This window comes from Pongo pygmaeus, chromosome 4 (assembly GCF_028885625.2).
Source record: "Pongo pygmaeus isolate AG05252 chromosome 4, NHGRI_mPonPyg2-v2.0_pri, whole genome shotgun sequence".
In the NCBI taxonomy this organism is placed as follows: Eukaryota; Metazoa; Chordata; class Mammalia; order Primates; family Hominidae; genus Pongo; species Pongo pygmaeus.
The window spans coordinates 33,122,978-33,267,156 of NC_072377.2; the positions used below are offsets into that span (position 1 = coordinate 33,122,978).

Consider the following 144,179-nt stretch of genomic DNA (forward strand, 5'->3'; position numbering starts at 1 on the left):
ACCTGCACCCTTACCTGTCCTCCTAGATTACAAAAAGGACCGAGAAAAATCGGATTTAGTGGCCTTTACCGACGCATTCTTGAAAACGTGTTAGAGTCCTAAGCATTCTCTTGTTAGTACTGGGACCATACATACATCCTATAAAGACGTTATGCCCCAAAAATGAAGTGGAGGGCCATACCCTGAGTGAGGGAAGGGACCTCCAGAGTTGGAAGAGTGATGCCTTTTGTCCTCACTTATATGAATAGGAAGGATACAATTTCTGAGGCTCCCCATATCCTAGCTTCAGGAATAGCTTTTGTTAGGCCTGCTAGTCTGAGGAGGGATCCTAAAATTCCAGATAGTCTGCCCTATGATGGGGCTTTGGGCAAAAATTATGTCTTTCTGATTGGTGAACCTGGGTACCTAAAGAAGGTAACAGAGTCCTGGAGTATATACTAGAAATCAGTCTTACAGCAGAAACTAGAAAACCACCAGAGATAGGGAGTGGTTTTTAGAAGTGGGACTAGCCTTGGAGAAGAGAGGCTAGAGGAAGTTTGTCTGGCAGGCATTAGGACCCAGGAGGCAAGGGTCAGGGTAGATAGAATAGACGGGCAAGTCTCGCTTGGGCAACATGACTTTGAGAGTTCTGCTCATGGCTGCAGGGTCATCCAACTTGTTGTCAGGACCCTGGAGCTGAATGGCTTTCCTCTCTGTCAACCCTTGGCTCAGCCCAGAAGTACAGGAAAAGCAGAAGCTGGTTCCAGGCAAACCAACGCTTCCAACTCCGAAGAGTCAGGTGTTGTTAGAGAGCCCTTTCCCAGAAAGCCTGACACCTGTGTCTTTTGTCCAGTGGCTGCACTAGTCACTTTTAACTGGCCGACAGGTGCCTGGTATTTAGCCCCTGAATTCTAAGGAAAACTAGGACAGAATAGCAAGTGAAAGGGGTCCAATGGTATTCACTGCTTGCTGATAGGCAATAGTCTCACTGCTTGGCGATAGGCAATGGTCTCACTGCTGGGTGATAGGTGATGGTCCCTTCATGGTCACCAAAATGTGTCCAGAACTGGTGGGTTCTTGGTCTCGCTCACTTCAAGAATGAGGCTGTGGTCCCTCACAGTGAGTGTTACAGTTCTTAAAGATGGTGTGTCTGGCGTTTGTTCCTTCAGATGTTCAGATGTGTCCAGAGTTTCTTCTTTCTGATGGGTTCATGGTCTTGCTGACTTCAGGAGTGAACGTGCAGACCTTTGCTGTGAATGTTACAGCTCATAAAGGCAGTGCTGACCCAAAGCATGAGCAGCAGCAAGATTTATTGTGAAGAGCGAAAGAACAAAGCTTCCACAGCATGGAAGGGGACCGGAACTGGTTGCCGCTGCTGGCTCAGGTGGCCTGCTTTTATTCCCTTATCTGGCCCCACCCACATCCTGCTGATTGGTCCATTTTACAGAGAGCTGATTGGTCCATTTTGACAGAGTGCTGATTGGTGCATTGATAATCCTTTGGCTAGACACAAAAGTTCTCAAAGTCCCCACCCGATTAGCTAGACACAGAGTGCTGATTGGTGTGTTTACAAAACTTTAGCTAGACACAGAGTGCTTATTGGTACACTTACAATGCTTTAGCTAGACACAAAAGTTCTCCAAGTCCCCACCATCCCAAAAGCCCAGCCATCTTCACCTCTCACTAGCACTTGCTGGTGGACTTTGCAGCACCTAGCCTGGGCACTCTGGCAGCCCAGAGGGAGCTCGTCCAGACAACCAAGAGGAAAAGAGGGGAAGTGAGAAAGAGATGGAGACCCGCCATCATGGCCAACAACCCTGTGAAAAGGGAATGGGTCCACGCATGGGACCCAGCCTCTGATCAAACCTAGCAGGTGCCAGCTGGCATCACCGAGTGTGAGGCCCACCAAGCTGGCACACACTTGGAACCCACACTGGCCTGCAAGTGCCACGTGCAGCCCTGGCTCCTGCCCATGCCTCTCCCTCCGTACCTCCCCTTGAGCAGAGGGAGCTGGCTCTGGCCTTGGCCAGCCCCAGAGAGGGGCCCCCACAGTGCAGCCACGGGCTGAAGGGCTCCTCGAGTGCAGTCAGACTGGACACCAAGGCTGAGGAGGTGCCAAGAGCAAGTGAGGGCTGCTAGCACATTGTCACCTCTCAGTCCCATTGGACCTCTGGTGAGGTGGATATTGTTAAATAAAAAAGTCAATATCATATGTCTTCTCTTATCTCTACTGTGATTGGTAGACTGCAATGGTAACCTGGGAGTTCTGAGAGTTGATGTTACCTTAGAGTCAGTGTACAATAGTTTTCCAAATATTTGGGTACTTTCCTTTTTTTCTAGTGCCAGGTTATACTGATGAGTAGGTATAGGCCCCCTTTGGAGAAGACTAGGAAGAATCATGGTACCCACTTGTGGTATTACTTTAGGTTTATTCATTCCTTCATGGAACCCAGATTTTTCTTCACTAATCCTTCACTGAGTCCGTGGAGGATTCAGGACTGGAAACTGGGCAAAGTGTTCCTACTATTGGGGTATTCTTAGGACTTGGTGTTTTCTTATTCAAATCAAGTAGAACCTTAGCAGTCTGACTTCACATATTTATTTCAGGGACTAAATAATCTATTAAAAATCACCAAAGTTCCATGTGAGTCAGACCATTTTGATTACAATGATGACTCATTGTCTATAATAGCAGGAAGTTGAGGGTGGGGGGTGAGGCAATCAAGGTTTCTAAGATAGAAAATTCAAGGAGGCCTGCACTCCTAGGGTATCAGAAGTGCCAAGCCCTTCTCTTGCACAACCTTGAGAGTGAATGCTTCCTTAAATTTTGTGTCTTAGGCACTTTAATGGCCTTGCCCTAGTCCTGCATAAGAGTCGTCATGTGCTTTGACTTTACCTCTGATTGAATACTGCTTCTTGGACTTCATCATCTCTAACATCTTGGATTCCTCCATCCCCACTGAAATTGAGAGATAATTTCAATTGCAATCAATTGTGCAATGCAGTTGTTTCCCTAGTTGTGTGTGTTGTGCTGCCCAGGCCCTCTCTTTAGGACAGAAGCTCTCATTCCCCTAGTTGCTGGAAATGTTGGTAGCTAAGGGCTCTCAGCTAAGTTGCTCACCAGGAACTGCACTCAGGTGAAGGAAGTCACCTCACCAAGGTCACACCCCTTCCTGGGGGTTAGCCTTCAACATGAAGCTATAAGACTCTGCACACCATGCCTCAAAGGTGGCCATTCCAGCTCCAGAGCTCTTGGTGGGAACTACATTGCAGTTCATCCCTCCCTCTCCCTCATCCTCCTGTTTTCACTTCCCCACACATGTAGAACAAGAGAACACTCACCAATAAACTTACTATATTTGTATCTCCTCTCAGAGTATGCTTCCTGGAGGACCATATCTAAGGCAGCTCGTGCCAGGTATGGTATGAGGAAACAGATCCTATAATAAGATTTTGGACAGAAACACCTGCCAGCTGACTGCTACTGAGGACAGCATCCTCTGTGGGAGTGAAACACTGGTAGACCCTGTCATACTGCAGTGGTGCATTCATTAAAACTTTCATAGTTGGTGTACATGATGGGATACCAATAAAAAATAATCCAGCCATGGACTGCAGAAAAAAATGCAGAGGTAGGGGAAATACCACAGGTGTTTGAGAAGTTTGGGGGAAGTAGTAATTAACTGTGGAACTGAATAGCTATTCTGGGAGGCAATTAATGCAATGGAGTAAGACAATGGAAAACGGAGGCAGGCAGCATGAATCACTAAGGAAAGGCTAAGTGTGAAAGACAGAGGGCCTCTCTGGTAGCATAGAAAGACTCCTCCTCAGCTGGAAGGCAGAAAAACCTGAGGGTTGGGCCTAGTGTGTAATTATAAGAATAATATCACTCCAGATGAGGTTGAATTCTCAGTATTAGAAAGTCTGTGACACCAAGGTTAGGGTCCTGACTGGAAGGAGTGGTACATTATGACATGGGATGGGAACATCTGGGTCAATGCATTAGAAAATATTGAATCTCCATATCCCTCTGAACCTGCTAAGCCTGCAGAAAAAACAAACCACTTGCTGTTAAAGGACCTGTGTTCCCTCCTTGCTTGAAGACAATGTAGAAGCCTCTTCCATGCAAGACAATATGAAGTTCCTGCACGATCTACCCCTATCTCATATCCCAGCTCCCAGCCTATTAATTAGGGTTTAATTCACAATACAACTCTGCTGTGGAGGTGCTGGGTCTGCTAAGGAAGGATAGAGACTCTACCCTGAAGGAACTACAGGATTTCACCAACATGTACTAGCAGCAGCTGGGAGAATGTACATGGCACTGGATCCTGAGACTCTCCGGCTTGAGGGCTAAGAACACCATAGTGGGGAAATCCCTGAAACTCCTTGTCCATTGCTCACTGCCCCAGCCAAAAGAGTATTACACTGTCATAGGAAACAGCACAGATTGGTATCCTAAAGGATGCAGGGGTCATGGTTTCCCTAATATCCCCATTTAATTTACAGATTTGGCCACTACATAAACTCCCTGGAGGATTACAGCTTACCAAAACTCAACCAGGTAGTATCTCTCAATTCAGCTGCTGTGTCAGATGTGGGTATCCTCACTAGCAAATGAACAAGGCTGTAAGTACATGGATTGTAGCCATTCTTGTCATGAAGGAGGATCAGAAACAGTTCCTATTCACTAGAGATGGGTAACAGTGTACGTTCTTACCTTGAGCCACTACTCTTTCCACATAAAGTGGGCGAACAGGTGTATGGTCTAAAGCTCTGCTCATTGTGAATAGTGCCCCTCGCTGTTGTGTTTCAGGGCCACCTCCAGACAGGCAATAGCACAGCAGCTGCCCATTTCCGGCTCTGCACAGCTTCAGCAGCCCGTTATAGTGGGCCTTACCATAGGTGTGATCTGAAGGCTAGGGACATGATGAGTCCACTTAGAATGCATTTTTCTGCATTACACCAGTGGATTTTTGTCACCTCAAAACTTTATTTAACACTGGTCACCATAATTTAACAGTGGAGCAACTGTTAGAATCATTAAGAACTGCTTGAGCTGGCACATTGAATCCAGACTCTTGGGTGAGGGTATCTGTATCAGTCAGGGTTCAACCAAAGAAATAAAAGATATAAGAGACATATTGCATGGAGTTAGATTACATGACTGTGGAAGCTGACAAGGCAAGTCCAAAATCCACAGGGCTGGTCATCAAGAATGGCAGGCTGGAATTTCTGGATAAGAGGTTACTTACTTTACACAGGTGGGATTTCTTCTTCCTTAGGAAAGCCTCACTTCTGCTTTTAAGGCCTTTCAACTGACTTAATCAAGCCCGCTCAGATCATCTAGGATTATCTACATTATCTAAAATAATCTCCTTTACTTAGTCAGCTGATTATGGATTTTCCTTACATCACAAAACTCTTTTACAGCAACACTTGGATTAGTTTTGATTGAATAACTGGCAACTATGGCCCAGCCATGTTGACATATAAAATTGACCACCACAGTACCCATACCATTAAATTTAATCCCACTTAAAAATGAAACCTAATGTTTTTCTTGTTTGATTGAAAATCCTTAGAATGTATTCTCATGTACATTCCCAGATTTTTGCTAATGTAAATTAGTTAAGTACTATAATTCTTTTGTGTTTAAGTCAGCCTCTTCAAACTTTGACTTTTTAATGGAGCCTTTTGGGAAATCCAGGATCTGACCCTAAATGTAGAAAGAAGTGGCCTGGAATCAAGAAAGGCTCTGTTGGCATGGAGAGTTTGAGGGGCTCCAAGTGCTACAAATCCACTCATATGCCCCTATTCATATTCTCAGATTGCCACTCTTTACCAATCAATTCCTATCTTTCATATAGGAGACTTTAAAAGGCATTATTTTCAACTCCAGTTGCAAATCAGAAACCAGCAGGCCCAAACTTTGCTTTCCTTCTGGCTACTTCAGAATTAAGAAGCCAGAAGAATTAAGAATCCCTTGATTTTAGTTTACATCTGAGTGAGAAAGACAAGGGTTTGAACTTGTCATTCTATTTTTTTTTTTTGTTGGGTCAGCGGGGTGGATGGAGTCTTGCTCTGTTGCCCAGGCTGGAGTAAAGTGGCATGATCTCAGCTCACTGCAACCTCCACCTTCTGGGTTCAAGTGATCCTCATGTCTCAGCCTCCCAAGTAGCTGGGATTACAGGCATGCACCATCACACCTGGCTATTTTTGTATTTTTAGTAGAGACAGGGTTTCACCATGTTGGCCAGGCTGGTCTTGAACTCCTGACCTGAAGTTATTTGCCTGCCTCAGCCTCCCAAAGTGCTGGGATTACAGACATGAGCCACTGCACCTGGCCTTGTCATTCTATTTTTAAAGAGAAGTTCAGTGCTGTTAGAAGCAGCTATCCCATCTCTACATCTCTGAATTTCTCACATCTTTTATACTCTTCTTTGGAAGCAGGAAGACAGTATCAAAAAGTTTTGCTTCACATGGGCATGTTATTTCAGATGTCCATTGATAATTTATTTGGCCATCTTGCTACTATATACTATGAACTTCCAGATTCCTATCATGTGAATATTATTGAGACTTTGACTCATTCTGCCCTAGTTAATCTAGATAACCCCAGTTTTCTCACATTTTCCTTAGAGTCTATTGCCTACAACACATCTGCTGGTGCCAATTTCTGTTTTGAATGGTATTCTTGGTTGCAAGCCAGGGAAACCAACTCAGGCATCTTAGCCAGAAAAGGAATACTAGGGCCTCATAGAATTGGCAGGATGCTGAAGACCAGGCTCAGAAATTGAAACATAAACCAAGGTAGCTTTGGGAAGTCAGGATGCAGGAAATACAATTGTCTCTTGAAGAACACTTTTCCTAGAACTAGCTGCTGGGGTTGGCACCTCCTCCCAACTTTTGTTTCCTCTCTCACCATATGTTCTTTGCACACACCAGCTCCTTTTTGCCTTCCACCATGAGTGGAAGCAGGTTGAAGCCCTCACCAGAAGCAAATGCTGACACCATGCTTTTTGTACAGTCTGCAGAACTTGGAGGCAAATAAACCTCTTTTCTTTATAAATTGCCCAGGCTTAGGTATTCCTTTACAGTAACACTACATGGGCTAAGACAGAAGATATGTACTGAGGAGTGGGCTGTTGCTATAAAGGTACCTGAAAATGTGGAAGCATCTTTGGAACTGGGTTGGAAGAGTTTGGAGGGCTCAGGAGAAGATAAAAAAGTGAGGGAAAGTTTGGAAGTTTAAGAAGTTCTGGTTAAGAAGACTGGTTAAATGGTTGTGACCAAAATGCTGATAGAAATATAGACAGTAAAGGTCATGCTAATGAGGTCTCAGATGGAAATGAGGAACTTATTGAGAACTGGAGCAAAGGTCACCCTTTTTTCCCCTTAGCAAAGAACTTGGCTGCATTGTGTCCATGCCCTCCAACTTGTGGAAAGCTGAACTGGAGAGTGATGAACTAAGGTATCTGGTGGAAGAAATTTGTAAGCAGTAAAGCATTCAAGAAGTGGCATGGCTGCTTTTAACAGCTTATTATCAGATATGAGAACAAAGGAGTGACCTAAAGTTGGAATTTATAATTAAAAGGGAAGCAGAGCATAAAAATTTGGAAAATTAGCAGCCTAGCCAAGTGTTAAAGAAGGAAAGAGCATTTTCATGGGAGGAATCCAAAGGTGCAGCTGAGATGCCATTTGCCAGAGAGATTTGCATGGCTAAAAGGGAAAAAGTCTCCTATGGCATTTTAGAAATATTTGAGGCAGCCTCTCCCATCACAGGCCCAGAGGCCTAAGAGTACAGAAAGATTTCAGGGGTCAGGCCTCAGCACCACTGCCCTGTGCCACCTCAAGATGCTGTTACCTGCATGTTGGCCCCTCTGGCTCCAGCTGAGGCTCAAAGGCCCCCAGGTATTGCTTGGGCAGCTGCTTGGGAGGGTGCAGGTAGTAAGCCTTGGTGACTTTGTAACATTAAGTCTGCAGATGTGCAGAATGCAAGAGTGGTAGAGGTGTGGCAGCTCCACCTAGATTTCAGAGGATATATGGGAAGCCTGGGTGCCCACGGATAAGTCTGCCACAGGGGTAGAGTTCCTGAAGAGAACATTTACTAAGGCAATGTTGAGCAGAAATGTGGGGTTGGAGCCCCCAAAGAAAGTCCCACTAGAGCACTATCTAGTGAAGTCCTGGGAGAATGGCTGCTGCCCTTGAGACCCCAGAATTATGGAGCTACCATCAGTGTGCGCCTTCAGCCTGGAAAAGCCACAGATATTGAACTCCAACCCATGAGGACAGCCACGTGTGCTGCAATGGGCAAAACATGGGGGCAGGGCTCCCAGAGGCCTCAGGAGTCCACCCCTTGCTTCGAGTGTGCTTCGGACAGGGGAGATGGAGTCAAGGGAGATTATTTTGGAACTTTAAGATTTAATGTCTAACCTGTTACCCCTTTCTTTTGGCTGATTTCTCCCCTTTGGAATGGGAATGTTTACCTAATACCCATGCAGCTATTCTGTCTTGGAAATAAATAACTTGTTTTTGATTTTACAGGCTCACAAGCTGTAAGAAGCTTGCCTTAAGTCTCAGATGAGACTTTGGACTTTTGAATTGATGCTGGAACAAGTTAAGACTTTTGGGAACTATTGGGATGAAATGATTGTATTTTGCAGTGTAAGAAGGACATGAGATTTGAGAGGCCAGGGGTGGAATGCTGTAGTTTGTATATGTTTGTCTCCCAAAACTCATGTGTTTTTTTTTGATAGAAACAATAAGATACTTTTATCTTCAAAGTGCTTGATAAATTCACAGAAGAAAATAGTTTGTATATCCACCCATTACAGATTAAGAACAAAAGAGAGTGAGAAAAGATCTGTTTAACATTTTTCTATATGATTGGGAAAATATCTGGCTTAACTTCTTTTTTAAAAATTTTTTTAAAATTTAAAATTTCTAATTTTTAAATTTTTAAATTATATTTTAAATTCTGTGGTACACATGCAGAACATGCAGTTTTGTTACATAGGTACACACGTGCCCTGGTGGTTTGCTGTATCCATCAACCTGTCACCTACATTAGGTATTTCTGCTAATGCTATCCCTCCCCTTGCCCCCTACCCCCGATAGGCCCTGGAGTATGATGTTCCCCTCCCTATGTCCATATGTTCTCATTGTTCAACTCCCACTTTTGAGTGAGAACATGTGGTGTTTGGTTTTCTGTTCCTGTGATAGTTTGCTGAGAATGATGGTTTCCAGCTTCATCCATGTCCCTGCAAAGGACATGAACTCATCTTTTTTATGGCTGCATAGTATTCCACAGTGTATATGTGCCACATTTTCTTTATCTAGTCTATCATTAAATTCAATCTCTAATCTTAGAAGTGGAGTCTAGGGGGAAGTGTTTGGTCTTGGGGACAGATCCCTCATGAATGTCTTGGTGCCATTCTCAGAGCAATGAGTGAGTTCTCACTTTGTGAGTTCCCTTCAGATCTGGTTGTTTAGAAGAGTCTGGCACCTCCTTCCTTTCTTTCTTGCTCTTGCCGTGGTGCCTCCTCACCAGAGAACATCTCTTCTGCACACACCAGCTTCTTTCCACTGCAGCCATGCATGGAAGCAGCCTTAGGCCCTCACTAGATGTAGATGCTGGCACCATGCTTCTTGTACAGTTTGCAGAACTATAAGCCAATAAACCTCTTTTCTTTATAAATTACCCAGCCATGTAGAGGCCTGTGCTTGTAATCCTAGATACATGGGAGGCTGAGGTGGGAGGATTGCTTGAGCTCAGGAGTTCGAGACTAGTCTGGGCAACATAGCAAGATCCCTCATCTCTAAAAAAAAATTAGCCAGCTGCAGCAGTGTGTGACTATAACCCCAATTACTGGGGAGGCTGAGGCAGGAGGGTCTCTTGGGCCCAGGAGTTTGCAGCTACAGAGAGCTATGATCATGCCACCGTACTCTAGTCTGGGGGACAGAGTGAGATCCCGTCTCTTAAAAAAATTACCCAGCCTCAGGTATTTCTTTATAGCAACACTAAATGGACCAAGACAGTGGGGGTTAAAGTGGGACTCAGGGAAAGAGTGAGGGACAGTGATTGGGTGAAACTCAATTGGGTGAAACTCAGAGAAGTATTTAAGAGTGAAGTGAAGGCGAGGTTAAGAATGAAGTCAAGGTCAGAAATGGGGTGAGAGTTAGGAATGGGATAAAGGTTAGGAAAGGTGTGAGGGCCAGAAATTGTGTAAGGGTCAGGAATAAAGTGAGGGGCAGGGAAGAGTCGTATTACTTATATATCAATGGCATCTTATTCTGCACATCAAAAGGTTCACAGCATCTACATAGTTTTATCAAGTTATGAATCATTCTTAGTTGGGGATGGGCTTGATATGATGCATTGAGATTTGTCACCCACTTCATTCCCTTCTGTGTTCCTCTTACATCACAGTGTTTGGGAAGGCTAAAAATGAAACTCTCCAGATTCCCTTGCTGTTAGGGTACTCGATGCATCTTACTTCCTCTTGAGACATTTGGAAAGCAGAAAGGGAGGAAGACCTTTGTCCTTGTGGCAGTGGCAGCTGATGTGGGCATGAGTTTTCGAAGGACCCACAGTCATGATTTACAATTCAGCCACCATCTTGGAGAGGAAGGGACAGCTGTGATATTGGCAGTAGGGCTGGATGTTGTGGCAGTAGGTTTCTCATCTTGAAATTGCAGCCATGGTGGTGTGACCTTGAGGCCAAAAGTCTAGCTGAGATCTCCAATTCTGCTCCTCCAGTCTTGCCAATCATTTTTTTAAAAAGCTGTGGTGTAAATAGTTCATTTTAAACGGTATAATCACCCTATAACTTTCATTTCTGTTTTTTAAAAATAGGCTGCATGTATAATTATAATTAAGTTAATTTAGTGCAGACTGGGAAATATAACAAAAATTAAGCACATTCTCTGGGACTGGTATAATATTAACTCTGGAAATTTGGCACCCATCCCCACCTGCTAGAATTTGCTGGCATGGAAACACATTCCTACTCCTGGCACAGTGCCTAATGCAAAACAGGAGCTCAGTTCATGAGCACTGAACAGATAAATACCAGTAGAAGTAATAAACAGAATTTTTATACCAAAATAATGTATAAAAATGAACTTTAATAAAAAGAGGAGGAGTCATGTAAGAAAGTTTGGGAGGGGTATAAAGTTTAATATTTTAATACAAAGCAACTTCCAATTATTTTTAAGCATCTAAATCTTTGTATTAAGGCCCTTTCTGTTTGAAATAACTATGGTGGTTTCCGTTTTCTACAATCTTGAATGACACAGAGGACAGACAGCTAATCTGAAGTAAGGAAAGATAGAAAGGCTGACAAATTTACTAGGTTTTATAACTTCAATTTTTCAATGCTTGATTATCCCACAAGAGGGCTGAGCTGCAGCACTGCAACAGCATTGGCTACCGATTTGAAAACTCTTTGATACCTGCATGGGTAGAACATGGAGGACCCCATAAACATTGTTTCCCATTCAGGGTGGGGTTGAGGAGAAACTTGATTTTAGAATCTCTGGACCCCTAGGCATTTTTTTTTCACAGTGGGGGTGAGATGGGGATCTTAGAAAAGAATCATGAGATCAATTTGCACATTCCTTCATGGAAACCAGATAAATGTAGTCTGACTTCATAACAGAGCAAGCATGTCAGGGTGAGGTAGGGACTGAACAGGAAAAAAAGTTAATATTGAGTTAATGTTGATGCCCTTGTAGGTGCGAAGAGGGATTCCAGGAGAATATTTTGTTTTGTTTCTTTTTGTTGTTTCTCAATGGTTTGCTATTCATTGAAAGTGTTTTATAGATGCTAAGCCTAAAGACTCCATAATAAAAAAGCAATGGGATGATTTAAACTTGACTTGAAGGAGTATCTATATTTGTTTTTAATATTTTGTAACCACATGGTTAAAAATACTAGTCCTTAGTTGCATCTCTTGCACCCTCAGCCCCATTCCCTAAGGAAAGTTCTAACTCATTTAATTTTTTGGAATGTTTTTGAATTAGGTTAATGATCAGCTGCAGGTGACCTCAAGTGAACATTAAGAAGCTATACGCTATCCTATCTGTGGGTGCTTTGCCAGTGTTTATCTTCAGTTTCCCTAATGTTTGATGTCAGCAGAAATAGACATTTTCTTAGCATTCTGCTAATAGACTGTCAGTCAACCTTCCTTTATTTTGAGAGTAATAGGCACAAAATCAGGAATGGGGAAACAATTAAATACCCTCTCAAGTATTGAATTTAGCCCAAGTGGAAGTGGGAAACTTGATTTTGTTGATTTAGAGTAACACGATTGTCTCAGAATTCTGTGACACAGTTATTCCAGGATTTAAATCCCACCAGTTAATGATTATGTCCCTTCCCTATTATCTCCTTCCCTTCTTGGAAGGATAAGCCTTCTTTGTGGTGGCAGCATGGCAGAGGGATGTGCTGTGTACGGAACCTGGCCCTGGGGAGGGATGTTCCAGCTGTTCTGGCCTTCTGCCTTTGCTGGCCTCTGCTCCATAGGACCGCGTCGGCCTGGTCTTGTTCTTTACCTCCCTGCATCCCCTGCATCTTTACCTGTTCTCTGGATCCTAGGGTTGTCTCAGACATACAGTCCTTGTTCAGCCATTGCTAGCATCTGCCTGTCATTCTGTGAGGCTTCTGCTGGTCTTCCAGCCCTTCCAGCTGTTTCTGCTTCTCTCCTCGGGGCATAGAACATATTCAGTGTCACCTGCATCTCACAGTGATGGGCAGGCCTCGGCAAGGCTCCCTCATGGCCATCTGCCTGCGCACCTCCCGTGGCCATGGCTGCTCTGCTCCTCAGGTACCAGTTTGGATGGAATTTTTTGAGTGTGCAGTCTCTCTGAATATAACCAGGAAGCCAGGCAGTGACCCTCCTGATCTTTGGGTTTTCCCAAACCTGCATGCGGTTTTAGTATGGGCTATCCCCTGACCCCAGGACTCAGAGCCAGGAAGCATTTATGCACCACTTATACCCCCTCCAGATTTCTCTGGTAATTTTTTTTATCCTCTTTTGGATACTCCTACATCTTCAGCATTATTTACCCAATTTATTTATGGATAGACCCCTGCCTTCCAGCATTTTTCCTTGATATGTAAAGCCGGTATTTTGGAATAAAAAGAAATTTTCTCTTTTGGGATCCTGGTGTTTGTAAATCAAAAGCATTTTGGTTTTAGACTACTGACTCTGCTACAGATCTACAAATACTTGCTTAGATGCTCAAAAGTCAAAAACAAGACTGTTCTCTTGGTATTAGCTCTGTTTAGAGCAGAAAACTCTTGCTGCTGTCTGAGTGGTAGGAAACCACCTGGACCATTCTGAAGAGTAGAGCTTAATAGAAAAAAATTATTTTGCTACATGAGATGACTCTTTTTACTTTTGGGTATCATCCTTTTAGAAAATCATGGTGATAGAAAATAAGAATTGGAATTATTTTAATGCCTTTCAGGGGGTGGGTGATGAGTGGAAAGCTTTTATCATCCTTTTTCTATTTCCTTATCCCTCCTTCCTGCCCTCTCCCCCTCCCTCCCTTAGTTTCAAGAGAGGCTAATCAGAATAGTTTTTAAGCAGAGCAGATTGTTTCCCTGAATAAAACAGAGTTCTGTTAATTAAGGACGAAGGGGAGAATGGTTGTTGGATGGGCCACTAGGTGTCTCTGCTGCAGATGGCTTCCATGGCTCAGAAGCCCAGCTCGGTGGATGTCCTCCAGCTCCAAAACCCGGCAAAAGCTCAAAGCCCCATTGCTTGTATTTTGTCTGTGCTTTGAGCTTCTCTCCAGTCTCCATGTGCAGGTGTTATCCTAGAACCATTACGTTGGTTCTCCCTCCATGTACCATGGGCTGGCTCAAGCCAGAGGAGCCAGATGTTTTTCTGGGCTTGTCCTTGGTTTCAGTTATTGGCCTGGAAGTCATACCTTTTCCTAGGGAACTCTTAGTGAAACTCACCAACTGTCCTTGAGCATGATAGAATTGTTATTTTCATGGCTCCCTGTAAATCACGTTCCTGGTACTCACACCCTTGTGTAGTGTCTTCCCATATTGGCTCTGGTCTAGGCCATATGACATGCTGTGGCAATGGGACATCAGAAAATGTCATGCCAAAGGGTTGATGAGCACTTGTGCACTGAGGCTTGTCTTCTTGGAACACTGCACACCACTCTTTAAGAAATGCAGGCTACCCTGTTGGAGAAGCTGCATGGATGAGAACTGAGATGTTCCAGCCGACCACCCCGGCTGTTCTCCAGACATGTGAGTGAGGGTCTCTTGGACCTTCTTGCTCCAGATAAACTGCCAGATGAGCAGATATTTTAATCCCTTTTTGATAGGCAGTGAGACAGCTCACTGTAACCATGTGAGCTCTCTTAGAGGAGACACTAGAAGAGCTGCCCATCTGAAGTTACCTGCAGAATCCTAAGTAAATAAATGGTTGCTGTTTTAAGATACTAAGTTTTGGGGTGGTTTGCTATGCAGAAATAGAAAACTGAGACATCCTGGATATTGTTCAGAGAAGTTATGGCTTGGGTAAGTGTTATGTGTTGTTCATACACCTATCTGCAAAGTTGCGGTTTTAGCGAGCACTTGTTTACCTGTTTTTGGACATTAAGCGAGTACTTGTTTTTGGACATTATGCATCAATTTCTTCTATTTTTGGCACAATATTGGGATTTTACTTAGGGAAATCAATTATTCAATGTATCACATGCAATTCCTTTGGCCACAGTGCTTGGACCAGAAGAGGTGAGTGACCTAATTCAGGACAATTAAAGATCAGATCCAAAACTTATGTTCAAACTCTCGCTTCATCCAGAAGACAGACTCTGAAGTTAGGAAAGATCTCAGGAAACTGGTTCAGCTTTTCTCTTTGGGAATGAAGACACACCTGAAAGGCGTTAGAAACATATTGAATTTGTACTGAAGGAATCCTCCTTGTAGAGCTGGTGAGAATGTAAGCTGATGCTGCCATTTTGCAGAGTAATCTGGCTGTACTAAGTAAAATAAAACACATATACCTTTGAGCTAGAAACATGTATCCTAGGAAAATGCTCACGTAAATCTAAAAGGGGACACCGATGAAGAGCTTCATCAGAGCAGTTTCTACTAACAGGGAATTAGCATAGGTGTCAAAAGTGAAGAGACGGAATAAGTAAAACATGTTAGCATGTTATGCAGCGTGCAAAAGTAATGATGTAGATTTTACACTTACTATTGTTAAGATCTGTCCATGCTATTCTCTGCAAAAATAAGAAATAACACAATACAATTTCTATATTGGAATAATACATGAATGCACAAGAAACACTCTTTTTCAGGAAAACAGATCTATTTACGGAATATATTAAACACATTAAGAAGAATCCTATGGAATGAAAGGAATGTGAAGAGAGCAACAGAGGTGTAAAGTAAAATAAGACAAGAACCTTGCAGACTGGAAATGAGAGTGTGCCAAGAATTGAGGATATGGCTAATTAAAAATTTTTACCTGAGGTTAAAAAAGAATCCGAAGTGATTCACTAGTACATGAATGATTTGCAAATGGAGAAAATGTGTACACTTATATATACTTAGACATGAGAAATTACCCAAGAAGAAAGGCATTTCCATGTCATAACTCAAGACAACCAAGAGCCTGCCAAACAACAGGATTCACGTTAAAATAGCTCTTACTATTTCTCCCAGGAAGTTAATTCATAAAGGAACAATAATAAAAAGACTGACAAGAGAATATTTTTTTGTAGGATAGATGAGGAACAAAGAAGAATATTTAAAGTGAAAGGAGTTACCAACAACTGAATAGGAACAATGTCAGCTTGATGAAATAAACCTCTCCACTAATGTGAGGGCAGAATTTGATGTTACAATATGATTACCAAAAATATGAGAGGGCAAATGTCAAGAACTTTCCTGATGTTTTTCTTATGGCATTCTATTCTATTTTAGTCTCATGCATCAGTTATCCAAGATGAAATACCAACTGGAATGTACTTGCTGGAAAGAAATAAAAAATTGTATCTCACAACATTGCACATCATGGTAATAGAAAGTTTCCTCATTACCTTAAATTTCTGTTCCTAGCATAATAAAAGAGAACACACTGATTCTTTTTTAGGATATTGCATTTTTCTCATTAGCAAGGAAATAATCAAGAATTAAGTATGGATTGGGGGTGGTGGCTCATGCCCTTAATCCTAGCAGTTTGGAAGGCCAAGGTGGGATCATCAGTTGAGCCCAGAAGTTTGAGACCCACTTGGGCCACATAGTGAGACCCCTGTCTCTACAGAAAAATAAAAAAATTAGCCAGGCATGGTGGCATGTGCCTGTAGTCACATCTACTCAGGAGGCTGAGACAGGAGAATCCCTTGATCCTGGGAGGTTGAGCCTGCAGTGAGCGGTGACTGTGCCACTGCACTCCATCCTGGGCAATAGAGCAAGACCCTGTCTCAAAAAAAATAAAAAGGGATCTTTGATCTCTCATATTGTTTGTATAATCAGAAATCTAACATGACTGTATTGGAATGTTCTGAAAATTATGATTTTAGAAATACATACAAATAAATTTGTATATAAATGAGCTAATTTCACTTTGAATTATCTCTTTTTTCCTTTTATTGTTTCATTCTTTCTCTTGTAAATTCTGTTTCTTTAACTTCTTTAAATTCTTATAAATTCTGTAATCTTTGCATTCTTTGGATTTATCATTGGTAAAATAAAATTTTAAGTGATCACATATATTGTTCTTCAGGGAGGGAATGCAGGATTGAAGAAAAAATCCCAGCCCTTACGGAGTTTATATTTTAATGGCTTAATGCTGACTAATTTAGAGTAGAAAATGTTCAATATTGTGATATAATATGATCAGAAAAATGATTTTTAAAACGTGATTTTGAAATTTGGTATATTTTTGTCCTGATAATGTTACTTTTGAACACAGCATATTTGCCTGCTGTAACACGATTGGCTATTACACAGATTTAAATATAACTTGGGCCAAATCACATCCTCAAACAAAAGGAATGAATGTCTGATCCAAAAGGTTCAAGGCATAGAGCACCATAGTCCTTGACATACTATAGATGTTTCAAAGGTTTCTTGAGTTTAATAAGAGCACTAAGCCCTGGGCTGGACATTTTTATAAGCTGAGTATTGAGTACATTAGTACATTCTACTCTTCTGTCATTATTTATAACACCCATGATCCAAAAGTTACATACACTCCTCCCAATGCAATCCTCTTTGTGCCTTCATACAATCTGCTTCTGGCTCTCCTTCATCCTCAAAGTCCTGCCCCTTGCATAGCCACTTTTATTTTCACCCTTTCTTTTCTCGTTGCCTCTGATGGCTTCCTGTCTTCTCTTGCTCCTTCTAGTTCTCTCCAGCTGGAAGCAGTCTGAGTTTCTGGAGGATACTGAAAGCTGTTAAGGGCACTTGTGGGGTAGAAAACATCAGTCCTGCTCTCTTTGTCCCATTATGTAAGAGAAAGAATATTGAACAAGTGCTGGTCTCAAGTTTACTTGGAAATATCTGAAGTTGGGATACCAGGGCCAATATCAAGGTGACTACTAAAAGGGTTCCCCCAGGGAAGCCACTGTTAACAAGCAAACATTATACAGTAAGGTCTGTTGTGATCAGGCAGTAGATAATTCCAAACAAATTACAACATAACAATATTGTCTAGAGTTTTAGATTCATTTGTTCATTCCATAAGCATTTATTGAACACTTACGTGGTGTAAAACTTTTTACCAGGCATTGAAGGGAATGTAATAAAAAGAGCTGCCATTTATTAATTTTCTACTGTATACTAAGCATTTTGCATCTGCTTTTTCTCAACCTTATTGCTACAACACCAGGATGATATCTGCATTTTATTTATTTTTATTATTTGTCTAATTTTTAATTTTTGTAAGTACAGAGTAGGTATATATGTTTATGGGGTATGTGAAATATTTTGATACAGGCATACAATGCGTAATAATCACATCAGGGTGAATGGGATATCCATAACCTCAAGCATTTATCACTTTGTTTTATTACACACAATCCAATTATACTGTTTTAGTTATTTTAAAATGTACAACAAATTATTGTTTACTGTAGCCACCCTGTGGTGCTATAAAATACTAGATCTTATTCATTTTATCTAAGTATATTTTTTACCCCATTAACCATCCCTATGTTCTCCCTCCCCACCACTGCCCTTCCCAGTCTCTGGTAATCATCATTCTATTCTCTGTCTCCACGAGTTCAATTATTTTAATTTTTAGCTCCAACAAATAAGTGAGAATATATTAAGTTTGTCTTTCTGTGCCTGGCTTAGTTCATTTAACATAATGGCTTCCAGTTCCATCCATGTTGTTGCAAATGACAGGATCTCATTCTTTATTATGGCTGAATAGTAATCCACTGTGCATATTAACTACATTTTCTTTATCCATTAGTCTATTGATGGACACTTGGGTTACTTCTAAATCTTCGCTATTGTGAATAGTGCTGCAACAAACATGGGAATGCAGATATCTCTTCAGTGTACTGATTTCCTTTCTTTTGGGTATATACCCAACAGAGGGGTTGCTGGATTGTATGGTAGCTCTATTTTTAGTTTTCTTTTCTTTTCTTTTTTTTTTTTTTTGAGACGGAGTCTCTCTCTGTCGTCCAGGCTGGAGTGCAGTGGCACGATCTCGGCGCACTGCCAGCTCCGCCTCCTGGGTTCACGCCATTCTCCTGCCTCAGCCTCCCGACTAGCTGGGACTACAGGTGCCCGCCACCACGCCCGGCTAATTTTTTGTACTTTTAGTAGAGACGGCGTTTCACCGTGTTAGCCAGGATGGTCTGGATCTCCTGACCTCGTGATCTGTCCGCCTTGGCCTCCCAAAATGCTGGGATTACAGGCGTAAGCCACCGCGCCCGGCCCTCTATTTTTAGTTTTTGAGGAACCTCCAACCTGTTATCCATAGTGGTTGTTCTAGTTTACATTCCCACCAACAGTGTACAAGAGTTCCCTTTTCTTCACTTACTCACCAGCATTTGTTATTGTCTGGCTTTTGAATAAAAGCCATTTTAACTGGGGTGAGATGATATCTCATTGTAGTTTCGATTTGCCTTTCTCTGGTGATCAATGATGTTGAGCACCTTTTCACATACTTGTTTGCCATTGGTATGCCTTCTTTTGAGAAATGTCTATTCACATCCTCTGCCCATTTTTTAAATCACATGATTAGATATTTTCCTATAGAGTTGTTTGAGCTTCTTATATATTATAATTATTAATCCCTTGTCAGATGGATAGTTTGAAAATTTTTTCTTCCATTTTATGGGCTGCCTTCACTTTGCTGGTTGTTTCCTTGGCTGTGTAGAAGCTTTTCAACTTGATGTGATCCAATTCATTCATTTTTTGCCTTGGTTGCTTGTGCTTGTGGGGTATTACTCAAGAAATCTTTGTCCATACCAATGTCCTGGATAGTTTCCCATGTTTTCTTGTAGTAGTTTCATAGTTTGAGGTCTCAGATTTGATTTTTGTATATAATGAGAGATAGGGTTTTAGTTTTATTATTCTGCATATGGATATCCAGTTTTCCCAGCACCATTTATTGAAAAGGCTGTCCTTTCCCTAATGGATGTTCTTGACCCCTTTTTAAAAAATGAGTTCACTGTAGAGGTAAGGATTTGTTTCTGGGTTCTCTATTCTGTTACATTGGTCTCTGTGTCTGTTTTTATGCTAGTACCATGCTGTTTTGGTTACTATGGCTTTGCAGTATAACTTAAAGTCAGGTAATGTGATTCTTCCAGTTTTTTTTTTTTTTTCTTTTTGCTTAGGATAGCTTTGGCTATTCCGAGTCTTTTGTGGTTCCATATAAATTTTAGAATTGTTTTTTCTAGTTCTGTGAAGAATGTCATTGGTATTTTGATAGAGATTACATTGAATATGTAGATGGTTTTTGATAGTATGGACATTTAAGAATATTGATTCTTCCAATCCATGAACATGGAATATCTTTCCATTTGTTGTGTAATCTTCAATTTCTTTTGTCAGTGTTTTATAGTTTTCATTGAAGAGAACTTTCACTTCTTTGGTTAATTCCTAAGTATTTTATTTTATTTTTAGCTGTTGAAAGCGGGCTTACTCTCTTGATTTCTTTTTAAGATTATTCACTGTTGGCATATAGAAATGCTACTGATTTTTGTATGTTGATTTTGTATCTTGTAACTTTACTGAATTTGTCGGTTACAATACCTTTTGTGGAGTCTTTACATTTTTCGAAATATAAGATCATATCATCTGCAAACAAGAATAATTTGACTTCTTCCATTCTTTTACATGCCCTTTATTTCTTTCTCTTGTCTGATTGCTCTGGCTAAGACTTCCAGTACTATGTTGAATAACAGCATCATGTTCCATATCTTAGAGGAAAGGCTTTCAGTTTTTCCCTATTCAGCATGATAATAGCTGTGGGTTTGTCATATATGGTTTTTATTGTGTTGACATATATTCCTTCTATACTCAGACTTTTGAGGGCTTTTTAAATTGTGAAGGGATGTTGAATTATATTCAATGCTTTTTCAGCATCAATTGAATGATCATATGGTTTTTGTCCTTCATTCTGTTTATGTAATGTATTACACCGATTGATTTGCTTATGTTGAACCTTCCTTGTTTCCCTGGAATGAATCCTACTTGGTCACAATAAATGATCCTTTTAATGTGTTATTGAATTTGGTTTGCTATTCTTATATTGAGGATTTCTGCACCAATGTTCATCAGAGATATTGGCCTGTAGTTTTCTTTCTTTTTTTTTTTTTGATATGTCTTTTTCTGGTTTTGGTGTCAGGGGTAACACTGGCTGCATAGAGTGAGTTTGGACATATTCTTTCCTTCTCGATATTTCAGAGTAGTTTGAGTAGAATTGGTATTAGTTCTTCTTTAAATGTTTGGTAAAATCCAGCAGTGAAACCATTTGGTTCTGGGCTCTTCTCTGCTGAGAGACTTTTTATTATGGCTTCAATCTTGTTACCTGTTATTGGTCTGTTCAGGTTTTGGATTTCTTCATGGTTCAATCTTGGTAGATTGTATGTGTCTAGGAATGTACCCATTTCTTCTAGATTTTCCAATTTATTGGCATATGGCTGCTTCTAGTAGCCGCTAATGATCCTTTGAATTTCTGTGGTATCGATTGTAATGTCTCCTTTTTCATCTCTGATTTTATTTATTCAGGTATTCTCTTTTTTTTTAGTCTTGCTAAAGGTTTGTCGATTTTCTTTATTTTTTCAAAACACCAGCTTTTCATTTTGTTCATCTTTTGTGTTGTTTTCTTTGTTTCTGTTTTATTTATTTCTGCTCTGATCTTCATTATTTCTTTTCTTCTACCAATTTTGAGTTTGATTTGCTCTTCCTTTTCTAATTCTTTAAGATACATCATTAGGTTGTTTAATTGAAGTTTTTCTACTTTTTTTGATGTAGGTGCTTATAGCTATAGACTTTCCTCTTAGTACTGCTTTCAATGTATCCCATGGGTTTTGGTATGTTGTGTTCCATTATCCTTTGTTTCAAGAGATTTAAAAATTTCCTTCTTAATTTCTTCATTAACCCACAGGTCATTAAGGAGCATATTGTTTAATTTTCATGTGTTTATATAGTTTTCAAATTCCCCTTATTTTTGATTTCAAGTTTTATTCCATTGTGGTCAGATAAGATACTTGATATAATTTCATTTTTTTTGAATTTTTAAAGACTTCTTTTGTGGCTTAACATATGGTCTTTCCTTGAGAATGATTCATGTGCTGAGAAGAAGAATGAGTATTCTGCAGCCATTGGATGAAATGATCGTAAATATCTATTACATCCATTTGGTCTATAGTGCAGGTTAAGTTCAATGTTTCTTTGTCAATATTCTGTCTGGAAGATTTGTCAAAGGCTGAAAGTGGGATGTTGAAGTCTCCACCTATTATTGTATAGGGATCTGTCTCTCTCTTTAGCTCTAATAATCTTTGCTTTATACATCCGGGTTCTCCAGAGTTGGGTGCATATATTTGCAATTGTTATACCCTCTTGCTGACTTGACCCCTTTATCATTATATAATGACCTTGTTTGTCTCTTTTTATAGTTTTTATCTTAAAATCTATTTTGTCTAAGTATAGCTACTCCTGCCCTTTTTTGGTTTCTATTTGCATGGAATATCTTTTCCATCCCTTCATTTTCAGTCTATGTGTGTCTTTGTAGGCAAAGTGTGTTTCTTGTACACAACAGATGGTTGGATCTTGTCTTTTTAAATCCATTCAGCCAGTTTATGTCTTTTGATTGGAGAGTTTAGTCCATTTACATTCAATGTTATTATTGATAAGTAAAGACTTAACTCCTGCCAGTTTGTTATTAGTTTTCTGGTTATTTTGTGGTCTTCTCTTCTTTCATTCTTTCTTGTTTTCCTTTTAGTGAGGGTGATTTTCTGCAATGGTGTGTTTTAATTTGTTGCTTTTTATTTTTTATGTATGTGTTGTATGTTTTTTATTTGAGGTTACTATGATGCTTACAAATAATATAACCCACTTATTTTAGACTGATGGCAACTTAACACTGATTGCATAAACAAACTAACAAACAAGCAAAAAGCAAACGAACAAAAACTCTGCACTTCATTTTTGTGTTTTTTATTATTTTATTTAACTTTAAGTTCTGGGATACAAGTGCAGAACATGTAGGTTTGTTACATAGGTATACGTGTGTCATGGTGGTTTGCTGCACCTATCAAATTAATCCATCATCTAGGTTTTAAGCCCAGAATGCATTAGCTATTTGTCCTAATGCTTTCCCTCCACTCATCCCCTAGCCCCCTGACTGGCCCCAGTGTGTGCTGTTCACCTCCCTGTGTCCATGTGTTCTTATTGTTTAACTCCCACTTATGATTGAGAACATGCAGTGTTTGGAAAAACTCTGCACTTTAACTTCATCCTCCTGCTTTTTAACTTTTTGTCATTTGTATTTATATTTTCTTGTATTGTGTATGTCCTGAAAAGTTGTTGTAGTTATTATTTTTGATTAGTTTATGTTGTTGTCATTCTACTCAAGATATGAGTAGTTTACACACCACAATTACAATGTTATAATATTCTGTGCTTTTCTGTGTGCCTACTATTACACAGTAATAGTGAGTTTTGTACCTTCAGATGGTTTCTTATTGCTCATTAATGTCCTTTTCTTTCAGATTGAATCCCTCCCTTGAGCATTTCTTGTAGGACAGGTCTGGTATTGATGAAATCTTTAGCTTTTATACTTCTGGGAAAATCTTTAATTTTCTTTCATGTTTGAAGAACATTTTCACCAGATATACTATTCTAGTTTAAAAGTTTTTTCCTTCAGCACTTTAAATATGTTGTGCTACTCTCTCTCCCGGCCTATAAGGTTTCTACTGAGAAGTTTGCTGCCAGATATATTGGAGCTCCATTGTATATTATTTGTTTCTTTTTCTCTTGCTGCTTTTAGGATCCTTTCTTTAACCTTGACCATTGGGAGTTTCATAATTAAATGTCTCAAGTTCTTTTTTGGGTTAAATCTGCTTGGTGTTCTATAACCTTCTTATACTTGAATATGGATATCTTTTTCTAGGTTTGGAAAGTTCTCTGTTATTATCCCTTTGAATAAACTTTCTGCTGCATCACTCTCTCTACCTCCTCTTTAGTGCCAGTAACTCTTGGATTTGCCCCTCTAAGGCTGTTTTCTAGATTTGGTAGACGTGCTTCATTGTTTTTTTAAATTCTTTTTTCTTCTTTTTCATTATACTTTAAGTTCTAGGGTACATGTGCACAATGTGCAGGTTTGTTACATAGGTATACATGTGCCATATTGGTTTGCTGCACCCATCAACTCGTCATTTACATTAGGTATTTCTCCTAATGCTATCCCTCCCCCAGTCCCCCACTCCCCGACAGGCCCCAGTGTGTGATGTTCCTCGCCCTGTGTCCATGTGTTCTCATTGTTCAATTCCCACCTATGAGTGAGAACATGTGGTGTTTGGCTTTCTGTCCTTGTGATAGTTTGCTGAGAACGATGCTTTCCAGCTTCATCCATGTCCCTGCCAAGGACATGAACTCATTGTTTTTTATGGCTGCATAGTATTCCATGGTGCATATGTGCCACATTTTCATAATCCAGTCTATCATTGATGGACATTTGGATTGGTTCTAAGTCTTTGCTATTGTGAATAGTGCCGCAATAAACATACATGTGCATGTGTCTTTATAGTAGCATGATTTATAATCTTTTGGGTATATACCCAGTAATGGGATGGCTAGGTCAAATGGTATTTCTAGTTCTAGATCCTTGAGGAATCATCACGCTGTCTTCCACAATGGTTGAACTAATTTACGCTTCCACCAACAGTGTAAAAGTGTTCCTGTTTCTCCACATCCTCTTCAGCATCTGTTGTTTCCTGACTTTTTAATGATCACCATTCTAACTGGCGTGAGATGATATCTCATTGTGTTTTTGATTTGCATTTCTTTGACGACCAGTGATGATGAGCATTTTTTCAAGTGTCTGCTGGCTGTTTTTTATTATTATTATTTTTTCGTTTCCTCTGACTATGTATTTTCAAATATCCTGTCCTCATGTTCACTAATTTTTTCTTCTGCATGATCACTCCTGCTGTTAAGAGACTCTGATGCATCCTTCAGTAGGTCAATTGCATTTTCAACTCCAGAATTTCTCCTTGATTCTTTTAAATTATTTCAATCTGTTTGTTGAATTTATCTTATAGGACTGTGAGTTCCTTCCCTGTGTTATCTTGGATTTCATTGAGCTTCCTCAAAACAGCTATTTTGGATTCTTTGTCTGAAAGATCACATATCTTTATCTTCCCAGGATTGATCCTTGTTGCCTTATTTAGTTCACTTGGTGAGGTCATGTTTTCCTAGATGATCTTGATGCTTGTGGGTTGTTTGTCAGTGTCTGGGCATTGAAGAGTTAGGTATCTATTGTAATCTTTGCAGTCTGGGCTTGTTTATACACATCCTTCTTGGGAAAGCTTTCCAGATATTCAAAGGGACTTGAGTATTGTAATCTAAGTTTTTGGTCACTGCATCTGTATCTGCATTAGGGGGCATCCCAAGCTCAGTCATGCTGTGGCTTTTGCAGACTTATATAGAGTACTGCCTTGGTGGTCTTGGATGAGACATGAAAGAGTACTCTGGATTACCAGGAAGAGACTCTTCTTCTCCTCCATTTATTTTCTGCCAAACAAATGGAGTCTCTCTCTGTCTGTGCTGAGCTGCCTGAAGCTGGGGAATGCTGACATAAGTATCTCTGTTGTGGCCACCACCACTGGGACTGTGCTGGGTCAGACCTGAAGCCAGCATAGCAGTGGGTATTGCCCAAGGTCTGTAGTAACCACTGCCTTGCTACCAGTTAGGTTCACTCAAGGCCCCAAGGCTCTACAATTAGCAGGTGGAAAAGCCAGCCAGGCTTACGTTCTTCTCTTCAGGATGCTGAGTTCCCCCTGCCCCTGGGTGGGTTCAGAGATGCCATCCAGGAGCCAGGGCCTAAAGTTGGAAACCTTAGGATCTACCTGGCGCACTAGTCTACTGCGGCTGAGCTGGTACCCAAGCCATGTGACAAATTCTATGCCACTATTCCCTTCCCTTTCCATAAGCAAAGGAATCTCTCCCTGTGGTCATCACCACTTCAGGATTATGAAGAGTACTTCCTGGCTACTGCTGATGTTCACTCATGGCCCAAGGACTCTTCACTTAGCTTGTCATAAATGCTGCTGGGCCTGGGAGTCTCCCTTCAGGGCACTGGGCTCCCCTCTGGCCCAGGTAATGTCCATAAATGCCATCCAATGGCATCTTGGGGTCTCCATTTCCAAGAGCCAAGGCCTGGAGCTGGGGACCCCAAAAGCCCATTTAGTGTTCTATGCCACTGTGGCTGAGCTGGCACTTAAGCTTTGAGACAAAGCCCCCTTTACTATTCCCTTTTCTTTTCTCAAGCAGAAGGAGTCTCTGCCAGTAGCCACCATGGCTGGGAATGTGCTGGGTCACACCTAAAGCCATCGTAGCCCTGGTTTTCACCAAAGGCCCACAGCAAATACTTCCTGGCTATTACTGATGACTATTCAGGGCCCAAAGGCTCTTTAGTCTGCAGGTGATGAATCCTGCCAGGACTGGGTCCTTCCCTTCAAAGCAGCAGTTTCCCTCCTTGCCCACAATATTTCTAGAAATGTCATCTGGGAGCTAGGGCCTGGAATGCGGGCCTCAGGACTCCTTTTGCTGGCCTATCCTACTGTGGCTGAGCTGGTAGCCAAATTGCAAGCCAGTCCTCTTTTCTCTTCCATTTCTTTTCCTCAAGTGGAAGGAAGGAGTCTCTTGTGGAGCTGCAAGCTGCACTGCCTGGGGTTGGGAGAGGGTGGGGTGCAAGCACTGCCTTGGCCATCCTGGCTGGTGTCTCACTAGGTCATGTGTCCCCCACATCCACTGGCCCCATGCCTAGCACAGCACCAGGACTTGCCCACAAATTGCAGTCCCTGTGGCCTAGACTGCCTTTCAAGTTTATTTAGAACCCAAAGCACTTTAGCCCACTGTGGCAAGGCTTGTTGTATCTCAGGTTCCAACCACTAGGATAGATGATTCCCCTTTGGTTAGGGCTAGTGTAAATGCTCACTCCATGGGCACTGGCTGAGTTCTGTCCAGTATTTCTTTCTGCTGTTAAAGGGCAGCACTGAGTCCCAGTGCAAATTTCCGCAGTCATTGCACTCTGTCTCTCAAGTGCACAGATTCTCTCTCCACACCACATGGCTGCTGCTGGGGGATGGGTGAAGGTTGGCATTGGAAATTCAAGGCTGTCTTTCCTACCCTTTTTAATGCCCCTTTCAGTGATATGAAATGAAAACCAGGTACTGTGATTTATCATCTGGTTTTTGGTTCTTGTGAAGTGTTTTTTTGGTTCTTTTTTTTTTTGTGTGTGTGTGTGTGTGTGTGTGTGTGTATAGTTGTTCAGTTTGGTGTTCCTGTGGGGAGGATAAGTAGTGGGGGCTTCTATTTAGCCAGCTTGCCCTGTCTTCCAATTGATAGCTCTATTTTAGAAATGAGAAAATTGAGAAAGTGAAGGTTAAACAGGTTAAGTGATAATGCGCAGACATTTTGGTGAGGCTTCTAAATGCATGATCTTAACACAGTATACCACCCTAGAGACTGGATCCCAACCCAGACATATTTTCCTGCAAATGGAAATACAATTTGGTGTGATCACAAATCTGAGCAATGTTATGGAAACTGAGATGGGAGAGGAGATCATTTCTGAGGCCATTACAAGAGAGTAAGACCCAATGGCTCTGCAACATGCACTGGCATTTGCACATGGCCCAGTGCCCATTTCCTGCACTCCCCAGCCAGTGCAGGAAAGTTTTCTAAAATTTGATTTTATGTATTTGTGTGCTTTCTGAAATCCTTTTTGGAAGAAGGCAGCGTACAACTAAATAAATCCATTAAACATAGTCAGTATTGGTATGCATGAAGTTGAAGTGCATATAAGTGGTCTTCAAAAAGTTTGTGGAATATGTGTATTATGAAAAAAACTATGCATAGATTTCAAAATTATTTTTTAACAAACTTATACTAACTTTTTATGACATGTCTGAATAGGATTCAATTTGAGGCACTATCTGAGCAAAATGAATTCTGCTGAAATTGAAGCAAGGAGAAACATTAAATTTACAGTGAAGCTTGGGTTGAAAAATGGTGAAGTAATTGATGCTTTAAGAAAATCTTGTGGGGACAATGCCTTAAGGAAATCAGAAGTTTACAAATAGATAACTCATTTTGAGAAAGGACAAGATGATGTTGATAATGAAGCCCACAGTGGCAGACCATCCGCATCGAGTTTTGAGAAAAAAACAAACCAACCAACCTTGTTCGTGCCTGTATTAGTCCATTCTCACACTGCTATAAAGAAATACCTAAGATTGGGTAATTTATAAAGAAAAGAGGTTTAATTGGCTCACAGTTCTACAGGCTGTACAGGAAGCAAGATGATGGCCATCTACTCAGCTTCTGGGGAGACCTCACAAAACTTACAATCATGGCAGAAGGCAAAGGGGAAGTAGGCATGTCTTACATGGCCAGAGCAGGAGGAAGAGAGATGGGGAGGGGGAGAACTTTCAATGGAAATTTTAAACAAGTGAAATATCCCAAAGCATTTATTTGGAGAATTGTCCCTGCCAAATCTCATGCTGAATTGTAATCCCCAATGTCAGTGGCGGCGGCTGGTGGGAGATGTTTGAGTCATGGGGGAGTATCCCTCATGACGTGGTGCAGTCCTTGGCAATAGTGAGTGAATTCTCATGAGATCTGGTTGTTTAAGTGTGTGGCACCTCTGTGCCAACCCTGCACTCTCTCTCAGCGTGTGAAGTGCCTGCTCCCCCTTCGCCTTCTGCCATTCTTGTAAGCTTGCTGAGGCCCTTGTCGGAAGCCGAGCAGATTCTGGTGCCATGCTTCTTGTACATCCTGCAGAACCATGAGCTAATTAAACACCTTTTCTTTATAAATTACCCAGTCTCAGTTATTTCCGTATGTCAATGCAAGAATGGCCTAATGCACAGGGGGATGAAACACTGCTTTGCCAACATGATCCTGAAGACAAACACAATCAAAGCAGTGGCTACCAAGAGGTGGAAGTGGTCAAGAGCCAAGGTTATGGCAATGGTTTCTTGGAATGCTTAAGGCATTTTGCTTGTTGACTTTCTGGAGGATCAAAGAATGATAACTTTTGTTTATTATGAGAGTGTTTTGATAAAGTTAGCCAAAACTTTGCCTAGAAATGTCTGGGAAAGCTTCGCCAGAGACTTCTTCCTCACCACGACAATATTCCTGCTTATTTCTCTCATCAAACACAGGTGATTTTGTGAGAGTTTTGATGGGAAATCATTGGGTATCTACCTTATAGTCCTGATTTGGCTCCTTCTGACTTCTCTTTGTTTCCTGATCTTAAATAAATTTGTAAAGGGCACTCATTTTTTTTTTTTTTCAGTTAATAAAGATTGCATTGACATGCTTAAGTTTCCAGGACCCTTAGATTTTTAGGGATAAACTACATGATTGGGATCACCACTCAGAAGAGTGTCTTGAACTTGATGAATCTTATGTTAAGAAATAAAGTTCATATTTTAAATTTTTATCTTTTAATTCCATTTTACATGAACTTTTTGAAGTCCCCATTCACACTCGTTTTTGTGAATATAATAATCTACATAAAGTAACTTGTCTATAAATCAATGATATGAGAATTCTTCATACAGCTTGCAAATCTTATGCCAGTATTCAGGTTAAGTCACAGACTAGCTATACATTTTTCAGAAGTCTTTCTAATGTCACTTTGCCTCAGAACATCTTCAAAGAAGTGAAAAAAAGATTGTAGTTGATGGAAATCTAAGAGGATTATAATAAAGAAACAACTCTGTGTTTTCAAAAGAACCCCTTAAGGTCACATTTAGCTGCAGCTTCGGATGAGATTGAATTAGAAATTTAATTAGAAAAAATATAAAATTACTATTATTTATAGTGCTGGCAAATTAAAATAATAGATTTGTATAATAGAAGAAAAAGGGTAAGTTAATAAAGTCCCTGCTAAGGAAAGTGAGAACCTAGAGGTAAAGTTTTGATTTAATTTTTTGGCATCCATTGATTTTTTTCCCCACTTCCTGAATAGTTCCCTCTAAAACAGCAACTATATGTAAAGAATGAAATCTCAACACTGATTACATTACAGAAATGTTCTTGAATTATTTGTAATGTTCTTTCATCTTTTCTGCCTCTAGGGGGGAGTGTGTTTTCAACAATTCTGGCCTCAGAAGGTATTTTATTGTGGGCCATAGGCTTCACAGGGGTATACTCGAATACAACTTTAGGGTTGGCTCAATAAGGGAGAAAAGGCCCTTTGAAAATCTGGGTGGGCTCTTACTTTAGAGGTTGCAGCCAGGATGCCAAAGGAGAAGAGTTGCAGAGACTGTTACGGTTGGTGGAGAAAACTTACTTCTGATAGAATTTCTAATACACTTCAAAGAATCACATGTTAGTTTCCCTATATTAATGCTGTCTTTCCTGGTAGTGAGAAATAACATACAGACAGTAATTTCATTTCATAGAGCTGGAAAATAAACCGTTGAATACTTTATAGAAAACTTGCCACCTTATTGTAGTAGCTTAAAAAAAAAAACAAACCCAAAACAACAAAACATGGTTTGTGGATATTAAGTAAAACATTTCTAAACCTCATAAAAAGTCTATTAGTTTCTGAAATATCCTGTTTAGAGCTAACATTGTCTTTCTTTCAAATGGCTAATTTTCTTTCATTTAGCAGCATTTTCCCATAACTTTTCTTTGGTTTCATTCAACAACTGAAGCCAGAAAGGAAGCACCTAGTAAAAAGGTTACCACTCTTCTGAATGTTAAAAAAATACTTATTTTTCCCCATTTCAGTGTTTTACAGAATTGAAAGAAATAATATTTAAAAATTGAGTCAAATAAGTCATTTCTATTTTTTCCTTTTTTTTTCTTTTGGTTCATTTTTGTGATTAAAGTGCTGCAAAAATTCTATTATAAAAATGTGATTTTGGGGTTTATTGTGCTGTATTAGCCTCAAAACTTAGCTATATATATATAAATTTGATATAAACAATGTTATTACTTAGAGTAGGAATTAACTTTGTTCCTAACACTTTTACATGATGTAACTCGTGGTCCTTGGTTTATTTTGAATCCAATCCCATTTAAAAGTATTCTCAGGGGATGAAGAGGTATTTAAGTATATCACTTATACTGTTTGGGCCTTAATTCAGCTAGAGAGTAAGGGGTGTCAGGCTGGGTGACATAAGTCTTCTGGCCTGAAGATTTAGAACTACATATTTACACAAACTTTCAGTTGGTTGCAAAAATTCTAACTTGATGGAAAGTAAACAAACCCATAACATTGAAATCCATACACTTACATTACTTGGTGGGTCTTCCTATAATCTTGTGACTCTTTTCATTTGAAAAGGTTTTTAAAAATCCTAATTGTTGCTCATTGAAATTCTTAAGGGGTGTTTTGAGCCTCAGCAGAAGCATAACACTGGCTTTTTTTTTTTTTTTTTTTTTTTTTTTAATTCTTTCCTCTGCTTGGTTTGGGGTCTCTTCCCTTCCGCAGCTTGGTCTTGTTGGTGCTCTTAAGTGGAACAAACTGCAAGTCGAGAGTTCTTGTCCAAAAGCTGCGGAGAGGCTACGGGCACTCACCCTTACTTAAGCAAACTGCCCTGCTGTTGAACTGCAGGCGAGGCTGGGTAGCATCTGGGATGGGACAGGCGTTCACACCGGTGCCACTGAAACCCCGGACTCTCCGCATAAACCCACACCACACACAGCAGAATCATATCGCCATTGGCTGGTGTTCCGCAGACACAGGGCATACCGCAGAGTAATAGGAAACACTGGTTCCTACCACTGTGGCCAGTGATAGGACGGGGTCTCCGAGGCAGGACCTTTCTTGGAGTCTCGGAACCCCAGCACAGTGCCTGGCAACCAGTTTTGAAATCCATTAAGACCCTTGGAATTCACAATTTAGTCCTTGTTTTGTTGTTGTTCTTTTTTTTTTTTTTTTTTTTTTTTTTAAATCTGTGCTGCCATAAACGCCTGCCCTTCTGCAAATTCAGGAAAGATTTAATTGCTGTGAAGCACTAAATCTCAATTTCCAGTGTGTGTGGATTACTCTGTTTGTGGAATTAAATTTTATATAGATGTCTCTTTTGCTCCTGGTTAGTGGCTCTAATTAAATAAATGGAAATTCTCGCAGGAATTAGAAGCTCCTACTTAACAGTGAAGATTTCGGGATCACAGTGCATAATCTGAAATATAAATGACCCAGAAGCTGAAACATTACCCATAATCACATTGACGGTTCCAGAAAGAGCGATAAGGAGAGTGCTGTTGAGGGAGGCAAGCGCTGACGCCAGAAGTTGCCATATCCCCAGAAACCCCAGTTTGCCTTTTCACCATCGCAAGTGAGAACCAGAGCGCGTTAAGGCCTCGGAGTAAAAAACTCAGCGTCTGGGACTGCGGCACCGGGGTTGAGTCGGGTGCAAGTTTCTGCCGAAAGAGGGCGTCGGTCTGAGACTAAAAGAAATTTGTGGACACGGACGCCTAGTCAAATGAAAGACCATTTTAACACATTTTCAATGTATTTAAATGTGCGGGACTTAATTGTCAGAATTCTCCCGCCCAGTGTAGCACGTTCACATTGCAAATAACTTGGCTGCAGTAGGCACAGAAGAAGGTCCAGTTCCATTTTGACCCGCCCCGCCGCGCGGCGGACTCCCGCGATGCTCCTCTGGTCACGGACTTCTCCAGAGCCGCTTCCCTCCGGTCTCCACCGCTGCTGTGGCTGTGGCCAGTGGGAGGACTGTGTCCCCGAGGCAGGACCTTTCTTAGAGTCGCGGAACCTCAGCACAGTGCCTCGAGCGCTCCAGAGAAGGAGCTGTTGGATCTTTGAGCGCTCAGGTTGGAGGGGAGCGTGTGTCGTACCCAGGGGACCTACCCGGAACGTTTTGGGAAAGACAGTCCTTTTATTTAGGTACCTGGTGTAGCAAACAAAGCCCCGAGGACGCTTTGGGGATGCTTTCCAAGCTTTGTGACACCTCCAGAAGTTGAACCGTTCCCTCGCCTTTGGGAGCAACAAGTTTCACTTTCCTGCTCTCAGTGGACTGACAGAAGGTCCGTGAGCTGGGACACTGTGACCCCGGCACCGCTGCGATTCCAGCGCAAACCTGCGTGGCCCAGCGGGAGGGGGCTGGCGCGGGGCTGAGGAAGGCGGGGTGTAGGTGACGCCCGGGCCAGCCGGGCACACCAGGTCCGCGATGGAGCCATCTGCACTGGGACCTTGGTCCTTGTTCCCTGACCTTGCGCCGAGGGACCAGGAAGGTCAGGTGCTCGCCCCGCGTCGGTGAGTCAGGAGGGTATGTGGCCAGAACGAGAAAGGTGAGAGCAAGCGGCACCTAAGGATTTTTGCACCGAAACCACAATTTCTAGAACCATCCCTTTCCCCAGTCCTGTTTTTTTTTTATTTTATTTTGCACGGTGTGTGTGTGTATGTGTGTGTGTGTATGTGTGCGTGAGCTCGCGCATTTCTCTACTTTAAAGCACGTTTCCTTTTTTAAAGCCAGGAGCTGGAGAGCGTGGCAAGGGAGAGGCGGGGATCGCAGAGGCACGCGGCGTGGTGGGGGCTCTTGCTGGTGCAGACGTGGGCGATTTCAGCTTTAAGGAAAAGGCAGAGGGCCTGCGGGGAGTGGTGGTTAGGGACAGGGGCGCGATGGGTAGTGAAGGGGTGCAGGGAGGAGCCCTGATGTAAGAATGTTAATGAGAGACTCCCCCAGCCCAGCCCCCAACTCTCCCCACCCCCACCCACCCCACCCGCTGGAAATACAAGCCCGGCCTCGGCGCGCCATGTGTGGTAACACGCTCAGCCGCTGCCACGCTATTTAAACGCGGGCTATGGATCCAGGAACCGGCGCGAATCAATGAGATCAAATGCGAGGGAGATGCACCGTCAACTACAAACACTTGGACAAGTCTAACTTTTTTTTTCTTCTACAAAAACGCTTTCAAAAGCAACCTTAGCAACGCCCAAATAAGAAGCCACCTCTAAGCAAAATAGTATATGTATAAACGGAGGGCGAATATATACGAGTATATATATATGTATATTACAGACGCACAGGTTTACACCCGGTGAACTTTTTCTTTTTCTTTCTTTCTTTTTTCTTTTTTTTTTTTTTAAGAAAAACTAGTGACATTGCAGAGAAGGACGCTTTCTCTCTATCTTTTGGCGCATTAGTGAAGGGGGTATTCTATTTTGTTAAAGCGCCCAAGGGGGCGCAGGGACCTTGGAGAGAAGAGTGGGGAGGAAAGAGGAAGGGTGGGTGGGGGGCAGAGGGCGAGTCGGCGGCTGCGAGGGCAAGCGCTTTCTTGCGGCAAGATGCCGTCTCTGCTGGTGCTCACTTTCTCCCCGTGCGTACTACTCGGCTGGGCGTTGCTGGCCGGCGGCACCGGTGGCGGTGGCGTTGGTGGCGGCGGCGGCGGCGCGGGCATAGGCGGCGGACGCCAGGAGAGAGAGGCGCTGCCGCCACAGAAGATAGAGGTGCTGGTGTTACTGCCCCAGGATGACTCGTACTTGTTTTCACTCACCCGGGTGCGGCCGGCCATCGAGTATGCTCTGCGCAGCGTGGAGGGCAACGGGACAGGGAGGCGGCTTCTGCCGCTGGGCACTCGCTTCCAGGTGGCTTACGAGGACTCGGACTGTGGGAACCGTGCGCTCTTCAGCTTGGTGGACCGCGTGGCGGCGGCGCGGGGCGCCAAGCCGGACCTTATCCTGGGGCCAGTGTGCGAATATGCAGCAGCGCCAGTGGCCCGGCTTGCATCGCACTGGGACCTGCCCATGCTGTCGGCCGGGGCGCTGGCCGCCGGCTTCAAGCACAAGGACTCTGAGTACTCGCACCTCACGCGCGTGGCGCCCGCCTACGCCAAGATGGGCGAGATGATGCTCGCCCTGTTCCGCCACCACCACTGGAGCCGCGCTGCACTGGTCTACAGCGACGACAAGCTGGAGCGGAACTGCTACTTCACCCTCGAGGGGGTCCACGAGGTCTTCCAGGAGGAGGGTTTGCACACGTCCATCTACAGTTTCGACGAGACCAAAGACTTGGATCTGGAAGACATCGTGCGCAATATCCAGGCCACTGAGAGAGGTGAGCAGGGGCGCGTCCCGGGCCCGGGGCCCTAACCCAACCACTCTCCGCGGCTCTCCCTGCACACCCGTCCACTCTGCAGACCCCACTCCCCCCCTGCGGGGCTGAGGTCGGGTGCGCGCGGGCACTCGTTCAGGTATGCGCTGTGTGGCTGGGACAACCTTTGACGTCCGCCCATCGCGGTCGAGGGGTGTACGTAGAGGGTCCCAGGGAGGTGAAGAGGTTGGAGGGGAGGGCGTCTGAACCCGCAGCTCCTGCGTGCCCAGGTCCAACAGGTGCTGTCAAACACTTGGATGTTTCTTCTTCCCAGTTTCCACTTTGCCAGCGCCGGGCTGGTGATTAGGGGGCACACTCCCAGTGCCTGGCTCCATCCAGGGTCTGAAGCATCCAAGGCGGAAAGAACTTGTTCCCCAGTCCTTTGCCAGCGTGCGCCCCAACTTAGTGCGGAAGCGTCTGCGGACGCCTCGCAGCCAGGCGTCGCCACTTGGCTCGCCCGCTCTTGGGGTTTCTCTGACTGTTGTTTCCACAGACCCCAGGTTTCTTTAAGGGCTTGTTTGAATCACTCTTCTCATTCCTTTCATTTCCCTTCCAGCCCCTTATAAACGAGCTTCTGTGGTTTCCACCAAAAATGCCCCTGTGTGTCTGAACCCTGGCGACACTCACTTCTCCCGGCGTGTTCTGCAACGCAGTCTCTAACGCGCCCAGAGCTAAGCTTTGCGGGAGTGCCTTTTGAAGAAACAGACGCTGAACCTTCTTTCCACCTGTCCCCCAAGTTTTCTCCATGAGTCTTTGGGTGTTGGAATAAAACCCAAACTGGACAAAGAGCTCGAGGCTGAGGATGGTGGCTATGGCTGCGGGGAGCGGGTGGACGCGGATGTGTAATCGACAGTGTAGCCCATTTTACTGTAGGGTAGAATCTGAGGCAAGGCGGGCTGAGATGCCAGCATAGCGCGGATCTCTCCTCCCTCTAGTCAGGGATTAGGAGCATTGCGATGAGGGAATCCCGTCTCTGCTCCCCCTCGGCGCTCACGCGTCTGGAATGTGAGTGGTGCAATCCCGGCAAAGCTCCCCGAGACCCCAGTGCCACTCTGATGAGACCGAAGGGGAGCGGAGTTGAGCCAGGCGCCGGGCTAGTCCACAACTTGGCATGGCCGGGCACCTGGGCGCTGGTCGTAGGGGACAGCGCAACCTGAGGCCGAGGGACCCAGGAACAGGTGAGAGAGGACAGAGAAGCCATCGATAATGGCGCTGCAGTCACCGCCTTGCCATCTTGGCCACCTCGGACTCACCCTTTACAGCAAAGAGGCGAGAGGTGTTTGACAGTGGGAATGCATGGCCAAATTTTGAGCTCTCGAACTCCAGGTTGGCTGTGCCGAATCCCTACCAGCCAAGCAGGCGGGGCGCAGGCTTTGCCGATTATGAAAAAGGGCACGTGTGTCCAACGGCTGCGGACTTGCCACGCCTGCCACGCCTCGGCAAGGAACCCACATCTACGCTCCCAAGTCCCAGTCGCCGGGTTACTGCAGCCTCCACGGGGGTGTCTGCGCCCGGGGCTGCTATGGCTCCCGGAACCTGCTTCTCCAGTTCTCGGCTTTCGAGGGCTAGGCGCTAGAAGTCAGAGACTTCCCTAGGCGGGCTGGGGCTGGGGGTGTGTCCCCCTACGGGCGAGATCCGCGGTTTGCTGACTCGTCCGTAATGCCACTACCCTGTAGATCCCAATGTCAGCGGCTGCCCCGGCGCACGTGGCCTGGGATACAAAACCAAGGGCATGTGTGAGACCAGAGGAGGGCAGGTCGCGGCCCCGGGGCCCCTCAGTCTCACAGTGGTGGCTGAGGCCTGGGGCTGGGCGGACAGCAGTGCCCTGGTGGGCCTGGGGACTGGTGTGCCCCGGGCTTCTGAGGACTAGGGCTGCAGTCGGCTGCTAGGAATTATTTTTTAATTCCAAAAGCCTCATAGAGGTTCCGAAGTCTCTTTGCTTTTTTTTTTTTTTTTTCCAAGTTTACATTGAGGGGTGAAAGTTTGCTTAACTGACCTGTATATTTTACAAGTGATAAGGTTAGGATTTTACAATTCTTACTCTAAAAAGTCTTTTCAACAGTGACCTGGCAGATATTTAGAAATATGAAACAAAACAGTTTCTCCTCTAATCGTCCTCCAGTCGCCTCTAATAGTCCTTCCACCCCGAAATTCCTTACACTCAAGAGAAAAAGTTGCTTGATAACAAAGCTCTCTTAGGGGACCTTTTACAAACACATTGAAGTAACACAGTTACTTTACCGTAAGCCGTTAATGTATTAAATAGGGCTTCGGTACATGGTTGCAGTGAAGTTTCTGGCTCAGTCACCGGCTGGGGGATCTTGGACTGCTATGAAACCTCTGTACCTCGAGCTCCTTAGGTAAAGTGGGGGTAGTCAGAGCACCCATGTCTTTGGGAAACTGGGAGGGTTAGAGGCGCTAACCCAGGAATGCCTGGGAGCAGTGCCAGAAGAATACGAAGTGCTCAATAAATGTGCGGTTTCATTGTAGTTATTATTTTGTATATGATGATAATCACCTTTACCCCAAGGGTGAGGCCATGCCATGGGAAAGAACCCTGGGCTGAGTTGTAGATGCCTCTGGATTTGGCTGGCCTCCTTATGTGAGTTTTCTTCTCTGTGAAACAATGTGTGGGGTGAGAGAATCAGGCCTCTTCAAACTGATATTATCACCCAAGTGTGAAAATGCAACTGACAGGATTTTTGCTTTTGAAAATTCCCTATTAAGCATTATGAATTAAAGTAGAGAGAGTTCCTCCCTCTTTTGGTGAGAACATTTGTATTCCTTTTTTTTTTGGACTTAAGTTTCTCTTTAAAACCAAATCACAAATGTTTGAACAAGTTAAAAACTGTGCCAGCATCTCAAATAATAATGTGACTAAAATTTCACATGGCATACTGTATAAAGAAAAACTAAGGGGCATCAATTATTCTTTCATTTTAAGGATTTACCATCTAAGTCAATAATTTAAAATCTTTCTTTTTTCCTGTCATGTCTTTCGCTAATGCCACTAGAATAAACAGACCTGAGCATATATTATTTTTAAAAACAATTATCTTTATTTAAAATAGATTCACTTACACAGCCAGCTACTGCCCTCAGTATTCCACACTCTTAACAATAAATTTAGTTTTAAAAAGACAGGCTTAGAAATAATTTTTTCAAGCAATAAAAGCCAGGAGTTGTTTTGTCGATGCACTTTATATGATGCAGAACTAGAAGTATCCTAATGCAAATGTTTTTACGTGAAGAACTGTAGTTTTATCCTTTTAGTTATTAGTATGTCATTAATCTGGGCCTGCATAATGACTGTATAACATTATACAGTCAGTAGAGATAGAGATAACAGTATTTAATCAATACAAGAGTCATTTATTTTTAGAATTAGTCTGGGGTAAATGACCGAGTGGTCAATCAGCAGCATTTTTAAGGAAAGAACCCATGATAAGTGTAAAATAACTAACACAGCAGGGGAAAAAAGGAGCTTTGTAGGCTGCAGTGTGGGAATTCTAAAGGCCTTTGGAGTAGGTGGAGCTTTATGAACAACAGAAATAAAGATGCAATCTCCATTTTGCAAACAATATCCATTGCTATGGAGTATAGAAACAGCCAGAGAGAAATCTTTTTTGAAAAAAATTAGATTTACTTTTTACCAAAATTTAGTTCTACAGCTATAGAAAGTGAGAAAACTACACAAGGTTTATGAGGAGAAAAATGTTCCTGTCTCCTACTCTCCATTTTTCACTCTCAATTCTTGTTAGCTGTTCCTGTAGGTATTGGCTTTCATATCTCTTAATAACATGCTACTTTTTTTTTTTTTTCAGTTTTAGGTCTTATCTCTTGGAATCCCAGTGGAAGAAAATTCTCTTCTTGATCATTCTACTGCCTGTTAACCACACATGCAAGCTTTCTTTCCAGTCATCTTTCCAATGTGGTTGTGCTAAAATTTTTCTCAGTAGGCTGAGGCAGGAGGATTGCTTGAGTCCAAGAGTTTGAGGCTATGGATTGCCCTATTTGAATAGCCACTGCCTTCCAGCCTGGGCAACATAGCTAGACCCCATCTCTTACGCAATATTTTTTAGTTAGCCCAGTATTCAGTATAAATATTATCATTACTTTCTAAATGATATTTAAGGGTAAGTCACATAGGCTCCTATGCTGACATTTCCTTTTCTTTCCCCTACCTATTTTCCATGGAGTTAAAACAGCCTGTTTTTGTTTATTTGCTTAATTTCCTATGGATTTATAATTAAATAATCTTCTAATTCTTCATTTTAAATCTCCTGAGTTTTTTTTATTATTATACTTTAAGTTCTAGGGTACATGTGCACAATGTGCAGGTTTGATACATAGGTATACATGTGCCATGTTGGTTGGCTGCACCTATCAAGTCATCATTTACATTGGGTATTTCTCCTAATGCTATCCCTCCCCCAAACCCCCCAACCCCCACCCCCCCACAGGCTCTGGTGTGTGATGTTTCCTGTCCTGTGTCCAAGTGATCTCATTGTTCAATTCCCACCTTTGAGTGAGAACATGTGGTGTTTGGTTTTCTGTCCTTGTGATAGTTTGCTGAGAATAATGGTTTCCAGCTTCATCCATTTCCCTGCAAAGGACATGAACTCAGCCTTTTTGTGGCTGCATAGTATTCCATGATGTATGTGTGCCACATTTTCTTAATCCAGTCTATCATTGATGGACATTTGGGTTGGTTCCAAGTCTTTGCTATTGTGAATAGTGCTGCAATAAATATATGTGTGCATGTGTCTTTATAGTAGCATGATTTATAATCCTTTGGGTATATACCCAGTAATGGGATTGCTGGGTCAAATGGTAATTCTAGTTCTAGATCCTTGAGGAATTGCCACACTGTCTTCCACAATGGTTGAACTAATTTACACTCCCACCAACAGTGTAAAAGTGTTCCTATTTCTCCACATCCTCTCCAGCATCTGTTGTTTCCTGACATTTTAATGACTGCCATTCTAACTGGCATGAGATGGTATCTCATTGTGTTTTTGATTTGCATTTCTCTGATGACCAGTAATGATGAGCATTTTTTCATGTGTCTGTTGGCTGCATAGATGTCTTCCTTTGAGAAGTGTCTGTTCATATCCTTTGCCTACTTTCTGATGGGATTGTTTGTTTTTTTCTTGCAAATTTGTTTGAGTTCTTTGTAGATTCTGGATATTAACCCTTTGTCAGATGGGTAGATTGCAAAAATTTTCTCCCATTCTGTAGGTTGCCTGTTCACTCTGATGGTAGTTTCTTTTGCTGTGCAGAAGCTCTTTAGTTTAATTAGATCGCATTTATCTATTTTGGCTTTTGTTGCCATTGCCTTTGGTGTTTCAGTCATGAAGTCCTTGCCCATGCCTATGTCCTGAAAGGTATTGCCTAAGTTTTCTTCTAGGGTTTTTATGGTTTTAGGTCTTACATTTAAGTCTTTAATCCATCTTGAGTTAATTTTTGTATAAGGTGTAAGAAAGGGATCCAGTTTCAGCTTTCTGCTTATGGCTAGTCAATTTTCCCAGCACCATTTATTAAATAGGGAATTCTTTCCCCACTTCTCGTTTTGTCAGATGGTTGTAGATGTGTGGCATTGTTCCTGAGGCCTCTATTCTGTTCCATTGGTCTATATATTTGTTTTGGTACCGGTGCCATGCTGTTTTGGTTACTGTAGCCTTGTAGTATAGTTTGAAGTCAGGTAGTGTGATGCCTCCAGCTTTGTTCTTTTTGCTTAGGATTGACTTGGCAATGCTGGCTCTTTTTTGGTTCCATATGAACTTTAAAGTAGTTTTTTCCAATTCTGTGAAGAAAGTCATTGGTAGCTTGATGGGGATGGCATTGAATCTATAAATTACTTTGGGAAATATGGCCATTTTCATGATATTGATTCTTCCTATCCATGAGCATGGAATATTCTTTCATTTGTTTGTGTCCTATTTTATTTTATTTTATTTTCATTGAGCAGTGGTTTGTAGTTGTTGAAGAGGTCCTTCATATCCCTTGTAAGTTGGATTCCTAGGTATTTTATTCTCTTTGTAGCAGTTGTGAACTGGAGTTCACTTATGATTTGGCTCTCTGTTTGTCTGTTAATGTTGTATAGGAATGCTTGTGATTTTTGCACATTGATTTTGTATCCTGAGACTTTGCTGAAGTTGCTTATCAGCTTAAGGAGATTTTGGGCTGAGACGATGGGGTTTTCTAAATATACAATGGTGTCATCTGCAAACAGGGACAATTTGACTTCCTCATTTCCTAATTGAATACCCTTTATTTCTTTCTTCTGCCTGATTGCCCTGGCCAGAACTTCCAACACTATGTTGAATAGGAGTGGTGAGAGAGGGCATCCTTGTCTTGTGCCAGTTTTCAAAGGGAAAAACTGCTTCCAGTTTTTGCCCATTCAGTATGATATTGGCTGTGGGTTTGTCATAAATAGCTCTTATTATTTTGAGATACATTCCATTAATACCTAGTTTATTGAGAGTTTTTAGCATGAAGCACTGTTGAATTTTATCGAAGGCCTTTTTTGCATCTATTGAGATAATCATGCGGTTTTTGTCGTTGGTTCTGTTTATGTGATCAGTTACATTTACTGATTTGCGTATGTTGAACCTGCCTTGCATCCCAGTTATTTTCTAGGTATTTTGCACAATTGCCACTCTGGGTTCTTCAACATCCTCCTGGGACTTCCATCACCTCTCTGTTGAGCTAGATCCCTGTGTGTTTCTCTTTTTTGATTATGTTTTTATTTTGGTGGAGCACATCCTCCAAGAGCTTTCTGAGAAAGGATGAATAAGGCCTAAATTTTGAGAGGTTTTGTGATTGAAAAATTTTCATCATACCTTTACACATAGTTATAGTATTCTAGGTTGAAAATAATTTTCCCTTGAAATGTGACAGTATTGCTTTACTGTCTTCTAAATTCTAACGTTGCTATTAGAAAGCTGGAATCAGTTTGGATTCTGAACTTATAGTTCATTGCTTTGCTTTCCTAGAAATTTTTAGAATCTTCTCCTCTTCCTTGTGTACTCAATAGACCTCTTTTATCCAGAAACTCATATCTTTTAATTCTGGGAATACTTCTTATTTCTGTGATGATTGTATCCTTTTCATTTTCTCTATTTGCTCTTTCTAGGTTTTTTTCTTATTTGGGTGCTAGACCTCTTGGATTGATCTTCTACTTTTCTTACCTTCTATTTACCACCTATGTTTTGTTTGGTTTTTTTTTTGTAATTTATCTTGTTTGGATATTTCCTTGGCCACTTTTAAAGTTACTGTTGAGTTTTTCATTTTTGGTATCACATTTTCAGTGTGCAGGACATGGCATACTCTGCTTTGCTTCCATGCAGTGATATCCCTCTTTTCCTTCTAAATTTATAATTAACTGGAAGATGGGTACAGTAACCAGATGGAGAATATGACTATATCCTTATTATTGATAAAAGCAGTTGAACATGGATTTAGATCTATTTCCAAAAGGGCCTGCTTGCTATTACTTCCTCCCACAATTAGGCAGGAATATCTGTTAAATCACATATAGTGCCATTTAGCTGGAAATCTCCCCTGCTAACTCTTGATCATGTGACAAAAGAAGCCCATGATGTGTGCTTTCTGTGAACAGCCACAACCCGAAGAAGAGGGAAGAAAAGACTGAGCCAGCATACTCAGTTTTAGGCTCAACAATCAGACATTTCACTTCTTTTCCTCTTGTTGGGGGTGAGGGGAGTGTAAATGAAAGCACATTGAGAGATGAGAAATGTTAGCACATTAGAGGTTTCTCCCAATGAAAACTTGAGATTTTGGAAATAAGTATCACCCTAATTCAGAGATACAACCTGGAATGTTTTTGATTCTCTGAATTGACTTCTATAGCTACCTCTTTGCATTTCTCTCTGCTGTTCTTAGAGTGATGGCAAGAACATGATGCAGTAGTGAGAAGCCATTTACAGAAGTCATTGTGGGAGCCAGATGATGGAGGGTGGCATGGAACATTGAAAGTTCTTTGGCAAGGAGGAGAGAATAGAGTGGAATGAAGAAAAGTCTATACATAAAGTTACAGTTACACCATCATTCCCTCTTTTAGAATTTTAACAATGTGACCCCAAATTAATATTTATATATTAACTATACTGAGATACAACAAAAACTGCCTTAATTAACCTCCACTTATGCAGGTCGCAGGATTAGCTGATGTCCTCTGTTCTCTATAAATCTTATCACCTGTTGGTAGGTGCTGGCAGCTAGTATAGTTCTCCTGAATATGCTGCACACTTCTCATACTTCTTCATATACTTTCTAAGAGTTGTCCCCAAATCTGTTGATGCTGGTTGTGCTTATTATGATAAATATGTAATTTAATTAGTTATTATATGAATTGATGAAACATAAGCAGGAAAAGAAAGTTATTTTAATTAAAACTATTTTAAACCTTTTGATTGTATAAAGGCAAGTTACTAAAAATACTTGCTGTTCAATTAGGCATGAGTGAGACAACCCTAAGAGATTGGGGAGCATCATAAAAATCTAGGATCATGCACTCTGACTACTTTGCAACTGTCATTAGGTGCTTGCTCCAGTTTGAACTGAAACTGGATGATAATGTTCATTGTGGGTTTGGTTTATTCAAGTAAGACAATGCTCTGCTCATGAACTTGGAAATTAGGGCTTCCTTTTGAGTCTTAAATCACATGGCCAACACAAAATGGATAAGATCTAAAATAATCAAAATCTGCTTAGATAGACACAGTGCCACTCTATGTCTCTGTTGCTCAGTCTAAGTGGCTACTAACATATACAGAAAGAATGTAGGCTGGGCGTGGTTGCTCATGCCTGTAATCTCAGCACTTTGGGAGGCCCAAGGTGGGCTGATCACTTAGCCTGGCCAACATGACAAAACTCTATCTATACAAAAAGTACGAAAATTAGCTGGGTGTGGTAACATGCACCTGTAGTCTCAGTTACTTGGGAGGTGCTGAGGTGGGAGGATCGCTTGAGCCCAGGAGATGGAGGTTGCAGTGAGCTAAGATTGAGCCACTGCACTCTTGTCTGGGTGACGGAGTGAGAATCTGTCTCCAAACAAATGAACCAGCAAACAAAATAACAACAACGGAAAACTAAACAAAGAATGTGTCCATCAGAAGGACTTGGTGGTGGTGGGGTATGTCTTAGTTTGTTTTCTGTTGCTATGACAAAATACCACAGACTGCGTAATTTGTGAAGAAAATAAGTTTATTTAGCTTATGGTTCTAGAGGCTAGGAAGTCCAAGAGCATGGTGCTGGCATCTTGTGAGGACCTTCTTGCTGTGTCATAACACTATGAAGGGCATCACATGGTGACAGAGCAAATGTGTGCCAGCTCAGGTCTCTCTTCCTCTTCTTCTAAACTGCCAGTCCCATCTTAGGGGACCCAACCTGATGACCTTATCTAATCATAAGTATCTACCAAAGGCCCCATCTCCAAATACCACCGACAAATGATTTTGAGCATTAAGTTTCCAACACATGAAATCTGGGGGACACAACCAAACCATAGCAGGAAGAGAGGGAAGGAGATGGGCCAGGAATGTAAAAATAGAAAAAAAAGTGCCACAGAGGCCAATGTTTAGGGAAACTTCAGGCAAAGTTTAGGAAAGCTTGTTCTCTGGTCCTTGGACCCTGCCTGTTTGGTCCTGGACCAGATAAATCTCTTAGATGGATGCCTAGGGTCATCAAGTCCTGGTGCTTTTGGCATCTGAATCCTCTACTGGCCTCCCTGATTCTGATGTCATCCTTACTTGCGTCCTACTGCTTATAATTTGTCTCTCCAGTTAGCATGCTCAGGTACAGGCCATGTTGACAGAAATATATTCATAACCATCCTGGACCTCATTGAATTTAAACAGTATGCATTTCAGATTACCTATACATATCTGAGTTAGGTTATTGGAAACTTGCCCCTAAGCAACGATTCTACTCTCTATATGTTGACAGAATCAGGTTCTGCATCTTGGGACTGAGAGCCAGACCCTGGACTATGATCACTTGATCGAAAAATGATGAGGGCTGCTTGGTGGCCAGTCAGCCAGAACTTCCTGGAATCTCCTGGAGACATCCACTCTTGGAATCCACATTCTTCAAACTTGTCCAGCCTCAGTCCCTTGTTGAATGTTTTATGGGACACCTTGGCTGTTTGTTCATTTAAGAGGCTAGAATCAAATCAGAGGTAAAACAAGGGTCTAAGTCATAACAAATAATTAGGAGTTTCTTTGAAAACTTTCTTACTGAGGCATCTTGGAATTGATTATTTATCCCAAATGTGTACCTATACTTTCAGGCAGAAACAACACCTACTCCCATAGTTGTAGATCTTTAAGAATTTTGTATTGTTTTAGAAACTTTTTCTCTAGAGCTTTTATGCTGTACACTGAGCCCTTCTGGGGTATGAAATGTCAGAGTCATGATCTAACACTGAATTAACGTGCGCAGTAAACTAAATATCAACAAAAGCCCAACCTCCATGCGGGTTGCCAAGGTCGCTTTGGCATAGCCTGAAGTTTGTTTTATGTCTTTCAGCACCCATGCTTTTACAAAGAACATACACATCTTGGAGGGCTGGCATGCATCGTGATAATGCGGTTTATAGCACCCAGGTCTCTCCAGGTCTCTCTGCACAGTATGTGTGCAGCAAAACACAGTGGTCCCGGTCATGGAGACCTGGGTCTATCAACAGGGATCAAATAGACTGGGTAATGGTCAAGCCCTACTTCACTCTAGCCTGTGTAGCCCTTATGTGGTAGGCAACAATATCCAATTCGAGAGGCTTTCGAGTTGTGTGAAGCCTCTTGAATCCAACAGTGTGGATATAAACTGAGAGAACATGGGAGAGATACCTGGAATCTTACAAACAATTTCTTACGTATGTTGAGACAACCTGAAAATAATGTTTTAAAATTCAAACAGCAGAAAGCTTGTAGCACCCTCTGAATCCTTAGTGAATGTTCTCTCTAAAATCATTAAGTTTGCTTTTTCAGGACAATGCATTTACCATGCTATTAAGTATAAAAAGCAGTTGACAATTTTCACTATCTTATATTGGGAAAATCTGGTGATTTATTTGATGCAGTTTTTTTTAAAAGAACTTTATTTTGAAATAATCTTGCACTTTTGGAAAAGATGTAAGAAAGTATAAAGAACTGGTCTGTAAAAGCTTCATTTAGAGTTTCATCAATTGTTAATATTTTGCCACATTTGATTTATGATTTCAAGTATCTCCCTTTCTGTCTCTCCTCTTCTCCCTTCTTCTCCCCTCCTCTCGCCTCCTCTCCTGTCCTCTCCCCTCCCCTCCCTTCCTTTCCTCTCTTCTTTTCTACCCACCTACCTATCATCTATCTATCTATCTATCTATCTATCTATCTATCTATCTATCTATCTATCATCTATCAATCAATATATGTGTACATATACATACACACGCAGATAATACTTGTTATGAATCATTTGAAAGTACAGAATCATGCTTATTTACCCCTAAACATTCAACTGTGTACTTCCTAAGAACAAGAATGTTTACTTACATAACCACAGCATAATTATGAAAAGTAAGAACTTTAACACAAACATAATTCTATTATCTAGTGTATGGAACTTATTCAAATTTCACCAGTCATCTTCATAATGCCCTTTATAGCAAAACATTTATGTATATATGTATGTATTTATTTTAAGGTCCAGAATCCAATCCAGCATCACACGTTGCAGTCAGTTGCCTATTCCTTTAAGCCTCGTTCAGTCTAGAATGTCTCTTCAGCCTGTCTTTGTTGTTCATGAAATTGACCATTTTAAAGAGCATAGGCCGATTTTCTACAGACCATCTCCCAAGTTGGGTTTGTGGCTGCCTCCTTCTGATTAGATGTAGGCTGCCCATCTGGACATTTTTGGTCCTTAGAGTGTTATTCCAGGTGTCTCATGAGTCTGTGTTCCCATGGTTGGTGATGTTGGCTTCCATCTCTTGGTTATGGAGGCGTCTGCTAGGTACCTCCATGGTCCATTTGTAGTTAACAAGTGATTGTGAGGAGATACTTCAGGACCATACAAGTATCCCGTTCCTTGTCAGATGTCCCTTACTGGTGTCAGCATGCTTGAAGTGCTCTGCAAAGGGGTGCCTCATGTGTGTTGTTTGTTCCTCCCCCAGTGGTGATCATGTGTGCGAGCAGTGACACCATCCGGAGCATCATGCTGGCGGCGCACAGGCATGGCATGACCAGTGGAGACTACGCCTTCTTCAACATTGAGCTCTTCAACAGCTCTTCCTATGGTAACTCTGCTTCCACTTTCCCCTCCTCTGCTAGGGTTCCAAGAGAGGTTGTCAGATGCCCATGAATGGTGGGTTGGATAAATAATATGTGGTACATAAACACCATGGAATACTATGCAGCTTTATAAAAGAATGGAATCGTGTCCTTTGCAGCAACATTAATGGAGCTGGAGGCCGTGATCCAAACAAATTAATGCAGGAACAGAAAATCAAACACTGCATGCTCTCACTTATAAGTGGGAGCTAAACATTGAGCAAACACGGACATAAACATGGGAACAATAGACACTGCGGACTCCTGGGGCTGGTGGGGGTGGGTTAAAAAACTCTGTTGGGTACTACGTTCACTACCTGGGTGATGGGATCCATACTCCAAACCCCAGCATCACACAGTATTCCCATGTAACAAATTTGCACATGTACCCCTTGTATCTAGAGTAAAAGTTAAAATAAAAAACAAGGGGGTTGTGAGAAAGATTCAAAAATTTGAATTATGTCCATAAATGTGATTTCCAGAAATGCAATTTTGGAAATTTGTGACTCTGAACACTCCTACAGCTTCTCGAAAATTTCTTGAATTTGCTTCATCTACAATTCAATTAGAGCAAAAAGATACCATGTACCTGTGATGTCAAGACACCTGTCTGGGTATGAGCATAGCCCACTCCTGCACTCCAAATGGTCGTAAATCCAGGCCCCAAAGACCTCTTGTCCAGTGCTTTTCCAACTGCACGTTGCTATCATCATGATACCATCATGATCAGAATAATTTCAGTGAGATTTGGGCAGAATTTTTAATAGAATGGAATAGACTAGAACATAACACTACTGAATAGGTAAAGGTGTGTCACACTTAGCATGTGTATTGTTTTAGAAAGCTTTTACTTTAGTAATATTATTGCACATTTGTGTGTATATGTGCATGTTACACCTATGTTTACAATGGGTCACACTGTGAAATAAAATAACTGTTACTGCAAATTGAGGTAAAAATCATTTGAGAGCCACTGCTCCCAGTCCCCTCCTTCTTCTAGATTACTGCACCTTAAACCTCTCCTATACAGAAGTTGTGAACCACCAATGTATACAGTTGAAAGCATTTAATTCCCTATAATGAATCTGGGGAAGTTTGCAGGGTTCCTGTGATGGAGGATGTTTAAGGCGATCATAAAGACAATAGGTACAAGACATTTCTCCCCCAAATGTGGTTAGGGCTCTCTCTGAAGCAGAGAGCATCAGGCTACAGAACATTTTCTCAAACGCTGCATGCTGGCTGCTCAGAGCGGAGCAGTTGTAGGGGAAGTGTAAGTGTGTATATCACAAATGGCATGTTTATACTGAGCTTCGCTTCCCAGTTCTTGCTGATGAGATATAGTTGGACAGGATCTAAACCTTAAAACATACTCCCCGGTTTCCTGCCCTGATATCCTGGCTTACTGGAGCAGTACATCATTGTGCATATACAGATAATAAAACACACTTATCATGGAGATAAAGAAAAGTTGATGAAACAAAAGTAGCCACTGCTTCCTGTAGTGGATAAAATTAGAGATTTGAGGCTTCAAGATAAACACCCTAGTTTGCCCTCCTTCCTGCCATGATGGTCTTTTCCCCTCTGTTTTACACAAGCAGAGTGGTGCTTTCACTTCTTCACTCAAGATCAGAATGTAGTTTTACTATGGGCTGCAGGGTTGAGTTCATTGAAATAGTGGTAGAAACTGGTGAAAATGAAAAACATGTATGCTGAGTTTTGCAAGTTGGCAACTACAAATACAGAATTTAGAGGCAGTGCATGTGAATTTAGAGGCATTAGGTCTGGCAAGTACCTGATACAAATGTTAGGTACTAGAATTCCTCTTGTCCACAGATAAAGCTTTTATTACTTTTCCCTGTTAATTACAATACATGAGTATTGTAGACAATTTAGAAAACATAGAAAATCACAGGAAAGAAAACAAGTTATCATAATTCTGCCACGCAGACAAAAGTACATTGATAATTTTTAGAAGTATGTACATCCTGCCTATTTTATAAATATATGTTTTACAAAAATATTCTTCAATATATTGATCATACTATTTATGGTATGGCTACATGTTCTTTTATAATGTTGATAGTCATCTTTTATAAGTCTTATTTTTCAATATTGATGTAGTTCCCAGCTTTTTGCTATTAAGAACAATGCTGTGTTGAGTGTACATACACACATACACTTTCTCTCTCACATGTTTATACATATATTTTATCTGTAAAATAAATTTCTAGAAGTAGAATTGCTGGCTCAAAGGTTATGTGCATTTAATGTTTTCTTTTTTGAGACAGGATCTCACCCTGTTGCCCAGGCTGGAGTACAGTGGCGTGATCTTGGCTCACTGTAGCCTCAACGCCCTGGGCTCAAGTGATCCTTCTACCTCAGCCTCCTGAGTAGCTGGGACTACAGGCATGTGTCACCACGCCTGGTTAATTTCTTTTATTTTTCTTTAGAGCCAGGGTTTCATCACGTTACCCAGGCTGGGCTCGAACCCCTGGGCTCAAGTGATCTGCCTGCCTCAGCCTCCCAAAATCCAAAGGGACTACAAGCATGAGCTACCATGCTGCCTGCCATTTAGGTTTTGATAGATATTGTCCATTTTTACTTTTGCAGCAAAATATGTGATTATCTGTTTTCCTGTAACCTTGTCAACCCTGTATAATCTTTTACCTTATTTTATTTAATTGAATTTCTTTTTATGTTTATAAGCAAAGTTTTGCAGTTTTCTCATTTATATTGTGCATTATTCTTGTTGAGTTTGTTCTTAGTATTTTATGTTTTTTGGTTGTTATTATGATCATGATCTTTTCCTGTTGTATTTTGGAATGGTATTTATGTAGAGAAGCAATGAGCTCTTGTTTATTTATTTTGCAAGAATTCTACTTATTAAATCCTCTGCTTTAATAGTTTTTATATCATTTCAAATAACAGTTTTTTTCTCCGTTTTGATAGTTGAACATCCTCTTTCTTATTCTTTTCTTATTGCATTGGGAAGACCTTCCAGAATAATATCATATAACAGGGGTGATACTTTAAATTTTGACTTCTGTCATGAAATAGATGGTAAAGTATCGTTTTATTCCTAGTTTATCAAGTCTGATTTTTAAAATCAGAAATGAATATTGAATAATATCAAATACATTTGACCTGTTCTCTTAATAAATTTTAAAATATTGGGCCACCACGGCATTCTTGGAATCAAGTGTACCTTGTCATGATGATTTTTTAAAAGATATATTGTTGAGTTTAAGTTTTTAGTGTTTTATTTAGGGTTTTGGATCTATATTCATGAGTGAGATTCAAGAGCAGTTTTTAGCTGGACTGCGGTGGCTCATGCCTTTAAAGCTAGCACTTTGGGAGGCCAAGGCAGATGGATTACCTGAGGTCAGGAGTTCAAGACCAGCCTGGCCAACATGGTGAAACCCCGTCTCTACTAAAAATACAAAAATTAGCTGGGCATGGTGGTGCACGCCTATAATCCCAGCTACTTGGGAGGCTGAGGCACGAGAATTGCTTGAACCTGGGAGGTGGAGGTTGCAGTGAGCTGAGATCTTGCCACTGCACTCCAGCCTGGGCAACAAGAGCGAAACTCTATCTCAGAAAAAAAAAAAAGAGTCTTTTTCTTGGTATGGTATTGCCAGATTTTAATATCAGGTTCTTATTAGCTTTATAGAATTAATTGAGATACTTTCCATTGTTTTCCATGCTCTATAACAATTTTGATACCATAGGACTATTCCTTGAAATAAGAAAACAGTTCAACTCTGTATTTGCACCTAACTTCTTTCTGGAGGTAATTTTTGGACAACTTAAAAAAACCCTTCTATAATGAAATAATTTCAGATATAAAAAACTTGCAAAAAAATATAAGTTGAAAATCAATTATTTGAAATTTCTTGGTATTAAGGTGTTTCAGATTCCAAGTTTTTATTTGGATTTTGGAATATTTGTGTGTGTGTGTGTATATATATACACACACACGTATACATATATACATATATGTAAAATGAGACATCTTGGAGATGGGACCCAAGTCTAAACATGAAATCCATTTATGTTCCATATACCTTATAAACATAGCCTAAAGATAATTTTATTTTTTCCCTGAGGATCCTGAATAAACTATATTGTGTGCCTGTGTTTTGACCTATCACATGAAGTCAGGTGTGGAATTTTTCCACTTGTGGTGTTATGTTGTTATGTTGATGCTCAAAAAGTTTTGGATTTTGGAACATTTTGGATTTCCCACTTTTGGATTAGGAAGCTTAATCTGTATAGAGACTTCGTGTACAGTTATGTGTTGCTTAATGATGAAGATACATTCTGAGAAATGAGTGGTTAGGAGGTTTCATCACTGTGTGAACACCATAGGTTTTCATACAAACCTAAATGGCAGATAGCTTACTACAGATCTATGCTATATGTGGTATAGCTTATTGCTCCTAGGCTATAAACCTGTACAGCAAGTTACTGTGCTGAATACTGTAGGCAATTATAGCATGATGGTATTTGGATATCTAAATATAGATTCTAAGTATAGAAAAGGTATAGTAAAAATACAGTTTTATAATATTCTGAGACTGCTGTCATATATGTTGTTTGTCATTGACTGAAATGTTATATGGGGCATGACTGTACATATTTTACCAAGCTTCCTCTAATGTTACCAAATAACCATAGTACAATTATCAAAACAGGGAAATTAACATTGGCACAATATTACTAACTAAACTACAGGCCTATTTGAAATTTACCACTTCTACTCCTAATGTTCTTTTTCTGTTCCAGGATCCAATCCAGGATCTCACACTGCCATTTAGTTGTTGTGTCTCCTTTATCTCCTCCAGTATGTGATAGTTCCTCAGTCTTTCCTTGTCTTTCATGACTTTGACACTTAAAAAAAAAAGTTTTCACTATGACCAAGCGGGGTTTATCCCAGGGATGCAAAGTTGGTTGTATATTTGAAAAGCCATCAACTTAATCCATCAAATTAAGGAAGTTAAAAAAAAAAAGGTCACATGATCATATCAATAGATACAGAACAAGCTTTTAACAAAATTCAACACTCATTCATGATTTTAAAAATAAAAAATAAAAAATTATAAAACCAGGAATATAGGGGAACCTGCTTGGGTTGACAAAGAACACCTACAAAAACCTCGCAGCTGATATCACAATTAATGGTGAAAGACTGAATGCTTTTCCCATAATATGGGAAACTAAGCAAGGATGTTCACTTTCATTACTCATTCAATTTGCCACTGGGGGTTCTAGCCAGATAAACAGGGCAAGAAATGAAAATAAAAAGCATACAGGTTGGGAAAGAAGAAAAAAGTCTGCTGTTTTGTGCAGATGTCATGGCTGTCTATGTAGAGAATCCCAAATAATCTACAAAAATTCCTTAAAGCTAATTAATGAGTTTAGCAAGTTCCCAAAATACAGGTTCAACATACAAAAATCACTTGTGTTTCTATATTCTAGCAATGAACATGTAGATGCCAAAATCAACAATATAATATCATTTAGTCAAAAAAGAAATACTTAAAAAATGTAAATTAAAAAATGTCTAAGTTTTTTTGCTGAAAACTACAAAACACTGATGAAACCACTAATGAAAGAAATAAAAAAATCTGTATTAATGAGAGACATACCTTGTTTATGAATTGGAAGACTCAACATGGTAAAGAAGACAATTTTTCTTACATTGAGGTTAAATAAATTTCTTATAAAAATTTCAACAAGATTTTTTTTAGATGTAAGGAAGATTATTTTAACTTTGACACTTTTCATGAGCCCATTATTTTGTAGAATGTCTTTCAATTTGGATTTATCTGGTATTTTTCCACAATGAGATTGAGTTTATGTATTTTGGTGAGAATACTGCAGACGTGATGTTGTGTCCCTCTCATTGCATAATACCAGTGCATAAGAAGGCATACTATATGACTTATTGCTGGTGATGTTTGGACAACTTTTTAACATTTCCTTTCCTATGAGTTTAATTTTTCTGCTTCTTGAAAGTTCTACTACACAGAGTTATACAGAATGCTCTTATACAACTTACAAAGTATACTTGGGGTTTCTGATTAGATCCTTTATATTTTACCTTTTACACCATATTTGCTCAGACTTTGTGCTTTGGTGTTTTTCTGCCTGAGAGGCTCTGCCATGAACTAGCTGTTAACTCTAAGAGTTAAGGGTTAAGAGATGGTTAAGAGCTTAATCCTTAACCCTGGCAAAGTAACATAACTCTGCCCTCCCCTGCAAGCCTTAGTTTCTTCAATGAGAATAATAATACTTATCTTATGGCGTCAGACTCAGTAATAAATGAGGTGATGTATATAAAATACCTTGCAAACTTCTTGGAATAACTATTTAATAAATGTTAGCTATATTTTATTAGTCCTAGCTTACTTTGACCATTACACCTAATACTTAAAAAATTATGTTATGTTTGTACATTTTTTCTGTGGTGTTAGGTTTATGGATAGATTTAAGGTCATACATTCTGTTATCAGGTTAGCCAATGTTAATATAATATATCCCAAGGACCTCGGTGCATTAGGAATTGCATCTTCATGCACCTAACCAAGACGTCCAGTTGTAGTGATTTTAAACAAATATAGAGATTTATTCTCTCACCTGAAACACATCCAGAGGTGGGAGGTTGAGGGCAGGGATGATGACTTCCTAGTGTCATCAGGAGTCCAAGCTGGTTCTGTTTTCCTGCTGCTCTCAATCTTAGTGCATAAAATCCATTCTCAAGATCAAAGATGGTGGCTAGAGCTCCAGGGATCATGTGTTAATTCTAGGCAAGACAAAGAGAAAAGACAACAGGTAAAAACAGACCCTCCTGGTTGACATGGTTCTCTGTGAAAGGCTTTCCCGGAAGCCCCACTCATTAACTTCTGCTTACATTTCACTGACTAGCTCTAGTGACAAGGGATATCAGGGAATTTGTGCTTTTAATTGGACTCACTGCTATCCTACATCAATTTAGGAATCTGTTACTAAGGAAGAAGAGCGCATGGATGTAGGAAGGCAACTGTCCATCTTCCACAGACTCTGGAGCACCTTTTTCCTTGGGGTAGAGGCAGTCAACAGAATCACATGGTGGGCAGAGTGACTTGGACCAAGGTTCTGCTATACATCAGTAGTAAAGGGCCTTGTTTGAAACTTTGTGCCCTAATAATCAGATATATAGGTTCATGAAAAGTTCTTCAACATCTACCTCTCCCTGGGCCTCTTCACACCAAACCCTATACTTGTTCTAGGAAAAGGCTTCTGTTTTATTTTATTATTTATTACTATTTTATTTTATTTAATTTTTTTGAGACAGAGTTTCGCTCTTGTCACCCAGGCTGAATTGCAATGGCATGATCTCAGCTCACTGCAACCTCCGCCTCCTATGTTCAAGCAATTCTCCTGCCTCAGCCTCCCGAGTAGCGGGATTACAGGCATGTGCCACCACGCCAGGCTAATTTTTGTATTTTTAGTAGAGATGGGGTTTCACCATATTGGCTAGGCTGGTCTCAAACTCCTGATCTCAGATGATCCGCCTGCCTCAGCCTCCCAAAGTGCTGGGATTACAGACATGAGCCACTGTGCCCGGCCAAGACATCTAATTTTAGTCACTACTTACTTGATGTTGGATTAAAAAAAAAATATTGATAGTGTGTCCATTTTTACTAATTACTAGATTGTTTGGTCTTGGTGAGCACTCAAAAAAAGATTCTCAGATTTGCCCAAATTATGTGATTATAGGAGTTCAGTGGGTAATATATTATGAGATAATTCAAGTGATTGAAAATAAGACTTAAAACATGGGTTTAAAAAAGTCTAGAAAGAAGATAATATATATTGCCCCATGGAGTTTTTAAAGGCACCGATTGACATTTTTGTCCATTGGCATTACCTACTTAGAAGGTGAGTTAGGTGGTAACTTATCTGGGCGATCCTGTCTAGAAATGTTATTATTGTAGAGCTTCCCTATCTTCCTGAGAACTCAGAGAGCACTAATTAAGATGAGAACAGAAGTATAGTAGAGATTGGTGATGCGCACAAATTAAATTATTTGACTGGCTAAAAATGGAAAAATAACAGAAAAACTAGGGAGAGATTAGAATTATGTTTTGCCATAAAAGTGATCCATGTACATTAAAGTCAATTTGGAACATAGAAAAAAGAAAAAGAATTCTCACATAATTCATCAATCATAACAGCTGCTAAACAGCTTTTGGCACTTCCCTTTCTGATATTTTTTCCTCTTCTACATTTGTTTTTGACGTTTTTGTCAATCACCGTATATGCAGTTTTAAATCTTAGAACACCCAAACTCTGATGAAATGAATGTAGGTTAGGTGGGGCATTGGTATCTGGAGTCTGGCTTGCATTTGGATCTTGTTCCTATCGTTTATTAGCTAAATGACTTTGGGCATGTTAATCTCCTTGAGCCTCAATTTCCTCATCTGTAAAATAGGGATTGTACTTAAATCTTTTTCAAAGAGTTGTTATGAGAATTAAAGAAAGAAATACTGCAGGTTGAACAGCCATATGGAGCTGTGCACAGTGGTATCCCCCATTAAGGGGTGCTGTTATTAACAATGGGTGTAATTGGACCAGCCTAGCCATGGCAAGCATGTGACAGTGGGTCGTTTGGAGAGGGTGGGGGTAAGCCAAGGAATGCAGATATTTTCTCTCCTTAAATGACCACCAGAGCTGAAGAGCCACAGTACTGTGGGGCCAGGCCAGGTGAATGCTTAGCATTCATTTCTTGGAGAGGTTCTGTGATGTCTCAACCATTCATTCAGGTGATGTATATTGAAAGTTTACTATGTGCTAGGTCCTCGGTAAGTACTGGGAACTACAGGATGGCACAGTTACGCCAACATGGGTACCCCTTATTGGCTGCAGCTCTTCAGCCACAGGATCGCTGGGCACAGGGCTTGGTGCTGAGCAGACTACCTTCATCTTTCATAAATATTCTGTACCCAGTGCAAGCTTGGGTGTTCAATACAGCATTAGAATCCACCACTCCTCTGCAAGTGCTTTCCTCAAGGTCACCAGTGAGCTTCTCATTATCAAATCCATTAGCCTTACCTGAGACCATGCTTCATGCCTCCAAAGCTGTGCCACCCAATGGAACTTTCTGCAATGACGGCTATGTTCTAGTCTGTGCAGCCCAATGTGGTAGCCACTAGCCACATGTGCCATTGAGCACTTTAAATATGGCAAGTGTGACTGAAGAGCTGAATTTTTAATTTTAATTACATTTAAATAGTCACACATGTGGCTAGTGGCTCCTCTGTGAGACAGCACTGCTCTAGAGCATTCGATCTTGTTGCCATTCATCCCTTTCTGGTAACCCTATGCTCTTAGCTTTGGTGACACAACATTCTTCTGGTTCTCTGTTAGCTCCTCTCTGTTTCCTCTTACTCCTCTTGCCCACTAAAAATAGCATCCCCCCAAAGTGTCTGTGCTCTGCCCTTCTCCCTCTGCTTTCTGCACTGTATTTCATATCTGGCGAGGCAGCCCCTGGTTTCTAACTTGGAGCCGTGTGGAAATGACACCCAGGATGGTCTCTAGTCCTCACTCCTGTTTTTGGCTTCGGACTAGTATTTCCACTTCTAGCCTGGTGGTCACTTGGGCATTCTGCAGTCACCTTGGATTTACCATACCCCTAACTGAAATAGTCATTTCCATGTCCTTCATCTGGCTCTGCTGCTGCTTTACTGTTAACCTGTTTTCCTTTTCTCTTTGGCGTCATCTGTGACATGCCTCCCTCTGTGTTGTCCCTCACTCCCTAACTGTTGTACAGTCTTGAGATTCCTCACACACAGTGCTCTGCCTTTGTTCTCAAGGGCTCTATCTCTTTTTTTATAATAAAAGTCAATGCTTATTGTTGAAAATTTACAATATTCAGAAAAATACCAAAAAAAAAAGGAAAGAAAAGAAAAGAAAACTTGCTCATAATTGTAACATCCCGAGAACCATTTTTAACTTTTTTGGTGTGACTTCCCACATATAACCTTCCCTAACCTCTTGCCTGGATTACTGCGGCTGTGAATGCTTGGTGTCTCCCCCACCCTAATCCACTGCTATTTCCCAAGGCTGATTCTCATCATATCACTCTTCCGCTCTGCTCATAAATCTCCAGAGGCACCCAGTTGTCTACTGCATTAAGTTTGTCCCCACTGATGGGGCGTCATGCCAAGCCGACCTCTGCTTTCCTAATGCTCAACAGCCCTGATATGGGAAATGTTACTGACACACCACAGTTAGAAATGCCCACAAAAGCAAGAAGTCATAGTATCAGTTATGGTTGGGAATAGATACCTATTTAGCTTGGCTTAAATTTAATAAGCACTACTATTTCCATCCTTTTTTCCAGGAAGCAAAACTCCAGGCTGAGCTCGGTGGCTCACGCCTGTAATCCCAACACTTTGGGAGGCCAAGGCGGGTGGATCATTTGAGGTCAGGAGTTTGAAACCAGCCTGGCCAACATAGTGAAACCCTGTGCCTACTAAAAATACAAAAATTAGCCGGGTGTGGTGGCGCATGTCTGTAACCCCAGCTACTCGGGAGGCTGAGGCAGGAGAATTGCTTGAACCCTGGAGGCAAAGGTTGCAGTGAGCTGAGATCATGCCACTGCACTCCAGCCTGGGTGACAGAGAGACATTCTGTCTCAAAAAAAAAAAAAAAAAAAGGGAAAAAAAGGAAAACAAAACTCCAAAGCCGTTACCTTTTAGATTGTGGTAGACAGATTTATTGTATTGGATTTTACTTCTTTGCAAATTAAAAAAAAGTTTTTGTCCGTTTTGGTCCCTGAGATAGTTGCAGTTTCTAGTCCTATGTGTATTTTCTAATTACACAGCATACAAGTCTGTAGAGTTAAGCATTTCCCTTCCCCTGGAGAGAACTTTTTTCCAGAGCTGAGAAACTCACACCCTCTTTGCCTGAGACATCACCTCTACTGAGTCTTGATACTTTGAGTCAATTAAAAATGAATCAATAACTATTTATCGCATGCCTGCAAGCAATGGGCTCCTCCATTGGACAAAGATGTCCTGAGCATTCTTAGGATTTGGGGTCTTCCTGGCAATGGACTTGGCCCCTTAACAAAGGCCATGCTCTATCTTGGTGATTGAGCATCCAGCTGGTTTTGCCTGCCTGATGGCTCACTGGCCCGAGCATGGGTATGGCTCTGCTCACACTGTGGCCTCCTCAGTGTCTGGGAGGTTTCGTGGGAGAGGAGGAAGACTTTGTCAAGTTTTGCTCGGTGGCCTGAAATTTAATTTTATGCTCATTGAGCACAGATTTAGTTCCTAATAAATTCTGTCCTCAGCTGTGTCTTATTTGTCTTTTAACAGCTCCCTGGCACATGTAAGCAATTAATAAATGGTTGCTATTATTAGGATTATGATTATACAGATGCCTCTGCAAACATTTTCTTTGTCTCTGCCTTTTCTCGGGCTCTAGACTAAGTGCCCAGCTGCCTCCTGGCTGTCAGGCACATTTGCACCTTTGCCTGTGCTGTGATGTAGGCTCAGCCAAGCATGCCTTCCAGCCTCCTCCCCTCCTATTAAAATCCTGTTCACACAGTTAGGACCTTTCTAATGCCTCTTCCTCACATGCAGTCTTCCCTCAGGTTAGAGCTCATTGCATCTTCCTCTCTGTGTTGTTTCTTTGTACCCCCCATAGTAAGCTGTGGTCCTACCTGTGATAACTTCAATTGTTTACATGTCACACCCTCAGCCTATCTCTTGTGGTGGAGACTGTATTTACAATGCTCACCCTGCCAATCTCAGGACCTTGCATAGTTCATAGATGTTTGTCTGATTCACACTGTCACAGAAATTCCAAAGCCACCAGGTCTTTGTTAAACTTCTTCAGGAAGAGTAAGTGAGTGCCACAAAGTCCTGGCCGTATATCCTAGAGACATTCTCACTGCTTAGCTGTTGGGTTTGAGGCCTCTGCCAAGGATGAGGGGGCTCAGGGCAAACAAATGACTTTGGCACTGGACTCCAGCAGGTGGAGTTCCTTGTATTTTCAGAGATCTCCAGGAATCATAACAATAATTCATAGAAAAAATAGCTTATTGTCAAAAGTTAGAGGTCCACCTTGCCTTTTGGGGCCGTGTAAGCCACATGTTTTCTTGAAAATAAAATAATGAAGAGAAAAACAATTATTCTTATTCATGTAATTTTTTGCTTTTGTAAAAGAGAGACCTGTGAAACACTGGGATACCTAGCTTCTCAATGCATCAGTTTTCTTATCTGTAAAATAAAGAGGATCATAGTACCCATATCACGGGGTCTTCTGAGGAGTAAATGTTTTTATGCATATGAAGTGCTCAATAAATAGAGCTTTTATTATTATTATTATATATGTGCTTAATAAATGTTAGCAATTTTTATCTCATTACCACTAATGCACTAATGGACATTGTCTAATAAATAATTTCTATGATGTTGCTAGCACGAGAGAGACACAAATCTTTGAGTTCACCTAAGCTACTAGTCACCCTGAAAAGATTCAAGAAATATCAATAATCTCAAACTTTTTTATTTTAACAGCACTAACTTTCTTTTTTTAAATTATACTTTAAGTTCTGGGATATATGTACAGAATGTGCAGGTTTGTTACATAGGTATACACATGCCATGGTGGTTTGCTGCACACATCAACCCGTCATCTACATTAGATATTTCTCCTAATGCTATCCCTTCCCTAGGTCCCCACCCCCTGACAGGCCCTGTTGTGTGATGTTCCCCTCCCTGTGTCTACGTGTTCTCATTGTTCATCTCCCACTTATGAGTAACATCACTAACTGTCTGACAGTTGTGCATATCCATTGCCATGCATCGCTGTGACCTGCTGTCCCACACACACATAACATCAGGTTTATTATACCACACTGGCCACTTGATTCACCTCCACAGTTGATTGTAGGTATTAAAAAAGAAGTATGAATGGCAAGGAATAAAAACTGAATTCTTTCTCTTACAGTGCTACAATTTTGGGGGTGGGGCAGGGCTGAAAATTGCAGTTACATGGTTATTACAAGGCAATTACCTCAACAGTACTCTTCTTTCTCGCTCACACTTCAAAGGAACACATGTCCAAAGGGCCTTCTTCTCCTTTAATGGTCTTGACGTTGTCCCATCATACCTAAGTGCAAACCTATGACAATACTTCTCTTCCTGGTTGCCAAAAGTAACATGTGGGGGCACCTCACAGTTGTGAAGGGAGAATGGCCTCTTTATGGTGGCTGGCTTGGAATTATAAATATTTTTATTTCTTCCGTAGGAGATGGCTCGTGGAAGAGAGGAGACAAACACGACTTTGAAGCTAAGCAAGCATACTCGTCCCTCCAGACAGTCACTCTACTGAGGACAGTGAAACCTGAGTTTGAGAAGTTTTCCATGGAGGTGAAAAGTTCAGTTGAGAAACAAGGGCTCAATATGGAGGATTATGTAAGTGCCTGATTATGAGCCTAGACCTTTAACATCCTGAAAACAGTCTTCTAATTAAATCAGAGATGACAGAGTGTCCCATTCTGAGCCATTCAAAAGTTCTTAGGTTCAGGTCTGAATGTCACTGTTGCCTTCTGTGTGTGTTTTTTTTTTTTTTTTCCTTTCTGGGTGGTTTTCCTCCTTCCCTCCCCAATATACCCACTATCATCTCTACCTTCACTTACACTTTTTTAGCTGCTGCAGGAAGGACAATTGCTTTTTCATGGGCACTTGTGGTGGTGCTGAGTAGAATGTCTGTAGGCTTCCATCACGTATTTGACTAAGAGAGTTTTGGGGGAGAAGGAGGATGAAGGAGTGCCAAAGGTTTGCATGCCTAATTTTTCCAAAGCTTGGTGGCAGCTGATATTTGAGGTTTTAGGAGACACTTTCTTTTGGCAGCCTGGCTTAGCATTCTGACTAGTCTGCTTGTGGACGGTGTTGTTGCCTCTTTCTGCTGGAAGTTGCTTCCTACTCACATATTGTAGGGCTTCACATTCCATTAGTGCTGTTGTTCCTATTGCATTTCAAGAGTGGACAAGAGTCAGAACCTCAGTTCAGACTGAGGATTAGGCAGAGGGATTCATCTAAGAGCTGGCACTGCAGGCAGCTGACCACACCTCATTTGGCATCATTGTTTTGACTGCCTCTGACATGCTTTGCTGCATGGCCAACATGCCACTCCTGTAAATCCCTTCTTAGAAAAGGATGTGATGGGCACCTTGGGCTAGCTGAGTAGGTGTGCTGGTCTTCAAAACTAATCAATCTACAGCATCCCAGACTGAAAAGGAGCACCTTCTTCCTCTTCTTCTTTTTTTTGAGTCAACATTTCGCTCTGTCTCTCAGGTTGGAGTGCAGTGGCGTGATCATGGCTCACTGCAGCCTCAAACTCCTGGGCTCAAGCGATCCTCCCAGTTCAGCCTCCTGAGTAGTTGGGACCAAAGGTACACACCCCCATGCTCAGCTAATTAGGAGCACCTTCTTAATGATAGGCATATGGCCTGGATAGTCTCTTCCCAAGTTGAATAATGATCAACTTCATAAGAGATGGCCACTTCCAAACAAGATTTCTCCTAGTTTCTCTACTTGAAGTACCACAGAGTACTGGCATTGGCCTCAGAGCTGCCTTCTGAGTCTAGATCTAGTGCTTCTGAGCTGTGTGATCTTGGAAAAATTGCTCAGTTTCCCTGATTCAAATTGCTTTTTCCTGTTGGGAGGATTTTGGATTATTTACCTGAAGCATTTAGCGCTATCCCTGTCAGAAAGTTAGAACAAAATAAGTGGTAAATCTTTTGTACCATTGTTGCAAGATTATACCTGTCTTTATAGGAATTTGTTATCAAATGACATACAAAGGGTCTTATAAACATTTTATTAATGTTTTAAATGTTACATATACTATGCTCACATCATTTAAAATACCTTTTGACTTTTTAAATCAGTGCTGTCTGGTAGTTATACAACGTGACCCAAAAGCGAGCCACATGTATAATTTAAAATTTTCTAGTTGACACATTTGAAAAAGTGAAAAAAAAACCCAGGTGAAATTAATTTTAATAATATATTCCAATTAACACAATATAAACATAATATTTCAACATTTAATTAATTAAAAAATTATTAATGAGATTTTAATGTATTTCTTGTACTATGTCTCGGAAATCCAGTGTAATTTTACACTTACAGCATGCGAAGCCGTTGTTCAAGTGCCCCATAGCCACACATGACTAGTGGCTACCATATTGAACAGCGTGTTCTGAATTACGAAAGAAGTAGGGTTTTTGCAACAGAGCCTACGTTTAAGGAAACATGTGATAGTGTTGTCATCATCCAAATCCTTTGTCTCAGAAATATGAAAGAACGCAAAGGGTACTGAACTTCCTTCAGTAGTGCCGCCAAATGTAGCCTGGGCCATTATTGAAAACATCAAACTCTTTTACATATGCCACTGTATATTGTTTTACTTTATTAGGTTCATATTAATTTTATGGTTTAAAGAGTCAACAATGGTGCCATATTGTCTGGCTTCCTCTCACTGGGAAAAAGTTGGCATCCCAGCCAGGAGTGGTGGCTGACGTCTGTCATCCCAGCACTTTGGGAGCCTGAGGCAGGCGACTGCTTGAGCTCAGGAGTTGAAGACCAGCTTGGGCAACATGGTGAAACCTCATTTCTACAAAAAATACAAAAATTAGCCAGGCATGGTGGCATGCACTTGTAGGCCCAGCTACTTGAGAAGCTGAGGTAGGAGGATCACCTGAACCCAGGGAGGTCGAGGCTGCAGTGAGCTGTGATTGCACCACTGCGCTCCAGCCTGGGTGGCAGAGTAAGATCCTGTCTCAAAGACAAAGTTGGCATCCCACTACTGGGTAATTCTTCTTGGTTATCTGTTATTCTGTGTTCATAATATTAAATCTTATTTTAATGGTAGTCTAAGCAAAATCTCACTGGAAAGGTATACCTACTACAAAGATTTATAGTATATTTCAAACCTGACAAGAGCACTTTAGAGATTATTTGCAGCCCTAGATTACCATCCTGCTTCCCTCTGATGGTGGGACTATTAAAACTGACTTTATAAATACATAAAAATTAGAATTTTAAGTAGAAGTTAGAGCCAACTATAATAACTTATTTTAGTTCTGAAGATGTGTCCATATTTTGTATGTATGTAGGTTTTAGTGGGGCTTTTTTTTTTTTTTTTTTTTGAGATGAGGCTTCCCTGTGTTGCTGTGGCTGCTCCTGGGCTCAAGTGATCCTCCTGCCTTAGACCCTGGAGTAGGTGGGATTACAGGTGCACACCACCACGCCTGGCTGAGTTGGGCTGTTGTGAACACCAGCTGCAGATGTTTATCAAGTTAGGTTGGACAGGTGGTCCTGGTGAGTATCATGGGAAGGAACTATGGGAGCCAAAGAGCCAGCACCTGTTGTGGCTGGGATCCCAGAGACTAGTCCTTGATCTAGTGTGGTGGGGGAGCCTGTAGGAGTCTGGGGTCTTCTCTCTAGACTCAGTCTTTTTGCTTCTCTTATTTGTGCTAATGAGTTGTCTCATCTGCTTACTTAGAACTCCAGTTCATGATGCCCATCATGAGCTCTTCGTTCTCTGCTATCCGTCTCGAATTCAGTGACTTTGGTGGACTCTCTCATTTGTTCTAAAATTTACCATGCATTTTCCAAAGAATCACATGACCTAGGAATAGTGACAGTTTAGTTTCTTTTAAATTCTTCTACTTTTAAGTATGCTTAATTGAAAGTGTCCTTAAGAAGCTGGGCACAGTGGTACATGCCTGTATTCCCAGGTACTTGGGAAGCTGAGGTGGGAGAATCGCTTAAGTCTAGGAGTTTGAGCCCAGACTGGATAACATGGATAACATATCAAGACCTCACCTCTAAAAAAATAAGTAAATAAAGTAATTTTTTAAAAATATAATTAAGTATGTGTATACTTAATTGAATTTAAGTATTAAATATATTGAATTAAAATTAAGTATAATTAATTAAATTAAAACTTTAAATGGCCTTGGGTGGGATCCCAATATGTATTAAATATAAGCAGTGATAGTGGGCATCTTAACTTTAATGTAAAGAGCATACAACAGAATTCATATCTGTTCACATCACCACTTAAACATGACGTTTGCTGTGGGGCTCGGGGGACACTCTTTATTAGACTGTGGCAGTTCCCTTTTCTCTCTTGTTAGTGAATCTTTTTTCTTTGGCAAAATGATTCCTTCTAATACGATAACTGAAACAAAAATAGCACATCAAGCATCAAGGTTTGTATAATGTAGGTTAAGGAAAATCTTTGGACATAGGTTTTTTACTTTAGGCGTTATGTATCATATGATACCACTGACTCTATTTCTTATATGTTAGTATTGCATTCATCATATTACCATGTTGTCAGCATCCTTAAAAAGGTTATGGTCTTCTGAAAATAAAAAATTTGAAACTTTAAAATATTTACAGACTATACTGAAGCATTGAGAGGATAGAGTAGCAATGATGTTTTTAGTAAAATTAATGTTTCATATTTTTAACTTACCAAATTTTGATGGATTAATGCCATTTTGTTTTGGTAAAATTGATCTCTTCTCTCCTCTATCCATCTCTTGCCCTCTCTCTTTTTAACTGACTTTTTAATAGAGGTAATTTCACACTTACATGCAGTTTTAAGATGCAATACAGAGAGATTCCTTGTATACATTTCCCAGTTTCCCGCAATGGTAACATTTTGGAAAATTATAAGATCACAACTAGGATATTGACACAGATGCAATGCAATCATTATGCTCAGATTTCCCAGTTTTACCTATACTCTTTATATGTGTGTGTGTGTGTATTAAGTTCTATGCAATTTTATTCTGTGTAGATTTGAGTGTTTGAATTTTATCAAATGCGTATTCTTACACATATTGTGATACTCAGTTTTTCTTTATTCTGTTATAAAGTTGTGATGTGAGTTGTATTAGTAGATGTTTCTGATTGTAACCATTTCTGCACTCCTAGAATAACTCAGGACCATCTCAACCTCAAGACTGAATTGTTCTATTTCCCAGTTCATATTTTGGAGAATATACTTATGGTTGAACCTACACATGCCTGCCTAGGTGGAGATTTTCAGGCTGGGTTGTCTCAAATGCTATTAGCAGCCTGTAAATTAGCTTCCCTGAGTCCAGTGTTCACTCCTGTTTCCCTCAGCTTGGGTGCTACATGTGTGTGGTGTGATAGAAAATAGCGTTGTTTAGGGCTAGTCTATCACTGGGGCTGTAAGTGTCGCATATACTATAATTGTCTAGTTATTAGTACATGTATCTTATGACAATGTCCCCACTATTCCTATGGGTACTATAATATTAAAAAAATGCATTTGTTCTTTTACTAGTGAACCAAGGGGAAATCTATTCCATTCTGATGCATCTTTTTTTTTTTTTTTTTTTGAGACAGGTTTTCGCTCTGTCGCCAGGCTGGAATGCAGTGGCATTATCCTGGCTCACTGCAACCCCTGCCTCCCGGGTTCAAGTAATTCTCCTGCCTCAGCCTCCCAAGTAGCTAAGATTACAGGCACGTGCCACCACGCCTGGCTAATTTTTGTATTTTTAATAGAGATGGGGTTTCACTATGTTGGCCAAGATGGTCTCGATCTCTTGACCTTGTGATCTGCCTGCCTCAGCCTCCCAAAGTGCTGGGATTACAGGTGTGAGCCATCTCGCCCAGCCTGCATCGTGTTTTAATGAGGCTCAGTGGCGACCACCGGAGGCAGTGCAGCCCAGTGGTTAAATACGCAGGCTTGGGATTTCATAGACCTGGCTGCCTCTTACAATTCTTATCTTGGGCACCTTTCTGAGACTTAGTTCGTTAGTTTACTGGCTATTAAATGGGAATAACAATTTTTGACTGACAAAGTTGTTCAAATAGCTCAAGAATTGTATAAAAATAATATTCACCACAATGCCAGGCATTCACTGGATGGTAAGCATTCATTGGTGCTTACCAATGATGAATACTTACCGTGATGAATACTTGGTAAGCATTCATCGGATGGTAGCTATCATTTCTCTTACTTTTGTTTCTTGTATTCCAGGCTGATATATATGACACTCTTGTATGCCTACTGCACGCAGTACTCTTACTCATCCTTCAGATTGTAACTCAAACACCACTTCCTCAGGACAGTCTTTCCTGACACCCCAGACTATGTCACGGTGCTTGGTTCCTTTGCATCACAGCACACCTCTTGGGTTGTAATTATACACTGATGTGTGGGATTTTCTGATTAACCTTTGTCTCTTCTACTGTAAACTCTACAAAAGCAGGAACTACTCTTGTTTCTGCCCACTCTTGCATTCCCTTACTGTGTACATGGCACATAGGAAATGGCCAAAGTACCTATTATTATTATTATGGTTATTATTTTTGTTATTATTGAATAGAAAGGACATCAAATCAAACACACTTCCTCTACAGTGGTGGAAACTGAGGCCGAGAAAGGTGGGGTGGCCTTTCCAAATGTAACTAGTATATTGCAGTCAGTACAGTGATGTTGGCTGGTGGTGGAGTCCTATACTTAGACCTTATTGGGTACACAAAGCCAAGTATTCAGTTTCACTTATACCATGGGAGATAGTGTGGGGATAGTAATGGGGTTTCACAGTGGGGGTTCTGAGGACCATCTGGAGGTCACCTGAAATCTAAAGTGAGAAGTAAAGCCCTACTGCAGAGGCTCTCAAGTGTCAGTGGAGCTCTAGGTATGGCTCAGACAAGTTTTTGCCAAGTACCCGCCTGGCCTTTTCTGGTGGTTTCTATTGGGTTGCCCATATGTGCAGTGGCCCTCACTCAAGGGCATCTTAATGGTGGTGCTTGGCCTCTGCCCATGAGCAGTTCCAATTCCAGAGCACTGGTATTTGGTTTTAGAATGCAGTGTGTGGTGGCCAAGCCAAGATTAGTTGCATCCCCTGACTCCTGCCTGGGTCAGTGACTTTCTTTTTCCACTACATCAGTCTGACCCTTTTAACAACAATGTACCCCATAAGGGGGCAAACCCATGACCTGAAGATTATGTGTCTCAGGCTCTACAAGTGAGCCTGGAAGCAACACAGGCTGAAGAATTTCCTTCCTTTCCCTGCACCCCACCTGCCCAAATACACACTTGTAAGATACTGGTTTCTCTTTCCTCTTTCAGACACTTGGCAAAGTCTGGCTAGGACTTCATCTCCTCTTCATCCTCAGTGACCTAGTTTTCCTATTTTTTTCTGAAGTATAAACCATCATTCCTTCTTCATCCTCAGTGACCTAGTTTTCCTATTTTTTTTCTGAAGTATAAACCATCATTCCTTTGATAATCAGATGCTGTTTTTTGAGTGCTCCAGAAGTATGAATGTGAGTCTGATCCTGGAAAATGAGTGGTCCCATCTGGGGTGGGATCCTCACTCCCTAAAAATACTTGAGCAGGTACATAAATATCCATGACTGTGAGCTCTGGGGGCCCATGAGAGCTGCATTCTTATGCCAGCATGCACAAAAAACAACATATACCTTAGTGTAAAGCACTCTGACACGCTGGTGATAATCACAGGAGTCTAGACAGTTTATTTTGTAGCAGATTGAATGTGGCATATATGTGAAAATATCCATGTTTCTAGAGAATCGAAATTAAACAGTGAGTTCACTTTGTTCTTTAGTAAGAGGTACCTTTCAAATTCATTCATGTTTTCATGAGCTCGTTAGGTGGATGTTTTCTTGACCTAGGGTGTATTAACACTTTATAATTATGTACAAAATGTTATGTGTAAGTGCACGTGTGTATACTTTTGGAGAGAAGGGTCAGCATCCATCATCTGATTCTTAATGGGGGTCAGTGTAGCAAAAAGTAGAAAATCATTGAATTAGACCATGGCTTGTCAGTATTCCATTCACCCAGTTACTGTCCTGAGCCCTGTTTATTCACATGGATAGGGTGCGACAACATTGTGTATGTCAGATTGCACTGAAAAATCACTCCCTTGGAAGAAACTAAACAAAGACCTAAATGCTTGAATGCTACCTTATCTTACATGATAAAAACCATTAGTTTTATTTCTGAAATGAAAGATATATTCATTTTTTTATTCTGGACTAGGGAGACAGTTCAGTCTTTTCAATTCCCAGTGTTTTTGCATTATGCTTTTAAGAGTAGACTTAAATTTGTCCCTGCTACTACTTCTCATGTTAGACTGAGTCAGTGTGGGAGACAGATTTTCCTCTCAGTCAGCTTATTTGGCTTTTCTGGCCTGTAAATTTCACTTTTGACTTGACGCACTCTCCTGATTGTGTTTGGCACTTTTGAGACCCTTTCACTGACTGGCCCTTTAACAGTTGGTTCTGTCTTTGGGTGAAGTTCACATTCCTTCCCTCATATTGTTGTTGTTTAAGTCAAAATAATACACAACTTTCTAGATCGAAAGGGCCCAATATAATGAATTAAATGATACACAATTAAATGATACACAACAAATTAAATGATAAATAATACACAACTTTCTAGATTGAAAGGGCCCAATATAATGAATTAAAAATACATTCATAGTACTAAAGGGTTATAGATAAACATGAATCTTCTTTTCTGTCATTCTCTACTTCTAACTCCCATTTCCGTAGAGACAATCATCATTAATGTTTTATCTGCTTTTCTGCTGTTTCTCTCCACATTTCTAAAATCGATTATCCATATTGCTGTTTTTGATAGTAAAAATTTTGATATTATCTCTTGACTTCCTAAAGTGGAAAAAGATTTAGCTAGCTCTTTTATGTACTTTTTCTCTGCCAGTTCTTCCTTTTCCTTCTACCTTCCCAATACTTTACAACATAGTTTCTGGTTAAAAATACATTCATAAAATAAAATGTGAAGAAAAGCTAAAAAAATTCAGAGCTTTTATTATTATGACCATATAAATATTTATAGTAGAACCATATAGTATTCTACAATTTCATATCCTTTCCAGTACAGCTTTTTGTTTCTCTGGCCTTACTAATTGCCTTAGTTTTTATTTGCTTCTGTGCCTATGTAGTTCTTACTGTTTCATTTTCACTTTCCCAGCCAAACATTTTAGATAATGTTAATTTTTTAAACCCTTTATCTTCCTGCTCTAATCTAGAGCAATTTATTTCTCCAATACCACCTGGAAATGTCCTTCAGTTCTCTATTATATCTCTTTTCTCAGGTATCAGATCTCCTTTTTTCTTAAATTTCCCCATGGTTTTGAAGAAGAAAGGAGGTATGCATTTTTTTTTTTTTTGAGATGGGGTCTCACTCTGTCACCCAGGCTGGAGTGCAGTGGTGCCATCTCAGCTCACTGCAACCTCCACCTCCTGTGCTTAATAGATCCTCCCACCTCAACCTCCTGTGTAGCTAGGACTATAGGCGTGCTTCCATGCCCAGCTAATTTTTGTATTTTTAGTAGAGACAGGGTTTCATCATGTTGCCCAAGCTGGTCTCGAATTCCTGTGCTCAAGCAATCCTCCTACCTCGGCCTCCCACAGTTCTGGGATTACAGGTATGAGTCATCATGCCTGGCAGGAAAATCTTTTGAGACTTTGAGTATCAGAAAACATTTTGTTTTAGTCTTACATTTAATTGAGTTTAGCTGGGTATAAAATTTTCTTTGAATATTAATTTTCCTCAAAATTTTGATACTGTTATTCTGCTATTTTGTAGCTTTTGGTGTTACCATTCTGATTATTTATATTTTTCATGCTTTCTTTTTCTCCATCTCTAGAAGCTTTTAGTATTTTCTCTGTATTGTTGATTGTATCAGTAAGGATCTAGTCAGGAAAATAGAGCCTATGCCAGGTGATTCAACAGGGATTTAATATGAGGAATTACCTTTAAGGTGTAGAAAGAGCTGAGACGCCAAATGCAAGAATAATGCAAGCCAGAGATTAGCAACAGCAGAAAGCATTACCACCTGTAGAGCTGGAAGGACCAAGGAAGAGATAGTTTTCCTAAGACTCCAAAGGTAGGGTTGCCCTGGGAGATAAAAGGATAGAGTAAATGCAGGTTCTTCTAGAGGTGCTGCCCAAGGCAAAGGGAAAGTGGGAGAAATATCCTGGCTTTTTTCTTCTTTCTGGTGCTAGTCTCCCACCAGTGCTTCTTCTTGGCTGAACCAACTAGATGTCAGCTGACAGGGAAAGGGACCTGGAGGAGTCATTTTCATATGATATAGGGCAGAGTAAAGCAGATGAAGGGAGGGGAATGAATTGGAGGGGAATGAAATAGGCAGACAACTGGACTCACTGGTGTTCTGAAATTTCACAATAATATGAGCGTTTTTACATCCTTGTTATGAGTACTTTTTGCTTGCTTTTTCTGGAACTTTAAAATGGGATGTTGGCTCTTCTCAGTTGATTCTCTAATTTCTCTCCTATTTTCCAACCCTTCTTTTTTCTTTTACTTTCTGAGAAATTGACTCAACTTTACCTTCCAGCCTATTTATTGAATTTTCAATTTTTGCTGTCATATTTTTAATTTCCAACAGCTCTCTCTTGTTTTCTGTGCCCCCCTTTTAAAAGATAGCACCTTGACTTGTTTCCTGCATACAATATTTTGTCTTTCTGAGTGCATGCTTTCATCAATTGTAGAATACACTTTTAAAAAATATTTTAACTTATCCAAAATTGAGATTCATTTTATTATTGGTGGACTGTCATAATTTAATAAGTAGAATTTTTTCTTTCTAAGGGCAACTTAGAAAAAAAGGTGCTTCTTACAATTGCAGGTATATTACATTTGTTGAGATAAGGTTTTTTCCTTTGAGAACTAAATCAGAAGGAAAAAAAGAGATTTTAAAAAAATTTTTCTTTTACTTTCTGCATAGTGTATGCCTTTCAAGTTCATTTTTTTCTATTAATTTTGATCTTTCTCTTTTATATTATAAACTTTTCTTAAACTTTTGGTAATCCTTAGCTGTTTATATTTAAGGGTGAGCCACTATGGAGCTTTCCAGAAGCTCTGTGTGTATGAGTGGAACTTGTTATAGTGGTGAACTTTACTATAGGGTAATAATGTATCAAGCTTATTATTCAAGGGATTATCCCAAATATGAATATCTGGAAGTTGCTTACCTTAGGTTGGTCAGTTTCACTACAAAATTCTCCTCTAAATTCCTTCTTGAGGGTCATAAGGCTGCCCTATATTCTGGGGGCCCAGGGAGTGAAAGTCTCACCTTTAGGACTGCAGACTTATTACTTAAACCCAATTTTCAGTTTTATGCTTCACCCAATCTTCAGCTATGCCTGGTACCTTCCTGTTCAGATCTTCTTGGCTTCAACATCTTCAGACAATAAAACAAACGCCTTTTGCCTAGATGGGATGGGCACTTTCTTCTGTGTATAAGGTTAGGGAGGAGATCCGACTCAATTTAAGGTTGAAAAATGGGATAGTTACATAAAAATAATTATGAGAGCTCCTTATACAGACTTTTAACTAATCTTGCTGTTTTCAGTGCCACTGCATCCCCCACCTCCAGAGGTGACAGTGACTCCAATTCTAGAGCCTCTGAACTGGATTGGCTTTGCTTCTTGTTGGAGTTCCCTGCCACCCTCCTGTGTACACTTTGGTTGTAGTTTTTCAGTTCTATTGAGTCAGTTACCTTTTCTGAACTTCCAACATTTTGTTGATATTTCTTTCTTTTCTTTCCTTTTTTTTTTTTTTTTTGAGACGGAGTCTCACTCTGTCACCCAGGCTGGAGTGCGGTGGTGCAATCTCGGCTCACTGCAACCTCCGCTTCCCAGGTTCAAGCAATTCTCCTGCTTCAGCCTCCCTTGTAGCTGGGACTACAGGCACCGGCTACCACGCATGGCTAATTTTTGTATTTTTAATAGAGACAGGGTTTCACCATGTTGGTCAGGCTTGTCTCCAACTCCCGACCTCAGGTGATCCGCCCACCTCAGCCTTCCAAAGTGCTGGGATTACGGACGGGAGCCACCCCTCCTGCTTGTCGATATTTCTTATCTGCTATTTCCTTTCTGTACTCTTTAGACTTGTAGGTTTATGTCTTAAAACATTTATTTATTTCATTTTGGTGGGGATTTTAGAAAGAATCTGTGTTTATATGGCTGTGATTTACCTGAAGTCTCTTCTGTATTGTTGACTCTCAGTACCATGCAAGTGTTCAAAGATGGTGGTGCCATTTTTTGTGGGGTGGAGGTGGGGTGGGGAATAATCTTATCAAAGCAGGGGAAAGAGAGACAGGATGTATTTGAGAGAGCGAGTGAACATATGTTTTGGTCCAAAATGCCCTAGCTCCTTTAGAAATTCCCATTTGGTTATAGTTTCCTTCTAAGGGCTGCTTTTCTTCATTTACTAACTCAGTGCATTCTTTTACCCTTGTGGACATACCTGACTTCTGTGATTCTTTAAAAGCAACTACAGACAAGCAAAACACACGAACAATAATGCATACCAATTGCTTTGCCAGGTAACAACAAAAAGGGTGGTGTCTTGCAGGTTTGTCATCTTGGTATATGAAGACTGTTGATTTTACTTTATGTCTGGAGCTGTTTCCTCTAACATAGCTCTTTGTCGGCTTTTAAAAATGCATCTTTACTACATGGACAAGAACATCATTTAGGGATCCTGTTCCCAGTGTAAGGAGACTTTTAGGTTTTAAAGTAGATTTTAAAAAATTGAGCTGAGTCAATTTTAAGGTAAAAAAAGGGATATTTACATAAAAATAATTGGAGATATTTGTGTCCTGGCAGGTTATTTGTAGTTTATCACAGTATAATGTAGCAATTTTATACCCTTTCTACAATCTGTTAGAACTCTTTTGTTGTAAAATAAGAGAGAAAAAGGTGAAAAATATTTGAGGATAATAAACTTGTTGAAAGGGCCGCAGTTACCTTCCATTGTACCCTTAGAGAGCAGAGACCATCTCCTCTGAAATGAATCCACCCTGTAGTAATCTCCATTGTTGCAGACAGCATCCTTCTAGTGCCAAAGGAGGGAAGGCAGGGTCCTGACTGTGGCCAAGCACAGCGGACTTGGGCTGAGAAAGCCCTTGGCTAGGTCCCTCATCTTCCTGGTGCTTCCTCTGTTTTGCAGCCAGACATTTGGTCCCCCACCACAAGGGGCCTTCCCATTCCCCAGATTTTGTTATTACATGCAGGCAAACAGTGTTTTTCTAATAGTCTTAATTTAGAGGCTGAGTTTCATTGTTGTTATCTCGGTATGGAATTTACTTAGCCCTTATTGACAAATCAGAGTCCCAATAATCACAGGCACCCCTTCTCACCCCCCATTTGAGGAGAATGTTGTTACAATCAAGTATTCTGCTGCTTGTAACACTACATCAGAAACGTCTCTTGGAAATTTTCATTACTCCAGCTTTAAAATACAAAGGGCCAGCTTTTCTTCAGCTCTAAACTGTCACCGTTCTATGGTGTGTAACTGTTTCTCAATGCAAAACCCACGGTTGTATACACAAGTTAAGTAATTGCAATGTTCTGTGTCCAATATGTGTTTGCAAAGATACAGTTGCAAGTGTAGTTTTGCAAACATAAAGTTAGAGCCTAGTTTTTAAAAGTGGGTCAGAATTTCTCCAGTGAATTTCAGAGATCGGATATATATATTTTTTGGTTTTGTTTCATCAAAGAAAGTTGTGTTAGTTATAAAGAACATGTAAAGTACATTTTAAATAAAATAATGCTGCATCCTGAGTACTTTGGCTTTCAAATTCAGTTTTATACTTCTTAATGCAACCTCTGTTCTTGTTTTTGGGGTAGAATTTGGTAAATGCTGTTTTTATTTCTAACCAGGTATTCTGAGCAGAGAGTGATTTTATAACCTTGGATATTTGCTCGTTTGAGGTTAGCAGGCCACCCGTAGCTTGTTTTTTCTCCTTATTTAGAAGTGAAAATTTAACTAATTAAACAAATACCCCAGTAGTAACCAACACACAGCAGTATTGATAGGGAGGTGGGATGTGTGTTTGGGCATTCCCTCTCTCCCAGGTCTCCCTCTGACACTCAAATATGAAACAAGAGGTTGAGGAGCAGGTGGTTTATCTAGCCAAGGTGTTTGAAAGGGACTGGATTTAATAAGTAATTGTTTAGAATAGCCCAGACGTCATATGTTGGAAAGTCTAAAATGTTGAAAAACAATGCTCTAATTTCCTTAAATGAGGGAGAAGTGTCAGCATTAAAGCTGTTTAAACCAACTTGGGGCTGGGCGTGGTGGCTCACACCTGTAATCCCAGCACTTTGGGAGGCCAAGCCAGGTGGATCACCTGAGGTCAGGAGTTCAAGACCAGCCTGGCCAACATAGTGAAACCCCGTCTCTACTAAAAATACAAAAAAGTTAGCTGAGTGTGGTGGCGGGTGCCTGTAATTCCAGCTACTCAGGAGGCTGAGGCAGGAGAATCACTTGAACCCAGGAGGTGGAGGTTGCAGTGAGCCAAGATCATACCATTGCAATCCAGCCTGGGCAACAAGAGTGAGTCTACACCTCTGAAAACAAAAACAAAAACAAAAAACCAACTTGGATTTTGATACTAGTTTTGCACAGAAGCAGTATGGGAGGTGACATTATTTGAAAAGTTATCAGATCATCAATAAAATCTTGGCCAGACACTTCCTGCCCTCTTGCCTTGTACAATATCATTTAATTGGAATTGTATACTCCTAGAGAAAAAATTTTAAGCTAATGGAAGAAGCTAATGGGAGAAATAAAATGAAGCTGTATTTGCCCCCCTTCCAGCGAGACTACAAGGCTGGGCTCTTCTGCTGGAGCTGCATCTGGATAGAAGGAAGCTTTCCCCTCCCCTCCTTCACCCTCACTCCCTTTCTTTAAAGTCAGCTAGGGAATAATTTGTCCATATAAAAAGGTCCTTTCACGCACTGGAGGGCTTTGCTAATTGTATTTGAGAGAATAAAAGTAAACTACAAGTTGGCTTTTAACAACAGAAAAATAATGAGTTCGCATGGCAACATGTTTAATAAGATTAGTTTTATTAGGAAAATGTAATCAAGTGGACTGAGGTGTTGCAGGAGGAATGGCTGATTAAAAGCCATTCATTTTCTCTAGCTAAAGAACTATCAGTTGGCTTTCAGAACTCATTTAAATAAAGAGGTATTAAAATCTAAAAAATATATGTTACTCCCATTTTCTTGGACTACAAGGGAAACTTGTTTATTCCTCTAATATTTACTTAGCTTTAGTTGTGCAAAAGTAGAATATTTGAAGAACTTGGGAATCTCCTGATTAGAGTGTTTTTCGTTTGATTGTAAATAAGTATTTGCTTGCAATTGGCACATATTGGCAGGTATGGATTTATTAATTTCAAAAATACTATTGAAGCGGTACAATCTGAAAATATGAAGAGCCACAATACCTGTGAAAAAGGTCTTTTCCAAGCAATGAGCTTCATTTTGTCCTTCTGAAAGATAGTCACTGTTTTTTTTCCATTATGTGTGGTAATGTAATTAATTTCAGTTAGAAAGATGTTTTGCAATGATGGTGACAATATACTTAAATATGCATCACTAAAATAGCAATGCAGCATGGGAATATGTTTTAAATTGAAATGCTATGCTATTTTCTTTTTTTTTTCCTGTATGAAGGAGAACGGCACTTCAGTTAATTTGGCCAACTTCACAATTGAAACACAATTTAAATTCTTGTTGGAATAGTCCAATCACTTAAAATATGGACTATAGACACATTACCAGTTCATCCTGTAGAAAGAACGTGTATCAGCTCTAGCAGTTATACCCATCAGTGTAACTGAAGTAGTCTGAGGCAAAGCTGTAGAGGATAAAAGCTCAGATTTCCTTTTTTTTTTTCTGCCTTTCTCACCCCTTCCAATGCCTCTAAGCACCTCAGGGTCTCAGCATCCTTTTTTTTTTTTTTTTTTTTTTAACTTGGTGAGGAACTCTTGTACAAAATATTAGAGGTTCAGTAGAGTAGCTTTACCAGGACATTGCATTTAAAGGAGGAACCTGGAAAAGGAAGGCTTAAAGTAAACAAATTTAAAGGTGATATTTTGCTGTCAATCACAGGAGATGAGAGTGTCCCTCAAATGCCAGGATTTACTCCTTTGATAAGAGAGCCCTGCTCATGAGACATGTCTTCAGTCAGACCACCTGATGACCACATTTACAACTTAAACTCCCCTGCATGAAGTTTTGCATTGCACTAGTAAAGCGGAAACAATATTACTCTGCATTTTAGATCATTTGACAGGACCCAGAAAGGCATGCTCATGTAGTCAGCCTTCCAGCTTGGAAGAAGAGAGACTGACAGGCCACTGCCAGCTTCCTTGGCCACTGTACTAACCAAGGACTCTGGTGTTTGATACCGACAGCAGCCACAGTTTTTTTAAGTCTTAGGGCAGAGTTCTGGTTCATAAGGCCTGGCCATTGATGCTGCTATCCATGTGGGTAGATGTGGTGGAGGAGCCCAAGGTAGTGGTTCAATAAATATTAATTGATGGGTATTAAAACAATCGATGGCCCAAGGGCATGCCACCTCGTGTACCAGAGACTTTAATTTGTTAAATGAAGTAAACCACACCGAGTTGCTCTTGGAAGTTATGAAAAATGATTGTAAAGGGTTTTTTTTACAAGCACTTTGAGTGATAGTAGCCAAAGAAAATAGTCCCAGCAGCCGAGTGTAGAACCTTCCCGTGGCCCTGCAAGCAGTGTGTATGTAGTAACAGTTTTAAGTGATATACTTTCTGGGGTCCAGCCAATTGTTAAGAGAGAGGAACTAGAATAATATATTGCTGGGGATTCAGCCCTCTTACTGATCATAAAATTTCAAAGGAGCTCAAGCTGTAGGAAATTAGTTTGGATTAGTATTTATCTTCTGATTTTTTTTCTCCTCTGGGGTGAACTTGCTTCTTCTATAAAGATCTTAAAAAATCTTGCCCCACAGACTGTGATTTGGAGGTGGGGAGGGGGGTGCAGAGAGGATTATTTTTTGTATAATAAACAATATGACTATTGGCCTGAATTTGAAGACCTTTATTAATTATTTCTTCTACCCAGATATCTCTATGTGGGATAATTACTAAATCACTGATGTTGGAAAGCTGTGTTTCTACCCTATCTTAAAGAGATTTAATTTCTTTTTTTTTTTTTGAGATGGAGTCTTGCTCTGTAGCCCAGGCTGGAGGGCAGTGGCCTGATCTCCGCCCACTGCAAGCTCTGCTTCCTAGGTTCACGCCATTCTCCTGCCTCAGCCTCCTAAGTAGCTGGGACTACAGGCGCCCGCCACCATGCCCCGCTAATTTTTTGTATTTTTAGTAGAGATGGGGTTTCACCATGTTAGCCAGGATGGTCTCGATCTCCTGACCTTGTGATCCGTCTGCCTCGGCCTCCCAAAGTGCCAGGATTACAGGCGTGAGCCACTGCGCCCAGCCAAGAGATTTAATTTATTCGTTAGTCAACAATTCTGTGTGAGATTGACATACCAATTTTCCCACTGTTGCCACACACATTATATTCATTTCGATCTTAGGTTATTTTTCCTTTTCTGTGCTCAGTGGTGACATATATTTATGGTAACCATGTGTTCAAGAATTCCTTGGATTAAACAGATTTCAGATGTGGTTTATTTGACCTCTCAGTGCACATATATTTTTGTTAACCACTTGACTCTCCCTATCAGCACGCATATAGTTAAGCCTGAAGATGGTTGGTGATTGAACCCATATATGCACCCTCCAGCACTCCCTGAGCAGCTCCTCTGGGTAAGGTATTGTACTACGTGCTGTGAGGACAATTTAGCATCTGTGTTGGGGTTCCCTGGTGGGTCGAAATAGATGAGTAGATATGAGCCTCTTATGTGAGGCAAATACAGGGAATCCAAGCTTAGAACTAGAGACATATTAGACACATTTAAGGAATAGTGAAATAACCCCGCTTGAATGGATGGATTTCTTAGAGGAGCAGTTTGGAAAGATCTGTGTCTTTTTGAAATTTATTCCTTCCTTGACTGCCAAAACACCAACATCTCCAAGTTCTCTACGTACATTGCCGCATCCTTCTTTGTCTTCTTTGATGACGCCTCTTTTTTACTTGCTCCACAAATATTGATGTTTTCCAAGCTTTTTCCCTTGGCCCTTTTCTCTCTAAACACTATTTCTAGGCAACACATCTGCTTGCTGAGCAGGTTGTTCACCTCTATGTGGATAAGACCTAACCTTCTGTCTCTGACTCCAACCTCTCTCCTGAGTGACAGCCCCCACTTCCAGTTTCCAGCTGGCACCTCTGCCTGAGTAGCACTGTGTCTATCTACGTCACCTCCTGACTGCTCCATTCGGAGCTCTGTGACCAAGCCTGGAAGAGGAATCAAGGAAGACGAAAGTCTGCGTTCAAAGAGCTTGTTTTGCCCACAGAAGAGTGTAGGAACGCAAGGGGATAGTAGTAAAAAGTATGATTTCCAAGGATTTTGAAAATTGAGCCATTCCAGGCAATAATAAGGTCTATAGGCTTGCTACCAAAAGGGAGGTCTATGGACCAGTGGCATTAGCATCACATGGGAGATTATAGAAATGAAGAATCTTAGTCCTCCATTCCTCAGATCTACTGAATCATGATCTGCATTTGAACAAAATCCTCAGGGGGCACTGTCTGCACATTAAAGTCTGAGAGACATTGGTAGAGAGTTTGTGCATAAAAATGAATTGACGAAATTGAATGGAGATGAAATAATGGTGGGCAAGGAACCAAGAGGCTACGGTGTTGAATGAATGGATAATGCACAGGGACATTGAAGTGGCTCACCAGGAATGCCATAGAATGTGGGTGGAGAAGAAGAATGTGAGCTGACTTCTGACCTCTGTAATGTATTCATTATGCCCTGAGAGTGAGGGAGGGCACTTGTATCAGATGATAAAAATATTTGACAGATAAGATTTTTGATGTCTCAGTTCTTTGAGAACACTCTGGTTAAGATTTTTTTTTCCCTTTAAATTCTGCATCTCTTAAAAAATTATAGCAGATCCTTAAATAATGATGAATTGGCTTTGTCAGCAGTGGATCTAAAGAGATTAAGTCTTCTTTTCTGGCTTTATGTCAATTTACAGAATTCTTTTCAACAACCCTAAGGCTGACTAACAATCTAATATCCAATGTTACCTTTTTTTTTTCATGGTTCATATTTTCCTGACAGTTAATGAAAAGTTGTGTTTGATAGGGCAAACTTTCTTTCTTTTAATCCCTTCTGATATGCAGATAACGTCTTGGAACTTTTTATACTTGCTAGAGAAGTCATATTAAGTCTTCTAAAGAAGAGGCTGATATACTTGGAGTTCTATCCCTGAGTGTAAGTTAGGTGTTTAGGGAGGTGTGTTGCTTGATAAACACATGGACACTGATGATGAAGGTGCTTGTTTGGTGTTAGGAGACTTCAGTTCTAGTTGTAGCTCCATCCTTCCCTCTGCATGATGTTGGGTGAATCAGGCAACTGCTGTGGGCTTCAGTTTCTCATTTACACAGTATACTGGTTGTACTGTATGAGGTCTAAATTCCCTTCCAGTTGTAAAATTTTGTGATCTGTAACTCTTTTAGGCTGTTAAGAATGCCTATAAGGTTGAGGTAATGCATCCTCCTAAGACATGTACCCAGGAGTCTCTCTTGTATGGTGGCCAATGCATTTATTGGGCTCAGGTCATCCTACCTTTCAAAATATTGGGAATATCTTTATGATTCCAAATCATGATACATCTGCATCTGGAATACTCTCTATAGTTTTGATAAATTTCTTAACAGAAATAAGTCTCACCACATTAGTAGAGTATGTTAGCTTTAAAGGTTTCAAAAAAGAAATAGAGTATCTTTTAATTGCCCAAAGGGGTGAAACAACTTTCTTATAAAATAGGCTAAAAAGATCAGTCTCTTTAAAATATATAGGATACAGCACGATCCAACCTTGTGAAGACTATGGGGCATTTCTTGAAATTTGAAGACAATGGAATTCTCAAACTGAAGGGATACTTTCAGGATAATTATAATGAATTATTATTTTTCCTGATAGCTAATAAGCATATGAAATTCATTATTTCCATAGTTTCCAAAGACTTTTAAAATGGGTTCCAGAATGATTTAGATCAGTTCAGTATGATGGATTGCAAATGGGAATAAGAGAGCGTTGATCATTGGTGTGTTGCCCTATCCTTTTAGGTTGACATTTGAGATCTACAAATGTCTTTTTTTTTTTTTTAAACGAATTATTTTGGTTAAATGATGAGAAAACAGTACTGGACTGGTCAAAAATATCAATGTTGACCTTATTATTAATGTTTTTTCATATGTTCTAAAGGTACTGACTGTGGAAAAGCTTCTACAATTTTCTAGGCATAGGTTGTTCATTTAGGAAATTGATTAATAAAACTTAAAAAAATGGCAAATTTCAAATATACATGAATAGAAAGCCCAGTAAAGGGAAACTCCATGCCCCCATCACTCAGATCCTACAATTATCAGCTCGATCTAATTTGATTTATAATCTTTTCCCTTCTCTCACATCCTGATAATTTTGAGGCAGATCTAAGGCATCATGATTTCATCTGTAAATATTTTAGTATGTGTCTAAAAGATAAGGCTCTTTATTATTTTGTTAAAATTTGTATGCAATGAAATATGTAGATCTTAATTGTGCAGTTTGGTCAACTTTGATGAAAGTGTATGTCCTTGTAAGCACCACTCCAATCAAGATATAGGACATTTGTGGGATCATATACTGTTTGTTCATGTCCCTTTCCAATCAATTATCACCTCCATAAGCAGGCATTTTTATTTCTATTACCACACATTAGTTTTGTCCAGTTTTGAATTCATACAGCACATATTGCATGAGTGAAATCGTGTGGTTTATACTCTTGTGTCTAGCTTCTTTCACTTTATATGCTGCTTTTGAGATTTTGGATGGTGAGGCATATTTTAGTAGTTCATTCTTTTTTTTTATTGTTGTTCACTATCATGTTTTGTTTCTTTTTTTTCCTTTTTCTAAATTATACTTTAAGTTCTAGGGTACATGTGCACAATATGCAGGTTTGTTGCATATGTATACATGTGCCATGTTGGTGTGCTGCACCCATTAACTCATCATTACATTAGGTATATCTCCTAATGCTTTCCCTCCCCACTCCCTCCACCCCACAACAGACCTCAGTGTGTGATGTTCCCCTTCCTGTGTCCAAGTGTTCTCATTGTTCAATTCCCACTTATGAGTGAGAACATGCGGTGTTTGGTTTTTTGTTCTTGCGATAGTTTGCTGAGAATGATGGTTTCCAGCTTCATCCATGTCCCTACAAAGGACATGAACTCATCCTTTTTTATGGCTGCATAGTATTCCATGGTGTATATGTGCCACATTTTCATAATCCAGTCTATCATTGTTGGACATTTGGGTTGGTTCCAAGTCTTTGCTGCAGTAAACATACGTGTGCATGTGTCTTTATAGCAGCATGATTTATAATCCTTTGGGTATATACCCAGTAATGGGATGGCTGGGTCAAATGGTATTTCTAGTTCTAGATCCTTGAGGAATCACCACACTGTCTTCCACGAATGGTTGAACCAGTTTATAGTCCCACCAACAGTGTAAAAGTGTTTCTATTTCTCCACATCCTCTCCAGCACCTGTTGTTTCCTGACTTTTTAATGATCGCCATTCTAACTGGCGTGAGATGGTATCTCATTGTGGTTTTGATTTGCATTTCTCTGATGGCCAGTGATGATGAGCATTTTTTCATGTGTCTGTTGGCCGCATAAATGTCTTGTTTTGAGAAGTGTCTGTTCATGTCCTTTGCCCCCTTTTTGATGGGGTTGTTTGTTTTTTCTTGTAAATTTGTGTGAGTTCTTTGTAGATTCTGGATATTAGCCCTTTGTAAGATGAGTAGATTGCAAAAATTTTCTCCCATTCTGTAGGTTGCCTGTTTACTCTGATGGTAGTTTCTTTTGCTGTGCAGAAGCTGTTTAGTTTAATGAGATCCCATTTGTCAATTTTGGCTTTTGTTGCCATTGCTTTTGGTGTTTTAAACATGAAGTCCTTGCCCATGCCTACGTCCTGAATGGTATTACCTAGGTTTTCTTCCAGGGTTTTTATGGTTTTAGGTCTAACATTTAAGTCTTTAATCCATCTTGAATTGATTTTTGTATAAGGGGTAAGGAAGGGATCCAGTTTCAGCTTTCTCCATATGGCTAGCCAGTTTTCCCAGCACCATTTATTAAATAGGGAATCCTTTCTCCATTTCTTGTTTTTGTCAGGTTTGTCAAAGATCAGATGGTTATAGATGTGTGGTATTATTTCTGAGGCCTCTGTTCTGTTCCATTGGTCTATATCTCTGTTTTGGTACCAGTACCATGCTGTTTTGGTTACTGTAGCCTTGTAGTATAGTTTGAAGTCAGGTAGCATGATGCCTCCAGCTTTGTTCTTTTGGCTTAGGATTGTGTTGGAAATGTGGGCTCTTTTTTGGTTCCATATAAACTTTAAAGTAGTTTTTTCCAATTCTGTGAAGAAAGTTATTGGTAGCTTGATGGGGATGGCATTGAATCTATAAATTACCTTGGACAGTATGGCCATTTTCACGATATTGATTCTTCCTATCCATGAGCATGGAATGTTCTTCCATTTGTTTGTATCCTCTTTTATTTCACTGAGCAGTGGTTTGTAGTTCTTCTTGAAGAGGTCCTTCACATCCCTTGTAAGTTGGATTCCTAGGTATTTTATTCTCTTTGAAGCAATTGTGAATGGGAGTTCACTCATGATTTGGCTCTCTATTTGTCTGTTATTGGTGTATAATAATGCTTTTGATTTTTACACATTGATTTTGTATCCTGAGACTTTGCTGAAGTTGCTTATCAGCTTAAGGAGATTTTGGGCTGAGACGATGGGGTTTTCTAAATATAAAATCATGTCATCTGCAAACAGGGACAATTTGACTTCCTCTTTTCCTAATTGAATACCCTTTATTTCTTTCTCCTGCCTGATTGCCCTGGCCAGAACTTCCAACACTATGTTGAATAGGAGTGGTGAGAGAGGGCATCCCTGTCTTGTGCCCATTTTCAAAGGGAATGCTTCCAGTTTTTGTCCATTCAGTATGATATTGGCTGTGGGTTTGTCATAAATAGCTCTTATTATTTTGAGATACATCCCATCAATACCTAATTTATTGAGAGTTTTTAGCATGAAGGGCTGTTGAATTTTGTCAAAGGACTTTTCTGCATCTATTGAGATAATCATGTGGTTTTTGTCTTTGGTTCTGTTTATACACTGGATTACATTTATTGATTTGCGTATGTTGGACCGGCCTTGCATCCCAGGGATGAAGCCCACTTGATCATGGTGGATAAGCTTTTTGATGTGCTGCTGGATTAGGTTTGCCAGTATTTTATTGAGGATTTTTGCATCGATATTCATCAGGGATATTGGTCTAAAATTCTCTTTTTTTGTTGTGTCTCTGCCAGGCTTTGGTGTCAGGATGATGCTGGCCTCGTAAAATGAGTTAGGGAGGATTCCCTCTTTTCCTATTGATTGGAATAGTTTCAGAAGGAATGGTACCAGCTCCTCCTTGTACCTCTGAGAATTCGGCTGTGAATCCATCTGGTCCTGGACTTTTTTTGGTTGGTAGGCTATTAATTATTGCCTCAATTTCAGAACCTGTTATTGGTCTATTCAGGGATTCAACTTCTTCCTGGTATAGTCTTGGGAGGGTGTATGTGTCCAGGAATTTATCCATTTCTTCTAGATTTTCTAGTTTATTTGTGTAGAGGTGTTTATAATATTCTTTGATGGTAGTTTGTATTTCTGTGGGCTTGGTGGTGATATCCCCTTTATAATTTTTTATTGCATCTATTTGATTCTTCTCTCTTTTCTTCTTTATTAGTCTTGCTAGTGGTCTATCAATTTTGTTGGTCTTTTCAAAAAAGCAGCTCCTGGATGCATTTATTTTTTGGGGGTTTTTTTGTGTCTGTGTCTCCTTCAGTTCTTCTCTGATCTTAGTTATTTCTTGCCTTCTGCTAGCTTTTGAATGTGTTTGCTCTTGCTTCTCAAGTTCTTTTAATTGTGATGTTAGGCTGTCAATTTTAGATCTTTCCTGCTTTCTCTTGTGGGCATTTAGTGCTATAAATTTCCCTCTACACACTGCTTTGAATGTGTCCCAGAGATTCTGGTATGTTGTGTCTTTGTTCTCATTGGTTTCAAAGAACATCTTTATTTCTGCCTTCATTTTGTTATGTACCCAGTAGTCATTCAGGAGCAGGTCGTTCAGTTTCCATGTAGTTGAGCAGTTTTGAGTGAGTTTCTTAATCCTGAGTTCTAGTTTGATTGCACTGTGGTCTGAGAGACAGTTTGTTATAATTTCTGTTCTTTTACATTTGCTGAGGAATGCTTTACTTCCAACTATGTGGTCAATTTTGGAATAGGTGTGGTGTGGTGCTGAGAAGAATGTATATTCTGTTGATTTGTGGTGGAGAGTTCCATAGATGTCTATTAGGTCCACTTGGTGCAGAGCTGAGTTCAAGTGCTGGATATCCTTGTTAACTTTCTGTCTCGTTGATCTGTCTAATGTTGACACTGGGGTGTTAAAGTCTCCCATTATTATTGTGTGGGAGTCTAAGTCTCTTTGTAGATCTCTAAGGACTTGCTTTATGAATCTGGGTGCTCCTGTATTGAGTGCATATATATTTTAGATAATTAGCTCTTCTTGTTGAATTGATCCCTTTACCATTATGTAATGGCCTTCTTTGTCTCTTTTGATCTATGTTGGTTTAAAGTCTGTTTTATCAGAGACTAGGATTGCAACCCCTGCCTTTTTTTGTTTTCCATTTGCTTGGTAGATCTTCCTCCATCCCTTTATTTTGAGCCTATGTGTGTCTCTGCACATGAGATGGGTCTCCTGAATATAGCACACTGATGGGTCTTGACTCTTTATCCAATTTGCCAGTCTGTGTCTTTTAATTGGAGCATTTAGCCCATTTACATTTAAGGTTAGTATTGTTATGTGTGAATTTGATTCTGTCATTATGATGTTAGCTGGTTATTTTGCTCGTTAGTTGATGCAGTTTCTTCCTAGCATCAATGGTCTTTACAATTTGGCATGTTTTTGCAGTGGCTGGTACCGGTTGTTCCTTTCCATGTTCAGTGCTTCCTTCAGGAGCTCTTGTAGGGCAGGCCTGGTGGTGACAAAATCTCTCAGCATTTGCTTGTCTGTAAAGTATTTTATTTCTCCTTCACTTATGAAGCTTAGTTTGGCTGGATATGAAATTCTGGGTTGAAAATTCTTTTCTTTAAGAATGTCGAATATTGGCTCCCACTCTCTTCTGGCTTGTAGAGTGTCTGCTGAGAGATTCGCTGTTAGTCTGATGGGCTTCCCTTTGTGGGCAACCCGACCTTTCTCTGTGGCTGCCCTTAGTAGTTCATTCTTTTTCAAAAAGTTGCTGAGTAATACTATGTTGTTCAAATACACCACGATTTGTTTATCTATTCTTCTGTTGATGGATGTTAGTTTGTTTTTTCCAGTTTGGAACTATTGTGACCAAAGCTGCAATGAGCATTCTTGTATAAGTTTTTTTGCTGACCCGTGCTTTCATTTCTGTTGAGTAAACATCCAGGAATGGAATTGCTGAGTCATAGCATAGATGAAAGTTTAACTTTATAAGAAGCTGTCAAAGCAGTATCATTTTACATTCCCACCAGCAATGTATGGAGTTACAGTTGTTCTACAACCTCATTTACATTTGGTGTTATCAGCTTTTTAATTTTAGCTATTCGATGGATGTAAAATGCTACCTTGCTGTAGTTTAAATTATATTCTGATGACTAGTGGTTTTGAGCTACTTTTCATGTGCTTGTTGGCTACTTCACTTTTGTGACTGGTCTGCTGAAATACTTTGCTTATTTAAAAATTAGGCTGTCTTTTTGTTGTTGTTTGAAAGATTCCTTTTTTAAATATTCTGGATATAAGTCAGATATATGTATAGTGAATATTTTCTCTGTCTTTCACCTGCATTTTAATATTTTAACTGTGCTTTTTGATGAGCAGTGTTTTTTTTTTAAATTCAGATGTAGTCAGTTTTTTTAATGTTCAGCTTTTTTGGTATCATCTTTAATAAAAATTTGCCAACCCTAAAGTCACAAAGATATTTTCTGGTTTTCTTTCAGAGCTTCATAAAAGTTTTGGCTTTATATTTAGGTCTGTGATCTGTCTCAAGTGAGTTTTTATATTTGCTGTGAATTAGGAATCACGTTTTAGTTTTTTCCCATCTTCTTTTGTTCTGCCACTATGCATTGAAAATAGTTTGTTTCTCCCATTGACTTGCTCAGGTCCCTTCGTCAAAACTCAAGTGACTATTTTAAGTGCAGTTCTTAGACTCTTTATTCTGTTCCATTTATCTATTTGTCTATTCTTACACCAGTTCTACACTGTCTTGAAAACTGTAGCTTTGTAGCAAATATTCAAATCTGGCAATGTGAGCCCCCTAATTTGTCCTTCTCTTTGAAAAAAGTTTTGCCTACTCTAAGTTTTGTCCTTTTTATATATAAATCAACTTGTCAATTTGATTTAAGAATCAACTTGTTAGTTTCTAAAAAAAAAAAAATCCTGTATTTTTGATTTGGATTGTATTGATCTGTACACCAATTTGGGGGAAAACTGACATCTTAAATATATTGAGTCTTTCAATCCATGAACATGAGATACTCCTCCATTTATTTGGTTCTTCTTTATCTCAGCAATGTTTATAGTTTTCTGTGTAAAGATCCTGCACATTTCTGATTTTTTAAAAAAATAATTTTATGTCTTTTGCTGCTATTGGACACAGAATAAAACAACTATTTCCAATTGTTCATTGCTAGTATATAGAAATACAGTTGATTTTTGTATACTGGTGTTTGTTTCTGTTCTTTAGATTGAGATATTTTCTATTGTTATATCTTCAAGATCACGGACTCTTCTGTTGTCTCTAATCTGCTTTTAAGCCTGTCTAGTGACTATTTCCTTTTTCAATATTGTACTTTTCAGTTCTACAATTTCTATTTTTTAAATATAGCTTTCATTTCTCTGCTGAGATTACCCATCTGTTAACTCTCTTTGGCCATCTTTTTATTTTTATTTTTATTTTATTTTATTTTTAAATTTATTTTTATTTTTATTTCTTTAACTCAAAAATATAATTTCTTTTTCATTATACTTTTAGTTCTGGGATACATATGCAGAATGTGCAGGTTTGTTACATAGGTACACACGTGCCATGGTGGTTTGCTGCACCCATCAACCTGTCATCTACATTAGATATTTCTCCTAATGCTATCCCTCCCCTAGCTCCCAATCCCACAACAGGCCCCGGTGTGTGATATTCCCCTCCCTGTGTCCATGTGTTCTCATTCTTCAACTCCCACTTATGAGTGAGAACATGTGGTGTTTGGTTTTCTGTTCCTGTGTTAGTTTGCTGAGAATGATGCTCCCCAGCTTCATCCATGTCCTGGCAAAGGACATGAACTCATCCTTTTTTTTTACAGCTGCATAGTATTCCATAGTTTACATGTGCCACATTTTCTTTATCCAGTCTATCAGCGATGGGCATTTGGGTTGGTTCCAAGTCTTTGCTATTGTGAACAGTGCTGCAATAAACATACATGTGCGTGTGTCTTTATAGCAGAATAATTTATAATCCTTTGGGTATATACCCAGTAATGGGATTGCTAGGTCAAATGGTATTTCTGGTTCTAGATCCTTGAGGAATCACCACACTGTCTTCCACAACGGTTGAACTAATTTACACTCCCACCAACAGTGTAAAGGCATTCATATTTCTCCACATCCTCTCCAGCATCTGTTGTTTCCTGACTTTCTAATGATCACCATTCTAACTGGCATGAGATGGTATCTCATTATGGTTTTGATTTGCATTTCTCTCATGACCAGTGATGATGACCTTTTATTCATGTTTGTCGGCCGCATAAATGTCTTCTTTTGAAGTGTCTGTTTATATCCTTCTGTCATATCCTTCTGTTTTTAAGTGTCTGTTCATATCCTTCACCTACTTTTTGATGGGGTTGTTTGTTTTTTTCTTGTAAATTTGTTTACGTTCTTTGTAGATTCTGAATATTAGCCCTTTGTCAGATGGATAGATTGCAAAATTTTTCTCCCATTCTGTAGGTTGCCTGTTCACTCTGATGATAGTTTCTTTTGCTGTGCAGAAGGTCTTCAGTTTGATTAGATCCCATTTGTCAATTTTGGCTTTTGTTGCCATTGCTTTTGGTGTTTTTGTCATGAAGTCTTTGCCCATGCCTATGTCCTGAATGGTATTGCCTAGGTTTTCTTCTAGGGTTTTTATGGTTTTAGGTCTTACATTTAAGTCTTTAATCCATCTTGAGTTAATTTTTGTATAAAGTATAAGGGGTCAAGTTTCAGTTTTCTGCATATGGCCAGCCAGTTTTTCCAACACCATTTATTAACTAGGGAATCCTTTCCCCATTGCTTGTTTTTGTCAGGTCTGTCAAAGATCAGCTGGTTGTAGATGTGTGGTGTTATTTCTGAGGCCTCTGTTCTGTTCCATTGGTCTGTATATCTGTTTTGATACCAGTACCATGCTGTTTTGGTTACTGTAGCCTTGTAATATAGTTTGAAGTTAGGTAGTGTGATGCCTCCAGCTTTGTTCTTTGCCCATCTTTTATTTTTTGTTTATATTTATTTATTTATTTTTTGAGACAGAGTCTTGCTCTGTTGCCCAGGCTAGAGTGCAGTGTCAGTGCAGAGCTGCAGTGCAGCTAACTGCAACCTCTGCCTCCTGGGTTCAAACAATTTTCCTGCTTCATCCTCCCTAGTAGCAATGGCCACCTCACTCAGCTAATTTTTTTTTTTTTTTTAAGAGTTAGGGTTTCATCATGTTGGTCAGGCTCATCTTGAATTTCTGATCTCAAGTGACCTGCCCACCTTGGCCTCCCAAAGTGCTGGGATTACAGACGTGAGCCATTGTGCCCAGCCTCTTTGGCCATCTTTTTGAAAAGTCTCTAAACATATTTATAATAGCTGCTTTAAAACTCATGTCTGCTAATTCCAACATTTATATCATCTCCAGGTCACTTTCTAGTCACGATATTTTTCTTGAGTATAGGTCACCTCTCCAGCCCCCGCATGTCCAGTACATTTTGATTTTATACTGGATGTTGTGGATATTATGTTATAAAGATTGTATTCAGAGTATTTATTTGAAGCCTTAATTTTTGTTTTAGCAGGTGGTTAAATTACTGACTGATGTCCTTGAACTTTTGGAAACTTGGTTTTGATCTTTCTTAGGGTTACTCTGTTTTGGTTTTGCTTTTAGTCTTAGGATGAATTGTTAGTCTTTGGACATAGTCTTGACTCCTAACATGCAGTCCTTTTGTAGGGTTTTCATGGAAAGTCTGAGGCATTCCCCAATTTCCTCTAGCTTGGTGGGGTTCAAACTCCAAACTCTCTTCCATGCAGAGGGCAGCAGTTCAGATGTTCCTCAGCTTCTCAGCCTACCCTCTTTCTACTGGACTCCTGATGTCTCCTTCGTGCATGTGCAGTTTAGGGATTTACCATGGACAACAGAAGTTTATGAAAGACTTGGGTGCTTCTTTCTCTGTAGCTCTGTTTTTCCCAGGAATTACCCCCTTGATATCAGCTCTCACCTATCTCTTCTGATCTTTAAAGCCAAGAAGCTTGTGACCTTCTGCTTGAGTGCCAGCTGCCCCCTGCTTCTGGGACCAGGGGGTACCCTCAAGGGAAAAGCCCTGTCAATTTAGTTTCCAAATAGCGTTGTCTCTTCTTTTGAGGGTGAAATCTCTGCTAGCTACTGTTTGCATTTAGTCAATTTCTAGTGCTTTCAAGTAGTTCTTCAAAAAAGAATTTGGCTGGGCACGGTGGCTCCTGTCTGTAATCCCAGCACTTTGGGAGGCTGAGGCGGGTGGATCACCTGAGGTCAGAAGTTTGAGATTAGCCTGGCCAACATCGTGAAACCCCGTCTCTATCAAAAATACAAAAATTAGCCGAGCGTGGTGGTGGGTGCCTGTAGTCCCAGCTACTTGGGAGGCTGAGGCAGGAGAATTGCTTGAACCCAGGAGGTGGAGGCTGCAGTGAGCTGAGATCACGCCACTCCATTCCAGCCTGGGTGACAAGAGTGAGGCTCCATCTCAAAAAAAAAAAAAAATAAAATAAAGAATTTGTCCAGGATATAGAATTATTTTTGGAGAGAGTTAATCTGATAGAAACTATGCCACCACTACTGGAATGCTCTTTTTAAAACATAACAATATTTCTACTAATCACACCAAAAAGTTGCCAATGATTTCTTAATTTTACCCAAATGTAGGGAATTAAGTTTCTTGTGAAGGAGATAATATTTAGTTTAGCTTTTTTCTTTTTTTTATAGCAAACTTGATAGAAAAGCTTTAAAAAAAAATGAGTTTACTCATTCACTGGCTGAGAAGCATATTGTTACTAGGTTGGGTGCATTAAAAGTAATGGCAAATACCGCAATTGCTAATAGTTATAGTGTGAGCAGCCCTGTCTTGGTGTTAAAGCCTGGAAGTCTTCCCCTTGGCAGCAGCTGCTGAGCCAGTTTTATGGTAATCTCAGGTATTCAGGACACAGTCAAGAGCAAAGAAGTATGTGACAAAGGCCTCTGAGCAGCTAAAATAGACATATACTCAATTTTATCACAGGGGAATCTTTCAAATCCTCACTTGGAACCTATTTACCCCGGTTTTAAGTACAGCTATAACAAGCCTTGTGATTTCTTCCCCTAGCTTATAGAACATTAGTGGGAGTGAGTGAGAGAGGGGATGATGGCATCCTATGGGCAGGCACCATGACAGTGGCAGGAAGTGACTGGTGACAGCAGCATTAACTCCAGTGAGTGCAGTTTCTGTATTTGACGCAGGGCTAGGTCCCAGGGTAACAAAGATATCTGAGGTTTGGCTTGTGCATCAGGGAGCTTGTGCAGTATTGGGTACACAGATGTGCAAAAGTGCAAAATGGACTGGTGAGTGAAACAATAGCAAATTTTCACTGAGTGCAGTTATGGAAGGAAGGAGGAATTGGATGGTTCAGAGAAGACTTCAGTGAGAAGAAGTTCGCTGGCTCACATAAGGTTGATCTCTCTGTCCGTAGGGGTCTTTGGAGGATACAGACAACACATTGAAAGGGAATCAAATGGAACTATAAATAAAGGCACTATTTACAAAGCTATGCTTAGGAAAACCTACAAAGGATGGTTAAGAACCCCAGGGCCTGTGAACATGGTGGGAAGCTGTGACCACCCCTACACCAGAAAGAGCAAGAGGAGGAAAAGTTACCAGAGCCTGCAAGGCCTGTGGCAGTTGGGGGGAACTGCCTGTGGCATCTGGTCTGGGAGAGCAGCCCCTGGCATCCCACCTTTATCTCCTCTGCCCTCTCACCTCCTGCTAATCCAACCAGAAGCCAGAGGATGGTCGGGGGGTGCCCATTGGTGTTGTGGGTATATGTCAGCTTCCCAGGGCACAGAGCTGGGTGGAGAAGGGTGGGAAGTGGACTGGAGGAGTAACCTGAGAATATCCAGCAAAGTTGAGTAGAATTTTGTTTTAGGTGACACATCGCCCTTAGGGAGGACAGTCCCAGCCCCAGCCCCAGGGCTAAGGTGTGAAGTACCTCAAGGCATGCTCAGAGAATCCAAGTGGTTTTGTAAGAAGTGGGGCACAGAGTTCATCTGGGGGGTGGTTAGCAATGGACAGTGTTCCTTACCCTCCTGAAGCATTTGGACTGGATTCATGAGCTGTTGAGAACTGTAGAGGTCCCTAGCAGGAAGGGGACCAGCAGCCAAGGGGAGAAAGCATGGCAGGAAGGAGTGAGAGTTGTCAGCTCATGCTCCACCAGCGCAGATGAAAAAATAATACCTGAAAAACACAATTCTGGTGTCAGCATTGTGTAGACAGCACAATCCCCACCTCAACAGTGACGGAGGCAACTGGACTGTTCATGATCATAGCCTTACATATCACAGTCAGCATGTTTCTGCTACCAAGGCAGCAATGTCTGTGGTTCATTTTAGGAGCATTTCCAATCAAAGGTCTTTAGATTATATAAAAAGTCTTGATACTTAGAGAAATGACATTAAGGAATCTGGAAAATTCGCTTATTTGTTAACATCTCTTTTTCCTAATGAGACTGGGTAAATTAAGTTTTACTACATTTATTATTATTATTATTGTTATTTATCAAGGTTATTACTATAATTATCACTCCAGAATAAAGACCCTTCAAAACCAAAGTCATCTTATTTCATAGTGAGTGCTAGTTGGAAAACATTTAATCAGTAGATCTTTCATTACCTGGTGGAGTTGCTGATGTGTTTAGCTGCTATGTGAGGTAGGACACTCATCCTTCATATCTGGCTTATTTAGAGGTATCTTTGGTAAGTTCACAACTTAGCAGAAATCCTGATTCACTTGACCTGAGTCAAGCTGTTGTTAGCTGTTGGTTTAAATACTAGGTTGAGATGAGGGACAATTAGCTTGTTGTCTCACGTCCTGTTTTGTCCTTTCTCTTCCATCTTCTGCCCTCTCATTCCCTCTCCAGATGCAGGTTTTGTCCCTCCCTCACCCTGATGATGGGTTGGAGGTCAACTCAGACACAGCAACTGAAGGACATTGTCAGTCTCAGTCTTGCGTCATTTGTCTCTCCCAGCGTACATGCTCACTTGTACAGCCACCCAAGTATTGGCCGATTAAAAACACAAACTGGAGCACAAAACTGTTTTATCATATTTGCTGGCTGAACAAATGTGTCAATAGGATAAATGTTATAACTGGGCAAGCCAGCTTTAGACTCTTAAAAACTTGCCCACTCAACGTTTTCTTGAGTTTTGACCTCATCCACTGACCAAGATCTCTTTTTCCTGTTAGGATGTTACTCAGACTCTCTGTCGTAGGATAATAACAGTACCCATCTATGAATGTTTTGTAAGGTGCAACAGAACTCAAGCTGTTTACATAACTCCTAGCATATAGTAGGTGTTCAATAAAAGTTGGCTATTATAATTATTGCCCAGCAGTGAAGAGAACTGCTTGACTTTGTTTAATTTAACATTTTGTAAACCTGCTTAACCAAAATGCTCTATTTCTAGAACCATTCATTAACATTTCAAGGAATGCTACTGTTCTGTGGAATACAGCTTGGGAAACTCTGAATTAAGAATTGGACAAAATTAAACTGTTGGAGTTGGGGTTCTGGATCTCAGTCTTCACCACACCTTGAAATTGCTTAAATAAAAACAGGGAAGTTTCATTTTAGGGTATAAAACAGAAATGAAAAAAAAGCCACCCATATAAAAACCTGTATTTTTGTTCATCTCTTCTTTATAAACACATCTCTAGGTGACTCAAAAAGTTCAAGGGAAGCTGTCCGAAGTTCTCAGGACCAGTTTAAGAGGGTATCATGAAGTCAGAGAAATTAGAATTACATGCTCCTTCTGATTTTGGACTATCAGAAGTAATGAGGCCAGAAATTGTACCCCTCCTCTTTCCCTGCCTCTACCTCTGTTTGACCTGATCACCCCTCTTCCTGTTTGTATTGCTGCCCGGCACAGTTGTAGGGTGAGTGGGATGCCTGCTCCTGATCCTGCTCCTCTTACCACCCTTCTCCTGTTGGGTTTTGGTTTACGCCTTTGCCCACCTCAACTTCGTGCCTTGACAGGACACAGACCTCTGGAAAGAGAAGCCTGCATGTGTCCCGAGCAGTCTTGTGGGGGTTGGGTCACCAGCCTTTCAGAGGCATGTCTGGTTGGCACTGGTGAATCATCAGGGCCTAGGACAGACATCACTCACTTGCTCATCTGAAGGCCAGGAACGATTGTGTCATTATGTATGTGCATTTCTCAACTAAGCCTTCAAGAGGGTGATGGGACGAGAAGCATCTGTATATGACGCATGTGTGACACATCCAAAGGGCAAATATATCATATGACCATATTCCCTGCATGAGCCTTGGGAGAATTTTCAAAAGTCATTCTAACTTACTTGTGCTCCATACCCACCCATTCCAAAAATCGATTCCCACGGAAATCTCCTCGTTGCTTCCCACGAACAGGACCAGCTTTCCTTGCTGAGGTGTGCTCATGCCTCTGGATTCCGTGTGCCAGCTGTGTGACCCTCTGTTGTCCCTGTGACTAAAGGAGGTGAATGAGGGCCCTAACTCTACCTAATGATCTTCGTAAGACTGCTTTTGTTTAATGATCCAGTCTGTTCTAGGTCATGAGAGAGAAAACAGTCTGCAGGTGGCTACACATCAGGAAGGTCCAAGTTAATTTGCCAGCCCAGGGCATTGCTACCAGTGCAGAGCTGAGCCCATGATGGGGACAGTTATTTGGGAAACTTAGGTCAGACCCCACCCTAAGTAAGTTCTAACTTCAGTTGGGGGAGCAAGAAGTATGCCAGAGGGTTCAGCGATGCTTCCACTATGCACAGAGTTGTAGATGAAGATCCCAGCTCTCTCCCTGTGGTGCTTCCTGTCAGCCACCTGCCCTTTGCATTTTCCCAGGCTTCTACTGGGATAAAGGTGCAGATTTTCAGCTTAACTTTCCTCAAGGCTAAAATACATCATCAAGTGACCAAGTGAGAATTCCATGAAGACAGGCCCACTATAGAACAGGAATTGGGGTCTCTGTCAGTAAGAAAGAGACCTCCCTTTATTTGGTGCTGAGGAGGTTGTGAGGCTACTTGGTTTATGGCAGTTGCTGCCATGACCCTAAATTGTACACTTATTTTAATGATTTAAAAGGAAATTGAACAAAAATAGATATTCTATTTTTAAAGTCTAGGTACTGTATTATATTTGTAAAGTGTTCATCAAATGCAGAATGTCCTTTAAACTTCGTGCTATGCACACAGCACTCTCAGACTACTTCCTTCTGCTATCTACCACCTCCAGTGGTCCAGGTGGGCTGGACCAGTTTCAGTTCAGGTCAGAGAAGGTGGTTCAGCCATTGTTCACTATGATGAGGGACAAGCCTATGATGGGCCCATCTCCTCCCTTACCTACTTTCCATCCAAATTTCCCTTTCTCTCATCTCCCCTTCCACCAAAATGGGTGGTTAGATGGCATGTCTTTTGCAAGGGAGTCTTGAGAAATTCTGCTTGGCACCCTCAGTTTCCCTCCTTTGCACTGGGAACCACTGGTCTGTGGTAGGGAAGGTAGAACTACTGTGTGCTATGCTTGTGTTCCCGTGAACACCAAAGGCAAAGCTCCAGGACAGCCTAGCTAAACATTGAACTCAGTCACTTTCCTCCAGCAGCCTCTATCTGAGAGCTTGACAGACTTTGTCAGATATCCAGCAACCCCAAGAGCTAGACCACTCTCACTTTACAGAACAGCTGAGGCCTGCAGCGTTCTATGTTGACTTGTTTGGAACACAGGCATTGAGGAATTCATCTAACTATGAATTTGTGTCTCCAGAGAGAAGTGAGAGCGACGTGGCTCGCTGCCATGGTTGGGAGCCAGGCTGTGAGCAGCAACTCTTTATGATCAGATAGAAAATAAACAGCAGCAACAACATGATTTCTATTCAGCTCTCCCCATGATAGAGGATCTAAAAAAACACTAATAAATAAATGTGGTTGGCAGGTGCTATCAGAGAGGAAGGCCGGGGCAAAACAGTGTTCTTCCATTCTGGCCAGCTGCAGAGGACAGAAGCAAGAGAATGGAGATGACAGGCCTGGTGCGGTGGCTCACGCCTGTAATCCCAGCACTTTGGGAAGCCAAGGTGGGCGGGTCACTTGAGCTCCAGTTTGAGATCAGCCTGGGCAACATGGTGAAACCATATCTCTAAAAAAAATACAAAAATTAACCGGGCATGGTGGTGCACACCGTAGTCTCAGCTACTTGTGGGGTTGAGGCAGGAGGAACACTTGAACTGGGTAGGTCAAGGCTGTAGTGAGCTGAGATTGCACCACTGCACTCCAGCCTAGGTGACAAAGTGAGACTGTTTCAAAAAAAAAAAAAAAAAAAAGAAAAAAGAATAGAAAGAAAATAGAAATGAAAGGGACAAGAGTTAACGCCCTCTTGTCATGCTACCTTGTTTTGGCAAGAATGAGTGGAAGATGGTGAATGATTTTCATCTCGCTGGAAGGCCACTTTATTTGATAAACACCAACAATGATTACTCTAGAGCTTGGCTTTCAGCGAGGCCCATGTCACAACTTCGTAACTTGCATGCACAGAGCCCATCTACCTGTTTGTAGGTAGCAGTGGTGCTGTTTGGTGGAGATTGGAAACTGCATTGTTCTCTTCTCTCAGTTTTCTCAGCATCTAGCAGAGGAAATGGCTGCATGTAGGAACTTAATTAAGACTTATGGTTGATGATAGTAAGGAAAGCTTCCTGGCAATAAAGGATGCTAATTACTAGAACAGATTGCTCTGTGGGGAAATCCAAGTTGTTTACCTGTGATAGGTAACAACAGCATAACAACAGCACGACCTGTGTTGATCAGGACTTGGACTTTGAGGTTCAAGGGTTGTTCTGTCCAGAGGCAGGGGACATACAAGCTGACCTTGTTCCTTTCAGCCTGGAGGGCCAATAGGAAGTGTTCTTTTTTTTTTTAAATTTATTTTATTTATTTATTATTTTTTATTTTATTATTATTATACTTTAAGTTTTAGGATACATGTGCACAATGTGCAGGTTTGTTACATATGTATACATGTGCCATGCTGGTGTGCTGCACCCATTAACACGTCATTTAGCATTAGGTATATCTCCTAATGCTATCCCTCCCCCCTACCCCACCCCACAACAGTCCCCAGAGTGTGATGTTCCCCTTCCTGTGTCCATGTGTTCTCATTGTTCAATTCCCACCTAGGAGTGAGAACATGCGGTGTTTGGTTTTTTGTCCTTGTGATAGTTTACTGAGAATGATGATTTCCAGTTTCATCCATGTCCCTACAAAGGACATGAACTCATCATTTTTTATGGCTGCATAGTATTCCGTGGTGTATATGTGCCACATTTTCTTAATCCAGTCTATCATTGTTGGACATTTGGGTTGGTTCCAAGTCTTTGTTATTGTGAATAGTGCCACAGTAAACATATGTGTGCATGTGTCTTTATAGCAGCATGATTTATAGTCCTTTGGGTATATACCCAGTAATGGGATGGCTGGGTCAAATGGTATTTCTAGTTATAGATCCCTGAGGAATCGCCACACTGACTTACACAATGGTTGAACTAGTTTACAGTCCCATCAACAGTGTAAAAATGTTCCTATTTCTCCACATCCTCTTTTCTTGAGAAGAACATTCCCACATCTACATGTGACTTTTAGTGGGAAGAAAGCCCATTAGCACATTGTAGACACTGAAAATTCGACGTGCAAATTAAGAAAAAAATAAGGGAGAAAAAAAAAACCCCAATTATGAAGTTGGCTTAAGAACACTTCCTCTTTTTTTTTCCCTTATTTTTTTCTTAATTTGCACGTCGAATTTTCAGTGTCTACAATGTGCTAATGGGCTTTCTTCCCACTAAAAATCATGTGTAGATGTGAGAATGTTCTTCTCAAGAAAAGCTGGTCTCTGGGGCTTTGCTTCTGGCTTGAGGTCCTGTGGGGTAGGTGTTATGAAACCTCCCCCGCAGTGGGCGGGGTGCCAGCAAACCTCAGCAGGATCAGCAGCTCTCCTGCTAATTTTGGCAGGAGAGGGAGACACTCAGCCACCCTGAGAAGAAAAAAGGTAAATTTTGCGATCCATTCGCAAATCAAGCTAGAATGTATTTTCAGACCTGGGTGTGTATTCAGGGCCCGTCTATTTCCTTCTACCATTAAACCTGCGAGGACGAAAGTAACTCAAGTTCATTGTTCTCCACCGCCTAATCTTTCTTCCTATCCTGGATTGTAGTGGGGGCAGCTCAGAGGGCATGTCAAGAAGGAAGGAAGGGGAAGGGCTATACAGGATATGGTGCTGGGGCACACAGTCAGTGCTTTGGGTGATCAACATCAACGTGGTGGTCCTGGGTTAGGATTTTGAGGATGGGATGGAAGGAGGAGGACGAGAGGGGGATGGGTGATGCCCAGTGGCTGGTGCTTCATTCACAATTTAAACAAGGCCTGTCTTGGGAATCACAGGAACAAGGAGCTTGCAGGGCACAACCCTTGTACAACAAGAACAGAATGCAGGAAGACTGAGGAGAGCAATGAATGCTCTTTGGGTCCTCAAAGTAAGAAGGGGATTTGATCAGAGCTTTCCGAGGGCACCTGGCATCTCCCATAGGCCATGACTGTGATTCTCTGACTTCCCTCTGTAGCTGGCTGGCTTCTGTAAAATTATCAAAGAGAAGATAGACCTCAAACTTAAAAAAAATGTGACCTGAGAATGAAATTACACTGCTAAAGTTCACTTATTAAAATTCATCAGCATGAAGACTTTCTCAAGCCATAATGACTTCATGGCCTAGGTGGAAATTTCATATTCCTTCGGAAAATCAAATTGGCATAGCCAAATGAGCAGAAATTGTCTTTGACTGGTAGATGTTATTTCTACATTATTTTTCTTTGCCTGAGAAAATAATCACTCTGACACTTAAGCTTGACAGCTAAGAGTAAGAGCCAGAATCTTTCAGTTGCTTCCATGGTCCCAGGAACTGTTTGGGTGTTTTACATGCACTAGTTCATTTAATCCTCAGAAGAGCTCTCTGAAGTGAGATGGTACTAAACCCCCACTTAACAGGTGAGGAAACTGAAGATTAGAGAGATTAAGTAACCTGTCAGGGCCAGGACTGGACTGTGGGTCCAGCCAGCTAACTCCAAACTCTCCTGCAAATCAGCACTATTTCCCACCCTCCACCTCTTGCAGAGGGTCAGCAGATGACCACTTGAACTGCACTTGTCATACTAGGGTGGAATTAAGAGCTTGGTGTTGTGGAATAAAGAGAACTGTCTAGGGCACAAACAACATGAACAGTAGGCTTCTCTCCTACTGAGTGTAAAATGGGCCAATAACGTACATGATACCTGTAAGAAAATCACTTTTATTTTGAATACTGGTGTTAATAATTTGAAACTAAGCAGGATCTCTAGGTTAGTAATTCTCCATCTCTAGACAGTTACAACAACGCAAGCTAACAGTGAATGCTGATTCTGCCGGACACTATTTGAAGTCTTCTACATTTATTAATTTGTTTAAACCTAATGACATCCCCATGAAATAGGTACTATTAATTTTTCTCATTTTCCAGATGAGGAAACCAGAACACAACTAGGAAGTGGCAGAACTGGAAAGGGGGGCAAGGATTTTTAACCATTATTCTAAACTGCTTCTCAGCATTAGCTTTTGGCAAACATAAAATATCTGCTTCTGGGATGCAAACAGGAGTCCTCATCCTAGCTAGGGGTGGGATAAGGTTAAGTAGATACAGTCACCGAGCTGTATCTTGTGAATGTTTGTGTATCTGAACCAGGTGATGCAGAAGGTCAGTTGCAGCTCTCTTCCCACGAGGTTTCCTTCCAGAGATGGGGCGGGTAGCGGGTTTTCCCCACTAAGCCATGCCAGGTGGTCATCTACAGAATGCCCAGTTCATCCTGCATCATTGGCATTTCATCACTGACACTTTTTTCTGAAATGAGAAGGCTTGGATTTTTTGTACTTTTTGTACAGAGTTTGTTTGTAAACCTCTTGGTGTTTCAAGATTCAATTTGCTCATTTCATATACAATGAATGTTACAATGGGTTTAAATGTGGTATTAGAATTTACCAAAGATTGTTTTTAATGTAGGTAAGGGGTGAACTAAAGTGATTAGATACATGCTGAAGACAGTCCAAGTTCCTCAGTGTGGTCTCCAGATTCTTGATGATCTGACTCTCCTTACCTCTCCAGCCTCCTTACCTCTCCATCTTGGTGTGACCCTGTTTCTCCTGTTCCCAGCCTAGCAAAACATTTGCACTTCCCAAAATACACCAGGCTGTGAGAATGTGCCCTGACTCTGTGTTTTTGCCCTCACCTGAGAAACATCCCTTCATCTTCAAAACTCAGTTCGACATTTTTTCACTGCTGTTAAGCCCCTCCAACCCATCAGATTGACCACTCCCTTTTTGGTATTTGTACTGTATTCTGAACAGACTTCGAACACAGCACAGACTCCAACACTTTAAAGCCCGTATAATATCATGATAGCATTGGCTTCTAATTGTTGAGAGTTTGATATGTGCCAGGCATGATAATACCAAACATCTTTTTTAATAGAATTCTTGCAACTACCTCTTGAAGCAGGCACTAGTCTCATGGTCAATATACAGATGAAAAGAACAAAGCTCAAAGAGATGAAGTGACTTCCCCAAGTCCACATGACTAGTGTTTATGTTTATGAAACTTTAAGTTTCCTGAGGGCAAGGGCTAGCTTACTTGAGTCAGGGCTCAACTGGGAAATACCAACAGTCCAAGCCTGTTTTCCATTCCTGTCCTTGGAGCTTGGCAGGGAGTAGGGGAGTAGGGATAGGGAGTGGTTAGATGTACTCAAAACACAAATTGGAAAGAGAGACTAAGACATTATTACTAATGGGAGAGAGGACACAAATGCTAGGCAGACAGGCAGAAGTTGCAACATCTACTCTTCTTTGTACCCATAGCACCAGCACTCTAGTAGATATCAACAGTTGCTAAATAGAAGTGAAAGGATCTCTACTGTTCTTTAGTTATGCTCCACGTTCAGAGCATGAAGAGATCGTGGGGCTGTTGAAGGTGGAGAAGACCTCAATGGGGAAGCTGAATTCACATAAGCTTGAGATAGAAGCAGATGTGGGGAAGGAGGAGGGGACTTGTCCAAAAGGGACCATTGGCAAAGGTGGGCACACTTGAAATACTTGACCTGGTCAACAGGTACAGTTTTCTTAACTTCTGTATGAGGCTTTCCAAATTTCCCAACTGGGGAAGGGTTTTCCCCTCTTAGCCATGCCAGGAAAGTCATGGCATGATTCTTGTTAGTGCCCCTTCTGCCCACCTCTGCCATGGCTAACAGACCTCAAGTCTAACTTGTTAACCCTTTGGATTGCTCATCTTATTCCTGGCATGAGTCATGTGGTGTTTTGGCTCACCCATCTGGGGTTTTCTTTTCAGGTTAACATGTTTGTTGAAGGATTCCACGATGCCATCCTCCTCTACGTCTTGGCTCTACATGAAGTACTCAGAGCTGGTTACAGCAAAAAGGATGGAGGGAAAATTATACAGCAGACTTGGAACAGAACATTTGAAGGTGGGGATTCCATCTATAAGGCAACGACATGGGGCCAAATGAGCTGCTGCTTTTCTGGTTCTGTTTTTCTCAGTTGCAGCTGTGGGGCCTTTCCAGCTTCTTGCTTTTCTCAGCTCTAGAGCAGCCCATCTCATAGGCTTGTTGTACCAATTAAATGAGATAATACATGTGAAAGTGCTTTGAACAAGCCCCACTGAAAGAGGAAAGGCCTTGTGTCCTGATTATTTAGGTAATAGCTCTATGCTTCTTGATATTGCATTGAACACAAGCCTAATGCACGACAGGACAATCAGTTTGTGAAGAGTTCTGTGATGAGTTTCAAAACCAGTATTAATCCCAGATATACATTCATGTGTTCAGACTATGTTGGTTTTTGTGAAACGCAGAAAACATTAGCTGTCACAGTTAAACCTGGTGGTTTGAGATGATTAGCAGGTTCAATTGAGCCCTCTGCTTTTTTTTAAATTTTTGTTTGTTTGTTTGTTTGTTTGAGACAGAGTTTTTGCTCTTTTTGCCCAGGCTGGAGTTCAGTGGCACGATCTCGGCTCACTGCAACTTCCGCCTACTAGGTTTAAATGATTCTCCTGCTTCAGCGTCCGTTGTAGCAGGGATTACAGGCGCCCACCACCACACCTGGCTAATTTTTGTATTTTTTAGTAGAGACGGGGTTTTACCACGTTGGCCAGGTTGATCTCGAACTCCTGACCTCAGGTGATCCACCCACCTTGGCCTCCCAAAGTGCTTTTATTTTACTTTTAAAATAGTGAATGTTAGTTTTTGCTTTCTTCTTTTTTGAGATGGAGTCTCACTCTTGTCCCACAGGCTGGAATGCAGTGGAGCAATCTGAGCTCACTGCAACCTCCACCTCCCGGGTTCAAGCGATTCTCGTACCTCAGCCTCCTGAGTAGCTGGGATTACAAGTGTGTGCCACCACGCCTGGCTAATTTTTGTGTTTTTAGTAGAGATGGGGTTTCACCATGATGGTCAAGCTGGTCTCGAACTCCTGAACTCAGGTGATCCATCCGCCTTGGCCTCCCAAGCTTTCTTAATAACAGGGAAGTACAGGAAAACAACAAAAAATGACCCGTAATCTCATCTCAAGCAACTTCTGTTGGCACTGAAAAATTGTACAAGATAAGACTATGCTTGGCTAGGAAATTTAAACAGTACAAAAATGTGCAAATTGAAAGGTGAAAGCTTTCCTTCCCAACCTAGTCCCCTCTCCCCACTGTGTATCACTATTAATGATTTCCTATGATTCTGTCTACAAATATTTTAAGCCTTCTGCCAGCATGTATGCATTTGTATATCTTATCTTAAAATTTGTATGAAAGGGGTTTTTTACTTGTATGTCAAGTTAAAGAATTTTCCATATGAGAACTCATAGATCCAATGCAGTTTTAAATGAAGTTACATATTTTTCTACTGTATGGCTGTACAGGAATTTCTTTAACCAATCTCCTATTGATGGACACTTGTAAAGTTGTTTGCAATTTTTGCTATTATGCAATATGCTGTCACAAGTCTCTTGCACATCTTGAAGAATTTTTGTGAGTCCTTCCAACAGGGAACATTCCTACTTGTGGGATTTCTAGGTCCACAAGTATGTTGGTGCTTTTTAAAGTGCATTAGAAGTTGCCAAAAAGCTTCCAGGAAGTTCTGCTAATCTATATTCTTGCTAACAGTGTATATAAAAGTGCTAGTTTCCTCTCACCTCACCAACACTCAAAGAAAATGAACATGAAACTCAATATGGAAGTGATCTCACTGCAGGAGCCTTGCAGATATCAACTCTATATTCATTTATTCATTCAACAAATGTTCATTGAGCACCTACTATGTGCCAGGTGCTGTTCAAGGTACTGAGGATTCAACAGTGAACTAAAGACATTTCATGCAATTTGAGCTTACATGCCAGTGGGGGGATGAGGCAACAAACAATGAATACAGTATATCTTTCAGAGCTATAAAATAAGGTAGGATAGGGAGTTAGAAAATGCCAGGCAAGGAGGAGTAGGGCTGCTAGTTTAGAGTGGTCAGGGAAGGTCTCTGTGAGAGTGAAGTTGAGTAGAGACCTGAGGGAAGTGAGGGAAGCTCTGTAGATGTTTAAGAGAGATCACTCCAGAGGGAATGGCAAACATGGAGATCCTGAGTTCATCTGGGAGACTGTGGAGTGTCCCCAGAGAGAGCAAGATGGCTAATGTGGCTGACACCACGTGTGACAGGTAGTGTGATAGGTGCCAAAGCCCGAGAGGTAATGGGACCAGATCATGTGGACCTGCAAGCCTTGCTGAGGTCTTTGGGCTCCACCTGGGTGAGACAGAAAGTCATCTGAGGCCTTCGAGTGACATGATCTGCCTTGTGTGTTTAAAAGGGGTCCTTATGGCTGCTATGTGGAAAATAAACTATATATGCTTATGGGTATCACCTGACAACTGGTAATATAAAGTACAAATTGCTGAACCAGGGTTCAGTGCATCCTAGCCACTAACTAGTAACCTTGTCCTCTGAGCTTCTCTTTCTTCACCTGTATGATAAGGAGGTTGGTCTAGTTAATGACTGACAAGAGCTCTTTCAGTTTTACATCATGCTTGCTCTTCCTCCTTTGAGCCCTTTAATGCACTGGGGTATGCCTATATCTATTTGTAATCCAACTAGTGACATTTTTCAATGGCAGGAGCAAATACTGCCAAGTTTAGATTTGGGGCACATATTTTTTCAGTTGGGACTCCTGTCCCTTAGTTTGTCCTCAGTTCTTAGAAAGGGCAGGACAGGAGAGTAGGGAGAGTTTGAGCTCCAGCTAGAGTTGTCTGGGCAGTATCTATGGTGGCAATTGGTAGACTTCATTTCTCTCTAGTGGATGCCATGTCTTACTCAAAACCAGAGTGACATCTCCCTTAGCATTAGACAGATCGTAGTTCATGGGTGAGTAGACCTCCAGGATTATCTTGTTTTACCTCTGACTGCTTCACTTGAGGAGCTGGAATCCAATAGGATAATTCAGGGGGCATATTAGGACAGAGCCAAATTTCCCAGAAGTTTTGCACAATACACTGAGAACCTGGCATCTGTGGACACAACCTTGGTCGGCCACATCCCATTCTTAGCTATTACTCACTACGTGGTGTGGTCATTTGTTCTTGGTCTTCTGACAGAGGGACAGGAGCCAGAGTTGGGGGATGCTGGAGGGCGCCACTGAGGGAGGGTGTGAAGGGGAGGGTAGGTGCTCATGATGGCTGGAATGTATTTTGGTTAGAGCAAGGGTATGGGCTCAATTTTCCCATAGGCCATCTTGATGTCTCTATTCTAGGGCCAGGTCTACACAGGCAATATGAAATGAGTCCTGAAACAGCCAACTGTGTAGTTCAGTCTACAATTAGAATCTCATTTGTTCAAATGTAAAGATAATTGAGGCCAAGCTAAGTTTTTGGCTCGAATTGCTTGGAGAGCCCATTTTATTTGCTAAACAATGGTCCATTTGAGGGTAGGCCTAAAAAGAACTCTAAGGTATCTGTATGAAGAAAAACTCAAACCTTCCTAAAATTGAAAACAATTTTAACTTTAATGGTCACCATTAAGTGACCATTAAGTTGTCAAGGGAAAAGTACTCTGGCTGTGATTTGACAAATTTGGCTTTTATTGCCACGAAACCTGTGATCAACTCTCATTTCAATAAATGGCCTGGGAAGAAGCTGGATTTCCTCTGTGTGAGAGGTCAGAGTGACAAGGTAAATAGGACTGTGGCTTAAACTTTGAGCTCCACTACAGCCAAATAGAAATGGGGTGGAAAGTCTCATTACTTATGTACAGGAAAATTCTACTGTAAGCCTGACAATCTCACCTTATGTACGATACTCTCAGGTGAAGTCTCACTTTGCTAATTGGCCACCCTGAGGATTCTTAACCCAATTCTTGGCAGAATTGCAATAGCTTAAAGGTAGAATGAGGTCTTAAATTACTAGGGCCACCTCATCTTATAAAATACTCTGCAAAATACTTAGCAGGACACAACATCACAAACATCTCTCAATAGAATGATAAATGGTTTTGGATAGCCAATATACATATATGTTTTAAGCCTATTTATCACTTAAGAGTTTTATAGGCTGTCAAGGATACACAAGTTTATGGTAGGTGGACCCTTTGTAACCAGTCTATATTAAGAAGACAAAAAAATCAAAGTGAATGGTAGCTTCCATTCTGTTTCCGGTAAAGTAGACCAAAGTCTGGAAAAATCAGTGGGCCTTCAAACCACAACCCAAAGGACAGTAAACCCAAATACCTGCCCTCTCCAAGCCACACTAGAGGATGGAACTTTCCCTTGGGATCCTTTTTCCCAGACATTCATTTTACTAGAGGAGTCAGTACTTTCGGAGAGAACCAAATCAGAGAACCAAATCAATAGAAATGCCAATTAAGAATTACACTGAACTCCCCCAGTTGAAAAGGGAATAGCTTTAGTTAATTAAAATGGGGCTGTTATATGCATTCTCTTATTTAGTGAATGAGAATTATGACATAGACATACTTAATATCAGCAGATGACATATTTGCTTTTATTGATTAGTTGCTCTGAGCCACCATTATAGGCCAAAGCAAGTGGATACCCAAGGCCCTCCATTCTCTGGCCACCCTGTTCCAGCCTTACATGTCACTGACTCCTTTTGTCCACATGGACCGTCTTCCCAGAAATCTCACAATTCCTCTGGTCTCTTTGGGCCTCTGTGCCTTGGCAGATACACCTAGGCCAGCCTTTCAGCCTCTCTCCCACTTCTTGATTACTGCTTGCCCAATCTTACACTTCCCCCAACATCCCTATAAAATTCCTGCTCTTTCACTGAGTCCTCCCTGATTCTCCAACTTGATGTGCTGGCTCCTTCTCTGAGTGATGTGGGCACAGCCAGGTCTTCTCTACCAGGAGTAATTATAAAATAAATAGTAGTAATAATAGTGACAGTAATAATGACAGTAGATGAAAACAATGAACTTCCCATAAATGTGTTGAAAGTGCTTTATTTGTTTTCTCATTTAATCTTCTCCACAGCCTCTTGGTAGGGAGGTACTATTATGCCCATTTTACAGTTGTGGAGACTGAGGCTTAGAGGGCTAAGTTCCTTGTCCAAGGTCATGGAGCTATGTAAATGTAAAAACTGGGATTTCAATGCAAGTGGTTAGATTCTGGTGTGAACAAGCTAAATCCCCGGTCCAGGCTGCCCCTCTCTAGAGCAGAGAATGTGTTCATCTTTGCCTCAGCTGCAGCACTAATTCAGTACTAAGCGTCCAGAGAATGTTTGGATAAACAATTAGTGAAGAACTCAACCAGGATAAAGAAGAATAGCTCTTCTTAGCTATTGGCTCCAGTGACCCACAAAGCAGGCCCGCTGCTCTCCTGTGTATTAAAGCAGCCTGGAGAAAAGCACATTAACTGAGTCCTGGGCTGGAATGATTTTTCTATTATAATGTTCATCCAATGATAATGCAAACCCATGACAAATCTATAAATGTACCCCACCTCCACTTCTCACTCTGCAATTAAAAAAAAATTAATACAAAACTCTGGGATAAGCATGCTGCTTTCAGGATTAACCTTAATCTTTTTTCAAACATATCCCCCGAAGAAGATCATTCATTTCTTTTTCTTTTCATTTTTAGATGGAGAAATGTTAAGAATTTAGGAATGCAGACGCAGATGAAATTACAATGTCTTTCCAAAATGCCAACAAAAATGCTCAGAGTCTGATGAGATTCCCTGTGGCATGAGTTTGTTTAAAAAATCCTGCCAATTCATTTTCTTGTTTTTGTTGGCAGACAGAGGTATTTTAAGTAACCAACGTTGAGTTCTTCGCTTCTGGTCCTGTAGGTATCGCCGGGCAGGTGTCCATAGATGCCAACGGAGACCGATACGGGGATTTCTCTGTGATTGCCATGACTGATGTGGAGGCGGGCACCCAGGAGGTGAGCACGCGAGACCTCTGCACCAGTTGCTCCTTCTGCTCTTGGGGACTCTGAGGAATGCATTTGTTCTGGTGGCCAAAGAGCTGTCTCCAATGCAGCTTCCAAATAAAAATGAGTTGAAAAACCTCAACTTTTGATTGAGGGTATCAAGGAAGACTTCAGAAAATGGTTCCATGCTTATTCTGAATGAGGAAATCCCACCCTTCAAGTGGCCAAGAATCACACCTTAGTCTTATGGATGAGGGTCATTGGGTGAAATCAGTAAAGTGAAACTATATTTCTTCCCTTAAGATTTGAGCTTTTCTGAGAGGGATTGGGAGGGTGGGTGGTTACAAACTCAATGTGTGTTAACATTTCCAAAGATGATGTAGTTTCAGGATAACATCGTGAAGAGAAAAGAGGGCCCTGGACCCAAAGATAAGTCTTCTGTGCTTGGGAGTGTGAACTCTCTGCCTCAGTTTGCTCAGCTGTAACATGGAAATCATCATGTCTTCCTGGCTGATGTCACATGATTATTGTTAAGGGGAACAGATCAAATGAAACCTAGAAAAGTAATATCTACATTTTAAATTATAAATGTACATATACAATTATACAAATATGCAGTGCTTCAGCAAAGAATGCCACTTCCTCTGTTTCCTTGATCGCCGGCTCCCAGGATCATCGCTCTGGTGCCCTTCATGGGACCTGGCATATGGGACTTGCTGTTTTCCTTTTTGTGTGTATCAGGTTGGTGCAAAGGTAATGCGGCTTTTGCCATTATTTTTAATTATTTATTTTTAATGACCAAAACCTCAATTACTTTTGCACCAACCTAATAGATGCCTGGCTCTTGTGGGAAGTTCTGAAGCAGCAGGAGTCACCCTCGCTATGTTTAATGAATGATTGTTTTGCCCACTGAGTGGTCTGGGTCTCATCTGTATTTCTGGTTCCCCCCTGGGAAAGGTGGGTAGCGACAGTTCATCAGAGTCCATTGTGAGGTTGCAGGGGTGGAGGTGTATAAAGCCCTTGGCAAGTGCTCAGTACACGCCAGTGATTGTTATATTTTGGTGGCAATCTAGACTTCCTCTAGACCTGACATGGCCTGTGAGAACCTGCTGTACCTCCATCAGGAGAAGGGGAGGAGATGTCACCAGCCACTCAGGAGCCATGTGCTTGTTTTCAGACAAAAGAGAAATGACTCCCAAGAACCTGGGTGGGAAGGCACTTCTAGACTGGGGCTTGGGGAGCTGATCAAACAATCATTTTAACCAGAAACTGAGGGATGACCATGGAATTAAACCATAACAGAATAACGATTTTCCAGGGGCCAGAGGAGCCAACTAAGAGAAAGAGAATTCAGCCTGGAAATGGGGGTGCACATAGGGTGGGTTCATCAGAGAGGAGAGTGCAACTCTTGAAGGAATAGTCTGGCAACCGGAGGTGGTGAAACAGGAGGTTCCTGAAAGATGCTCTTTAATTATATGTTAAACAATTGAGGGCTGTGAGGCTGGGCACCTGTCATATGCTTAAATCGGGTATACAGTGGACCCTGGCTGTCCTTCACATGTCCCTGAAAGTAACTTGGGCCTTAACAATTGGCTGATGGGGTGGGCTGCTCTGGGACAGATGAGTGGGACAGTGCCCTATCCGATGAACAAAGCAAAAGCCGGGAATTCCAAGATTATTCCTTTCCACGAGGTGGTAGTGACTGAAGAATCCTAGGGGCAGCGCTGACAGAGCTGGGCCTTCAGTGAGTGCAGGGCCCAGGGGGCACTACTCTCACCACTTGCCACATCCTGCTCTGGCACGACCGCTCTTAATGCCCTCTTGAGAGCACCATTAGCGACTTCAAATCTTGACTTACAGAGTCCCCAGAACACACCATGACCATCAGTGTGGACAACCAAGGAACGTGCCCAATGTACCATGCTTTTCTGAAGCACTTGCTGCCCTTGCCCTGGAGACAGTGATTTGATGAAATGCCCAGAGGCAGCCGGTTTAGATCAGGCTGTACATTTTGGGGAATAGCTGTGGAAGGCTGTGAGCTTTGTGCCTCCTTTGACCTTTCGGTTTGTCTGTTTGTTTTTTGCCTCTATATAGGTTATTGGTGATTATTTTGGAAAAGAAGGTCGTTTTGAAATGCGGCCGAATGTCAAATATCCTTGGGGCCCTTTAAAACTGAGAATAGATGAAAACCGAATTGTAGAGCATACAAACAGCTCTCCCTGCAAATCATGTAAGTCTAGAGACTTAATTTGCTATGTATGTCATCACCTCTAACCTCAGTGTAATGTAAGTTTAAAACCCAAGTGTTTCTATGGGCTTACATTTTGGAAGTTTACATTTCTTTCTCTGATGTGGTAAAACACATGGGAACAGTTCACAAACTGGCATCTTGCCTTTATCAGATGCTTTCAGGTCTTCCTTCCCTTCCAGCCTTCTCTTCCACAATGGTAGAATGTTTCTTCCTATTTTTACATCTCTTACTATAATCTCTTGGCTAGGTCATGTTTCCACTTTTAGAGAAAATCAAAATATCAATTAGTAAATATCACTCACTTAGTCATCTGTCATAGCAAGTCTCGTTCTGATTTTTCAAGTTTGTGGTTACTTTCCAGCTCCTCAGAACCAAAGAGATAACATCCCTTAAACATCTGAACATCTACACATTGTCAAATAAGTGTAAGATGTATTACTTATGAGCAGCTTTGTATATAAGTAGAGAAGCAATTGGATGTTCTCATAATTAGCTTTCAAATAGGAAAGTTGTTAGAAATAATTGTTTTAGAGAATAAGGTAGTGAGGGAGAACAAAGTGAATATAGGTCTTTCAGGAGGCCAGTTGATCATTTTAGGCTAATATATGTGTGCTTTTGAAAGTACCTTTTAAACTGTTAGGTATTTATGTCTATGCAATAATTACGGGAAGGAATTAAGAAGGAAATGTTTTAAGAACACACTGGGGAGATTGGGCCTGTATTTGAAATCCCACTGTTGTTACTTGCTGGTTTTGTGACCTTAGGAATCTTCCTTCAGCTTCTTAAGCCTCAGTTTTCCAATGTGTAAAGAGAAAGAAATGTGCCCAACTAAGCGTTTTGAGGGCTGTTTTGAGGATTACACAAGATGACGCATTGAAGGGCCGCGTACTAAACTCTAGATACAAGTTAGCTATTTATCACTTTTATGTAACTGGGACACTACTGAACCTGATTGTTTCAAATTGTTATCCACATTTTTCAAAGCTATGTAGGACATTTTGACATGAAACTCTGGCTTTGGTGAGAGAACATCTAAAAACAGAACACTGACCTAATGAATTTTTCATCAAATCTTCTAGCACTTTGAAGTGTCATCATCCATCTGTGAAAATAAGAAGGCCTGGGTCAGTGCCCTGGTCCATCTGGTTGTCTTCTTTGACTTTATTTATTTATTTATTTTGAGATAGAGTCTTGCTCTCTCACCCAGGCTCGTGTGCAGTGGCGTGATCTCGGCTCATTGCAACCTCCACCTTCCGGGTTCAAGTGATTCTCCTGCCTCAGCCTCCCGAGTAGCTGGGATTACAGGTGCCTGCCACCACACCCAGCTGATTTTTGTATTTTTAGTAGAGATGGGGTTTCACCATGTTGACCAGGCTGGTCTCCAACTCCTGACCTCAGGTGATCCACCCACCTTGGCCTCCCAATTCTTTGACTTTAGACTCAAAAGAGAGTGTGTATATCTGAAATCTTCAGTTCCAGTTTTCCTCTGATTCTTGAATTTTCTTCTGTTCTCATTGTGTCCACTCTCTTAATAGTGTTTTTGTTTATCTAGCAGTTTCTCAAATGGTTCTTAAGCTTTGCACTGGGCAAAAACAAACAAACAAACACATAAAACAAAAAACAAGTGTAGGGTTCCTTAGAAAATATTTCTGAAAAAGGAAAAGTTGCCTCCAGTGAGAAATCGAGGAACATCTTGCAATGAATGAAACTCGAGGCATTTCTAACTGTATCTCAAAATGAACCCTGATTATCTATGCTTCTTTTTCAAGCAGGTGGCCTAGAAGAATCGGCAGTGACAGGAATTGTCGTGGGGGCCTTACTAGGAGCTGGCTTGCTAATGGCCTTCTACTTTTTCAGGTGAGGACCGTTTGTAAAGGTACAATTCACTCTCTTCTACTGTCTTTGTCATTTGTTTTTGCATGATTCTCTTTGTGATTTGTCCACATCCTTCTTTCACCCAGGGAGCACGGCGATTAAAAAATCTCAGCCATTCTTTTGGCAGGACCCCAGGATTGGTGTGGTCAGTGGTTTAGCATACTGGGTGCTGGGGTCATGGGTTTTGACTACATCTCACAGTGGGACAGAGAGCTGCTGCTGCCCTTTGATCACAGATTTTTTTTTTTTTTTTTTTTTTTTTTGAGATGGAGTGTCACTCGCTCTGTTACCCAGGCTGGAGTGCAGTGGCACAATCTCTGTTCACTGCAACCTCCACCGCCTGGGTTCAAGCAATTCTGCCTCAGCCTCACGAGGAGCTGGGACTACAGGTGCAGACCACCAAAGCTGGCTGATTTTTTGTATTTTTATTAGAGATGGGGTTTCACCATGTTGGCTAGGGTGGTCTTGAACTCCTGACCTCCAGTGATCCATCTACCTCGACCTCCCAAAGTGCTGGGATTACAGGTGTGAGCCACCGTGTCCAGCCCTTTGATCACAGATATTCTGACAAGAATTCCTACCACCCACCAAGTGAAGCAGTGGGGAGGGAATCTGGATGAAGGGGGAAATCAACTTCTCCCTTCTCAGGCTTTCTCCAATTCAGAAATAGATGCCTGGGCTCACCTTAAAGAGGAGGAGGGAGCTTTGCGTAGCCCATGCTCTCAGGCTGTTCTGTGCTCAGTATCTGGAGAGCCCACATGCTCATTTGACACTGTGGTTAAGCTCCAAGGCTTGCAAAATTGTAATAATGTATGTGTGTTCACTGGTACTGATTGTTCTGCCCCGTGAGGGTGGCCCATTCCTTTGTAATCTTTGGTGGTTGAGTTTGTGGTTTAGTCATAAGTCATTAGAGCAAAGTTTCTTTATTTCTGCATGGGATTGTAACTAGGCATATGTGACCCTTTGTGGGAACAATTGTATTCCTGTTCCTTTGGCCACAGTACACGTAATTTGATTTTTATCTAGGGCATACCCTGGGAATCAGGGAGAACTTCTGTAGCCGAATAGACAAGACCTAACCCCCAAGGCACCCAGGGAAGAAGGGGAAGGCTTGTTCTGTGGTATTTGGGAAAGCATGCCAATTTTGTCTCTTGAATAAGGGCATCATGCCTGGGGGCACAATACTTTAATCTCTGACCAGGGTTTCATATTCTGTCACTTCTCATTTATCAACTGAAACCCAGATGTCCCTTGAGGGCACTCTTTGTAAGAGAAACCATGGTATTTTGTAGCCAAGTTTTATTACCACATTCACTTTCCCTTTACCCAGGAAGAAATACAGAATAACCATTGAGAGGCGAAACCAGCAAGAAGAAAGTAACCTTGGAAAACATCGGGAATTACGGGAAGATTCCATCAGATCTCATTTTTCAGTAGCTTAAAGGAAGCCCCCCGCTTTTTTTTTTCTGCCTGAGATTCTTTAAGGAGTTAGATGGGATGAAAGACATCAATGAAACAGAAGGGGCGTTCTTGAAGAATTCATTATTTTAAACAGTTAGTCATTTCATTTTAAAATTTCTGTAGAAGCTCAGGAATTATTATTAATCACCATCTGCCTCCAGGCCTTTCATCTCATGACAAACAAATATAATAATGATATCGTGTCACTCTGTTAAATGTTCATACTGTTTCAAGGCCATATGATTAGATTTATGTTTTTTAAAATCTGTTGTCTCCATATCTTGATGGCTTTTGGGAGCATTTCACACAAGGATATAAAATGTGGTTTTCTTAAATGAAATGTTTTGTAGCTAGAATAAAATCATTTTTACAAGTACAGCATTCTTGGAAAGAATTTAACACCCAAAAAGGAGAAAATGTAATGAAAAATCTCAAGGTTGGAAATATAGCCTTACTCCCTCTAGAGCTGGAGGACAGGTTTGTGGTTGAGGACTTCTCTGTCCAATGTCTACATTCAGGTTCTGACTTCATATCTTGAAAAAGGATTTCCTCCCTGTCTTTTTCAGTGTCTCATAAACGCTACTCTGGATTGTTGTAAATATTAGTGAGATGGGAGGATTTACAGAAGAAAAGCAAGTCAAAAATGTTTCCTTTTTGATGTAAAAAAAGCCCTATTTCACACTAACATTTTATTTTACAAGTATTTTAATCTTATATTTTGGTATTAGAAAATTTGTCTATTTTTTCATTTTGAAGATTAAATGTTGCTTATATTTTAAAAGCATGGGTGAAGTGTACAACAAACCAATAATGATAAAAAATACTTCTCTTTTTTCCCTGTTTCCATTTTTCCCTTGGCCACAGCCAAATGCTAATTGCTGCTTTAATTACAGAGATGTGGAAATGTATTCAGATTACAAACTTCTACAGGAATACATCAAAATTTTAACTCTTTTGCGTTTTTACTGTTTAACTGTTTTAAATTAAGCAAGTTATTTTAGGGTGACACTCCTTCCAGTTCTGGCCAGATCATGAGTTTCAAGATCAAGAGTAAAAAGTTATTAGAATTAAAGAGTTTTATACAGGGAGGCAGCCCTTCTCCCTCAAGAACAACTTTGTTGAGAGTTACAACTTGACAGCAAGCACAGAAATGACAAATTTAAAACTTTTACACATGGCATTTACCAAAATTCCCAGTGACTATTTTGGTTAAAAGAGGGAACCTAAATATCTACTCTATTCCCTTTCAGTTAACTCCACAGAACTTTGTAGGCATCCATGAATACCTGTAATAGTGGGTTAGGTGTGGAGATAAGGAATTTGGACAAAGTTGAGTAAGTTTTTACTGGGTATCTGCTTTGCACCCAGTAGTCTGCAACATGAGTTTAAACTCAGGTTACCACTTTCACTTATACTTTATGGAGAAGACAGACAGTGAGGAAGGAATGGGAAGCTGTCATGAGAGTGCACCATCTTGGAATTACATAACTGGGGTCTTTCCTCAATAACATTTTGAGCATCTGAAAAATAGTTTAAAAAATTGTCTTAATATCTGTTAAAAGGCATGTCTAGGGAGGAAACAGGAGAGTTTGAGCAATCCCTTGGTGGTGATGAAGGTGGTAGTTCACACAAGTAACAGTGGAGGCAAAGGTAAGCGCAAGCTGCCTGTCCCAGATGCTGGCCCATGTGTGCGTGCTTCCCTGGAGAAGTCTGCTTCTGTTGCTCCCACCTGAGTCACAGTTAACAGATTATTTCTGTGTGAGGCACGTTTCTCTTCTGTTGTTTAAAAAATGGGAGCTGGGAGGCAGCTGAGAGGGCGTGATAAAATAATTAAGTATGATCAACTGAAACAACTATGTTGTAGTTCTCCATGCTGGATGCAAAGGAAAAAGTGCTGAATTCCAAAAAGGATGGAAGAAGAAGGCAAGAAGGGCAAACTCCAAAAGTTCTAGTGCAGGAAGAGAGTTTGAGAAGTAAAATCCAGGAAAGCAAAGCGTTGTACCTCTTGGGACTCCCCAAAGTGAAACAGCAAGGAAGGATTGTGTCTATCTTAGTTACTTGAATTGGAGAGCTTGTTTCTCTCTCATTTTTATTTTTCAATGATGTTTTCTGTATATTTTAGAGATATTCATTTTCTCTTATCTTGTGCTTGTAAAAAGCATTTACATTTCAAGTCTATGTGCTTATTACAGGGGAAAAATAATCTATCTGTTTGCAGTCTTTGAGTATAAACATTTCTAACCTTTTTAAAACTTCTATAGCAGCCCATTAACACTAACATTTTTAGAGCAAATATATTCTATTTTAACTTCAGGTAGAGGAATAGTCCTAAACTTAATATGATAGCTCTAGATAAGATCTTAAAGATAAGTGAGCATTTAGTATTCTAAAAGTGGCAGAACAAATCATGAGGTTTCTGGATGCTATACCAATTTAAAATCAATTCTCATGTTAATATTGATTGCTTATTTACATGTCAGTCATCTAGTTTTTTTCCTTGAAATCTGCATATGGGTTACAAAAACTCTGTTAAGTTTTGAAAATTCCATTAAGTTGAAAACCTTGGTTAAAAACATAGGTGCCTGGCCCAAGGTTACCCTGGATTCAGATCTCTCATGATTATATTTGGGGATTTACGTTCCTAACTGCTAAGCAACATCTTTGACAACTAGTAATTCATACTCTACTAGTAGTCACATGTCATATAGTAAAATAAATAGGGCTTTAGTTCTTAAGTCATTCTATACATTTTTACCCTGAAATCCAGGGTGTTCAGATTTCAAAAAGGATACTTTATCAGTATTTTCTCATCCAGTCAAACTTCAGCTGACATTGATACAGGTCAAAATGCGTAGATGCTTTTTGGTGTTGGAAATAAGTGTCTATCTTATGGTCATCATTGTCTTCTTAGATTTTTTGGGTAGGGGGGCCAGGTAGGGGGAGACTCGGAAATAAAAGCGTTCCCCAGATAACTTCAATCTGGAAAGAATTTTCTGTATAGAGTCCATCTCTCCCTCAAGACTGACCACAGGTTTCATGAGAAGGTCCCTGAAAACATCACATTTCTCTGAAGAACCATCAACTTGTCTTTTCTTGAACCACAGGAATGGTTCTACAGACCCTACTATAATTCTTCACATTTCAGAACCCATGTTTAATGGAGGGAAGAGAGAAATGCATGGGAAAAGAACACCTCCTTTTCTCCTTTCTCTTAAATTCAAAGACGTTTGCTTTGGAATGCCCTCATTTTTTCCTATTCACAGGCTTCTAGAATCATTAATTTACTCAAGGCACATGTGCCTTCTTTGCCCCAAATGCATCACTTTCCTTTTAGTTATGGCTGATTTTGGGTGTGTGTGTGTAAGACATGCAGTCAACAACAAGATGAAGGCCATTGCATAGATCTCATGCAGATAGTGATGGATTCAGAAGGTAGGTTCCAGTGGCGTCACTACCTTCTTGTAAGCCAGTATACACTGGCTATTTGTGGAAATCTCTTTGGGAGATCAAATAGATTATTATGCCACTGTGAGTGTTTATAAACTGGAAGGAAAAAGCACCTGTGTTTCTTGGGACACAAAGCGCTCAGATCCTGAGTGGATGCAGACACGAGAGTAAATGTCAGCCCAAATTAGGCCCCTCGACCTACAGACATTTCATGGGTTTTATTTAATCACACCCTGTGGTTTGGGGCTACATGAGGAAGCTGGTAATGAGCTGAATTTCTTATTTAGTGGAAAAAACTGAAACTGTCTAAAAACACGGGATATATTTTAGGGGCAGTTGTGGAAGTGGAGAGAATGAGATGATGGTGTTCAGAGGGACCAGCTTCTTTTTCAGTTGTCTTTAGAACTGAAGAATAATCAATAATTTAGTGCCCCTTCAACAGCCATACTCAGCAAGAAGCATGGGACATAATGAGCAAGAAGAATCAGAAGCTTGATCCTCTAAAAGAAATAGAAGAAGGTAGCTTTGCCCGTTGCCACTGTCTTTACTGCCCCTTCTGCCCCTCCACCCACATCCACATCCAGCATCGCTCCAAGGATGCGTCAGCATCTTGCCCATGCAGGTAGAAATTTGTGAGTAGACCTCCATACTTCCTCAGGGGAAGAAAGAGAAACTAGTGCTGGTTGTAAGAATGTAGCTGGCTTTTCATCAGAACCCTTATGCTAACCTGACCACACTTGCTCTCGGGGAAGTTCAAGCCTGTGATGTGCATAAGCTCCAACAAGCCTGGCTTTGGTGTTCAGCACGCAGATTCCATAAATATCTCTTGCAGGCATACCCCACAGCTAGACTGCAGGATTAAAATAACTTCCAAAAGGTGCTGGATTGGAGTTTGTTCAAATTTCTCATTAACCACTAATGTTAATTCATACCAAATGCAAAGTATTCTAAACCAGCTGATGCTGTTAATGTTCAAGTTTTAAGTGACTTCAGATACAACGGAAGTGTTTCAATGGGAGCCAGATCTCACGAGTAAAAATCCATTTTATAATAGCTCTGTGATGTATCAGTGCGAGATGATTCGTAGGGGAGAGATTTGAACAAGCAATAAAGTGTTAGCAAAAATGCTGCATTGCTTCGATTCATGTTTAAAGACCGAAATTTCTATGCACAAGGAATAAAGGGCCTACTTACCAAGTGTAAATCACAACGTAGGCTACCAAAATATTTCTTATTTGCTAGGAGAACAAAGCTGTCACAGTGCATAATAGTTGGACAGAGATGGCTAAAAGAGAGGCAAATTCAGATTTGGAAACAGGGTGGCCTCTTCATTATTTATTGCCAAGATCTGAAAATCTTCAACATCTTATAAGACAACAATGAAGTAGCCCCTGAACAGCATGGAGTTGCTGTGAGTTTGTTCATTGCAGACCTTTGTGTTGGGTCCTGGGAATCTGAGCTTTGTTCCCTGTGCATGGTGGATCATTGAAACCAGGAGGACATGGGATAGACCTTGTGACAGATCAATTCTGTGACTCCTGTCTTCTGGGTCACATTATTCATTGTTAATTTAAATACAGGACTACCAAACAGTACAAACCTACTGTGAGTCTGGTAGAAAAGCAAAAGTAAAAGCTGCACAAGTTACATACCGTTTATTGTTCTAATGTACAACTATTTGCATATAATGTGGTTTAATTTATTGTTGTTTTGTGTAGAAAAGGAGAACTAATGACTGTGGATATAACCCCTGTTTTGTATAATATATTTTATTTCTTGTGCAAACTGGTCATTTAAAATATCTACTTCATTTGATGTTTGGATATAAATGTGTAAGTGTCCTTGTAAATGTTTCTATTAAGCAAGAATGCCACGTACTCAGAGTATAACAATGTGTTCTCATTAAAAAATACATCCCACAGAAACCTTTTCCTGTTTATAATTCAACCAGCATACACTGCACATATCCATATTCTTTGAGGGCTTTTGTTCTCCTGGGACTTGTTTAAGTCAAAGAGCAATAGGTGGGTCCGATGAATTGTAATATTTGAATGATACCTATGAAAAAACCCAAGAATTTCTACCTAGCAAAGGCAAATCAACAGCATTTTAAAATGAGGGGCAAACCTTGAATCAGCAGGTAAGGGAAGAAATCTTCATGAAGGATAACCGTCATCTTGAGTTACTACAGCTCGAGAGCACTTCATGGATGACCTCATCGACTCATGTTATTAAGTCCTTTGCCACTTTAAAAAGGTCCTAAGTCAATTTTGTCACTTTAAAGACCTCCCCAGGTTCCAGCATACTAAGCAGATTAACCAGCCTCCAGCATCTCCAGTTGCCTCTGGGTTGTAAAAAGCTGCTTCACCATCTGGGAAGTTACTCATGATTTATTTTAAGCCCAAGAAACATATAGCAATTCGCATGGTTGGAGCAATGTTCCCCTGATCCTGCTGCTGCTGCCACCACCAATGAGGTCCCCAGGCGACACCACAAATGCCACTCAAACTCCCCATGTTTGAGGAGATTCTGCTGACTAGGGGTGGGGTGGGGTAGGGCATGGGGGCATGGCAGGAATGAAGGGTAGAGACAGGAAAGCTCTGGAAAACAAGCTTTCCCATTGTGACTTTCCATCTCCATTTTGGGAAACATGGCCTCCTTGAATCTTTCCACCATATTCCTACCTCTCCAGTCCCCTCTGAATTTCATTTCATGCATACCCAACATCCCATGATGGGCTAAAGATGCCTCATGACTGGCTCTTGGGGCTGTGCCCACTGAAGAAGCCCTAGGGAGCTCCAAACACCATTGATTTAGAGCTCTGCCCTAATCCTAAATCAGGGGCATTTGGCATTGACTTAAATAGCAACTACTATAGTGGGAGATACCAATGGCCATGTGTCTTTATTAGATGGAGTCTAGCTCTGTCGCCCATACTGGAGTGCAATGGCGCGATCTCGGGTCACTGCAACTCTGCCTCCTGGGTTCAAGCGATTCTCCCGCCTCAGTCCCCTGAGTAGCTGGGATTACAGGTGTGTGCCACCACGCCAGGCTAATTTTTGTATTTTTAGTAGAGATGGGGTTTCACTATGTTGGTCAGGCTGGTCTTAAACTCCTGACCTCAGGTGATACACTCGCCTTGGCCTCCCAAAGTAAGTGCTGAGATTATAGGCATGAGCCACCACGCCTGGCCAAAAAGTAGCACTTTTATAAACCGTCCATTAGCATCAAACTAGAGTCAAGAAAAAAAATCCCTTTGCAGGCCTGTGCAACCATGATGATCATTAGCTGCTGAAGTTCTTGAGGAGCGGAGCGGAGGAGGAAGATGAGCGGGGCATGATGTGCTATGTGCTTTGTATTAATCCATCATGCAATTTTCTCACATGCTGCCCCTTCTGTCATTTCCATTTCATAGATGGCGACACTCTGGAGCCAGACTCCTGGGGTTTCATAGCCTGGCTCTGATCCTTCTGTGAAAATGAGGATAATACTAATTCCAACCTCATGGGGCTACTGTGAGAACTTTACACTTAGGATTCTGCCTGGCAGGTAGTGAAACATTCAGTGGAATTACTATTATACTCTCCTGTCTCCTTGGATAAGGAGACAAACCTCTCAGTTGGTAATTTTTGAGGCCTTTAAGGCAAAAGGAATTTCTACTATTGAAAGCCGGGCAGCCCACATTTCTTTCTTTTCAATTTGGCTTGATAACAAGTAGCCTCGACCTCTTGGAGGATGAGATGAAAGGCAAGAGGTCCCTTTTCTGTACACCGCCCCTCTCTAAAGGGTCCTGACAAGGGCCGAGAAAGGGACAGTGATAGCCACATTGCCTCTGAAGCTTTCAGAGGGCCTGCGCAGCTTTACTCAAATCTGGGTTCCCTCCTTAGAGTGTAGGTGCCAACCCTGGAGCAGCAGGCCATACATGTTGTACTTGCCTTCCACCCCCTGCTTTCTCCCCCAGCTGAGACGGGCCTGGGGAGTGCTCTTTGGAATTCATCACCTCACTGCTGTGATTGGTCAGAGCAGTTCCTGCCATGACATAGAGGACTCGTGTGTCCTAAAGAAGAGCCTCCCACCTCCGTGCCCTCAGCCCCAAGTCTTTCCCGAGAATGCTGGCATTTTGTCCTAAATGCAAGAGTAGCACCTCATTAAGGGTGTTGGTGGGCAGGGGATTTCCCAGTGTAGACAAAGGAGGTTTTTATTCCACTGCTACTCCAATGGCTCAAGAGAGACCAGGAGTCACACAGGCTGGCAGAGAATGCTGCATTAAAGTGACCTTTCTGGACTAGAGGACATGAGGTTCCTGGTACCCACAAGATCCTCCTCCTTCCAGTGCTAGCAGCTACAGAGACCAAAATAGAGATGACATCTGCTCTTCTGGAAGGGCCTCTGACAGTTCAGTTCAGAATGAGGATAGAATAAAGCATATCTGGGAGGCTTACTCTAGGCTGTGTCACCCTCTCCATCCCTTGCACAGTGACCCCTGCTAGGCTCCCTCTGGTGGTGCATAGACTGGTTCTGTGGAATGCTTGAGAAGGACCAGCAGTGCATGAAGAGATTGGTGTTCCCCCAGTGGGAACCTCTTGGGTGATATCAAAGATACGCTTTCAGGCAAACATCCAGCAAGAGGCTGGCTCTCAATAGAACTTGCCACCTGTCATTTTAACCATATACTGCTTTATGACTATTCTCAGCATTTTATTCAGAAGGAAAATGAAGACAGCAGAATGTATGCCATTCTCAATTTGATGACACTAGCTATTTATTGAGAGCATTCCACATGCCAAAGTGGGGCTTAAGCACCTTAGATGTGTGCATGTATTGCACTCTCACAGCACCCCTATGAGCTAGGACTGTGGTTATCCTACTCATCTTAGAAATGTGTAAACTAGGTTGCAGGCAAGATGGCCAAATAGGAAGAGCTCTGGTCTGCAGCTCCCAGCAAGATCAACATAGAAGGGGGGTGACTTCTGCATTTCCAACTGAGGTACCCGGTTCACCTCATTGGGACTTGTTGGACAGTGGGTGCAGCTCACAGAGGGTGAGCAGAAGCAGGGTGGGGTGTCGCCTCACCTGGGAAGAGCAAGGGGTCTGGGAACTCTCTCCCTTAGCCAAGGGAAGCTGTGAGGGACTGTGCCATGAGGAATGGTGCATTCCACTCCAGATGCTATGCTTTTCCCACAGTCTTTGCAACCCACAGACCAGGAGAGTCCCTCGGGTGCCTATGCCATCACGGCCCTGGGTTTCAAGCACAAAACTGGGCGGCCATTTGGGCAGACACCAAGCTAGCTGCAGGAGTTTTTTTTTTTTTTTTTTAAATACCCCAGTGGCACCTGGAATGCCAGCAAGACAAAACCATTCACTCCCCTGGAAAGGGGGCTGAAGCCAGGGGGCCAAGTGATCTAGCTCAGAGGATCCTACCCCCACAGAGCCCAGCAAGGTAAGATCCACTGGCTTAAAATTCTCTCTGCCAGCACAGCAGTCTAAAGTTGACCTGGGATGCTTGAGCTTGGTGGGGGAAGGGGTGTCCACCATTACTGAGGCTTGAGGGTGGTTTTCCCCTCACAGTGTAAACAAAGCCACCTGGAAGTTCAAACTGGGTGGAGCCCATGGCAGCTTGGCAAAGCCACTGTAGCCTGACTGCCTCTCTAGATTCCTCCTCTCTGGGCAGGGCATCTCTGAAAGAAAAGCAGCAGCCCCAGTTAGGGGCTTATAGATAAAACTCCCATCTCCCTGGGACAGAGCACCTGGGGGAAGGGGCGGCTGTTGGCATAGCTTCAGCAGACTTAAACATTCTGCCTGCCAGCTCTGAAGAGAGCAGTGCATCTCCCAGCACAGTGCTCAAGCTCTGCTAAGGGACAGATTGCTTCCTGAAGTGGGTCCCTGACCCCCATGCCTCCTGACTGGGAGACACCTCCCAGTAGGGGTCAACAGACACCTCATACAGGAGAGCTCTGGCAGGCATCTTGTGGGTGCCCCTCTGGGATGAAGCTTCCAGAGGAAGGGAACAGGCAGCAATCTTTGCTGTTCTGCAGCCTCTGCTGGTGATACCCAGGCAAACAGGGTCTGGAGTGGATCTCCAGCAAACTCCAACAGACCTGTAGCAGAGGGGCCTGTTAGAAGGAAAACTGACAAACAGAAAGGAATTGCATCATCATCAACAAAAAGGACATCTACACAGAAACCCCATCCAAAGTTCACCAACACCAAAGACCAAAGGTAGATAAATCTATGAAGATGAGGAAAAACCAGTGCAAAAAGGCTGAAAATTAAAAAAAAACAAACAATACTTATCCTTCAAAGGATTACAACTCCTCACCAGCAAGGGAACAAAACTGGACAGAGAATGAGTTTGATGAATTGACAGAAGTAGGCTTCAGAAGGTGGGTAATAACAAACTCCTCCAAGCTAAAGAAGCATGTTTTAACTCAGTGCAAGGAAGCTAAAACCTTGAAAAAAGGTTAGAGGAATTGCTAACCAGAATATCCAGTTTAGAGAAGAACATAAATGACCTGATGGAGATGAAAAACACAGCACAAGACCTTCATGAAGCATACCCAAGTATCAATAGCTGAATCAATCAAGTAAAAGAAAGGATATCAGAGATTGAAGATTAACTTAATGAAATAAAGCGTGAATACAAGATTAGAGAAAAAAGAACAAGAGGGAACAAACAAAGGCCTCCAAGAAATATGGGACTATGTGAAAAGACCAAGCTTACGTTTGATTGGTGTACCTGAAAGTGATGAGGAGAATGGAACCAAGTTGGAAAACACTCTTCAGGATATTATCCAGGAGAACTTCCCCAACCTAGCAAGACAGGCCAACATTCAAATTCAGGAAATACAGAGAATGCCACAAAGATACTCCTCGAGAAGAGCAACTCCAAGGCATACAATCATCAGATTCACCAAGGTTGAAATGAAGAAAAAAAAATGTCAAGGGCAGCCAGAGAGAAAGGCCAGGTTACCCACAAAGGGAAGCCCATCAGACTAACAGTGGATCTCTGTGCAGAAACCCTATAAGCCAGAAAGAGACTGGGGGCCAATATTCAACATTCTTAAAGAAAATTATTTTCAACCCAGAATTTCATACCCAGCCAAACTAAGCTTCGTAAGCAAAGGAGAAATAAAATCCTTTACAGACAAGATGAGAGATTTTATCACCACCAGGCCTGCCTTCCAAGAGTTCCTGAAGGAAGTACTAAATATGGAAAGGAAAATTTGTACCAGCCACTGCAAAAAATACCAAATTGTAAAGACCATCGATGCTATGAAGAAAGTGCATCAAGCAATGGGCAAAATAACCAGCTATCATCATAAAGACAGGATCAAATTCACACATAACAATATTAACCTTAAATGTAAATAGGCTAAATGCTCCAGTTAAAAGGTACAGACTGGCAAATTGGATAAAGAGTCGAGACCCATCCGTGTGCTGTATTCAGAAGACCCATCTTATGTGCAAAGACATACATAGGCTCAAAATAAAGGGATGGAGGAATATTTACCAAGAAAATGGAAAGCAAACAAACAAACAAACAAACAAACAAACAAAAAAACAAAAACAAAACCAGGGGTTGCAATCCTAGTCTCTGATAAAACAGACTTTAAACCAACAAAGATCAAAAGAGACAAAGAAGGGCATTGCATAACGGTAAAGAGATCAATGCAACAAGAAGAGCTAATTATCCTAAATATATACACATCCAAAACAGGAGCACCCTAGTTCATAAAACAAGTCCTTAGAGACCTACAGAAAGACTTAGACTCCCATACAATAGTAGTGGGAAACTTTAACACCCCACTGCCAATATTAGACAGATAAATGAGACAGAAAATTAACAAGGATATTCATGACTTGAACTGAGCTCTGGACCAAACAGACCTAGCAGACATTTACAGAACTCTCCACCCCAAATCAATAGAATACACATTCTTCTCAGCACCACATCTCACTTATTCTAAAATTGATCACATAATTGGAAGTAAAACACTCCTCAGCTAACACAAAAAGACAGAAGTCATAAAAAACAATCTCTCAGACCACAGTGCAATCAAATTAGAACTCAGGATTAAGAAACTCACTCAAAATCACACAACTACATGGAAACTGAACAACCTGCTCCTGAATGACTACTGGGTAAATAACGAAATTAAGGATGAAATAAATAAGTTCTTTGAAACTAATGAGAACAAAGACAGAACATACCAGATTCTCTGGGACACAGCTAAAGCAGTGTTTAGGGAGAAATTTCTGGCACTAAATGCTCACAGAAGAAAGGAGGAAAGATCTAAAATTGACTCCATAACATTACAATTAAAAGAACTAGAGAAGCAAGTCCTTTTAAGACAACAAAATTCAAAAGCTAGCAGAAGACAAAAAATAACTAAGATCAGAGCAGAACTGAAGGAGATAGAGACACAAAAAACCCTTCAAAAAATCAATGAATCCAGGAGCTGGGTTTTTGAAAAAATTAACAATATGGATAGATTGCTAGCCAGATTAATGAAGAAGAAAAGAGATAAGAATGAAATAGACACTATAAAAAATGATAAAGGGGATATCACCACTGATCCCACAGAAATACAAACTACCATCAGAGAATACTATAAACACCTCTATGCAAATAAACTAGAAAATCTAGCAGAAATGTGTAAATTCCTGGACACATACAACCTCCCAAGACTAAAACAGTAAGAAGTCAAATCCCTGAATAGAGCAATAACAAGTTCTGAAATTGAGGCAGTAATTAACAGTGTACCAACCAAAAAAAGTCCAGGACCAGACGGACTCACAGCCAAATTCTACCAGAGGTACAAAGAGGAGCTGATACCATTCCTTCTGAAACTATTTCAAACAATAGAAAAAGAGGGACTCCTCCCTAACTCATTTTATGAGGCCAGTGTCATCCTGATACCAAAATCTGGCAGAGACACAACAAAAAAAGAATATTTCAGGCCAATATCCCTGATGAACATCAGTGTGGAAATCCTCAGTAAAATACTGGCAAACTGAATCCAGCAGCACATCAAAAAGCTTATCCACCATGATCAAGTCGGCTTCATCCCTGGGATGCAAGTCTGGTTCAACATATGCAAATCAATAAATGTAATTCACCACATAAACAGAACCAATGACAAAAACCACATGATTATCTCAATAGATGCAGAAAAGGCCTTCGATAAAATTCAACACCGCTTCATGCTAAAAACTCTCAATAAACTAGGTATTGATGGAACATATCTCAAAATAATAAGAGCTGTTTCTGACAAATCCACAGCCAATATCATACTGAATGGGCAAAAACTGGAAGCATTCCTTTTGAAAACCCACACAAGACAAGGATGCCCTCTCTCAACACTCCTATTCAACATAGTATTGGAAGTTCTGGCCAGGGAAATCAGGCAAGAGGAAGACATAGAGGGTATTCAAATAGGAAAAGAGGAAGTCAAATTGTCTCTGTCTGCAGAGGACATGATTGTATATTTAGAAAGCCCCCTTGTGTCAGCCCAAAATCTCCTTAAGCTGATAAGCAACTTCAGCAAAGTCTCAGGTTACAAAATCAATGTACAAAAATCACAAAGCATTCCTATACACCAATAATAGACAGAGAGCCAAATCATGAGTGAACTCCCATTCACAATTGCTACAAAGAGAATACAATACCTAGGAATACAACTTATAAAGGATGTGAAGGACCGCTTCAAGAACTACAAACCACTCTTCAAGGAAATAAGAGAGGACACAAACACACACACACACACACACACACACACAAAGAAAGAAATAAGACAGGACACAAAAAAATGGTAAAACATTCCATTTGGATAGGAAAAAACATTCATGGATAGGAAGAATCAATATTGTGAAAATGGCCATACTGCCCAGAATAATTTATAGATTCAATGCTATCCCCATCAAGCTACCACTGACTTTCTTCACAGAATTAGGAAAAAATGACTTTTTCATAGGCAACCAAAAAAGAGCTCGTATAGCCAAGACAATCCTAAGCAAAAAGAACAAAGCTGGAGGCATCACACTACCTGACTTCAAACTATACTACAAGGCTACAGTAACCAAAACAGCATGGTACTGGTACCAAAACAGAGATATAGACCAATAGAACAGAACATAGGCCCCAGAAATAATGCCACAAATCTACAACCAACTGATCTTCAACAAACCTGACAGAAAGAAACAATGGGGAAAGGATTCCCTATTTAATAAATGGTGTTGGGAAAACTGGCTAGCCATATGTGGAAAACTGGCTAGCCATATGTAGAAAACTGAAACTGGACCCCTTCCATACACCTTATACAAAAATTAACTCAAGATGAATTAAAGACTTAAACATAAGACCTAAAACCATAAAAACCCTAGAAGAAAACCTAAACAATACCATGCAGGATATAGGCATGGGCAAAGACTTCATGACCAAAACACCAAAAGCAATGGCAACAAAAGCCAAAATTGACAAAAGGGATCTAACTAAACTGAAGAGCTTCTACACAGCAAAAGCAGCTATCATCAGAGTGAACAGGCAATCTGCAGAATGGATAACATTTCTGCAATCAATTCATCTGATAAAGGGCTAATATCCAGAATCAACAAAGAAGTTAAACAAATTTAAGAGAAAAAAACAAACCCATCAAAATATTGGTGAAGGATATGAACAGACACTTTTCAAAAGAAGACATTTATGTTGCTGACAAATATATGAAAAAAGGCTCATCATCACTGGTCATTAGAAAAATGCAAATCAAAACCACAATGAGATAACATCTCAACGCTTTTACATTGTTGGTGGGAGTGTAAATTACTTCAACCATTGTGGAAGACAGTGTGGTGATTCCTCAAGGATCTAGAACCAGAAATACCATTTGGCCCAGCAATCCCATTACTGAGTATATACCCAAAGGATTATAAATCATTCTACTATAAAGATACATGCACATGTATGTTTATTGTAGCACTGTCCACAATAACAAAGACTTGGAACCAACCCAAATGCCCATCACTGACAGACTCAATAAAGAAAATGTGGCACATATACACCATGGAATACTATGCAGCCTTAAAAAAGGATGAGTTTATGTCCTTTCCAGGGACATCGATGAAGCTGGAAAACATCATTTTCAGCAAACTAACACAGGAACAGAAAACCAAACACCACATGTTCTCACTCATAAGTAGGAGGCGAAGAATGAGAACACATGGACACAGGGAGGGGAACATCACACACTGGGGCCTGTTGGGGGGTGGGGAGCTAGGGGAGGGATAGTGTTAGGAGAAATACCTAATGTAGATGACAGGTTGATAGGTGCAGCAAACAACCGTGGCACATGTATACCTATGTAACAAACCTGCACATTCTGCACATGTATCCCAGAACATAATAAAAAAATTTGATTTACCATAATTTTATTGATCTTTACTTTATATGAATTGTTGCTTTTGAAGGTCAAAAAGTGGCCAACTATTGGCAATTTCATATAGTTTGATCTAATATTTTGGATCTATGTTGCTGATGTTTGTTGGTTCAGGTTTGTTATATTTTCTGATATATTGTGTGATAACTTTTTTTTACTTTAAAGTCTGTTTCATCTGCTATTTATATAATTAGAGCATCTTTATTTTGATCAGCATTTTAAAAATGTAATCCACCTATCTTTCTCCTGATTAAATTCTCTTCGGACTAAAAAAAAAAAGAAATAAAAAGAAACGTTTGATGAATTAAAATAAGTTGGCCTGGGGGTATTAATTCTAGCAAAGTCAAGGTATTGCTGTCTAGTACCTAGTGTCAGGGAGGATGGTTATCTCCATAGCCAGTGTATGATCATACTGATACATACTGACAACATACCTGAGACTGGGTAATTTATAAAGAAAAAGAGGCTTAATGGACTCATAGTTCCATATGGCTGGGGAGGCCTCACAATCATGGTGGAAGGTGAAGGAGGAGCAAAGGCACATCTTACATAGTGGGAGGTAAGAGAGCATGTGCAGAGGAATTGCACTTTTTAAAGCCATCAGATCACAAGAGACTTATTCACTATCATGAGAACAGCATGGGAAAATCTGCCACCATGATTTAATTACCTCCCACTGGGTCCCTCCCACAACACATGGGGATTATGGGAGCTGCAACTCAAGATGAGATTTGGGTGGGGACACAGCAAAACCATATCAGCCAGACAGGTTTTAAAAGGCTTTATGGGATGGTGAAAACAAGTGGAAGTTGTGAGTCAATCAGAGACAGGATCAAGACTTGTTTGTGGGCTCAAGTGTCTTGTTTGGGTGTGTTAAATGAATCATTTAACCCCACGTATAAAATATAAGTATGTTTGTATGTTTTCACATCTCTCACAGAAATATTGCAGTTACAAAGTAAATGGCATCATCTGGTGTTCCCCCCCAAAATAAAGCTCTACCAACACAAGAAAAAAAAATAAATAAAAGAAAAGAATGTGTAAACTAAGGCACAGAGAGATTAAGTAACTTGCCCAAGGTCTCACAGTTACCTAGTGGCAGAGCTGGGGTTTGGAGTTAGGCTAACAGCCGTAGGCAGTGGCTACACCAAATGGCTCAATCCATTATTCGCCACTTTCAGTCTTCTATAAGTGACCTCCCTTCCTTTTCATCACCTCACACCCAACTCTCTGTCTCCATTTTCACTGCCCCTAAACAACGCCTTCATCACCTTATCTCCAAATGAGAGGAAGCAGCCTCCTAACTCTGCTCCTTCTAAGCTCTCCTCTTTCATACAACTGCCATCTCATCCTTCCTAAAATACTGCACTGATAATGTTACTCCTGATATATGGGTTAAGAAGAAATTACTTAGACAGATAGTAAGGGTATGGGAGTACTTGGTAAGGCTTTTCTTTTTTAATGAAAAGCAACCCCAAATCATTTTCTAACAAAGAGCAGCCTCCAAGCTAGGAGCTTGCACGGATGAACGCTGGCAGGAAATAAGGACTAGAACTGTTCAAGATGGTGGCTCCATCTTCCCTTCTCTGCCAGCCACATGTACTGTAAAGGTGCAGAGAAGATGGCACTGATCGACTGGAAAATCCATTTGCATAAGAAAATTAGACCAGCCTTCCTCACATGCTACATAGAGATGTCATACCTGATTGAACCAATCTATGAGCCCTATGTAAATCAGACACTGCCTTCTCCATCCTGCCTATAAAATCTGCTGTGGGCTGCAGCTTCCCCTCTTTTCGGACATCTCTTTCTCTTTGGCAAGGAGCTGCTCTCTTCTCTCCTTTCTCCTATTAAACTTTCCACTCTTTAACCCACCCACATGTGTCCATGTCCTGAATTCTTTCTCAGTGCTTGACAATGAACCCCAGGGTATGTACCCTAGACAGTGTAGCAGTTTCACTCCCTTGCTCAAAAACCTTTAAGTACTCCTATTCCCCACAGATCAAGTTCCATATTCTACGCCTGATGTCCAAAGCCCTACAACCTCAGTCTTGCTGTATTGATTTATTATCATTCACTATTGCTTTGATGCAGTTAAATTGTGCTGCATTTGACTTAACTGAAATTGATTTACTTCCCTGTCCTTTCCTTCCAGAAACTCTCAATTCCCACTGTTCCTCCTGCCTGAAAAATCCTTTGCTTTCTAATTGAGTCCACCCATCTGCAGTCGGAAATCCTATTTCCTCTGTAAGCGTCCCTGTTCCCCCTAACCTGAAATGAACTCTACCTTATTTTGTGTCTCAGGGGCTATGAACGGGTGGTCAGCAGATGCATTTTGTTTGGGCAACCAGTTTTTAGAAAGAAATGGAATGTGAATGTCTTTGGATGGGGCAAATGCTTTTGATTTGCCAGCCTCCCTACACTCCTGATGTTCTTAAACCCAGCTCTCGTCACAAACTTATTTTAGGGTTTGCAAACCCTGTGTGTATGGCTAATTGGTGAGCTCTTCTCTCTTCTATTGTTATCTTATTTATCCTTTTGACATTATAATTTCCAGGCTGCTGGCCTTCAGAGAATTGCCTGACACTGTAGATTTGTCTTTCTCTCTCTTTAGCTTCTTTATCAAGTAATAAATGATTCCAAAACAAAATATTTGCTGTACCAGGGGAATTATTAGTTGAAGAAACTCTATAGCATTTTTGTAATGCTAATACTCCATAATAAGTCTGCATTGTGAAATCAGATTTTCTGAAACCTGGCTTATTCTTAAGTGGCGTCCCACAAGAAAGACTCTAAGAGATCATAAATCCCTGCATTTCTATTTTCTAGCGCTGTGGCTTCTGCAAACCATAGGACCTTTCTGGGCCTCAGTTTCAGCCTTTCTACAACTGGGAGGATAATAACTCCTTTGTAGGGTTTTCAAGTGGTGACTGATATGCACCAGAAACTCAATAGACTGGAGCCATTAATATTTTCATGAGGTAAACCTTATTTACTTAGTGCCTCAAGTTGCTGGGTTCCTGGTGTTAAGACTGGCCCATAACGGAGGCCCTGGGGGTCTCTTTAGTGTGTGGCTCAGAGCAGGTACATTTTCGTTCTCATCCTCATTCTGTGTCTGGAGTTGATTTCTTCTGGTGGATTCGTGGTCTCAATGAATTCAAGAATGAAGCCACAGAACTTTGCAATGAGTGTTACAGCTTTTAAAAGTGGCATGGATCCAAAGAGTGAGCAGCAGCAAGATTTATTGTAAAGAGTGAAAGAACAAAGCTTCCACAGCCTGGAAGGGGACCCAAGTGGGTTGCTGCTGCTGGCTGGGGTGGCCAGCTTTTATTCCCTTATTTGTCCCCTCCCATGTTCTGTTTCTGTCCTATCAGAGTGCTCTTTTTCAATCCTCCCCGCGATTGGCTACTTTTAGACTCCTGTTGATTGGTGCACTTTACAGAGTGCTGATTGGTGCATTCTACAATCCTCTTGCTAGCTGCAGAGCACTGATTGGTGCGTTTTTACAGAGCACTGATTGGGGCATTTTACAATCCTCTTGCTAGCTACAGAGTGCTGATTGGTGCATTTTACAATCCTCTTGCTAGCTACAGAGCGTTGATTGGTGCATTTTACAATCCTAGCTACAGAGAGCTGATTGGTGTATTTTACAATCCTCTTGTAAGACAGAAAAGTTCTCCAAGTCCCCACTTGACCCAGGAAGTCTAGCTGGCTTCACCTCTCAATTCCACAGATAAGGACACTGAGGCACACCCAAGGTTACGGGTGTGAGGGTCCTGGCTGGAGCAAGGATGAGAGCTCATGTGTGTGACACAAACTCTCTTCCACACACTGGGCTAAGCCCCAGATCTCACACAATCCTCACTGCACCCCACTGAGGCAGGCACTGTGGTCATCCCTGAGACAAAGAGTGGTTAAACAACTTGTCCCGGTCACACAGCTAGGAAATGACAGGGCCAGAATATGACAACAGGGAGTCTGGTAGCAGAGCCCACGTGCTCCTCCACTCTGATGGCTGCAGTGTCACTGCTGGTGGTCTCCAGGTCGCATGCCTTAAGAATACCTGGAGGACCCTCTAGAGGGCCTGCCACCTTTCACCCCTGTTGCCTGCTGCCCTATCAGTCATGATGAGAGGAAAAGAGTGCCTTTACAGCAGAATTGAGGATCACAGTTCAGGGCTTCCCACATTCCCGTCTGTAGAGTGGTATCAATTCAGAAAGTTTTACCAGTCTGTGCTGAAATAAAGAAAAATTAAGATGAATTAAGATGATGTAGGGAAGTGTTCATAAACATAAACTGATTCAATATTTAAATATCAATTTTTTTTAGACAGTCTTGCTCTGTTGCCCAGGCTGGAGTGCAGTGGTGTGATCTCAGCTCACTGCAACCTCCGCCATCCTCAGGCTCAAGTATCCTCCAACCTCAGCCTCCTGAGTAGCTGGAACTACAGGCACATGCCACCACACCCAAGTAATTTTTTTTTTTTTTTTTTTTTTGGTGGAGACAGGATTTTGCCATGTTGCCCAGGCTGGTCTCAAACTCCTGGGTTCAAGTGGTCCTCCCACCTCAGCCTCTCAAGGTGCTGGGATTACAGGCGTGAGCCACCAGACCCAGCCTTAAATATCAAATATTAAATATCAATACTTAAAACAATATGTAAAGCTTTTTTCTCACATTATAACTTCATGATTTTGTGTATGAATTGTGAAAATACCTTTTCTGTTAAAAATGATAGTGATAATAGTGGATTTTTTGTTTTATATTCTTACTTGACAAAATAAAAAGTTGGCAAACTCACATTTTTTTCAACTTGAATGAAATTCATAAAATTGATGAATCTAGAAACATTGCTTTAGGCTGTTGCTACACGGAATGACATCATATCTGCATGTTTACTCATTGTAACATGAGAATGTGTCTTGTCTTCTGGGCATCAGGATTCAGTTTTTCCCTCGTTTCATACCCAGTGACTTAGAGCTATCTGTTCAGTAAATCCTTGCTGGCTGATTCTTCTAAGGGCCACACAAAACCTGTGTCCCAGCCCAGGTTCCTAATAGTGTATCTCTGTCCTTCTGTGAAAGATCTCTCACATTCTGACTATAGTTGAGTGATGAACAAGTCATCCTCAAACCAAAACCGTTGGCAAAACAAACATCTCAGACCACTGCTCTTTCCTTGAAAGGTTTTCAGAGCTGCTTCTCAAATCGAGGCCCCTAGGTTGAACTTTCAGCTGCATTTACAAGCAGCCTCTGTAGTGAAACAGATCACTACTCACTGGCTTATTATAACAACAGCAATAATGGGAGTGATAATAATGTGACAACACATTAGAGACATTTTACTTAGTGGATCCTTCCAAACTGTGAAACTAAAACCTATTTTTCTAACTTTAAGACTTTTCTAAACTTAGCTGCTTTGACTTGAGAGAGAAAAAAAGAAAAGCCCCTGACTCCAAATCCCTGCATAACAGGGATGCTTTTTGCATTTTATTCTCATTTCTACCCACCCAAGATCCTGTATCTTCTTATTCAAGTAAGCCTCAGCTCAAAGCTATTGTTATATTTTATTTAAGAATGAGTTGGCATTCTCTGGTTCCTCTCTCTCATATAAAAGAAATCAACCCACTAGGAGTGTGCTGGGGCTGGCTCAGATTGGCTTGTGAGAACAAATGATTAAATTGTTAGAAATTTTGTGAACTGGTTGGGAACTAAGCCATTCTTGAAAAACAAAATTATAAAAACTTATAATTAAATAAGCTTTATGAAAAGCAAAGGTAATGAATACTCAAAGCACCATTTTGTTTCTTTTTTTTTTTTTTAACTTTTAAGTCCAGGAGTACACATGCAGATTTGTTACATAGGTAAACTCATGTCATGGGGGTTTGTTGTACAGATTATTTTGTCACTGAGATATTAAGTCTAGTACCCATTAGTTATTTTTCCCGACCTTCTCCCTCCTGCCACCCTCCGCCCTCCAATAGGTCTCAATGTGTGTTGTTCCCCTCTATGTGTCCACGTGTTCTCATTACTCAGTTCCCACTTAGGCTTAAGAATATGTGGTATTTAGTTTTCTGCTCCTGTGTTAGTTTGCTAAGGATAATGGCCTCCAGCTCCATCCATGTCCCTGTGAAGGACATGATCTCCTTCTTTTTTATGGCTGCATAGTATTCCATGATGTATATGTACCACATTTTCTTTATCTATTCTACCATTGATGGGCATTTGGGTTGATTCCATATCTTTGCTATTGTGAATACTGCTGCAATGAACATACGCATACATATGTCTTTATGATAGAATGATTTATATTCCTTTGGGTATATACCCAGTAATGGGATTGCTGGGTCAAATGGTATTTCTGTTTTTAGATCTTTGAGGAATCACCACACTTTCTTCCACAGTGGTTGAACTAATTTACACTCCTACTAACAGTGTATAAACACTACTTTTTCTCTGTAACCTCACCAGCATCAGGTATTTTTTAACTTTTTAATAATAGCCATTCTGACTGGTGTGAGATGGTATCTCACTGTGGTTTTGATTCGCATTTCTCTAATGATCAATGATGTTAAGTTTTTTTTCATATGCTTATTGGCCACATACATGCCTTCTTTTGAAAAATGTCTGTTCATGTCCTTTGCCCCCTTTTTAATGTTTTTTTTCTTTTAAATTTGTTAACATTTCTTAGAGATGCTGGGTACTAGAACTTTGTCAGATGTGTAGTTTACAAATATTTTATTCCATTCTGTAGGTTGTCTCTTTACTCAGTTGATAGTTTCTTTTGCTCTGCAGAAGCTCTTTAGTTTAATCAGATACTATTTGTCAAATTTTGCTTTTGTTAGAATTGCTTCTGGCATCTTCATGATGAAATCTTTGCCTGTTTCTTCGTCCAGAATGTTATTGCCTAGGTTATCTTCCAGGGCTTTTTTTTTTTTTTTTTAAGTTTTGGGTTTTACTTTTGAGTCTTTAATTCCTCTTGAGTTGATTTTGTATATGCAAAATTTTGTATATGCAAAACAGCACTTCCTAATGATTTTTACTACATATTACTCTTATCTATGTTGTTGAGGTTATTTATATTTGCCTTTTCCTAGGGTGGAAATCCTATGTGATGATGGGCTCTGTGCATCTCTTCCCAACTCTGTGTTCCATGATGTCACGTTGGCAGCTTGAAATCGGCCATGGTACAAGTATTTACATCATGGAAATCAACATGCTGCAAATGCTGCAAATCATGACACATTTTCCTCAGACCTGGTTCTTACGTGCTTACCAGGACACCACTGACTCCCATTCTCTTCTTCCTACTAGGTAGACCCAGAACCCAGCCCATCAATGACACTTCTCTTTCAGAGATAAGAAAATTGATGTTCTACGAAGTTAAATCTCACAGTGGGAAAACTGGCCAAACCAGGGCTTCAAAAACCTAACTAGTGCTCTTTTTTTGCTAGTGAATGAGGACACCTCCAACCCTGAAAAGTATCTTGAATTTTAGGGTGAATTTTCCAGCTTCATAATGGCCCTGGAGAAAATTCTGTTCTGAGGTCTGCCAGGAGATCAGAGATCTCGATTCCTGAAACAGAAATCCTTAAAATAAAAAAATTCTTTTATGGCCTCAGCTGAAAGTCCCAAATTGTTGTCTCACCAGAAACCTTAAGTATTTTAGTGAGGTTTGTGTGTGCATTGTTATTTGGGGGATGGATGGGAAGGGGAGGGGGGACACAAAGGAAGAGAATCACCAGGAATCTGATAACAGGAAGGTCTGTTATTTAACCTTCCAGGCCTCTTACCTCCTCCCAAATTTACTGCCTCTACTCCCACACACCACTTACAAATGCATGGCACACATGGTGAAGGTGGAAACATAAAATCTATGGAACATAAAAATTCAGTTGTAAACAATTGAAACTGTAGGCCTTCCAAGTAAGACTTCAGTCCATATCCATTTGCAAGATATTATCTCTGTGAAATTTGAAATATTATATTTATAAGGTAGAACCAATCTAAGCACATTTATATTAAAGCAGAGGAATTTTTACAGGCTTCCCCACGAATAATGATTATGATTTCCTAAATGGAATGAAGAATTCAGCATCAGCTTCCACTTTGGAAATCATTTGTGTTAACTATATAAACTTTCAGAGATCAGCTGCTATCTTTTAAAATCTCCTATAGAGCAGTATTTTAATATACTTAATTTTATTTCTATAAAATTTCTAAAAGGAATGTAACAATTCATAATAAATTAATGTTTTTTTTTTTTTTTTTTTTGGTGGACTTTTCTTTTTTTTTTCTTTCTTTCTTTTATTATTATTATTATTATCATTATTATACTTTAGGTTTTATGGTACATGTGCGCAATGTGCAGGTAAGTTACATATGTATACATGTGCCATGCTGGTGCGCTGCACCCACCAACTCGTCATCTAGCATTAGGTATATCTCCCAATGCTATCCCTCCCCCCTCCCCCCACCCCACAACAGTCCCCGAAGTGTGATGTTCCCCTTCCTGTGTCCATGTGTTCTCATTGTTCAATTCCCACCTATGAGTGAGAATATGCGGTGTTTGGTTTTTTGTTCTTGCGATAGTTTACTGAGAATGATGATTTCCAGTTTCATCCATGTCCCTACAAAGGACGTGAACTCATCATTTTTTATGGCTGCATAGTATTCCATGGTGTATATGTGCCACATTTTCTTAATCCAGTCTATCATTGTTGGACATTTGGGTTGGTTCCAAGTCTTTGCTATTGTGAATAATGCGGCAATAAACATACGTGTGCATGTGTCTTTATAGCAGCATGATTTATAGTCCTTTGGGTATATACCCAGTAATGGGATGGCTGGGTCGAATGGAATTTCTAGTTCTAGATCCCTGAGGAATCGCCACACTGACTTCCACAAGGGTTGAACTAGTTTACAGTCCCACCAACAGTGTAAAAGTGTTCCTATTTCTCCACATCCTCTCCAGCACCTGTTGTTTCCTGACTTTTTAATGATTGCCATTCTAACTGGTGTGAGATGGTATCTCATTGTGGTTTTGATTTGCATTTCTCTGATGGCCAGTGATGGTGAGCATTTTTTCATGTGTTTTTTGGCTGCATAAATGTCTTCTTTTGAGAAGTGTCTGTTCATGTCCTTCGCCCACTTTTTGATGGGGTTGTTTGTTTTTTTCTTGTAAATTTGTTGGAGTTCATTGTAGATTCTGGATATTAGCCCTTTGTCAGATGAGTTGGTTGCGAAAATGTTCTCCCATTTTGTAGGTTGCCTGTTCACTCTGATGGTAGTTTCCTTTGCTGTGCAGAAGCTCTTTAGTTTAATTAGATCCCATTTGTCAATTTTGGCTTTTGTTGCCATTGCTTTTGGTGTTTTAGACATGAAGTCCTTGCCCATGCCTATGTCCTGAATGGTAATGCCTAGGTTTTCTTCTAGGGTTTTTATGGTTTTAGGTCTAACATTTAAGTCTTTAATCCATCTTGAATTGATTTTTGTATAAGGTGTAAGGAAGGGATCCAGTTTCAGCTTTCTACATATGGCTAGCCAGTTTTCCCAGCACCATTTATTAAATAGGGAATCCTTTCCCCATTTCTTGTTTTTGTCAGGTTTGTCAAAGATCAGATACTTGTAGATATGTGGCATTATTTCTGAGGGCTCTGTTCTGTTCCATTGATCTATATCTCTGTTTTGGTACCAGTACCATGCTGTTTTGGTTACTGTAGCCTTGTAGTATAGTTTGAAGTCAGGTAGTGTGATGCCTCCAGCTTTGTTCTTTTGGCTTAGGATTGACTTGGCGATGCGGGCTCTTTTTTGGTTCCATATGAACTTTAAAGTAGTTTTTTCCAATTCTGTGAAGAAAGTCATTGGTAGCTTGATGGGGATGGCATTGAATCTGTAAATTACCTTGGGAAGGATGGCCATTTTCATGATATTGATTCTTCCTACCCATGAGCATGGAATGTTCTTCCATTTGTTTGTATCCTCTTTTATTTCCTTGAGCAGTGGTTTGTAGTTCTCCTTGAAGAGGTCTTTCACATCCCTTGTAAGTTGGATTCCTAGGTATTTTATTCTCTTTGAAGCAATTATGAATGGGAGTTCACTCATGATTTGGCTCTCTGTTTCTCTGTTATTGATGTATAAGAATGCTTGTGATTTTTGCACGTTGATTTTGTATCCTGAGACTTTGCTGAAGTTGCTTATCAGCTTAAGGAGATTTTGGGCTGAGACAATGGGGTTTTCTAGATATACTATCATGTCATCTGCAAACAAGGACAATTTGACTTCCTCTTTTCCTAATTGAATACCCTTTATTTCCTTCTCCTGCCTAATTGCCCTGGCCAGAACTTCCAACACTATGTTGAATAGAAGTGGTGAGAGAGGGCATCCCTGTCTTGTGCCAGTTTTCAAAGGGAATGCTTCCAGTTTTTGCCCATTCAGTATGATATTGGCTGTGGGTTTGTCATAAATAGCTCTTATTATTTTGAGATACGTCCCATCAATTCCTAATTTATTGAGAGTTTTTAGCATGAAGGGTTGTTGAATTTTGTCAAAGGCCTTTTCTGCATCTATTGAGATAATCATGTGGTTTTTGTCTTTCGTTCTGTTTATATGCTGGATTACATTTATTGATTTGCGTATATTGAACCAGCCTTGCATCCCAGGGATGAAGCCCACTTGATCATGGTGGATAAGCTTTTTGATGTGCTGCTGGATTCTGTTTGCCAGTATCTTATTGAGGATTTTTGCATCAATGTTCATCAAGGATATTGGTCTAAAATTCTCTTTTTTTGTTGTGTCTCTGCCAGGCTTTGGTATCAGGATGATGCTGGCCTCATAAAATGAGTTAGGGAGGATTCCCTCTTTTTCTATTGATTGGAATAGTTTCAGAAGGAATGGTACCAGCTCCTCCTTGTACCTCTGGTAGAATTCAGCTGTGAACCCATCTGGTCCTGGACTTTTTTTGGTTGGTAAGCTATTGATTATTGCCACAATTTCAGCTCCTGTTATTGGTCTATTCAGAGATTCAACTTCTTCCTGGTTTAGTCTTGGGAGGGTGTATGTGTTGAGGAATTTATCCATTTCTTCTAGATTTTCTAGTTTATTTGCATAGAGGTGTTTGTAATATTCTCTGATGGTAGTTTGTATTTCTGTGGGATCGGTGGTGATATCCCCTTTATCATTTTTTATTGCATCTATTTGATTCTTCTCTCTTGTTTTCTTTATTAATCTTGCTAGCGGTCTATCAATTTTGTTGATCCTTTCAAAAAACCAGCTCCTGGATTCATTGATTTTTTGAAGGGTTTTTTGTGTCTCTATTTCCTTCAGTTCTGCTCTGATTTTAGTTATTTCTTGCCTTCTGCTAGCTTTTGAATGTGTTTGCTCTTGCTTTTCTAGTTCTTTTAATTGTGATGTTAGGGTGTCAATTTTGGATCTTTCCTGCTTTCTCTTGTGGGCATTTAGTGCTATAAATTTCCCTCTACACACTGCTTTGAATGCATCCCAGAGATTCTGGTATGTTGTGTCTTGGTTCTCGTTGGTTTCAAAGAACATCTTTATTTCTGCCTTCATTTCGTTATGTACCCAGTAGTCATTCAGGAGCAGGTTGTTCAGTTTCCACGTAGTTGAGCGGTTTTGAGTGAGATTCTTAATCCTGAGTTCTAGCTTGATTGCACTGTGATCTGAGAGACAGTTTGTTACAATTTCTGTTCTTTTACATTTATTGAGGAGAGCTTTACTTCCAAGTATATGGTCAATTTTGGAATAGGTGTGGTGTGGTGCTGAAAAAAATGTATATTCTGTTGATTTGGGGTGGAGAGTTCTGTAGATGTCTATTAGGTCTGCTTGGTGCAGAGCTGAGTTCAATTCCTGGGTATCCTTGTTGACTTTCTGTCTCGTTGATCTGTCTAATGTTGACAGTGGGGTGTTAAAGTCTCCCATTATTAATGTGTGGGAGTCTAAGTCTCTTTGTAGGTCACTCAGGACTTGCTTTATGAATCTGGGTGCTCCTGTATTGGGTGCATATATATTTAGGATAGTTAGCTCTTCTTGTTGAATTAATCCCTTTACCATTATGTAATGGCCTTCTTTGTCTCTTTTGATCTTTGTTGGTTTAAAGTCTGTTTTATCAGAGACTAGGATTGCAACCCCTGCCTTTTTTTGTTTTCCATTTGCTTGGTAGATCTTCCTCCATCCTTTTATTTTGAGCCTATGTGTGTCTCTGCACGTGAGATGGGTTTCCTGAATACAGCACACTGATGGGTCTTGAGTCTTTATCCAATTTGCCAGTCTGTGTCTTTTAATTGGAGCATTTAGTCCATTTACATTTAAAGTTAATATTGTTATGTGTGAATCTGATCCTGTCATTATGATGTTAGCTGGATATTTTTCTCGTTAGTTGATGCAGTCTCTTCCTAGTCTCGATGGTCTTTACATTTCGGTATGATTTTGCAGTGGCTGGTACCGGTTGTGCCTTTCCATGTTTAGCGCTTCCTTCAGGAGCTCTTTTAGGGCAGGCCTGGTGGTGACAAAATCTCTCAGCATTTGCTTGTCTGTAAAGTATTTTATTTCTCCTTCACTTATGAAGCTTAGTTTGGCAGGATATGAAATTCTGGGTTGAAAATTCTTTTCTTTAAGAATGTTGAATATTGGCCCCCACTCTCTTCTGGCTTGTAGGGTTTCTGCCGAGATATCCGCTGTTAGTCTGATGGGCTTCCCTTTGATGGTAACCCGACCTTTCTCTCTGGCTGCCCTTAACATTTTTTCCTTCATTTCAACTTTGGTGAATCTGACAATTATGTGTCTTGGAGTTGCTCTTCTCGAGGAGTATCTTTGTGGCGTTCTCTGTATTTCCTGAATCTGAATGTTGGCCTGCCTTGCTAGATTGGGGAAGTTCTCCTGGATAATATCCTGTAGAGTGTTTTCCAACTTGTTTCCATTCTCCCCGTCACTTTCAGGTACACCAATCAGACGTAGATTTGGTCTTTTCACATAGTCCCACATTTCCTGGAGGCTTTGCTCGTTTCTTTTTATTCTTTTTTCTCTAAACTTCCCTTCTCGCTTCATTTCATTCATTTCATCTTCCAGGGCTGATACCCTTTCTTCCATTTGATCGCATCGGCTCCTGAGGCTTCTGCATTCTTCACGTAGTTCTCGAGCCTTGGTTTTCAGCTCCATCAGCTCCTTTAAGCACTTCTCTGTATTGGTTATTCTAGTTATACATTCTTCTAAATTTTTTTCAAAGTTTTCAACTTCTTTGCCTTTGGTTTGAATATCCTCCCGTAGCTCGGAGTAATTTGATCGTCTGAAGCCTTCTTCTCTCAGCTCGTCAAAGTCATTCTCCGTCCAGCTTTGTTCCGTTGCTGGTGAGGAACTGCGTTCCTTTGGAGGAGGAGAGGTACTCTGGTTTTTAGAGTTTCCAGTTTTTCTGCTCTGTTTTTTCCCCATCTTTGTGGTTTTATCTACTTTTGGTCTTTGATGATGGTGATGTACAGATGGGTTTTTGGTGTGGATGTCCTTTCTGTTAGTTTTCCTTCTAACAGACAGAACCCTCAGCTGCAGGTCTGTTGGAGTACCTGGCCGGCCGTGTGAGGTGTCAGTCTGCCCCTGCTGGGGGATGCCTCCCAGGTAGGCTACTCGGGGGTCAGGGGTCAGGAACCCACTTGAGGAGGCAGTCAGCCAGTTCTCAGATCTCCAGCTGCGTGCTGGGAGAACCACTGCTCTCCTCACAGCTGTCAGACAGGGACATTTAAGTCTGCAGAGGTTACTGCTGTCTTTTTGTTTGTCTGTGCCCTGCCCCCAGAGGTGGAGCCTACAGAGGCAGGCAGGCCTCCTTGAGCTGTGGTGGGCTCCACCCAGTTCAAGCTTCCAGGCTGCTTTGTTTACCTAAGCGAGCCTGGGCAATGGCGGGCGCCCCTCCCCCAGCCTCGCTGCCGACTTGCTGTTTGATCTCAGACTGCTGTGCTAGCAATCAGCGAGACTCCGTGGGCGTAGGACCCTCTGAGCCAGGTGCGGGCTATACTCTCCTGGGGCACCGTTTCCTAAGCCCGTCGGAAAAGCACAGTATTCGGGTGGGAGTGGCCCGATTTTCCAGGTGCCTTCTGTCACCCCTGGGAGGGGAACTCCCTGACCCCTTGCGCTTCCCGAGTGAGGCAATGCCTCGCCCCTGCTTCGGCTGGCGCACAGTGCGCTCACCCACTGACCTGCGCCCACTGTCTGGCACTCCCTAGTGAGATGAACACGGTACCTCAGATGGAAATGCAGAAATCACCCGTCTTCTGCGTCGCTCACACTGGGAGCTGTAGACCAGAGCTGTTCCTATTCGGCCATCTTGGCTCCTCCCCCCCTTTTTTTTTTTTTTTTTTTTTTGAGACAGAGTCTCACTGTATTTCCCAGGCTGGAGTGCAGCGGCACGATCCCAGCTCACTGCAACCTCCGCCTCCCAGGTTCAAGCGATTCTCCTGCTCAGCCTCCTGAGTAGCTAGGACTACAGGTGCTCACCACCATGCCCGGCTAATTTTTTTGTATTTTTAGTAGAGATGGGGTTTCACCATGTTGGTCAGGCTGGTCTTGAATCCCTGGCCTCAAATGATCCACCTGCCTCAGCCTCCCAAAGTGTTGGCATTACAGGTGTGAGCCACTGTGCCCAGCTCAATAAATTAATGTCTTATCTCATTTTTTCAGGATATTATCTGCATGGCCCAGCTACTGCCCTCAAAACACGAGTGTTTTCTCTCTTCCTCCCTATTGGCTGAACGTACTCAGTGTCTCCCTAGGCATTATAGCTGTGGTTCCAGAATGGTATTTCTGACTCAACACAGATTCTATTTCACACCTAACCTTCTGTCACCTAAAGTTTATCTTCTTTTCTATCTTAGGACCTCAGTCAGGCACATTGTAAATGTTTCCCTTGACAACCACAACATACGGTGTTAATTACAGAGTGTCTAGATGCAATATTATACTAAATAAAAAAAGGTAGAGAGGCCAGGCACGGTGGCTCATGCCTGTAATTCCAGCACTTTGGGAGGCTGAGGCAGGTGGATCATGAAGTCAAGAGATCGAGACCATCCGGCCAACATGGTGAAACCCTGCCTCTACTAAAAATACAAAAATTAGCTAGGTGCATGCCTGTAGTCTCAGCTACTTGGGAAGCTAAGGCAGGAGAATTGCTTGAACCAGGGAGGTGGAGGTTGTAGTGAGCCGAGATTGCACCACTGTACTCCAGCCTGGCAACAGAGCGAGACTCCTCAAAAAAAAAAAAAAAAAAGGTAAAAAGGTAAAAAGGTAGAGCATGTTCTTCATACCAAGCCATATTCAACTTGCAATGATCCTCTGAATTTTTAAAGTATGAATGATGCTTTCTGATACACAAATAAAGGATTGGGAATAGAAAATAAAGAGAAAATGAGAGCAACCAGGACTTCAGTGGTCCTCTCGAGAGCTGGAGGGTGGTTTAGAAGTTCACATGACTGTCTGCTAGATTATCATTGCATCCAAACATGATACTGGGCATTGTAGGGAGCTTACACTGTTTAGTTTAGCACAGATCTTGCAATGAAGAAAAGAGAAGCTCTATGTAGGTTGTCTAGACAGATTTTATTATATATTATTGTGCTCATATATCATGTAGAAGATACAGAGTCCAGGCATGTCCTAGCTCCATTGAAAGCCACTCTCTAATTCCTTCACTACATTTGGTGAGGAGGAATCATGATGCAACTTGGACTTCTCACCCTTTGCTTGAAAAGCCCATGGTAACTCAGCTGCACTGGTAGGTCCCCAAGGGCTTCATTCTTTAAATCCCTTTCGAGTATGTACAGGAGACATTCTTGCAGCCTACTTAGGAAACTATTTCTTGAGGAACAGTCATCACATTTCTGAAAAATTATGGTGGCAGCTGATCCAAAATCTTGGCCTTGAACTCCAGCCAATGTTTTCTTGACTCCAAAGTGTCCTGCCAAAACAAAGTAATTGCACAGCTGACAGAACCTCTCTTGTTACCTCTTAGGAATGTCATAATTTACAGTGTGCAATGCCAATGGGGGTCTCCCAGTGAACATACAGCTACTCTGGGTGCATTTCAGTGAATCATCGCAGGGCTAACGGACCTTCTTATATTCACTTTCTGCGGAAAACATGGAATTCCTTATTTGAGGAGAAATGAACACCACCAACAAGGAGCTCTGTTTTTATTGTAACCACGTGCTCCTTTTCCCCGGCACCCTCCATCTGGGTACCTACTAGTTCCCTGACTTTACAGCTTGGTGCCACTTCCTAAGACCTCCAATTCTCCTCCCAGGTACTGGTCCCAGACTTGAAGTAGCCATGACCAAAGCTGTCACCACAGAGATTTGTTAAAGGAAAGACATCATATTTGACTTTTAGAAAAGGCAAACTCCTTCCTTCTAAAAGGAGGAACTGTTTCATTTTTGAAAGAA

At 41.0% G+C, this 144,179-nt stretch overlaps 1 protein-coding gene across 2 annotated transcripts; it reads left to right on the plus strand.

Annotated features, from left to right (window-relative positions):
- The first annotated feature begins 32,248 nt into the window (after positions 1-32,248).
- Positions 32,249-118,240, plus strand: NPR3 (natriuretic peptide receptor 3). Of its 2 annotated transcripts, XM_054489360.2 has the most exons (9): positions 32,249-32,986; positions 33,787-34,752; positions 46,961-47,083; positions 60,423-60,589; positions 101,203-101,338; positions 107,199-107,293; positions 109,376-109,511; positions 111,302-111,389; positions 112,738-118,240. In XM_054489360.2, exons 2-9 carry the CDS (start codon positions 33,984-33,986, stop codon positions 112,847-112,849), a joined length of 1,626 nt encoding a protein of 541 aa, XP_054345335.1. In that variant the 5' UTR covers positions 32,249-32,986; positions 33,787-33,983; the 3' UTR covers positions 112,850-118,240. The 2 variants fall into 2 exon arrangements, with proteins under 2 accessions (XP_054345335.1, XP_054345336.1); XM_054489361.2 differs by having other exon boundaries at positions 32,249-34,752; positions 111,305-111,389.
- Positions 118,241-144,179: the final 25,939 nt, after the last annotated feature.

Excerpts from the sequence above, each read along its gene's own strand:
- NPR3 (XM_054489360.2), top strand. The coding sequence starts at position 33,984 with ATGCCGTCTCTGCTGGTGCTCACTTTCTCCCCGTGCGTACTACTCGGC. Across the intron at positions 60,590-101,202 it reads GGCTCAATATGGAGGATTAT|GTTAACATGTTTGTTGAAGG; the intron begins GTAAGTGCCTGA and ends TTTTCTTTTCAG. Across the intron at positions 107,294-109,375 it reads TGGAGGCGGGCACCCAGGAG|GTTATTGGTGATTATTTTGG; the intron begins GTGAGCACGCGA and ends GCCTCTATATAG.